Raw genomic sequence first — 120,007 nt, 5'->3', positions numbered from 1 at the left:
AAAGAATTAGTATCCTTTCCTACATCTCGTCGACTACGCCACCATGAATTAATTGACATTGCACTCAACAACATCAAACGTGCCGCAGAGCGCCGGAGAAGACAACAAAAATAGGTTTCACGTTGGACAGAAGATATTAGTACGCACACATGATTTATCCAACCGAGGAAAGAGTAGATGCAGTAAATTTGAGCTTCTATACGCAGGTCCATATCGAATTCGCAGCATTCCTCACCCCAATGTAGTACACGTCGAAACTCTGAGAACCAGAAAAAGTAAAGGCAATCACCATGTCTCCAATATTAAACTCTTTATTGAATGAACATACTTTATGATTTATCACACTGTAATGCCATTTCCTGATTTTTATATGACCACTTATGCAATTATATTTATATGACTACTTACTGATGATTGTCATATTTTTTCTTGGCAAGTCCCCGGCAAGGTAAGGCTAGCAGTTCGCTTTTCTTGTCGTTATATATCAGACGGTGCACATTTTCCATTTTTCGTGTATGTACGATTGTTTTCCTGTTTTGTTTGTATGCACTACGAAATATTTAAGATATAACAAACACCAGTTGACTTTGACATTTTTCCTTACGATGTCTCAATATCTTGACTGTCCTACACTTTTGGCTACTGCATTATGAGACTGTGTGTACATTTTTGCACCTGAACACTCTCTATGTTTTTGACATAATACGTTTTCTGTCATGCTATGCTGTATGCTTAATTATATCACTAGAAACAAGTTTTTATTTAATGGGTATATGATTTAAATATAAGATATTAATCCTTATTCATCATTTTCAGAAAGCAATAACGTGTAAAAGAAATAAAGAAACCACAGTGGATTACTATGAAATGGGAATTTCACCTTCGGAATGAACTAAAGAAAATGAAATACCTCGTCATGAAGAGTAAATGGATCAGGATTTGAAGCATTAACAAGAATATACTATACACATCGTATGATAGCAGTCTTAATTAATTATTTTTCTTTCAGAGTATGAGGCGATTGATGCAGGCTGTCAGACAGAACTACACATCTTAGTTTTAGTGATGAAATATGCTAGAAATAAGAAACTCTATACTATGAATAGTTGTATGAAGTGAATGGTAATATGAATAATGAATAATGAAGTGTCTTTTTTGCAGATGATAATGAATGATGATGAATAGTTATATGAAGAATATGCTAATATGAATAATGAAGTTTCTCTTTGTAGGTGATGATGGTAATGAAGTTATGGTAACATGAATAATGAAGTTTTTTTTTTTTTTTGCAGATGAGGATAATGATGAAGTTTATGTATTTACTGTTAGTTAAGAAATGCTATGTAGTTATTTAAGTATTTGTTGCAGTTCGTTTTGACAGTATGTCTTATATTGCATGGTATAATGACTGAATGTTTTGGAAAGGACAGCTAGAGTACATACATATTGAGTACCCGTTTCATTACCTGTTAATTCGAAGTTCACTACTTTTCAGCAAAATATGCGTTTCTTCTTTCAGCTGAATAATCCATTTTGTATTTTTTCCAGGAGAAGCTATTCATGAAATTAATGTGCTATAAGCAGTTAGTCATTAAACCTGTTCTATTACTTGCATTTTTTTTACCCATTTGTGTTTGTCATTCATGAATGTGATCACATATACTCTACTTGTTCATATCCTTGCTACAGATGACTCATGACGAATGACGTTATTAATCGTTATTTGCAGCAATAAGTCAAAAGCAAATATTTTCATGCCGCAGCAATTAATTATCGATCCCAACCCAATGCATTGCTAGCACAAAAAAATGTATTACCAGTCCCAAATAATGCTACTAGTTCAAGAGATATTTCTAGTACTGAATATAATGCAGATTTCTCAGATGTATTGAATCCATCATATCTATGTATTATTTGACCGCAGACCTTGAGTAATAGTTACAGTGTGTTACATTTTAAATATGTCCTATGTCACTTGACTGATGAGTTCTGAGTAATACTGAACGATGTTTTCTAACGACAGACCTTGAGAAATAGTTACAGTGTGTTACATTTTAAATATGTCCTATGTCACTTGAATGATGAGTTCTGAGTAATACTGAATGATGTTTTGTAATAATGCTTAAATGCTATGCCAATAATTTCTGTAAATAATGTTTTTTGTTATACTCTATAAATGCTATGCCAATAATTAACTCTCATTTTGAATGATGACTTCTGAATAATACTGAATAATGTTTTATAAAACTATATGAATACTTTGTAACTGGCCAATGAATGCCACTGTTTCTTATATTTTAAATTTGTCTTATGTCACTTACATGCTATTATATATGAATACCAGTAGCTTGATGCTACACTCATTAGCTCCTGCTTTGAATGATCACTTCTGAATAATGCATAAAAATGGTTTGTAACTGGCCAATGAGTGCCAATATTTACTGTAATTAGATGACTTATGAATAATGTTCTGTAATACTCCATACATAGTACAGAAATGTTTACTTCTGAATAATGCGTAAAAATGGTTTGTAACTGGCCAATGAGTGCCAATGATTACTATAACTAGATGAATTATGTAAATGCTATGCCATTAATTAACTCTTGCTTTGAATGAACACTTCTGAATAATGCAAAAAAATGGTTTGTAACTGGCCAATGAGTGCCAATATTTACCGTAATTAGATGACTTATGAACAATGTTCTGTAATACTCCATACATAGTACAGAAATGTTTAGTAACTAGGCAATGAGTGCCAACAATTACTCAAATCGGTTGATAGACTAGTGTAATTCTCAATGATGACTAGCATAAGACTTAATGTCCTTCACCTTCTGACCTAATTACCAGAAATTACTGCAATATCCGTTTGTCCTGTCCATCCTCATGATCATGGAGCACTATATTAGGATTTTGCACTAATTCTACGTTAGTGAAAGAGTATGGATTCTACAAGAATTTGGTGTTGACACATCATGCTGTCCACCACCTTGAACGATGGAGATGTTATTATGGTCCCACTGTTTGGTGTACCTAATATACTACCAAAATGATAACATTGAATATTAAGACAACATTTCAGTGTCTTGGCTACACTGATTAATACTTCAGGGAAGAGAACTTCAGATTGTCTCACTTAGTGTTGTGCTTCTGTAGAAAGATATGGACTTTCAGTGCAGCTACGTGCAACCTACTGTGCTACAACCATGATGCAATCCTTCCCTTTACTTTCCTAGTTCTTGTAAAATGGTAAAAATATATACAGTGCGTGTGCACTTTATGTCATTTGTTAATATGTTTTGTACTCATTGCGTATACATTTTGTCATTTCTTGATATGTTCTGTACTTAGTACATGTGCACTCTATTTCATTTCATGTTCTACACTTATATATATGTATATACTCTGTGTCTGTAAACTTAGGTAATTAAGTAGATTTTAGAAAAATTTGTTGCTCATGGCAAGTCCAATTGACTCACCATCGCTGCCAAATTTTTGCCCCCCCCCCCCCCCCCCCAGTCGAGGGTTATGCAAGAGGTCCGAGCAGATGTAATTTCGATGTATTGGTCATGCGCTGCCTGCAATAGGCAAGGTATAAGAGAATCTCTGACCAGAGAGCAGTGTTGACTGCAGTAGGAACTGTGTAGCTGTAGCAGTAAGTTGTTGCTAGTCTGGAGTCTGCTCTGGTCTGGTCTGGTGTATCGTGTTGGGTGGCCCGGTCGCGGTGCAGCGATGCCGGAGCCTGAGCTTTATTGTGTAAGGTAAAAAGCAGCCTCGCGCATATGTAGTAATGTTATTTCAACTCCCATGTAAATGTTTTAAAAATGTCATAATAATAATCTTTCTCATATAAAGTAATTTTAACAACCATTCATTTCAATTTAAAGAATTTACTAATTTCTCCAATCCATGAGCATCCTGATTATTGCAAAAGAAAAATCAGTTGTTTCCCTTTCATAAATGACAAATCTATCGGCCAGCATTGCACAGGGCTGTGCCAGAAAAATTTATTGTAAGAGCAGATATATATGCGTTATCCGGCGACTTCATTGAGGTAAGAATTTTTCTCTTTTTTATTCAGAATGATCTTTCAGGGCCATGACGCAGCACTGCTGACGTCCAGAATTTACGAGGTTAAATTCACAGTCAATTATTGAAAAATTATAAGTGAGCAACAATTTAATTGAGAGGTTAGTTACATTGTATTATTACCAGGTTACTGAATTTATTTTTTGTTGGAAGGTGACACTGAATGTGAACGACATAATTATAATTTTTACTGTTGAGAGGTTTAGGAATTTTTCTGTTTTGAGGTTACACTAAACGTGAATATTATTAATGTTAATATGTTTCTGTTTTGAGCTTTCACTTAAATGACAAAGAATTTTGTGGGTAGATTAAATATGAATGATTTTGTGGTGAGGTTAAACGTGAAAATATTTTGTGGGGAGGTTACATCTGTACAGGAAATTGAAATAGAGGTCAACATAAATATCATTTCCGTCCTTTTTATTGCTCATGAAAACCACACATTGCATGTTGTACTACCATGCAGCGACACCTTCTGAGCTGGTGGTCCAAATTGTTGTACACACCAGTACCTCTAATACTCAGCAGCATGTCCTCTTACATTGATGCATGCCTTTATTCGTCGTGGCATACTATCCAAAAGTTCATCGACGCAATGGTGGCCCAGTTTGTCCCACTCCTCAACGGCAATTCGGCGAGTGGTTGGTGGGACACGTCATCCGTAACAGCCCTTTTCAATATATCCCAGGCTTGTTCGATAGGGTTCATGTCTGGGGAACATGCTGGCCACTGTAATCGAACGATGTCGTCATCCTGAAGGAAATCATTCACAAGATGTGCACGATGGGGGCGCGAATTGCCGTCCATGAAGACGAATGCCTCGCCAAAATACTGCTGATATAGTTGCACTATCGGTCGGAGGATGGTATTCACGTATCGTACAGCTGTTACGGCGCCTTTAATGACCACCAGCAGCGTACGTCGGCACCACATAATGCCTTCCAAAAATGATTGCTGCACTCGCTGGACAGTGTGTCTAAGGCGTTCAGCCTGACGGGGTTGCCTCCAAACACGTCTTCGATGATTGTCTGTTTGAAGGCATAAACAGCACTCATCGATGAAGAGAACATGATGCCAATCTTGAGCGGTCCATTCGACATGTTTTTGGGCCCATCTGTGCCGCGCTGCATGGTGTCTTGTTTGCGAAGATGGACCTCGCCATGGACGTCGGGAATGAAGTTGCGCATCTTGCAGCCTATTGCGCACAGTTTGAGTTGTAACACGACCTCCTGTGGCTGCACGAAAAGCATTGCTGTCAGGGTTCCTCTGAGCCATAATCCGTAGGTAGCGGTCATCCACTGCAGTAGTAGCCCTTGGGCGGACTGAACGAGGCATGTCATCGACAGTTCCATTCTCTCTGTATCTCCTCCATGTCCGAACAACATCGCTTTGGTTGACTCCGAGACACCTGGACACTTCCATTGTTGAGAGCCCTTCCTGGCACAAAGTAACAATGCGGACGCTATCGAACCGCGGTATTGACTGTCTAGGCATGGTTGAACTACAGACAACACGAGCCGTCTACCTCCTTCCTGGTGGGATGACTGGAACTAATCGGCTGTTGGATCCCCTCCGCCTAATAGGTGCTGCTCATGCATGGTTGTTTACATCTCTGGGCTGTTCAAAATGGTTCAAATGGCTCTGAGCACTATGGGACTTAACAGCTGAGGTCATCAGTCCCCTAGAACTTAGAACTACTTAAACCTAACTAACCTAAGGACATCACAAACATCCATTCCCGAGGCAGGATTCGAATCTGCGACCGTAGCGGTCGTGCGGTTCCAGACTGAAGCGCCTAGAACCGCTCGGCCACACTGGCCGGCTCTCTGGGCGGGTTTAGTGACATCTCTGAACAGTCAAAGGGACTGTGTCTCTGATACAATATCCACAGTCAACGTCTATCTTCAGGAATTCTGGGAACTGGGGTGAGCCGGCCGTGGTGGCCAAGCGGTTAAAGGCGCTACAGTCTGGAACCGCGCGACCGCTACGGTCGCAGGTTCGAATCCTGCCTCGGGCATGGATGTTTGTGATGTCCTTACGTTAGTTAGGTTTAAGTAGTTCTAAGTTCTAGGGGACTGATGACCTCAGACGTTAAGTCCCATAGTGCTCAGAGCCAACTGGGGTGATGCAAAACTTTTTTTGATGTGTGTGTATGGAAGAATAGAAAAGAGAATTGAGGACCTGTTAGATGACGATCAGTTTGGCTTTAGGAAAGGTAAAAGTTCCAGAGAGGCAGTTCTAACGTTGCGGATGATAATGGAAGGAAGACTGAAGAAAAATAAAATCACTTTCCTAGAATTTGTCGACCTGGAAGAAACATTCAGTAATGTAAAAAGGTGCAAGATACACGAAATTCTGAGAGAAATATGGGTAAGCTATAGGGTAAGATGGGTAATATACATTATGTGGGAGTGCGAAGAGAGAAAAACAAGAGTGGAAGACTAAGAACTAAGTGCACATATTAAAAAGGGTGAAAGGAAATCATCGTTAAGATTCTCCGATGGCATTGCTATCCCCAGTGAAGTGTTCTTTAATGCTATTCACAGAAGATGCAGTTGTTTATACCAAAGTAGTAACCATGCCAAAAAGGGCATTCCTGACCAAGAGAAGTCTGCTAGTATGAAACATTGGCCTTAATTTCTTCTGACAATGTACATTTGGAACAAAGCAAAGGAATGTTGAAAGTTAGGTGGACTGATAAGGAAAGGATGATAGGTTCTCGCAGAATCGGCCAGGAAAGGAATATATGGAAAACACTGACAAGAAAAAGGGGGAAAGATGATAGGACATCTGTTAAGACATCAGAGAATAACTTCCGTGGTACTAAAGGAAGAGCTGTATAGAGTAAAAACTATAGAGGAAGAGATTGGGATACACTCAGTAAATAACTGAAGACCCAGTTTGCGCCGGCCGGGGTGGCCGAGCGCTTCTAGGCGCTATAGTCTGGAACCGCGCGACCGCTACGGTCGCGGGTTCGAATCCTGCCTCGGGCATGGATGTGTGTGATGTCCTTAGGTTAGTTAGGTTTAAGTAGTTCTAAGTTCTAGGGGACTGATGACCTCAGAAGTTAAGTCCCATAGTGCTCAGAGCCATTTGAACCCAGTTTGCAAGTGCTACTCTGATTTGAAAATCTTGGCACAGGAGACTGATGAGTAACGTAAAAAGATCGCTTAATATATATTTTTGTTTATAAGGTGGCTTCGGCTACTGGCGTCATAAAGCCGGCAAGTACAAAGTCATTCAAAAAAGAATCAGAAAAGTGTTATAAGAAATGCAAAAACTGGTTCAAATGGCTCTAAGCACTACGGCACTTAACATCTGAGGTCATCAGTCCCCTAGAACTTAGAACTACTTAAACCTAACTAACCCTAAGGACATCACACACATCCATGCCCGAGGCAGGATTCGAACCTGCGACAGTAGCGGTCGCGCGGTTCCAGACTGAAGCGCCTAGAACCGCTAGGCCGGCTAAGAAATGCAAAAGTCCGACAAAGTTTGTGCTTCTTTGTTGTCTTTTGGTTGTGTACTAGAACTATTATCAGATGGGGCTGGCACACCTGCCTAGCGAACGGAACTCTGGGAATCCGTGAAGCAAGATGGTGGCATTCTTACAGGTTTGCACTAACGTGGAGCAGCGGAGTGTCATTAGATTTATATTAGCTCAAGGACTGAAACCAATGGAACTACCGTCGGATGGCAGTGCAATGGCAGTGCAATGTGGTAAAAGTTGTTCGAGTCGAACACAAATGTACGAGTGGCAAATAAGGCCAAACCGGGTGTCACGGCCAGGACCTTCTGTCTGTGCAGTCACGGAGAACAGCACTGCGAGAGTCTTTGCACATGGAACTGAGAAGCTTGTATAAGTGCACAGAAATTGAGGTGGATGATGTTGAAAAACAAATGCGTGTTGTGAACTATTTTCGTAATAGATTCATTAAAAAAAGATTCCGGTTTTTTATTCAATGATCCTTGTTTAAGATCAAATGAACAGAAGAATAAGAGTATTTGCTCTACATCGTCGTCTACAAAAGATGCAAAATCAGAACGTTAAAATATTTGAAAAAGTTTTCTCACACAAAACTTAGGTCTTGTAAAACAACGTTCAGTGCCAGTATCAATAAAATCTAGGCCTAAGGGGGCTGAGCCGGTGTAGCACCCGATGGTTGCAACCTACCTCTGGGAACAAGTTACTTGTTCTCCATCGAGATGCAGCTGCCTTCCTAAAAATACTGATTTAGTAAACAAATTTTTATATTCTTTGTGATCTATATTGTAACTCGTCGCATTTATGTACGTTGCCTGATCAAATTTGAGCTCATAGGGCACAGTTTTTATGTGTCAGACACGCGTCACTGTAAGAGCAATTATAACTTTTAGTGCCACTCGTTGTATAGAGAATCGTCGCTGTTAGAGCCTTGTATCAGAAAAGTGGAGCTTCCGGTATTTGCTTGTATGTTTATCAGCCTTCTGACTGGTTTGATACGATGCGCAATGCAACGTACTGTGGCTTGCCGAGTATCTACACTGAAGAGCCAAAGAAACTGTTACACCTGCCTAATACCGTGGAGGACCCCGCGAGCTCGCAGAAGCGTCGCAACACGACGTGGCATGGAATCGACTAATGTCTGAATTAGTGCTGGAGGGAACTGAAGTCATTAGTCCTGCAGGGCCATCCATAAATTCGTAGGAGTACGAGGGTGTGGCGATCTCTTTTGAACAGCATATTGCAAGGAATCCCAGATATGCTCAATAATGTTCGTATCTGGGGAGCTTGGTGGCCAGCGGAAGGGTTTAAACTGAGAAGAGGGTTCCTAGAGCCATTCTGTAGCAATTCTGGACGTGTGGGGTATCGCATTGTCCTGCTGGAATTGCCCAAGTCCGTCGAAATGCACGACTGACATGAAGGGATGCTTATGTACGTGTCACCTATCAGAATCGTACATAGACGTATCACTCCAACTGCACACATCCCACACTATTACTGAGCCTCCACCAGCTTGAACAGTCCCCTGCTGACATGCAGGGTCCTTGGATTCATGAGGTTGAGTTTGTTGTGGACTGCAAAGAGCAGCCAGTCCACAATGAAGTAGCCGACAGGGCACGCGTCAACTCACGCCGTCTTGCGTTAAGTCTGAAACAGGATACTTCATAAATGCTATAAAGAAAAGAACGGAGCTTCTCGTATACTTAACTTTATTTTCTTCTTGTACATCTCTATGGTGAATACAAGCGAGACTCTCTCCAGATATGGATAACTGCGCCTTGCTAGGTCGTAGCCATGGACTTAGCTGAAGGCTATTCTAACTGTCTCTCGGCAAATGAGAGGAAGGCTTCGTACGTCTAGTCGCTAGCAATGTCGTCCGTACAACTGGGGCGAGTTCTAGTAAGTGTCTCGAGACCTGCCTTGCGGTGGCGCTCGGTCTGCGATCACACAGTGGCGACACGCGGGTCCGACATGTACTACAGGACCGCGGCCGATTTAAGCTACCACCTAGCAAGTGTGGTGTCTGGCTGTGACACCACAGAGTTCATACCCGTACACGTCCATCCGCTCGATACAATTTGAAACGAGACTCGTCCGACCGGGCGACATGTTTCCAGGCATCAACAGTCAAATTTCGGCGTTGATGGTCTCAGGCGAGGCGTGAAGCTTTGTGTCGTGCAGTCATCAATAGTACACGCTGCTCCGAAAGCCCATATCGATGATATTTTACGTGGAACCATATATTTTATTACATCACTCGGCTGTAGCAGCGCAATTCAAACACTTTAATTCTCTTCTTTCCTCGTTTTCTCAGTCAGTAACTCATGAGTTGTGATGTGGACTTACATTCTTATAAATTTTTTCTCAGACAGAAGCCTGCGTTTGATATAAGTAGACTTTTTCGGTGAGAAATGCTCTATTTGTCTATGTTACTCTGCTTCTTTCATCCTCCTTTCTTCGTTCATTATGCATTTTACTTCCAAGATAGCATAATTCTTCCTCTTGATCTGCTACAGGGTCGTCACTTTTGATGTTAACTGTCACTTATCTCATTTTTTCTGCTCCTCAGTACTTTCTTCTATCTTTGAATTTACTCTCACTTAATATTCTGTGCTCCGTGCTCTCACCTCTTATCCACGGTATTTCTAACCTCTACTGAGTACTGCTATACAGAAGTTATCTACTGAGTACTGTATCTCGTGTTTCGTATCTGTAGTGAAGTATTGAAAGAAAAATGTTGCAAAAACATTGTGCAAAGACTCAACTTGCTTTGATGTTCAGAAATATGGAGAGTGCACTTCTCAAAAATAAAAAAGAAATATGACGTAACTACAATATCACTCAGTCACATCTCTAATCGGTAATTTCACGTAAAAACTGATTGTAATACGAGGGGATTTAAAAAATAAATTACATATTATTATGGTTGGTGATATACTGAAGCGCCAAAGAAACTGATATAGGAATGCGTATTCAATTACAGAGATATGTGAACAGGCAGAATACGGCACTGCGATCGGTAACACCTATGTAAGAAAAGTGTCTGGCGCAGTTGTTAGATCGGATACTGCTGCTATAATGGCAGTTTATCAAGATTTAAGTGAATTAGAACGTGGTGGTACAGTAGGTGCACGAGGGATGGGACACAGCATCTCCGAGGTAGCGATGAAGTGCAGATTTTTCCATACGACCATTTCACGAGTGTATCGTGACTATTAGGAATCCGGGAAAACATCAAATATGCGGCGTTGTTGCGGCCGGAAAAAAATCCTGCAAGAACGGGATCAACGACGACTGAAGAGAATCGTTTAATGCGACAGAAATGCAACCCTTCCTTAAATTGCTGCAGATTTCAGCGCTGGGCCATCAACAAGTGTCAGTGTGCGAGCCATTCAAGGAAACATCATCGATGTGGACTTTCGGAGCCGACGGCCCAGTGGTGTACCTTTGATGAGTGCACGACACAAAGCTTTACGCCTCGCCTAGACCCGTCTACACCGACATTGGATTGTTGATGACAGGAAACCTGTTGGCTTGTCGGAAGAGTCTCGTTTCAAATTGTATCGAGCGGATGGACGTGTACGGATATGGAGACAACATCATGAATCCATGGACCCTGCATGTAAGCAGGGGCTGTTCAAGTTGGTGGAGGCTCTGTAATGGTGTAGGGCGTATGCAGTGGAGTGATATGGAACCCCTGATATGTCTAGATACGACTCTGTCAAGTGACACGTACGTAAGCATCCTTTCATGTCCATTGTGTATTCCGTCGGACTTGGGCAATTCCAGCAGGACAACGCGACGCCCCACACGTCTAGAATTGCTACATAGTGGCCCCAGGAACACTCTTCTGAATTTGAACACTTCCGCTGGCCACTAATATACCCAGGCATGAACATCTGGGATGCCTTGCAATGTGCTGCTCTGAAGAGATCTCCACCCCTCGCACTCTTACGGATTTATGGACAGCCCTGCAGGATTCAATTCCCTCCAGCACTACTTCAGACATTAGTCGAGTCCATGACACTTCGTGCTGGAGCACTTCTGGGTGCTCGCGGGGGACCTACACGATATTTGGCAGGTGTACCAGTTGCTTTGGCTCTTCAGTGTAGTTGTTATTGAATGCTACGCTACACTTCAAAGTGGCACAGATACATGACACTATTTTTCAGCATCGTCACTAAATCTCTGTAAACGACAGTCCATACATTTTACCAATTACTCAATTCCTCGACGATAGAAACACGCACCTTGAACACGGAGCCATTAGGAAATCGCTGTATGAACGTCTTCATCGTTGGGAAATCTCTTTCCCCAGATTGTATTTCAGTTAGCCAACAGATGGCCAGAATTACAAAGTAATCTGTACAGAGAGAGGCGGCCCAGTGGTTAGCACACTGGACTCGCATTCGGTTCAAACCCGCGCCCGTCCCTCCTGATATAAGTTTTCCGTGATTTCGCTAAATCACTTCAGGCAAATGCCGTGATGGTTCCTCTGAAAGGGCACGGGCGACTTCCTTCCCCATCCTCCCCTAATCCGATGGGACCGATGACCTCGCTGTTTGGTCCCCTCCCCCAAATTAACCAACCAACAGTACTCTGGGTGTAGCTTTGACATTTTGCCTGCAAAGGTCATACTGTCCTGCGTACTTCAGCTCTGGAGAACGTTTTCATTTCACTCCCAAACTGTGATTCACCTGTTATCCATACTGCAGCCGAACTGTGCCTGCAGGAAATACATACGAAACACGTGCTCTCTTCTGACGATGAGCCACTCTCGTTACGTAACATTCTCAGCGTGGGATGACATGTCCAACTTACTTTATGAGGTCATCATCTTCATCATCATCCTTTCAAGTTCCAAACTTTCAAAAAATCATTTCCATTTTTTCTGAGGTCTTCCTAAATCCCTTTTCCCATTCGGCTTGTAGTTCAGGATCTTCTGGGGAATTCTGTCACCTGGAAGTCTCATGAGGAATTGTCTCCAGTTGTCATGATACTTGAATTTTTTTCATTTATGTTCAAGACACTTAATTCAGTTCCAATATCTTTCTTTTTTTGCGGTAACCCAACTTTCGCTTCCATAGGATAATACAGGAAGCGCTATCGCTTCATAGAACTTCATGATGAGCTCTTCTTATACTTTTGCGGCCCATTATTCTGGTAAGGTAGCACAGACAGCTTGGAATTTGTGTATTTTATTTCCGTTATCAGAATCCAAATCAAAATTTATATCGCACCCTAAATAAGAGATTTGCGGGACTTGTTCTACAACTGAATTATCTAAAACATTTTTTGGTGTGATCGGGTACTGTCCTCGGAATGCCATTATTTTCATTTCATTACTATAAAGTTTTAAGTTGTATTTTTTCCATTTTTTGTTCAGCTGGTACACTGATCTGTGGAGGTAATCTTCATTCTTTTGAATAATAACGATGTCATCTTCAAACACAAGCACATTCAAGTATTCCTCATTCGCTGTCGTAATTCCATCGCTTGTTTTATATTTCCATTTACGAAGAATAAAGTCAATGAAAATATTAAAAAGAGCAGGTGACAGTTCACACTCTTAGCTTACACCTTGGTTAATAATTTCTTCTGATTGATTTCTACCTGTCTTGGTTACAGTGTCTGAATTTTGCAAAAGGATATTAAAGCGTTATCTTCTATTTCTTGTTTTACTGATATTTAAAGCTTTCCAGTATACCAGAAAGCCTGTTTGTTCTTATACGTATTTTTATACGTATCTGATGAAATATATTTCTGACGTGTTGTTTCTCAAGAAACTATTGAAAACTTTTATAATCATAGTGAACATTTATACTTAAAAAATTTTTTTCGTAAGAATTGTATGGATTTAATACAGGTAAAAATTCGATCAATTACACATTTGCCAGTTCCTTAAAAGGAAATTGTTCTCCATCACCGATGTCCCTTGTCTTCTGGTCGCGACAATTGACTTACGTAAAATCATAAATTTCATTCTAATGTCACCCGTTGCAAAGTTTTAATTTAGTATCTGACTATGAGACAGAAGGCAACGCTACGCCGTCCACATTGAGACATAATCTTCTACAAGTTATACGGCTGACATGTTAAAAAGTCTTCTTAAGGTCGGCAAAGGCCCTATTGATTTCTACATTAATTCACTGTGGTTTTCTGTAACGTTCTTAATTACAAACACAAACAGACTTTATGAAGTCGCTACGTACTTTGTAGGGATATGAAAAGGAATAGTTATGTCGATGTCGGCTCAACCGTAGGTGAGGCAGATGGCAGACTTCGGTTCTTTGGCAGTATACTGGGAAAACGCAATCGATCAACAAAGATAATTGGTTACAAAACACTAAAGTGTGTGGGACCCAAATAAGACAACTAACAAGGCAAGGGCATCACGACAGGTCCTAGATACGTTTGATACGGGGAGAGCGCCACGTAAACTTTGGAAAAACTAAACCGTCAGATCTTTGAATACAGCTGCAAACCACCCCGAGAAAGGCTGGTTACAAAGTTTCAAGAACCTTCTTTAAGTGAAGAAAATAGGAATATGTCACAACCGCCTGCGTACCGCTCCCGTAGGAATCTCGAGGACAAGAGTGTACTAATTACAACACGTACAGAGGTGTTTAAAAAATCATCATTCCCGTGCCCCCACACGTCAACAGAACAGGATGAAAGTCCAAAAACTTGTACAATGCGAAGTACCCTCTACTCTTTAGATGTGAATGCTACTGCAGCACTGTACAGCGGAGGCAGGCTGGAACATTCAGTGAACTGTGGAATTTAATGAACTTAACGAGTACAAGAATAAACAAACAGCTAAAAAAATAGATAACTCGTCCCAGTGTTAAGACCTTCGAGAGGGAGCCGCGTGGCCACAATTTAACTGCCATAATCGACTGTGAGTCACAAGAACTGATCTGAAATTGTCCCGTGCCCATCTACACTGTGCAGTCACATTAATGTGATCACCTGTCCAAAGCCTGAAGAACCACCTTATGCGGCGCAGACCGCTACCAGACGTGCAGGAAGAGAGTCAGTGATGTTCTGGAAGGCACCGACAGGAATATGGAGACAAGCCGACTCCATTGACGTGGCCAGCTGCTCTTGGTTTATCGATTGAGGATCCATGGCGAGATCAAGGTGGTTCAGCAGATTCTCTATTGGGTTTAAATCCGGGGAATTCGATGCCTGGGGGAGTACGGTAAACTCATCGTGCTGCTCTTCGAAGCATGCACGTGCACTGCGAGCTGTGTGACACATTCCATTGTCCTGCTGGTAGTTGCCATCGTGCTGAGGAAAAACAACAACGCGTAGTGGTGAACGTGACTCCCAAGGATAGATTCATAGTTGTGTTGATCCATTGTGTCTCCCAGAATGACGAGGCTACCCAGGGAATGCCAGGAGAACCTTCAACAGACCATAACACTTCCTCCTTCGGCCTGTACCCTTCCGACGATTGTTGCAAGGTGTTTCCTTTCAGACGTTTCACGCTGTACATGCCAACGGGTCATGTGTCCGATGCAGTGTAAAACGCGATTCATCTTAAAAAGCCACCTGTCGCCATTCTATGGACGTCCAGTTGCTACACTGTTGTGCAAATCCCAACCTTCGTCGCCGGTGAACTGCGGTCAGCATGGGTATGAAACAGGCGCCTGCTCTGGAGAGTCATACGCAGCTACGTTCGCTAACGGTCGTTGAGGAACAGCCTTGGTAACCCCTTGGTTCATCTGTGCGTTCAGTTGCCCAACAACTGCACGTACAGCTCGCCCGTACACATCACCGCAGCCGTCGTTCACCCCTGTCAGCTATGGCCCGTGGTGTAACACATTGTCACGGCGCCGTTTTGGTTAGCGCCACTTTTCCATGCACGGTATACTTCAACAGAAGCATCAAGCGAACAGTTTACAAACTTAGCCGTTCCGGAAATTATTCCATCCTTACACCCTCACTTCTACTACACCAACCGTTTGTGAGTGTTATAGCACGTCGACGTTGAACATTGGCAGTGATCACATTAGTATGACTGGACCGTGTATAAGGCTCATGAATTTCCATTATTCTACTACTTCTACATCTACATGGATACTCTGCAAATCACATTTAAGTGCCTGGCAGAGGGTTCATTGAACCACCTTCACAATTCTCTATTATTCCAATCTCGTACAGCCCGCGGAAAGAATGAACACCTATATCTTTCCGTACGAGCTCTGATGTCCCTTATTTTATCGTGATGATCGTTCCTCCCTATGTAGGTCGGTGTCAACAAAATATTTTCACATTAGGAGAAGAAAGTTGGAGATTGGAATTACGTGAGAAGATTCCGTCGCAACGAAAAACGCCTTTCTTTTAATGATTTCCAGCCAAAATCCTGTAACATTTCTGTGACACTCTCTCTCATATTTCGCGATAATACAAAACGTGCTCCCTGTCTTTGAAATTTTTCGATGTACTCCGTCAGTCCTATCTGGTAAGTATCCCACACCGCGCAGCAGTATTCTAAAAGAGCACGGAAAGCGTAGTGTAGGTAGTTTCCTTAGTAGGTCTGTTACATTTTCTAAGTGTCCTGCGAATAAAATGCAGCCTTTGGTTAGCCTTCCTCACAACATTTTCTATGTGTTCTTTCCAATTTAAGTTGTTAGTAATTGTAATACCTAGGCATTTAGTTGAATTTACGGCTTTTAGATTAGACTGATTTATCGTGTAACCGAAGTTTAACGAGTTCCTTTTAGCACTCATGTGGATGACCTCACACTTTTCGTCATTTAGGGTCAACTGCCACTTTTCGCACCATTCAGACATTTTTCTAAATCGTTTTGCAGTTTGTTTTGATCTTCTGATGACTTTATTAGTCGATAAACGACAGCGTTCACTGCAAACAACCAAAGACGGTTGCTCAGATCGTCTCCCAAATCGTTAATATTGAGAAGGAACAGCAAAGGGCCTATAACACTACCTGAAATCACTTCTGTTTTCCTCGATGACTTTCCGTCAATTACTACGAACTGTGACCTCTTTGACAGGAAATCGCAAATCCAGTCACATAACTGAGACGATATTCCATAAGCACGCAATTTCAATACGAGCCGCTTGTGTGGTGCAGTGTCAAAAGCCTTTCGGAAATCCAGGAATACGGAATCGATCTGAAATCCCTGGTCAATAGCACTTCCTATGACAAGAATTTGTATGGGTACATATGTATACGTGAGATGACCGAAATAACAAACCGTCGAAGTTAAAAAAAAAATTTACCGTCAGTCGAACCTTTAGCACGAAGAGCTGAAGGCTAAACTCTACTAAAGCAAGAAAATTTACACTTCCAGACATTGTGTCTTGTGTATATCAACGCTCTAATACCAGTATATATGTGTGGAGTTCACGTCAAATTCCTAAGAAGAAATGATAGCTCTGCATTTTTAAGCAAACGTGCTAAATCTGACGGAAATCCCCTCTGCTTCGCGAACGGTGGCAACCGTCGCGGAGAACAAATATTTAGCCTTGGAAATATCTGAGCGTAAGAAAACACGAGCAGGCCACGGTCGATGCACGAACGCAGCCTATTAAACGAGCAATGTAAGTATCGTGCGGTCTTTGTTGATAGGGAGCGCTTCGCTGTGCAAACTTTGTCAGAACTGCGTATGGTACAGGAAAAAGTAGTTTGCTCAGCATTTCCATAATAGCGCTTCGCGCAGAGGCAGCGCTTCCAATGTGGTAAATGTTGCAGCGTCTGCACGTAGTTTTACGAGTCAGGCAAAGATTTCGACCAACACCGGCAAGCTCTTGGAGCCGATATTACAAGCAGAAAACAAACAAGAACGTGTATCGTTTTCGTTGTCCCTTTAAACCATACGTTAGTTTCGAATCTGAAACTTTCGCGTCCATTAGCGACAATACACTCGCATTGTGAAGTTAGTGGTTTCATTTTATCAACTTAACAAGCAATTTTTGAACACTGAGGACCTTTCAAAAAATCACAGTTGAGAAGCAAATTTAGGCGTTACGGTTACCTGCAAAGTATGGTGTAAATTTCACGAATTACCAAACATTGCAATGAATTCGAAGTTCAGCAAATGGAAAGAAGTAGAAAGGATGGTGAAGTGTTCAGCACTTTAGTGAAATTGTGTTCGACACATGGCAACTGCCAGCAGCCACTGTTTTATTTCGTGAATTATTTACTCAGAGTTATTACTAATTTCGAGTGCTTAAGTACCACTTATAGATGATTCTATAAACATTTCTTTTCAGTGACTTTTTTTGGCACCCTATATTGTTTATTGTCCCACTGTCGTGTTGGAAGAGGTTTCAATAGTTCGATGCAATTACTGCATATTTTTTTAACACACGAAGAAAGATTTCCCACCCATATTCTTTTTTATTTTGACCACAATGGAATGCGCTAACTGTCCCCAGCATTTCTCCTTCATATTTTTAACTATCCAAAATGGAAAAAAACGGCAACGTGGATGTCACATAGTGTCACAGTTATGCCTAACAAAAACAAGGAAAGGATTCTGAGGTTATCTGTTTCTTTAAAGCTCTCATTCATTAAAATTAGATGGCAGTATTAATGTCGCTATGTATCACAACAGTTGGGCCACAATGAGCCTAAGTTGGCAAAAATATCTGTATAAATGTAAGTATGAAAGCATGTAGATGAGTTTCGCAGCACGCCATAAATAGAACAGAAAACGGAGCAGACGTCAGCTTTACATAACACTGTTTTACGCTGCTATAGACGAATGTTGAAAATTACGTGGACTGATAAGGTAATGAATGAGGAGGTTTTACGCAGAATCGGAGACGAAAGGAATATGAAGTAAACACTGACAAGAAGAAGTGACAGGATAACAGGACAACCATTAAGACATCAGGAAGTAGCTTCCTTGGTACTAGAGGGGGAAATATAGAAGGTAAAAGCTGTAGGGGAAGACAGAGACTGGAATACATCTAGAAGATAACTGAGGCCGTAGGGCATTTTCGGCTTCAGCCGATGAAACATATCTGCTTATGTACTTAAAGACAATTTTCCCTATCGCTCCGAATATAGAGAACAGCTTATGTTGGTTCCATGGTACCGTTCAATGCACTGAAACCATGTAACACCATTTGCAGAAAATATTTTGCTCCGAATATAATTTGTGAGCAAGTACAAATTAACTATCATTCGTTCATCATATAACACCAGCCTAACGGTGCGTTTATCTTAACTTTCGTCTAGGATTGGCACTGGTGTGTCTCCTTCAGGAAATCCTCAAACTGTCATAGTGTATTTTCTCTTTTCATATATATTTACGTCCGGTAACGAGTTTCGATTCATGTTTTTCTTTTTCCTTCCGCAAATTTCGCTCTCATGTAACTGCTGTTTGCTCCCTGAGAATGGATTATTACAAGTGTTTACCTTTCTGTTGATTAGCGTAAGAAGTTGTAAAACACATTATAAAGGGAATTGGTTGGCGTGGCCATGAATTATATTACTTTAAGGCATACAGCGACCAGTCACGTTTTTGAATTTTATTTGTACCAAACTGTGTTTTACTGAAATAGAAATAAACAAGCACTTGAACTTACATGATGCTTCCTCAAAGATGGGAATAGGTTAGCAGATTCAAAACAGTGTGTGGTACAGGACCTTAGTAGGGGAACTCGTCAATATCGCCTCTTCGCCCACAGGAAAGGTTTTTTTTTTAATTTTTTTATTTACACGTCAAGTTCCGTAGTCAAATGGTTCAAATGGCTCTGAGCACTATGGGACTCAACTGCTGTGGTCATAAGTCCCCTAGAACTTAGAACTACTTAAACCTAACTAACCTAAGGACAGCACACAACACCCAGCCATCACGAGGCAGAGAAAATCCCTGACCCCGCCGGGAATCGAACCCGGGAACCCGGGCGTGGGAAGCGAGAACGCTACCGCACGACCACGAGATGCGGGCAAGTTCCGTAGTCTTCATTGATTTAATTATTGACTCAGTCTCCTCCTTGTCTGTATCACAGAGGAGTATTTCAGACATCAATCTTGGAAAGGCATTTGCCAAGAGAGTTATATGATTCCCTGTAGAAACTCCTGATTTTTAGGAGACCTACGTAAGCTTTGCGCGGAACACCAAATGTCTCGTCATTCGAACGCTGTTAACAATCCGAAGGGAAAGGCTTATCGACTTCAAAAATGGCCGAATACATGAAAGTTCTGAAATGCTTTTTGTTACTATTAGCTGTAGAGGAGGCTGAACTGATGAGAAAGCCCTTGCCTGTGAAACAAGCCATTCATTCTATAGCTAAAGCACTAATTTCGTTGTGTTGTTGTTTTTCGGTCCGAAGACTCATTCGTGACAGTTCTCCACTGGAGCCTATCGCGTGGAAGCTTCTTCATATTTGCATAACTATTGAAAACTACAGCCAATCGAGCCTCGTCCTACAATTTCAACCATTACCTCCTCCTCCCCACAATTCCCTTCATTATCAAACTGACGATTTCTTGATGCCTCACAATGTGTCCTATCAACTGATCCCTTCTTTTTGTCAAGTTGTGTCATAATTTGTAATCGCCAGTTCGATTCAGTATCCCATCATTAATTACTCCGTCTATCTATATACACTCAGCAATCGTCTGTAGCACCACATTTCAATAGCTTCTATTCTCTTCTTGTCTGAAATGTTTATCGTCCATGTTTCACTCCCGTACAATATTTCATTCCAGACGAATGTCTTCAGAAAATGCTTCCTAACAAATAAACTCGTATTCGATATTAACAAACGGTTAATCTTATAAGCTGTTTCCAACTGCTCTTCCTCTTTATTGGCCGTCTCTCACAGATTTACAATAGCATCGGCAAACCTCAGATTTTAATTCTCTTCTCCCCTAAATTTTAATTTTCTTTCCAAATTTCTCATCTTTTCCTTTAGTGTTCAGCGTACATACTGAATAACATAGATGATAGACTACAATCCTGTCTCACTCCCTTCTCATGTACTGCTTCACTACCACGTTCTTCGACTCTCATGACTGCAGTCTGGTTTCTGTACAAGTTGCAGATTACGTTTCATTATCTTTATTTTAACCCTAGTATCCGACGTAGAAAACTAAATGTTTGACAAATTTCGTGAGGTTGTTAGCAGCGTGTTAATTGTGGAGTTATTTGTAGAGCCTTATGAAGGGAAGAACGCCCAGTCCACTGCGACCTGGTCTCTTAGTTTATCAACAGTCTCGACTTTCGTAGATTGACTACATCAATTCATCGCAAGCGTCCTTCATCTCACAGCAGCAGCGTTGCCATAGAAATGTACTTAGATTTGGCGCAAATATGTGTTATTACTGGGCGGAAATAATTACCAAGGAAGCAATAGACTTCTCGATGTTCATTACAGTGAAATGAAATGATCGTATGGCTTTGCTGGCCGAGATATCCCAGTCTGGTTCGGCCGCAAAGTGCAAATCTTCTTTCATTCGGCACCACAATGGGCGATAGGCGGGCGGTGATGAGAATGAAATGATAATGAGGACAACACAACACCCAGTCCCCGAGCGGAGAAAATATCCAACCGGGCCGGGAATCGAACCTGTGCCCAGTGCATGGGAGGAAAGCACGTTACCACCCAGCTAAGAAACCGGACTTCATTACAGTGAGAATTAACTATAATTTCCGAGGAAGTTAAAGTATTTGGTTTTGGTGTGACTTTCTGACTATATCTTACAATTCTCTTTCCAAGCATTTTTTGTTTTTTTTGTTGTTTTACATAAAACGTGAATTGTTAGAGTTGTATGTTTCCTAGTTGGTAGCCGGCCGGTGTGGCCGTGCGGTTCTAGGCGCTTCAGTCTGGAACCGCGTGACCGCTACGGTCGCAGGTTCGAATCCTGCCTCGGGCATGGATGTGTGTGATATCCTTAGGTTAGTTAGGTTTAAGTAGTTCTAAGTTCTAGGGGACTGATTACCACATATGTTAAGTCCCATAGTGCTCAGAGCCATTTGAACCTAGTTGGTAATCAGATGTTTACTTTATCTGTGGTACGTTGGATTGTTACAAGCTGATAGTAATTAGTGAGAGCTTGAAATTTATAACTGTGTTTGAAATATGTAAAAAGTAGAACTCTCTTCAAAAACCATTTTACGTATAAAGCAATGTAGAAAACTGACCGAAGTCTACGGAATAACAGTTCTTTCGATAACAGGGCTACTGTTGATTAGCGTATCGGGACCAGGTTTATCGCAAAGACTGGAAGCTTGAGGACAGCACACGCGTGATTTTGTACGGCCGCGCTGTTAACAGCAAAAGAGACGTCATAAAACTTGCTAGATAAAACGAGCATAGGAAAACTTCTCCAAATTTTTAAAAGTTATCGTCTGACTTGTTTAGTTAACTTGACTTATTTCCAGGAAAGAAGATTAATTGTGTCGTTAGGTCAGGAAGGTTAAACAGACGATGACTGTATTTTGATCCCTTTATCTGCCAATACGAAAAAGACAGATAACGGTAGGTCGAGAGGTGAATGTTGGTGGTTCGCAACGAAATACGTTTCTGCTTTGATTTTTAAAGCAGATGAGAAGTAGTCTCTTTTCTTTACGTCTACACAAAAATTTGCATAAAACAAAATGAAAATTTCGGTCTACAACATAATATATACTACAACAAAAGAAATCTATTTGAAGACTGAGTACTGAAGTTAGGCCACGGAGTGTGCTAGGGAGGCTCTGATAGTCTGAGCATTGTCGGTGAAAGGAAAGTGTCCAGCTTCAGATGTTAGTCTGATCCGTCACGAAGTATTAATTTTTTGTTGTTGGAGCAGTTTTGCAGCTTACGCGTGAAAGTTTATTATACAGTTAAACTCGTATCTATAAGTGTCAAGTTGGTATCTGAGAAATGTGTGAAACTTTTTTTGATATCGAAATACACACATAAAAAAATGTTTTGCATCACCCCGGTTCCCAGAACTCCTGAACATAGACGTTGACTGTGGATATTGTATCACAGCCACAGTCCCTTTGACTGTTCAGAGATGTCACTAAACCCGCCCAAAGATGTAAACAACGTCTGATAAAAATGCTTGACAATTCACTGGAACTGAGACTCTGAACTGATACTATTTTTACAAATACTCTCTGCCAATCACTTTGCCTTAGAGTGGACATTAACCTTGACGGTAATTAAATACATTGGTCTATCTGTGCGCACGGAACGCTCATCTGCTCCGCAACTTGTTGCTATTACAAATAATGACATGACTGTCAAAAATGAAATGTCATTTGCTGTACTTGCGATGTGCAATTCAAGACGGTATCTTACCAATTTTCATAAATGCTTCTCAGTACACAGCTTGCGATGTGCTTATGCGAGTGTGCAAACAGAGTGATGAAAGTAAATGAAAATGGCGAAACTAATCGCAACAACTGATAAATGAGAAGAAAAACTCCAAGTTTAAAGTATGCTTTATTAATCCGTAACAATAGTACACCTTTTCATAAAGTTCTCACCCATAGACAGGTTAGCAAAATATTTCTTAATAACTCTCCTGTGTACAGCTGCCTCCCTTGGCATTTGTTTCAGCTAGAACACATCACCATACACTTCACTACAAAATTTCTCCAGCAAATTTCAACCATATACAATGTTCTAAACATGAGAAATTACACAGTTACAAATATAAAAAACTATATTACCTTAAAACTTGGCACCTTCTTCCATCAATATAATCTTACTTGCTCAGTATCTTTCCTCAAAACATATTATCGTAAAACCCTTTTTAAATATTGCCGCCTCCACTAAACAACAGACCGGCTTCCATACCTTTTTAAAACAAATATATTGCCAGAATGTCCAACACACTCTGTGCTACTGCTACTCTCTGAATTACTATGAAAAAGCAAAGTTAACCCCTTTGATCAACACCTCTGGTCTGAAACACAGCTTTACAAAGAATATAATTACATCGATTGTACAGAGGTTGAGTACGTTTATCAAATTCGCAACGTTATTCGCATTTTCGACTAAAACTTCCTGAAAATCTTCATGGCAAATAGGATAGCTGCCTTTCATCATCCCTCCCTTATTAAACAATTTCCTTGCAGAGTGATTTTGCTGATACAATAGAAGGAGGCACTCAAAACATTCTCCAAAACAAACGATCACGAAAGCATGGTACAAAATGTATGGATACATATACCTGGGGTGGGTGACAATGTACACAAAATATTAGTGAACAGGTACAAGGTGGTACAGATATGGTACATGAGTTCGGATAGAAATAAAAGTTCATACATGCAAACAAGTATACGAAACTTCTAGTGATATGTCATTTTAGATATTTGTCGTGATACAGAAGTCATGGAATAACAAAATGCTGGCTCTAGTAAATCAGTAATCTGGTTCGGTCAAATACAGTGGCGTACATACACACAGTTTTACAACAAGGTAAAAAGCATTTAAAGGTTATTACAGTTAGTTGTAACAATGTTTATTCATTACAAGTACCTGTACAAATGTTAAAAAAGACTATAAGGACAATCAATCAGTAAAGTAAGGAAGATAGACACATTTTATCGAAAATGGTACGAAACCTCACAATGCACAATTGATTGTTCAAATGTTGAAGAAAACCCTATGAAGAAAAGAGAATATTCTTGTCAGTTCAATTACAGGAAGAAAGATATACACCTTTACAGTAATGATGCAAAGACGCTTCCAACTGTCTGGTCAAAGTTATTGAGAAAACCTATGAGGACAACATCATGCAACGGGAGGAAAAAAATATCACAGCAAAATGCCACACATATCACTGTTTTGTCACACACATACTTAACACAGCTGCACCAACATGGTAACATAAAGACATTCCTGGAGCAGACTCAGAGAGCATAGTACTCTGCCTTCAGTTTCTCCACTGATAACCGACAGAGCTCAAAATAATTATGTTATACAGGCAGACTCAGGGAGGATCAAGTATATTTTCACATCCTCCACTGACAACCCAAAATCCGAAAAGCTACAATCATTGCTGTAGAATTGCCATAATAAGCAGCGTTTCAATTGGTCCATCTTTCTTAAGCTGAGACATGGTGTGACACTCAGTACCACATCAAATTGCCTGAAGCCATCCAGCATAATTCTTTCCATTAAGCTTTGTGTTTACAAGTTAACCAAGTGTGTCAGAATACACGAAACAAATTCACAAGTAATTAGATAACTAGTCATATACATTTTAGTGCCAAAATGAATTGTCCTGAAAAACATGTAACTTTCTATATAGGCACCTCATTAAAAAAATCCATATCTGATGTATATACAGTAGAAATGGTTATCGTATACTATAGGAATCATATAAACTGTATATAAGGCTCTTCAGTAAAGTTATGTTGTCATTTCAACCTACTGCTAAAACAAGTAAACAGTTAACTATCAATCTGGTCTCAAATGTCCTACTTGAATAAATATATCCATTTTTAAAGTATCTCACATAAATGACAGGACTTGGATCCGGTTTATTTATATACATTTATCTATCTTGCCAGAAGGGTAACTACCACGAATAACATGTACAATAACATCAGGAATAAGTGTTGTGAGCACCAAAATATCTAATTATTATATACACACTCACAGAATAGAAAACCTTATTAGAGTACGATTAATATCAATATTATCTATATGGCCTGAAGGTTAAGTACCATGAATCACATGCACAATAACATCAGGAATAAGTTTGGTGACCACTAAAATAACTAATTATTGCATACACATTCTTATAATAGAAAACATTATTAGAGTAAGATTAATATCAGTCATGCATCAGTCAAGATCTTATACAATTGGAACAAATATCTTATGTGCGATCTTAGCATTTGTCAGACTCACTGGCATCAACAAAACCGTTGTCATTTCTGGTAATAAAGGAGTAACATGTTAATTATATTGTCATTAACAAGTTTCAAGTTCCTGAAGATTCAAAGATCAGGTGTCAGTCACAAACTAGTTCTATTATCTGTTGAGTAAATTCCTCATAAAGGTATACATACAGAGCAGAATTCTGGAAGAAAATATTCATATTAAATAAATTTTATTCTTTTTGCTGCTGCTACATATTGTACCTGTAAAGTTAGTATTAAACCATACACAAGATCTTTACTGAGACAAAAATATTTCTTTACCCCTCATTGCCTACCTGAAATAACAATCCATAAAAACATCCACATACATCATGACTGCTGAAATAACATCATCCCTTACTCCTCATTGGCTTCCTGAAATACTGATTCTTAAAATATCTCTTCACCTAGGTACACATCATAATTGAGTTCATATTATTTCTTCATAACTGCTCAACATAAGTACCATATGCATTATTGCATAATGTCAACATCTTATTTTAATCCACAAATACAGCTACATCATAAGCATTTATTTCTTACTTTTTGGTCTCAACATTTTTTAGATAAATGTCATAATATACCGTTTCTCTGTCATTCTTTACACTGTGTCCAGTTTCGTGCTACATATATATTCATTTGAACCTGAAAGCTTATTTTGTGTGCTACAACAGCTGAAGATCGTTAGTTTCTTATAACTGTTTTCAAACATCTCAAAATAGCATCAGTACTGTAGACTTCTGAAACATCATTCACAAGTCACCAAAACTTCATAGAAAATTACATTTATCACCACTTTGGAAAATAATTTTTATAGTGGAATTTCGGCCAGTCTCAAAACTTCCTTCACTATAATTATACTAGAATAGTAGGAGAGAGTTATTTACATTTATTATCTAAACAGGACAGAAGATGAAGTGGGGTGCACCATGAAATAAGAGAAGAAATCGTGAAACCCGGCTCAAGAACGCATCAGTTGTCAGTTTATGCACCCATCAAACAGAGATGGACCCTCTACTTACTTTACTCATTAAAGACCTTGACATTAGATACATGATGAACACCTTGTAATTTACATGCCCTCAGTGTTTCCACTACCACGGCATTTTCATGAACAATGCGACATATGCGAAATGGTCCATTGTATAGAAGAAAGAACTGATGACTGAGTGATTTTCCTTTGTGAGGAAGGGGGTGAAACTTCATCAAGACATTTTTGCCTACTTACAACCGTTTGAAATTTACGTGTCACAACTTCTTCCTATTACCAGCAGCTCTCTTAATGTTGGCTGAGGTTAAGTCAGTCACATCATGATGATGCAGGCGTCTCTGTTTGGGTAATGGCACAGTTTCTCTGACTTAGCTAGGTGGCTGCTTATTCTTTAATGTCAGGAGAGAGGACAAAGATGTACAATCATTTGGTAACTCATTTAATACATTCTGAAACAAATGATATCTATCTCAAATGTTGTGTTTACGGTGACAGTACAATCTGCAGAGCTTCCCAAGCTCTTTTATAACACGTTCACAACTAGATAAGACAGACTTCATTTTTCTACTGCGTTATGTACGCAACCAATACTGGAATCGGAACTGAGGTCCACTGTCAGATGTTACTTTGTCTGTGTGACCAACTTTCATCAAAAAGTGTTTACCAATTGCTGCAGATACAGATGTTGCTGTTGCTCTACGTAGTGACGTAAGTGACACAAATTTTGATAGAAGTTCTACTGCCATCTTCAGGGCTGATAAATGAGAAGAAATACTCGAAGTTTAACTAGGCTTCATTAAGCCATTACGATAGTACACTTTTTCTTAAAGTTCTCACACATACACGAGTTAGCAAAATATTTTTTAATTACTCTCCTGAGTACAACTGCATACCTTGACACTTGTTTCAACTAAAAGACAAGACCATATACTTCATTACAAAATTTCTGCTGCAAACTTCAACCACACGCAATGTTCTAACAATGAGAAGCTACAAAGTTATAAAAAAACTATTAAAAAAACTATAAAAAACTGGAGTACCTTCAAAATTGGCTTTTGTCATTCTTCCATTAATATAATCTCATTTGCTCAATATCTATCCTCAAAACACATTATTACAAAATCTTCTTTAAATAATGCTGTCTCCACTCCAAAAGCAGACCCGCTTCCATCCTTTTTAAACCAAGTACATTGTCAGAGAGTGCAACACCCTATGCTACAGATACTCTCTGACTTACTCTGACGAAGGAAAGGTAACCTTCCTGACCAACATCTCTGGTCTCATCACAGTCTTACAAAGAATATGATTATATCGATTTTACAGATAATGAGTACATTTTATCAAATTCGCAACTTCATTCACATTTATGACCAAAACGTACTGAAAATCGTCATGGCAAATAGGACAGCCCCTTTCACGCGCAACCGATTACTATTATGAATTCGGCATTTACCGATATTTTTTCAGTCGATCCCTATTTTCAACTAAACAGTTGTGTCCTTATGAAGTCAGCATAACAAAATACATCTAACAAATTCATAGACGGTATAAGAGAAATGCTCATGCAGTCTGAATCGAAATTCTTGGAAGAAAGATGATAACGTTTCGGGATACCCTGTTGGCTAAATTAAGAAAATCTTTATTCGAAGAAGACTGTGCGACCATTATGTTGCCAGCATCATATACGGCCGTCGCACAAAAAGAAATGCCCCTTCAATAACTGTTTATTCCGCACGATGAAAATTACGCACATGAAAGAATGATGTCTTATGCTCACACCCTGTTTTCCCACGTAATCTCCTTCCAGTTCTATGGCCTTCCTCCAATAAGACGGAAGGACGTGTATGCCCTCAAGGTGCCAGTCTTTGGTCTCATCACGAAGCTATTTCTTCAAGTCACGAATCACCTCCTCGTCCTTGTCAAAATGTCTTCCACGACTGGCGCATAGAAGTGGCAGTCCGAGGGAGCTAGGTGAGGGCTGTAAAGTGGAAGGAGTAATGCTGTCCAGCCCTGGCATGATGCGTCCAGAAGTCCACTTTAGTGAGATCGCACATTATCGCGTGGAATCAAAACATCGCTGGGTTGTTATGGCGCCGAAGTCGCTGGAAATGTTTCTTGAGTGTCGTTAATGTGTTCACACATGCCTCCGAATTAATGGTGCTGCCTCATGGCATCTCATCGATGAGAATCGCACTCACACAGTCATCATTATGTTACCGGTGGAGGCAGTTGCTTTGCATTTTTTTCTGCTGTATAAAGTGAGGACACGCCTTTCCGTCTACTGTCTTTTTGTTTCTGGCTCAAAAAGGTGAATCCAGGTTTCAAAACTTGTCACAATCTGGTACAAGAAGGGCTCCCCCCTCAGCTTCAAAATATTGCAACAACTCAAAGCAAACTTTTTTTTCCTGTTAATTTGTGTTCTACCGTAAGACATTGCGGGAGAAATCTTGGATGCACTTTTGAGATCGAAAAGTGTGGATAATTACATCCACACTTCATTTTTTGATTGAAAATAGAAGGGCAACTCTCAAGTTGTAATGCATCGATTCTCGTAAATGACATCAGCACGCAACAGCAAGTCGGGTGTGACAGACGAGAATGGTTTTCCAGCTCGCTGCAAATCATGGAGCTCCGCCGACCCTTTTTTTGAAGCTTCACCTTCTGTGCCTAGCGACCAGCTACACTCCTATCGACTTCAAATGCTCCATAGACTTTACACAAACGTTTCTTTCTCCCATGTGAGAAATTAAACGACAACACGCTACCTGTAACGCTCATCACTTACAAACGCGTTTTTGAATCATTGCTCAATTACGCTAACTGTCGGAGGAAACGGACACTTCGCGTCACACACAGGAAACTTCAAGGAATTCATACCTAACGTTTCGCATTCTTAATATCTTTGTCGGCCGAAAAAGAAAAATGTAGGGCATTACTTTGTGGGCGACCCTCGTATATCGCGTAGGGATCATGAGAATAAAATAAGAGAGATTAGAGCACGTAAAGGGGCAGATGCTCAGTACAAGAATGGAATAGGAATATTAGTACTGTAGGGAATACTGGTAATGTATTATGTTGGTGCGCTGGGGCAACGACCTTACCAGTCCTGGAAAGGCGATCGCTTCTCTCCAGGCCAGCGGTGGCTCCAAACCTGCCTTGCCGGAAACCATTGAATGGGAGTAGGTAGTCGCTTTCACAGTCATTGTAATGCTCCCCCCCCCCCCCCCCCCGCCCACTCCCTACCTTATCCCCATGTAAGTTTGTTTCTCCACGCTGGCCAGAACTAGGCAAACGGAAACTTAACTGCTGAACGTCGAATCTTCTTACAGTTGGCAAGTGGGCACATTACTTACTTGCAAACACTGGGGTTTTCTTCGAGACAGAGGATTCTACGAGCTAGCATAATAAATAGTGAGACATATGGAGGGAAAGCACTGTTGTATTGTTCAGGAAGAAGTATGGTTGACACAGAAAAGCAAACACTGACAAAATATAGTACCGTTTACTGTACAAAATAGGTACTTCGTTCGGAGGCGTCATGAGAATTGTTTAACAGAAAAATATTCGCACGTTGAAAACAGAGTCTGTTCCTACCGCAACCAATGTAGTTGGACCAACAAGCATCGTCCGCCTCCGTAGCCCTGAGCTTGCCAAAATTTCTTCATGACGACACCCTTCTAATACACGCAATTTTGCGAGATACCATTTCACTACTATTAATAAAAGAAATTATATTGTAACAATTGATATTTTAAACAAATGTTAATTTCAAAAGAAGGAAGAAGAAAGATTAGAGTTTAACGTCCCGTCGACAGCGCGGTCATTACAGACGTAGCACAAGATCAGATTTATGAATGGGTGCGGGAGGAAATTGATCTTGCCCTTTCAAAGGAACCATCCCGGAATTTGCCTGGAGAGATTTGGGGAAATCACAGAAAACCTAAATCTGGATGGCCGGAAACGGATTTGAACTGTCGTCCTCCTGAAAGCGAGTCCAATGCGCTAACCATTGCGCCACCTCGCTCGGTATATTAATTTTTATACTTCATTTCTAGTTACAGTAAAATAAAGCATTAAACACCTTCTCTCAGATGTAAAACTGTTCAATGCTCTTATCAATTCAATGTGTCCACGTGTGGATTTGACTAGCATTAGAAATTCACACGTATTTCCTTATCTAACTTTCACATACTTCCATTTTACATTAGTCATGATGTAAAATGCACTTTCACACGAACGTATTGTAGAAATCTGCAGCAAAGCAATGAGTGGTCTTTTACTTAGGTGAGGATAATCTTGTTGAACAGAAATCCAGAAGCTGCATAAATCTGAAGCTTGGTACTTAAGTTTTAAAGCGCTGTTGCTAGAGTTGCGCTCTATCAAAGCTTCAGTTCGTTAGTTTTGATACAGTTCACAAATTACGTAGTAAATTTTAGGATTGCCAATATTAGTGCCGGCTATGGTAGGAAAAGAAACATAAATGAATTTGCTAGAGAGGAACTGGGAGCTGACGACTTTTCTTCGTTACTTTGTTTGTTTCGTTGTTTCTTTCACAGGTAGTTAGAACCACAAATCTTCCTGTGTTATATTTTATATCCCTACGGAATATCAAATTTAATAAGTAATAAAAATAGTTGATAGCATAACTTCTGCACTTTTATGCAAACAAAGCAGTTAGTTTTGTTGCAAGTACAGTTTGGATGGACAAACACAAAAAATCTATACAATTATTGTTGATATTTTGTGCTCAGTAATAAGTTCTTCACCAATGGCAGAAACAGGTTTTAAATAAGCTCGAAGATGTACTGACTCTGTGTTTGATTTATTTTTGTTTTGTGTGTTTTTTTAATTTTATTTTTTATAGTTTTTGAGGAAATTACGTTTTCTAGCTTTTTGAATGATAAACCTATACTATTTTAGTTTAACTGCATCTCCCTGTTTTACGTTAAAAATCAACAATTTTGCATTAAATACTGTTTATTACCAAGTAAAAGATAGGAAGACAACTACGTAGAACAAAAATTGTCTGTAGATTACGCAGTCTTTTACGTATCCTCATTCAGTTTCTTGTTGGTTAACCATTACCAGTTTGTAGGGGAATATAGTAAGACACTGACCCCACACCTAAACAGAGTTAGATATACGGTTAAGATGATAAGTATGCAACACACCTAACATACTGGTAGCACAGGTACAATCTTGACTGATCAAACTACTAGGAAAACTAACGTAGCCTACATTAACTTACGATTTCTACAGTAGCCTAAGGTAAGTTTACAACTCTAGCTGTTGTTGTTCAGGTATGCCAGTTCCTCCTTATCAACAAGTTGAAGTTCGTAAGTACTGGAAAGCGCGAAAGGATGGACCGCCAGAGAGCGCCTGTGCACAGTAGCAGAAGAAAGACATCTAGTGCCATAATCGGAAGTTACATGCACAGAATAGCGGAATTCAGCCTACCGATCACTCGTTCAATATGTTGTATACGGTTACACTGGACGAAGAGATCGTTTGGCATTGTTGGCCGGGAGGCCGGATGCGGGGAAGTTCGGCCGCCGATTGCAAGTCCTTTTTAGCTGACGCCACTTCGGTGACTTGCGAGTCAATGATGATGAAATGATGATGAAGAACACACAACACCCAGTCACCACGAGGCAGAAAAATCCCTGACCCCGCCGGGAATCGAACACGGGACTCCGTGCGCAGGAAGCGAGAACGCTACCCCAAGACCATGAGCTGCGGACTCAGAATTTACTAGTCTCACGAGACCCTTTATGCTACTTCTCCGCACCGCAGGGTGCCAGCAACAGTTTGGAAAGCTCTGCTGTAGCCTATCTCTGGTGTGAGGAACGCTGGAACACAGTGAAATTATAGTTCACAAAGGCCAGAGTACTTATACTCAGCTGGAAGGACCAAGAATGTCCCTAGTGAGGATGCTGGTCCCTTCGAATCCCATAAATCAACCAACCAACCTAGTGACGATGAGAATTCGCACGTAGGTTAATCTTCCGACCTAGGTTCTTTAGCTGTTTTGACCGTGAGATCTAGAATGTAGGCGGCAGTGAGACATTTTGTAAAGCAGCGTGTTCGGCGAAGATTACGCACTGATAAAATGGCGACGCGGTTGTTAAAATTAAGATTCGAAAATCGTGGCTTAATGCACAGTCGAATGCGTGACTTCCTCTGCTAGCCAACACTTGCTATACCTGTGCGTCTGTCTATATCAGAAAACAGACCAAGATGGAAAGTCTAGGATGACGGCTACTCCACTAACTTCTACTCTTCTTTATTTCTACAGGAGACGACAAGTCCCGACCAAGCCCGAAGTCGAACGAAGAGCAGACAGGGCGTGTGACCGCGGCGAGCTGCACAAGCAGTTTTGCATACTGCTTTCCAACACTCAAGAGACTTCTCACGTGTGCTAGCTATCAGGCCTCTAGCGCCGATGGCGCCAGCGTCTCATGCTGCACACCGGACCGTCGATGAACAGTTGTTACTGTGTCCATTTATCACCTTCTGTGAATCAGGTAGAGAAGCCTCAACGAAGTAGCCACTTCCTCAACGACGTAGCCACGTTTAAACGAGCAACAACTGCTTCTCGATAGCCACCATCTTGTGGATTTTAATTAATGAACTGACAACTAATGCCGTCAGACTGAAACTTTGGTTACAGCGACTCCTGCACCTGGGCATCCTCTGTTACTATTATTTCAATCTAATGAATCAAAATATAAAATTCGGCCATAATTTAAATTACATTACTATATTATTTCCATTTTGCTTAATTAAATGATTATATTAGATTTCGGAAGGAAGACTATGTACCTTCCGCCTGGCGTTGCACAGTGCCTTGCGAAGTAAACAGGGTGAGTCCGTGATCATGTTATAAACTTTCAGGCATGATGGAGAAGGGTAAATGTATCAATTCAAGATAAGGGAGCCTGGTCCATAAACGACAGAATCGAAAGTTACAAGTGAAAATTTTTCTGATGTCTCTGACAGTGAACATCTTCTGTAGCAAGCTCTTTCGTTTTCATATTTTGGGAGACTGTAGTATGGACCAAACAAGAAAGAAATGTCCAGTAAACATGGGCTGTAAACAGCAAACCATAAGAACTATGAACACTTGATCATCTTCGCTATTGTGAAACAAATATCTTCTATTGAACAAATGCTCACAATTCTTATTGTATGCACTTCGGAGCCCATGTTTACTGGACACAGTTTTCTTGTTTTGGTCCATGTTACCTCGTCTAAAAATATGGAAAACAAGGAGCTTGCAGCAAGAGAGATCCGCTGTAAGAGATATCAGAAATGTTTTCAATTACAGCTTTCGATTCGTTCGTTTCCGGACCAGTGTCCCATACCCTGAATTGATACATTCACCTTTCGCCATCACTCCTGCAAGTTTATAACATCATCACGTAATCACTCTGGATATGTAGTTACGCAACACCACAGTTGTCTACCCTTCTTATGATATGAACTACACCACTATGGTTCCCTCAAACACTTCGTGGACTTTCCGTGTACGCTCGCCCAACCACGCCTACTCCCTTGTCCCCTCTCACTCACTCACCTTTGAATATGATGAATTACGTAAGTGATGAGAAAACAGCACCCAGGAAACACTGAAAAATTTATTAGACTAGTAACTATATTTTCCATAACTAATGCGTTTAGTACAAGTATCATACTGTTTGTGCAAACTGTAACACCAATAAGTACTGAAAGGTGGCTACACTGAGCCACAGCGCCAGAGATCGCGCTAGAGAGTATTGTTCCGCCGCCTCCACTGGCAGTGATTCTTGAGATGTCATGGTAGGCAGTGCTTGTTTAGAACTCGTGGTAGGCAGTGATTATTGAGATGTCGTAGTGGGCAGTGCTTGTCGAGGTCTCGTGGTAGTCAGTTCCTGTCGAGAGGTCGTGGTGGAGTGTGCTTGTCGAGATGTTGTAGTAAGGAGTGCTTGTTCCATGTTTTATGCAGTTGTTTGATGGGCTAGACAGCAGATGTTATTCGAATGGAAATATTGTAGTGATCAGAGTGCTTTTCGTCAATATATATGAAGGTAAAATATTCCGTGTTTTTTTTGTTTTTCATTATTTCAGTGTCTTAAATAATGCGTCATTACAGGTTCAGTCAACAAAGCATCTGGCTTGTGTTCTTGTATTAGAGTGTAATTCTGGTTTTCTTGAGTAATTATGGTATTTCTATTTTCTTTAATTAATTCAGTATAAATGTTATTTAAAATTTCTTGTGTTATTGAAGAAGAACCGTGCCAGATGCGTACGTTGAATCACACTTCCACACACAGAACAGTTATACTTGTGCTTTGGTTTCGTAGGTTTTATAGTTGCTGGGGACTTAATTAATTAATTGTGTTAATGAAAATTTCCATTTCATTCTTTGTTGTTGTTCTATGCAGTCAGATAGCGTAATAATACTAGTCAGGACCAACCGTTTACGAGACTTTGTAATCGGACAGACAGCTACTAAATCAAAAAATTAAAATTATTTCCATTGTATGTTACTTAAGCCCCCATGCAGTACGTCTACAAGGAATGAAATGTATTATGACAATGCACAGTGCAATCATAATATCTAAACATGATGGCGTGGAACAAAAGAACATCGATTAAAAAAACAAAAGACAAAAACAAAAACAGAATGGTGTGCTGTATTTAGCATTAGAACCAAACGTACAATAAATGAGGTTCCAACACAACAATTAATCTACTTTGCTTATTTTCATTTGCTTAGGACACAAGGCGTTGTATTCTGTGGTAACTCTTCTCATTCGTGAAGGACTTAAGACCACGCGATTCGCACGTAGTTCGTATGCTACTCCACAAAACAGTAAAACAACAGTGGTTACTGAAAGATCGTGGTACACAAATTACAAAATGGTTCAAATGGCTCCGAGCACTATGGGGCTCAACTTCTGAGGTCATCAGTCCCCTAGAACTTAGAACTACTTAAACCTAACTAACCTAAGGACACCACGCACATCCATGCCCGAGGCAGGATTCGAACCTGCGACGGTAGCGGTCGCGCGGTTCCAGACTGTAGCGCCTAAAACCACTCGGCCAGTCCGGCCTGCCACAAATTACATATCGTTCATATCCTTGACATGTTCCATGGTCGACACATCAGTCGAAAACGAGGGTCAGGGAAGCAGTGATACCCACCATCCTTCGAAGAAAGCTTGTGCATGTCTAACAGATATGGATGACTGTGAGTTCCGTACTACTGAATGTGCAAATGCCAGAAAGAGGGACGCTATTATAGGTTGTTAACTTTCTCCTTGTAATTGTGTCTGTTCGAATTGTTCTAAGTACTCAGAGGTTTGACTTAGTAAGAGTCGCAATTAAATGTTGTATCAAAAAGCGCTGCAAAGCATCGAACTCGGCGTTTATTCTCTATACGGCTGCCAGATTGGGATTACTATGGCAGCGTCTAAAATAACGTAGTTGTGAATACAGGCCTGGCCGAACGCCCTTATCAGTTATTAACAGTTATTAAATGTTAAACGGCACAATAGTATTTATGTATGACAGTGTAAGTGGGCTGCTTCTGTGGTGGCAGCGCTGTGTAGCGCTTTGCATTGGATCTCTGACTGCGCTTTCTTTGTAAGAGACTCTGTGGCTGGTTGGACTCGTTGTTGGAAGTTAATCGCCAGTACTGTTGGGCAGTTGAAAGTTAGTCGCCAGCAGTGATGGAAGTACTGTTGGGCAGTTGGAGGTGAAGTTGCCAGCAGTGGTGGATGTTAAATGGGAGAAGTTAGCATTGATGGAGGGTAAAGGTCTGAAGTGTTAGCGAAGGCTAACGATATGGAAGTATCCGACTTGGAGATTGAAAATTATTCATGATTGTATATCCTTGTACTGGATGTCAATGACGGTTTATATTCGTGTTTGAGCTGGATATCACATTACTAAGGTAAAAAATGCATTATTTGGTTTGCAACAAAATCTTTCCTTTGCTAACCACATGCCTGTTAGTAGATAGTGGCTTCAATAGTTAGAATCTTTTATTTAGCTGGCAGTATTGACGCTAGGTGTATTGGAGTAGATCGCGTAATGAAGATTTTTGTGAGGTAAGTGCTTAATGATATGTATAGGTTATTGTTAAGATTTCTTTTTAGTCAGGACCATTCTTTTGAATTAATTATTTGAAGTCAGGTTGTAATTTTTGAGCAGTCAGATTGTGGGTCTGTGTTGACATGATAAGAAAAAGTAAAGAGAAAGTAGGCTCAGAACGTTCAGTTTTACTCAACTGTTTCAGAATCAAATAAGGTAGAGGTTTCATCTTCTCAGTCATTCTGCAATTTAAGTGCAGACACATACGTTTAATTATAGAATTTTCATCTGTCGACCCTTAGCCGAGGATACCTTACTGGAATCTTCTGATTTTTCTGGTAGTTTGAATAACTAGTGGATGGCTAGAAATTATTGTTACTGCTAGCGCGTAATTGTATAGAGAATTTCCTTTGTAGTTGTAGGTTTTCAATGTTGTACAATATTGTAATGAGCAAAGCAGTTGTGGCATGCATGTGGAGTTGCACTAAGTATTTCGCAGTCGCGTTTTTAATTAATTAGATATTAGTTTCAACGCTATTTTAATGTGTTTTCTTATTTTTGCTCTTCAAATTTTTTTCTGTGTTAACGTGTGAATTTCTGTGATAATCATGGCGTGTGAAAAGCGCAACACAAGGCTCCAAAGTAAATTGAGAAATGACAGTGAAAACGAGAGTAGGGCGTTAGCACCACCTTGTAATGAAGTGACAAATGTCCAAAATAATTTGGTAATTGTGCATAGGGAAATGGTCCACGTAGTAAATAATGATGTAGACAGTGAAACAATTAGTGAACAGGGAAGTATTGTCGATCGATCGGCCAGCAATAGCTCGCCTCAGGAATGTGAAATGACGGAACAAAATCTTGCAAATACTGTAGATTCAAGTTTTGCATCCTTACCCTTTTCTCAATTAAGTCAAGACTAACACTCCGCTTTTCAAAATACGAATGTTGCCGGTGCAAATGCACTGGCGAAAAGCACAAAGGAACATGTTCCAGACACTAATATATTGTTATTACAATTAATGCAACAAATGCCAGAAAAGCTTCAAAAGTTAGACACAATGGAACAAAATCAGGAACGAACACAGCAACAGGTACAAAAGTTAGACACAACGCTTGAACAAATACGTGAAGGTTTAACTGTTGAGTTACTTAAAATCGAATCTAAATGTAAAAAAGTTTGTAAAGACGTAAAAACGCAAATTTGTGAGCATTTTCAGCCTATTTTTTCGCGACATGAAAACACATTACACAGTCATGAAGCAGCCATAAAAGAACTGCAGACTATAGTTAACGAAAATCACGACACCTTGCAGGCTAAAACGGATTCAGTTGCGTCTACCGATAGGGTCACGCAAGTTGCACAAAATCAGGAAAACCTAAAGGACACTGTAGATACGATTTAGACACAAATGGAAACTCTGAAACTTGGTTCAGAAAAACACACGGGGGAAATCAGTATATTATCGGAAAAAAGGAGTCGAACTTCCGGACCACTGATTTATCTGCGAAGGTAGATGATGATCTGAATGATACAGGACCAGTAGCCTTTACTGACACAGAAGAATACGAACAAATTAGGAAATTCAAACAAAATCAGGAACAAATCAATACACAGTACAAAAGAGAAATGCGGGAAGTACAAGATAACTTGGCTCACGTAGTACAAGAATTACTATTTCAGAGGGCACTCGCGCTCCGACACGGGAAGAGGGATTTAGAAATACGGAAAAGCCACAAAGTAATAACACAGGGCATTTCGGAAATTTTGAGAGGAATTGGCAAGGAGCACCGAATATTGAGATGAAGCCACCGACACGACGTAACAATGACCGATTTGCAAACTCGCCGACATGATGATTTTGACTATAAACTCTTTATCACTACATGTAAATTTCAAACATTCAAGAATTCCGGTAAGGATATACATCCACAAGCTTGGCTTCATCAGTTTGCTCATTGCTTTCCTCCTGATTGCTCAGTAAAGTTAAAAAAAAATTAACAAAAGGTCATACCACATTTCTCGTAGAAAAACGTTTATTGAGAAACAATTTGCTTTCTAACTTAGTCTTTGCTATAAATTTTTTTTATTTCGCGTTACTATTACGCTTTGTCACACTTAGAAACTGTTAACACGCAACAATGTTTTGAAGTCAACTATCCAGTCAAGAACCTATGGAACTTATTAAGACAGTAATTTTACGAGCGCATTTTTGTAGGGAACAGACGACACAGTCTCAGTGTGTGTACATTTTGCTTGTTAGTTGCACGATTACGTCGCGACTATAAAGTCTACATTCTTGGAACATACACTGATAATGAGGTTTTACTGCAACATTTTGATTCATTTGAAAAGACATATTTTATTTAAAGTACTTTCTGAGAGATTACAGATGACAGAGTACTCGGTTTGTTTGACAGCTACACGATTATCTACGACGCTACTAATGAGGGACGCAGTTTTTATTATTATTTTTGCGCTGCATTTGTTTCATGTCTGCACAGTTTCTGCTTTCTTCTGGAAAGTAAAACATATTTTGGTAATGACTCTTGTGACATAGCCACAATGAGATAGGTATTTTTCACAATACAACAATACATTACAGTACAGTACTTTCTTGGTCAAGGTAATGTATGTAGTAACTACATCTATATGCATAGCATTTTTACTTTTGTATATGACAAGGTAAGTACATTGATTTCTGAAGAACTTTGCTTATGAACGACGATAACTACGACACTTGGCACATTTTTTACCGTCGCAAATGACAGAAATTATCTTACAGCAAGACTCACAGTTTAGCGCTACATGACATGCATCTGAGTGATAATTTTTCGTACTTGGAATATTTTTAGAAATATTTTAGAACTACTATGATACAAACAAGGTTTTTGGCGATACATTTCATTCCGTTGTTGTTATCTGTAACATCTGGGGGTATAATTACATCAACCCTCAGGGGGGTACATCCTTACTTTGGATACCATGTGTATGGCAAGTGAAAGGAGCCTTAGCTGATATGGTATTTGCTTATACAACTTTACACATCGGTACCATGTTTCTCTAACTCAGAATTACACAGCTATCTGATCATTTAACTGAGAGAGACAAACATTTTTTTTTTTTACTGTGTCAGTGGTAGATGTTTATGCAGTTACACAGTAGGATAACTTTACACTTATGAAATTGTATTTTGTGTGTACTTTGTGAACTGTTCATATTTTCTGGAACCACTGTGATTCTATGAGAGCTTTGAATGACGTATTTGGTAAGGAATCATGATTTTGGAAGTACGTTCGCAATAGATGACTCTATTGAAGCGAGCAGAGAGAACTTTTTTTAGAGGTTTTGAGATTATTGAAGGAAGCTACGACTATTTTGAGATGTGATTGATCTTTTATGAGATGTTATGATAGAATAGTACTTGAAGAGTTATGAGATATGAATATGCAGGGTGGTCAGAAAATGTGTGAAATGTTTGTAGGGATGTTACAGGCAGGTTGTACTGAGGCATAAATGTTAAGAAAGAAATTTGATACGTTGCTCCGTTTCCGAGTTATTTAGCATTGAAGTTAGCCAATCAGATCGTCGCCCTCGTAAATTCAAGTTTCAGCTAACGAGACAAAGCACTCTTTGGGCAACACCGCCCCTGGCAGGCCGCTTGAATGTGAGCGCGCGACGCCCCGATTGGCTAAATTCTCTGCTAAATAACTCGGAAACGGAGCAACGTATCGAATTTCTTTCTCAACATTTATGCCTCAGTACAACCTGCTCTGTAACATCCCTACAAGCATTTCACACATTTTCTGACCACCCTGTATGTGTGAATGTAAGTACCACAATTCCGACAGAACTTTTTGGACACTGTTATTAATAAGATTTCGTTTCTATACATTTCTAAGGTAAATTTTCAATCTGTGATATTTTTTATTGGTGTCAAGCTGTCACTGTAGCAGAGTCTGCTGTCGTAAATATATCGGTGAAGTGCGTGTGTGACCTTGATGTAACACTGCGCTGGGCTGCGAGCTTCTTGCTTTGAAATACACTTATTGTTGTGTGGACTTTTAGCTGTCCTTGTGCTGCTTTAGCCGCTTTGAAGCTACCCGCACTTTCGCAAGCACTCGCATGGTTGTAGAAAAGAGAGGCTGTTGATGTCATCATTTACATTTCTTTGCAGAACGCATCACAAACACGGCACGATATTAATTGGAAACATATGATTACACTGTAGAGGTCGGACTTTGTGCTTTGTACAGAAATGTTTATGAAGTGATGAGAAATATTTTATGTCTACACACCTGATTATGACAAGTTTCTCCCTACGGGTGTTGACAGAACTTTTGCTGACTTACGAAACGCCATGTGGTTAGTGGACGAAGTTTTTTTTGCTTTCCCTTACACATATTTGTTTAGTTTATTTGATATCTAGTTTCTAGCTGCGCTGTAGCATTGGTCTTATAAAATAAAATTTAATACAAATACTAATATAAACGCTTTCTGTCTACAGATCTATTTAATAATTTTATGACCTATATTCTTTAAAAAAAGGAGCAATAGGAAACGAAAGAAGCATAAAAAGGAGAAGTGATTGATAATAGGAACTGTATACTTTTCAAGGGCTTGGTAATTTTTTGGTAGAATAGGTTGTTGTGGTGCATCACTTTAGTGTTAAGATATGACATAGGCATTAAGATGTAAATAGACATTCCCTTATCTGCATTGCTATCTTTACTGTAATATTTTTTCTGCTTGTGGTTTGTCATGTTTAGGTATAAGTTATTGCATTTGCTGCTGCCATTTGCCAGGCATTGTGCTACTGAATTTTACTTTGTACTACTCTTGTAAGCCAGTTTTACCACTGATTTATTTTTCTTGTTTGCTGCATATAGCCTTATATTAGTTGTAATGTAGCATTTGCTTTGTTAATTTAGATATTACTTAATTTTGCTTCGCCAATTTGCATTTTTTTGTCATCACTGTTTGTGTTAACTGTTTTGTGCTGCTGCATTGCCTTATTCTCTAGATTATGTATCTGAGCTTAGTAGATTTAATAAGTATGAGAGGGTGTATGCTATACAAGAAAATGAATTGTGATGAGTTGCGAATAAAAATTTATTGAGAAGTTATAAGAAAAAAAAAAGCTGGCCAAAAGAGTACTGTTTATTAAGGAATAGTTATTTTGAAAGAGGAAATGAACTGATAAGTAGGGTTTAGGGACAACGGGTTTAGGTAGGATTTTAATGTTAAAAAAGATATCGGCTCAACCACTTGTTTATAGTGTAAAACACTAAGATTGACGCGTTTCGGAAGTCAAGCTTCCATCATCAGAATAATAAAAAGTAAAAGAACATGTTAAAACTCACTAAAATGGAACATGCACCAGGCACAATAAAACTGATAAAAAAATTAAAAAATCGTGGCTACTTCCCTTTACATAGACAGGACAAAGGCAAAAGCTGGATCTACTATAACAGCTGGAAATTACGATACATAGCGTGGATAATCAGATCACACTGAATGAACAGCTAACTGGTGATACAAATAACTTTTTCAAACTTTTCAGTGATTTCTTTTAGTAACTACATTTTGAGCAATTGGCAGGATACCATCATTTCATGAGGTCCTTGGAACATGTATAAGTTATCTGTTTGTATAGATATCTCTGTGACTTCCTTGTTTACTTGTGCGTGAGATCACTCGCGTTTCAGTGTAGTGTTTGGCTACGTGGCTTGTGGTATCAACGAAGACACATGGGCGGTTTACGACGATAGAGGAGAGAGCCATGTGGTTAGATATTAAACACCATAGGCGACACCATTTTAGAGTTTTTTTTATATTTTGACGACTATGTGGAGATGCACCTTGGAAGACACAGCTGCAATAAGGGAAGTAGCCACGATGTTTTAATTTTATTATCAGTTTTATTGTGCCTGGTGCATGTTCCATTTTAGGGAGTTTTAACAGGTTCTTTTACTTTTTATTATTCTGATGATGGAAGCTTGACTTCCGAAACGCGTCAATCTTAGTGTTTTACACTATAAACAAGTGGTTGAGGCGATATATTTTTTAACGTTGACATTCAAAACCACGACCTCTCATACAGTATGGATAAAATCAAAGGTAGGACTTTCTTGGAAACAAATGATGAGGTAAGATAATGGAAAATAAATGACGAGGTAAGAAATATGTGAAAGTAAATACAGAAACCATGCTTAGATAGGATTTTTCTTTGTGGGAACAAATGTTGAAATAAGAAGAAAAGATCTGTGGGAAAACGAAATTTTGATAGAAATTGAAGTATCACAAGTACTGTAGTACCAAATGTTACACTGAAAACAACCCCTGTCCTTTCCTTTTGTGTTATTCCGCTATGTCTTTATGTGTACCCTTGTGTATCTGAGTTCTTCCTGTCTCTGTGTATTTACCTGATAAGATTAATTGAATTTTTATCTTCTAGTACTAAGCTGCATTTACTATGATGAGGAATACTGTTATCCTCAAATCTAAAATATTCTTTACTTTGGAAAGATGCTTAGACATTATTTATTCTGTTATGTTTTCTTTTAATGCTCATGTGTCAAGTTAATATTTCAATAGAAATTCTAATTTTTCATTTATTTAGTTATGTCACAATTCCTGAAATACTTATGTGTATGCTTGTTTCTATTCCATTGTAAAGCCTGTATTACTATAAATGTTATCTGTATTATGACGTCTTTAATGATGTTTTCTGTACAGTTTTAATTGTATTCTTATGCTGTAAAATTGCAAGTTGTATAGACACCAGTTCTTCAAATTAAGTAAATAGTAGGGATTTATTTTACTGCACCCATTTCTGTTGGTCATACTGTATGTGTAAAGCCTCAGAGGCTAAATGACTGTGTTAGTGTTTGGAGGTGTGTTGATAACTCAGCAAGGGACCGGTTAACAGCATTGCTGGTTCTAAGGACATTGCAAAAAAATTAATGAGTGCACAGGTTGTGGTTTATGGACTTGCTTTATTATCTGCAAGACTCTTCAATTTTCGATTGTGCACCTGCACAGTCGCAGTGGATGGCTGCTGGCCATCTCTAAAAGTACTATAATGTGTCTGCACCCTTGGTGGCCCCCTACTACCATAATCTCTACAAGGACTACATTGAGGTTGCATCCTTGGTGGCCCACTACTACCATAAGAAGTACTGTGGGTCTGCTGTGTGGTGACCCACTAATTCTACCAAGATTCTTCAAGACTTCGACTGGCTGTGCTGTGGGTTTGCTCTGTTGTAGCCCATTACCAGTATTCATGTCAAGAGTCAGCACTGTGTTTCCGTTGGTAGGACACCTCTTGAAGACTGCATGGTGATCCACTACTTGCGTGTGCATTTTCTTTTACTGCTCAGACTTTGTGCATAAAACTGTCATAGACTACTACCTGATATATGATTGGGACTGTCTTTAGGGACTGTGAGGACAATATTTGCTTTTGACCAACAGTGCATTAATAACTGTGTGCATTTGATCTATTTGATATTGTTAATATAAAAATTTTAACAAATTGATCCTGACCACTGCCCAAAATAATTAGTAATTTTTTTGTGGGGAGCAGGGGGGCTATGTAAATGGGCTGCTTCTGCAGTGCCAGCACTGTGTAGCGTTTTGCATTGGATCTGTGACTGCACTTTCTTTGTAAGAGACTCTGTGGCTGATTGGACTCGTTGTTGGAAGTTAATCGCCAGTACTGTTGGGCAGTTGAAAGTTAGTCGCCAGCAGTGATGGAAGTACTGTTGGGCAGTTGGAGGTGAAGTTGTCAGCAGTGATGGATGTTAAATGTGAGAAGTTAGCATTGATGGAGGGTAAAGGTCTGAAGTGTTAGCGTAGGCTAACTATCTGGAAGTATCCGACTTGGAGATTGAAAATTATTCTTGATTATATATCTCTGTACTGGATGTCAATGACGATTTATATTCGCGCTTGAACTGGATGTCACAGTATTAAAGTAAAAAATACATTATTTGGTTTGCAACAAAATCTTTCCTTTGCTAACCACATGCCTATTAGTAGTTAGTGGCTTCAGTAGTTAGAATCTTTTATTTAGCTGGCAGTACTGACGCTCGCTGTATTACAGTAGTTCACGTAATGAAGACTTTTGTGAAGTAAGTGCTTAATGAAATGTATAGGTTATTGTTAACATTTCTTTTTAGTCAGGACCATTCTTTTGAATTAATTATTTTAAGTCAGGTTGTTTTTTTTTGAGCAGTCAGATTGCGTTGCGCTAGAATATTGTGGGTCAGTGCTGACATGATAAGAAAAAGTAAAGAGAAAGTAGGCTCAGTACGTTCAGTTTTACTCAGCTGTTTCAGAATCAAATAAGGTAGAAGTTTCATCTTCTCAGTCGTTCTGCAATTTAAGTATAGACACACTCATGTTAATACAGAAATTTCAACCGGTCTTTTAAGAATATGTTGAAAGTTATTATTTAAAACGGATTGTACCAAGCCATTGATGATTCCGAAATGTTCGAAAAGTAGTTGTGTGATGGGGAAAGTTCAAAACTTTGAGAAGGCCATAAAATGACAGACTGAAAAAAATTCTGAGTTCCTCCTCTGTGATTCTAGTGCGGCTCTTCTAGTGCAGAGGCAGTCTATCAGATCTCAGGTTGCAAAGAACTATTATTTGTTGACCGTATATATATTAACGTTTCTCTGGGAATGACTACACAAAATAAAGAGATCCAGTGAATTTCGTTGAGAGCCATGGAGGTAAAAATAATGGGAGATGATGCCACAGACTTAAGCTGCACGTTTTTTAGAGCCGATGCCCTCATGTTAGAAACCCAAAACATTAGCAGGCTACTGTTTACCTGGAGACTGTTTACGACTGGTTTTTGCCCGTGACTTATGTAGTGTGCAAGCGACATTTGTTTTCAACAGTAAATATTACAGTGTTTACGTTAGTAACATAGTGTCAGGAAAGCATTTTAAAACGTTTTTTCTGTTCTTAAATGAGTATATGGTTCAGTAGTACGACGCATTTTTCCTCGTAAATAAAATTTTCTTTTTTTAATACATTTCATATAACCAAGAAGAGAAACGTGTTAAGTGAAAAAGATATTTACACAACCCATTTAAATTTTCTTTTATTATATTTGCGTCGACAGCTGATGAAGCTGTAACTCCAAAAGCAATGCTTACTGCTACTGATTATTACTCGTTACATTTTCAACTTTCGAATCAATTGCACAACATCTTTGATGTCCACGTTTGCAAAAAGAAAAAAAAATACGTTTTATTTGTTTCACCGTAATTGCGCGCAATGAGGAAAGAAGTAAGCAAGGCATGCTATCATGGCTTGTGGATGTCAAAAAAGTGAAAGATTCTTGAAATGTAGAAGAAACAGAATTGCATGAAGGTAAAACTCATGCAGAACTGATTTCTTATTTTATTGGACTGTCAGTGCGTCACTGTTATTGTAATTTACGCATCTTCTCACTCTGAAATCTTACTTATGAAGTATCATTCAGTGTAACAGTAAAAAACGATAAATTAATTTTTGAAAGCATGTTCCAGCAATTTGCAGTTCAATGAATGCCACCAGTAGGATGTTCTGATGGTACTAACGAGCATTTAAAGTAATACCTCAAACTTTACTTGGAGCAAAAGACCGCATTATGAATAAAGGAAGCGTCTCAATAACCTAGACTCTGTAAAATGGATGTTTGGTTCAGTAATGGTTTATCTCATTTTTTAAAGTAATGGTAGCCTAACGTCTGTAACATGTATATGCATCTTAATCAGGTGTTTCACGTATGTTTTAATTAAGGTTTAATAAACAGCATATAGTTTCACACTTGGTTTTCATACAGAAATATTGTATGTTTTTAACAGAAGCCTTTTTGCTTCATTTCCCAGACTATTTCTCGCCAGGACTTCTCTGTACCACTTTTTCAGGGATAACCTCCTTGATTTTACTGTAGAATTTCATTTTGTGGTTTTTTAGAATACATAAGGCTACACATTTACTGCTTTTATTTATTCATTCATCCAACATACAGTAGTACAATGTACTTGTAACATACAGTCACAAACATAACAGTATGTGATAAGAGATATTATATATATTTGATGGGTGCACAGGAATAATGAAGGTGGTCAAAAATCTGTGCAAAATTTTTGATGTGCTTGAGAAAAAGATCAAGGTCCACTCGGTGCTAAGCTAGAACGATCAAGATCTATTTTCTACTTAGAGCTTTTTTCTTTTCTTTTTATATTTCACCTTATAATACTGTAGCTTCATATTGCCTGGTTTGCCAGCAATATTCGCCACTCACTCACACACTGTAAACGAAGTTCGAACTTTTATATTGTTTAGTAATAAAGCAAAGACTGATATAAAATGGCGCTACATTGAACATCCAAAGTGGGCTTCTCAGTAAGTTGAGCAGAAACACTCTTGTTAGCATTACCGAGATTATGCGTAAGGTTATTTCTTAAGTGAAATAAAAGCGTCAAAAATGTCGTGGAATGAAGATGAACATTCCAGTCCTGGGCAGAAAACAAGGACAAGAAAAGTATTGGGATGCGTTTCTGGTTCTTCAAAAAGGTTGGCGTCACGTTACAATTAACGAATGTAAGTGCTTATGATTTAGGTGTTTTCAGAATGTTCTGTTTATAGAAAGGGATAGATTAATCAAGGAATTCAATGAAATGGCTTCCTGTAATACACTATACTCACCGAATAGACTTATCAACGTAAATCCTGCAATGCGAAGACCAGATGAAGCTGCATGTCATGATTTCTCCTCTGTCTATGTTGTTGTTGAGGTCTTCAGTCCTGAGACTGGTTTAATGCAGCCCTCCATGCTGAATCTGCTTAGTGTATTCATCTCTTAGTCTTCCTCTACGATTTTTACCCTCCACGCTGTCCTCCAATGCTAAATTTGTGATCCCTTGATGCCTCAGAACATGTCCTACTAACCGGTCTCTTCTTTTTGTCAAGATGTGCCACAAACTCCTCTTCTCCCCAATTCTATTCAATACTTCATCATTAGTTATGTGATCTACCCAACTAATCTTCAGCATTCTTCTGTAGCACCATATTTCGAAAGCTTCTATTCCCTTCTTGTCCAAACTATTTATCGTCCACGTTTCACTTCCATACATGGCTACACTCCACACAAATACTTTCAGAAAGGACTTCCTGACACTTAAATCTATACTCGATGTTAACAAATTTCTCTTCTTCAGAAACGCTTTCCTTGCCATTGCCAGTCTACATTTTATATCTTCTCTACTTCGACCATCATCAGTTATTTTGCTCCCCAAATAGCAAAACTCCTTTACTGCTTTAAGTGTCTCATTTCCTAATCTAATTCCCTCAGCATCACCCGAGTTAACTCGACTACATTCCATTATCCTCGTTTTACTTTTGTTGATATTCATCTTATATCCTCCTTTCAAGACCTGTCCATTCCGTTCAACTGCTCATCCAAGTCCTTTGCTGTCTCTGATAGAATTACAATGTCATCGGCGAACCTCAATGTTTTTATTTCTTCTCCATGGATTTTAATACCTACTCCGAATTTTTCTTTTGTTTCCTTTACTGCTTGCTCAATATACAGATTGAATAACATCGGGGAGAGGCTACAACCCTGTCTCACTCCCTTCCCAACCACTGCTTCCCTTTCATGCTCCTCGGCTCTTTATAACTGCCATCTGGTTTCTGTACAAATTGTAAATAGCCTTTCGCTCCCTGTATTTTACCCCTGCCACCTTTAGAATTTGAAAGAGAGTATTCCAGTCAACATTGTAAAAAGCTTTCTCTAAGTCTACAAATGCTAAAAACGTAGGTTTGCCTTGCCTTAATCTTGCTTCTAAGATAAGTCGTAAGGTCAGTATTGCCTCACGTTTTCCAGTATTTCTACGGAATCCAAACTGATATTCCCCGAGGTCCGCTTCTACCAGTTTTTCCATTCGTCTGTAAAGAATTCGTGTTAGTATTTTGCAGCTGTAACTTATTAAACTGATAGTTCGGTAATTTTCACATCTGTCAACACCTGCTTTCTTTGGGATTGGAATTATTATATTCTTCTTGAAGTCTGAGGGTATTTCGCCTGTTTCATACATCTTGCTCACCAGATGGTAGAGTTTTGTCAGGACTGGCTCTCCCAAGGCCGTCACTAGTTCCAATGGAATGTTGTCAACTCCGGGGGCCTTGTTTCGACTCAGGTCTTTCAGTGCTCTGTCAAACTGTTCACGCAGTATCGTATCTCCCATTTCATCTTCATCAAAATCCTCTTCCATTTCCATAGTATTGCCCTCAAGTACATCGCCCTTGTATAGACCCTCTATATACTTCTTCCACCTTTCTGCTTTCCCTTCTTTGCTTAGAACTAGGTTTCCATCTGAGCTCTTGAAATTCATACAAGTGGTTCTCTTTTCTCAAAAGGTCTCTTTAATTTTCCTGTAGGCAGTATCTATCTTACCCCTAGTGAGATAAGCCTCTAAATCCTTACATTTGTCCTCTAGCCATCCCTGCTTAGCCATTTTGCACTTCCTGTCGATCTCATTTTTGAGACGTCTGTATTCCTTTTTGCCTGCTTCATTTATTGCATTTTTATATTTTCTCCTTTCATCAATTAAATTCAATATTTCTTCTGTTATCCAAGGATTTCTACTAGCCCTCATCTTTTAACCTACTTGATCCTCTGCTGCCTTCACTACTTCATCCCTCAGAGCTACCCATTCTTCTTCTACTGTATTTCTTTCCCCCATTCCTGTCAATTGTTCCCTTATGCTGTTCCTGAAACTCTGTACAACCTCTGGCTTAGTCAGTTTATCCAGGTCCCATCTCCTTAAATTCCCACCTTTTTGCAGTTTCTTCAGTTTTAATCTACAGTTCATAACCAATAGATTGTGGTTAGACTCCACATCTGCCCCTGGAAACGTCTTACAATTTAAAACCTGGTTCCTAAATCTCTGTCTTACCATTATATAATCTATCTGATACCTTCTAGTATCTCCAGGATTCTTCCATGTATACAACCTTGTTTCATGATTCTTGAACCAAGTGTTAGCTATGATTAAGTTGTGCTCTGTGCAAAATTCTTCCGGGCGGCTTCCTCTTTCATTTCTTACCCCCAATCCATATTCACCTACTATGTTCCCTTCTCTCCCCTTTCCTACTCTCGAATTCCAGTCACCCATGACTATTAAATTTTCGTCTCCCTTCATTACCTGAATAATTTCTTTTATCTCATCGTACATTTCATCAATTTCTTCATCATCTGCACAGCTAGTTGGCATATAAACTTGTACTACTGTAGTAGACGTGGGCTTTGTGTCTATCTTGGCCACAATAATGCGTTCACTATGCTGTTTGTAGTAGCTTACCCGCACTCCTATTTTTTTATTCATTATTAAACCAACTCCTGCAGTACCCCTATTTGATTTTGTATTTATAATCTTTTATTCACCTGACCAAAAGTCTTGTTCCTCCTGCCACCGAACTTCGCTAATTCCCACCATATCTAACTTTAACCTATCCATTTCCCTTTTTAAATTTTGTAACCTACCTGCCCAATTAAGGGATCTGACATTCCACGCTCCGATCCGTAGAACACCAGTTTTCTTTTTCCTCTTGAGTAGTCCCCGCCCAGAGATCCGAATGGGGGACTATTTTACCTCCGGAATATTTTACACAAGAGGACGCCATCATCATTAACCATACAGTAAAGCTGCATGCCCTCGGGAAAAATTACGGCTGTAGTTTCCCCTTACTTTCAGCCGTTCGCAGTACCCGCACAGCAAGGCCGTTTTGGTTAGTGTTACAAGGCCAGATCAATCAATCATCCAGACTGTTGCCCCTGCAACTACTGAAAAGGCTACTGCCCCTCTTCAGGAACCACACGTTTGTCTGGCCTCTCAACAGATACCCCTCCGTCGTGGTTGCACCTACGGTACGGCCACCTGTATCGCTGAGGCACGCAAGCCTCCCCACCAACGGCAAGGTCCATGGTTCATCTCTATAAGGTGTGCATTAAATAGAAACGGAAAAATACAGGATATTCAGGAATGTCAACCATCATTCTTGACATTGCTCAACCATCATTCTTGACATTGCATGGTATAACTGTCTTACTACTCTTAAAAATGCATTGACTACTAGAGGGAAAGCACATGTGGAGACCAACGGAAAATATATCAGTAGACCAAACAAAATTAAAGAATACCGTATCTAAAGTGCATCACCATTTACCGCCACTGAGAGGCTGCATGTCCCAATATAGCATTCATGATAGTGAACGGCTATATGCACGAGAAGAACTTAGAATTCGAAAGCTACGCCTGCTACATTCAGAGAAAAAATCCCCAAACCCTATTTCATCCGATCAATATTTACCGATGTTTGTCACTGGGTACTTATGTTCACTGTATGACGAATGTAGAGCCGAGTGTTCTAAACTTGATTTACAGATAAACAACGAGAAAGACACAACCCAGATACAAACTTTAGTAAGCAGAAACAGAATCTAACGACATAAATGAACAACATAAAAGGAAAGCAGACAAGTTTTACGAGATTAAACATTCCGAACGTTTAATGACCAGAAAATCTGTGATTTAAGAAAGTAGTCTATGTGGATTTCTAATATTTCAGCAAATGAAGAATATTACCGCAGGCTGCTGTCACTATATTCATTCAATATTAATCTGCTTTCTCCTGGGAAATCTGTATTTTATACGTATGACGAAACACTTTCCAACAAAGGACATGATGAAGTTTGTTGAGTCTTGTGGCACAGTCTAATACATACAATCATTACACTCTCTGGTGCGAAAGTTCATATCGTTTAACAGCTGGAGTGATACTAGCGCTCCAAGCGGTGGGAAAGCAGACAGTCACATAGTCGTAAGGATAATGTTTGTTTTTAGTTATTTTCTACTTAATTAACGAAACAGTTGTTATATTTTTGCTTTTCATGCGTTATTAAACCACCAAGAGATACGAATTATCGTGAAAGACATGTAAAAACAGCTGAATCAAACACGTTAAATGATAGAAGTTGAAACTTGTTCGTGAAGAAATACTTTCGAATATGTGTATATTTATAGCTTTCTCCTCTGAAAGCAAGAGGATGTAAACACTTATTTCATGTCTGAGAAGCATACATTTCTGTTGTGATTACCATAAGCACTTTTCTTGACACTAAAAACATTCCTACACTTCGCTAAAACACGAATATTTTGGTAAATGGAATTTGCCTTTACTTCAAAAGCGAATGTGTTGCAGATTCTTGCCGTTTGTGACTCAGATTAAGCAACAACCGTGGAAATGGTTTCTTCTGGTTTGGGAAACAGTATTATTATTTCCTTAAGCTGCAGGTGTTGCGGCCTATTTAGCACGTTAAATAACGTTGGTATTATATTCCATATTGGTTTCCTCCCTCCACATTCACTGATTTGGCTGAAAGTGAGCGAACGTAACTCGGCTTCGTTGGGTAGATAGATATACGTCTCTCCACAAAAGGTCGGGTATTACGTTGTTTACTAGCATTTTTTGTTATCGAACGCAAACGACATTGTTCAGTAAATGTGTATATGTTACAGGATAATCATAAATAAACTGTCCTGTGGTGCACCGTTTCGTACCACGCAGGGGCCTTAAGAAACTAAAGAATGAAACATGTGGTATTATCATGAAGTTATTGGCCATTGTTATGATACCACAAGCACTGCCTATAGTTAAAACTATGTTCCAAATAAATATAAATGCTAGTATTCTCACTCATCCGATATCGTATTCAGAAGTGTCGCTTGCTAGTGGCTTGGGGCGTTGCTTTCGGAGTGTGTAGCAAAAACGAGGCGTAGTGTCGCGACTGTTTATGTCAGACTGTGGTTGTTGCCTGACTGTACGTGAACTCAATGTATTCTGTGATTCCTATTTTATCGATGTATTATACATCCGTGCCTATTCTGGATAGAATAAAAATAGTTGAAGGTTGTTTTGGGGCTTCTAAGATGGAGGACGTCGGCTTCCAATTTTTGATGCCATGCCAACTCCACGATGGGAGGTCTATTAAACATAATCGCTGGCTGTCAATAAAGTCGGCAGTCAACAACTATGCTATGACGATTTTTAATACAAAACACTAGCAACAAGAAATTCTCGCCCCTATTCTTTCTGAAGAAGTTGCAAACTTATAAAAAACTAGTGGTGTGCACGAAGCATTTCACGGTCGACCAAAATATTTTATAATATTATCAGTGGTAATGAAGTAACATCGCTACGTGTAATATATAAGTGGCAGTCAAATGAAAATGAGAAATGTGGTAAAAAGTAAGTAAACAGTTCATTACACTGAAGCGCCAAAGTAACTGGTATAGGCATGCGTTTTCAAATACAGTGATTCGTAAACAGGCAGAATACGGTGCTGCAGTCGTTAACGCCTATATAAGACAACAAGTGTGTGGCGCAGTTGTTAGATCGGTTACTGCTGGTACAATGGCGGGTTATCAAAATTTAAGTCAGTTTAAACATGGTGCTACAATCGGCGCACGAGCGATGGGCACAGCATCTCCAAGGTAGCGATGAAGTGGGATTTTCTCGTACGACAATTTCACGAGTGTACCGTGAATATCAGGAATCTGGTAAAATATTAAATCTCCGACATCGCTGCGGCCAGTAAAAGATCCTGCAAGAACGGGACAACGATCACTGAAGAGAATCTTTCAACGTGACAGAAGTGCAATCCTTTGGCAAATTGCTGCAGATTTCAATGCTGGCCCATCAAAAAGTGTCAGCGTGCGAACCATTCAACGAAACATCATCGATATGGGCTTTCGGAGACGAAGGCCCACTCGCGTACCCTTGACGACTCAAGACACAAAGCCTTACACCTCGCCTGGGCCCGTCAACACTGACATTGGACTGTTGATGACTGGAAACATTTTGCCTGGTCGGACGAGTCTCGTTTCAGATTGTATGGAGCGAATGGACGTGTACGGGTATGGCGACAACCTTATGAATCCATGAACCCTGCGTGTCAGCAGGTGACTGTTGAAGATGGTGGATGCTCTGTAACAGTGTGAGGTTCAAAAAAATGGCTCTGAGCACTATGGGACTTAACATCTTAGGTTATCAGTCCCCTAGAACTTAGAACTACTTAAACCTAACCTAACATCACAAACATCCATGCCCGAGGCAGGATTCGAACCTGCGACCGTAGCAGTCGCGCGGTTCCGGAATGAGCGCCTAGAACCGCTAGACCACCGCGGCCGACCAGTGTGAGGTGTGTGCGATTGGACTGAGGTGGGACCCCTGATAGGTCTAGATACGACTCCAACAGGTGACACGTACGTAAGCATCCTGTCGGATCACCTGCATTCATTCAGGTTCATTGTGCATTCCGACGGACTTGGGCAATTCCAGCAGGACAATGCGACACTCCACACGTTCAGAATTGCTACAAAGTGGCTTCAGGAACACTCTTCTGAGTTTAAGCACTTCCACTGGGCACCAAACTCCCCAGACATGAACATTATTGAGCATATCTGGGATGCTTTGCAAGGTGCTGTTCAGAAGAGGTCTCCACTTCCTCGTGTTCTTATGGATTTATGAACAGCCCTGCAGGGTTCATGGTGTCAGTTCCCTCCAACACTAATTTAGACATTAGTCGAGTCCATGCCACGTCATGTTGTGGCACTTCTGCGTGCTCTTGGGGGGAGGGGCTACACGATATTAAGCAGGTGTACCAATTTATTTGGCCCTTCAGTTATTTCAAAAGTAATCGCCCTAATTGTTGATCATTTACCTCACAATGAGACAATACGGTCAATGCCTTCATGCAAAAATGTTTGCGTTTACATATGGAAGCATGATTGTACCCAGGCGTAGACCTCGTCGTACGAAGCAAATCGATAGCCGCGAATGTCTGTCTTCACGGCACCAAAAATACGGAACTGGCATGAGAAGAGGTCGAGACTGTATGAAAGATGTGTAAGCCGACGGCATTTTGCCCACTTTATTTCGAGTACGCTGCAGAAATTTCGCTAGGAATACCTTACATATAATCCATATAGACCCAATCCCTTCCCATGGGATTTCCACGTTTGTGCAGCTCAGAAGAAAGACAAAGAGGTGGATGCATGGGTAGAATAATGGTTCCATAGACAAGCGCAAACATGAAACTTCCTGACAGATTAAAACTGTGTGTCGGACCAAGACTCGAACTCAGGACCTTTACCTTTAACTGGCAAGTGCTGTACCGGCTGAGATACCCAAGCACGACTCACGACCCGTCCTGACAGCTTCAATTCTGCCAGTACCTCGTCTCCTACCTTCCAAACTTCACAGAAGCTCTTCTGTGAACCTTGCAGAACTAGCACTCCTGGAAGAAAGGATATGGTGGAGACATGGCTTAGCCACAGCCTGGGGGATGTTTCCAGAATGAGACTTTCACTCTGCAGAGGAGTGCGCGCTGGTATGAAACTTCCTGGCAGATTAAAACTATGTGCCGGACCGAGACTCGAACTCGGGACCTTTGCCTTTCGTGGGCAAGTGCTCTACCGACTAAGCTATCCAAGCACGATTCGTGACTCGTCCTCACAGCTTCAATTCTGCCAGCTCGTCTCCTACCTTCTACACTTCACAGAAGCTCTTCTGCGAAACTTGTAGAACTAGCTCTCCTGAAAGAAAGAAGCTTCTCTGAAGTTTGGAAGGTAGGAGACGAGGTACTGGCAGAATTGAAGCTGTGAGGACTGGTCGTAAGTCGTGCGTGGGTAGCTCAGTCGGTAGAGTACTTGCCCGCGAAAGGCAAAGGTCCCGAGTTCGAGTCTCGGTCCGGCACACACTTTTAATCTGCCAGGAAGTTTCATATCAGCGCACACTCCGCTGCAAAGCGAAAATCTCATTCTGGAACCGCAAACATTTTTCCACGAGGGTGGTGACCTTGTCTCCCAGTTGTATGAATGAGTTGACTGTTACGCAGATTGCTTTTGAAATTAGTTGCCACTGTGTTGCATGTCTCAACTTAGGACATAATATTCGGTTACGTCTCATCAAGATCTGACAGTCATCAGAAGAGTAAGGTTCCACCCTCTTCAGACGTGTGTATAGCGTTTTGATATGTGTGTTGTTGTGCAGTTGGTGATATGAAAGCTAAAGATTATCGCTCTGTGCAGTGGGACGCATATGGGAGAAAGGAGATCAACTCTGACCAGTCTTCACCGGTTTGCAGGCGATACGAACTATTCGCGATGACGTATGAGGTCGTCTCGGCAGCCCCGCTGCATTCGCTGGCGACTTCAGTCGCTATGAGGTCGCTACGGGCACCGCTGCAGCCGCCGCTGCTCGTCACGATGTCTTTGTTGATGACGCTGCTCCTGTCGCTGACGAGTTCTTCGGTCAAGGCCGACGAGGGTGACGGTGGCGACGGAAGTGAAGCTACAGCTGAGGCGGAGGTTTCCGCCGCCCCGGTGACAGACGAGCCGCGCGTCTTCGCATTTAGGAAGGCGATCTGTGGAAAGACTGTCGAGGACACCGACATCCTGTGCGCCGTCGTCAGGATAGTCAACGATGCCGCCAGAAGAAGAGAGACGACGAATGACCCAGAGGACGGTCCGAAGAATCAAAAGGAGGTTAATTAGGAAGTGGTGAGTCGTTCAGGAGTTGGACATGTTTTGGACCTCTCATAGGGGTTCCTCGTGCCAGGCCAGTATTTGGTCGCGATATTTGAATTATCAGTAATTACGAAACTTTCTGTGTGTGTATTACTTCAGTATTTACTTAATGGTATCAGTTCCCTCCAGCATTAATTTAGACATTAGTCGAGTCCATGAGGCCATGCCACGTCATGTTGCGGCACTTATGCGTGCTCTTGGGGTGAGGGGCGGGGGGGGGGGGGGCTACACGACATTAAGCACGTGTACCAATTTCTTTGGCCCTTCAGTTATTTGAAAAGTAATCGCCCTAATTGTTAATCAAAAAAATGGTTCAAATGGCTCTGAGCACTATGGGACTCAACTGCTGAGGTCATTAGTCCCCTAGAACTTAGAACCAGTTAAACCTAACTAACCTAAGGACATCACAAACATCCATGCCCGAGGCAGGATTCGAACCTGCGACCGTAGCGGTCTTGCGGTTCCAGACTGCAGCGCCTTTAACCGCACGGCCACTTCGGCCGACAATTGTTAATCATTTACCTCACAATTAGGCAATACGGTCAATGCCTTGATGCAAAAATTTTTTGCGTTTACATATGGAAGCATGATTCTACCCAGGCGTAGACCTCTTCATACGAAGGAAATCGAATGTGGAGACCTCTTCTGAACAGCACGTAGCAGAGCATCCTAGATACGCTCAATAATGTTCATATAAGGAGAGTTTGGTGGCCAGTGGAAGTGTTTAAACTCAGAAGAGTGTTCCTCAAGCCACTTTGTAGCGTGTGTATTACTTCGTAGGATGCAATGTGGTGCATACGCATTTTTATTTTGCGTCTTTATTGTTGAAAATGTTTCTCACTTTACATAGAATATGAAGGTAAACTGAATAACTGTTAACTTGCACTTGTCAGTCAAAATATTTTTTCCATACTTTACTGATTTACCTTAAATTTCCAGTTATTTCGTACTCTTCACATCATGAGAAATTCTGGTCTCATCAAGATCACAAGTATAACATCTTACAATTTCAAAGACGGAGAAGTACTTTCGAAATGCTTCCGGCAATCTGACAGCGTCCTCGTATTATTCATTGCTAGGCATTGAAATTGCAATGCCAGGAATGATAGAAAGTGACGAAATTTTGTTTTGCATTTTGTACGTATGCAGCTTAGTAGGTCGAATACATGCGTAAATTTGTGTGTGATTTGGGGGAGTACAGGGCGCGAAATCTGACACACAAGGCTGCAACCTTGTCAACAACAATGGCTCTAATCCGTCTGGGTATGAAGTGAATTCAAGTTTTGGCGACAGATGCGGGTAAGTCGTTTCAAGCGATTCAACTCTTTGCCACAAGTCGTTAGTCGTAGTACCAGTGTCAAGGCAACCCATGTCCAGATGTCTTCAGTGAGTGAGAGATTTCTACTTTAACAACAAAGAGTGAGGCCGCGTGTTGACGCTGTTGTCCTGCGCCGGCCGTGTGTGGCCAAGCGGTTCTAGGCGCTTCAGCCTGGAACCGCGCTGCTGCTACGGTCGCAGGTTCGAATCCTGCCTCGGGCATGGATGTGTGTGATGTCCTTAGGTTAGTTAGGTTTAAGTAGTTCTAAGTTCTAGGGGACTGATGACCTCCGATGTTAAGTCCCATAGTGCTCAGAGCCATTTGAACCATTTTTTGTTGTCCTGCACTTCCTCGATATACAGTTTCTACGACTGTCCCCCAATCTCTCACTCACCGAAGACATCTGAACATCTCGCTCATCTCGAAGATAGGGCATGGTATTGTTTGTGGGCTTTCTGAACCCACTGCATCATACATATTCCCATGGTAGCTGTGCGATCCCGACCACCGCGAAAAAAAAAAAAAAAAAAAGACATTGCGCAACGATAAGCGGCAGTTAGGTCACCATCCAGTCGAAGTCCGACACGTGCTTCTTTCTACTCACTAAAGGCTGATATTGAACTGAGATTTATGAATGACCTCCACAGTGTATCCTTATATACTGAGTGTATACGGCGTTACTTCTCTGGTTTATGCGGCTGCGCTAAAATTCTTATCATTTGCATATCCAATCACGTTCTATACTTAATGCCAATATGTGGTTTTTTGGATGTCAGCTTTAGGGTGTTACAGTTTTAACGTCCAGCACGAACACTTCGTAAGTAATAGGACCCAGTACGTTGTCCTCGACGGCGAGTGTTCATAAGAGACAAGGGCATTGTCAGGAGTGCCTCAGAGAAGTGTGCTGTTTTCTATGTGTACACTCTTTGACATAAAACTCGACCGGCGGCCGGCCACTGCAGAGGCTAAGTCCGCGCCGATCGCGACATGGGACAAATAAACTGACCAACTCGCTAATTCTCTAAGTCCGGCTATCTGCACAATCTGCACAATCTGGCAACACTGTAGACTGCGGCACTTCCTGGAGGAAGTCTTGTCCCATGTTAGACAAAAGGTAGACTACATACGCCTGTCTAGCGGTAGAGTGCATTCTGTCTGTCTACAATGTCTGTGGATCGAGACCAGCTGGCGCAAAAAATTTTTATAGCCTCTTGTCTCTGAATGCTGAAGACATGAATGTAATGGTAGCGCGGATTCAATCTGTTTCACTTTCTGACACGCCGATAGCAAAATTTTATCCAGTTACCATTTTGCGGCATATTTCTCGCAGACTGTCCTCCTCTGGACTCCGTGTGCGGCAAACCTACGGGATCCACTTGCTGGCTACCGGCAGCGGCCGTGGCGACAGCAGCGGCGCTGCACTCCCCCGTTCTGTATCGATAACGCCTGCTACCGCTCATCGCTTTTGACAATTTAAAACGCTTCATTATTATTATTAAATGTTGCTCCACAGAAAATGTCTACGATTTCCATTTTCGCTCCAAAGCAACGGAGACAGACACCCTGATTATTAGATGGGTACCGTATTACATTAATCGGCAAGAGCTGAGTATGACCCGAAATTAATTTTATAGACTGGGACGAAATCAAACCACCTCACTACATTCGATGAATTTATAAATGCTTTATACCTCGCTTCTTTTCCTTTCAAAGTCAATCATTTGTGCAAATTTTGGCCAATATTCGATTGCTTTCGTCAAGCCATAGTGAGCGTCTGTGGTGTAAAGTGTATTACAGTTTTTGTTTCATTCCTTATGGTAAGTCAATGCGATAAACTGTGTGAATACCTTGCAATGCATGCTCTGTAGAAATACAGGAACACTGAACATTTGGAGTTCCATGTATGGATTCAAAAGGTATTTAACGTCGATCGGAAGTGACAGTTAAGGTCATCAGATTTAAACCAGAAAAATTCATCGGTTTTGAGGTTTCACAGAACATAAAGGAATTGCTAAAGCCGGTGTCATAAAAAGTCTACAGTTAAATGCTATTGCAAAAATTTAGAAGAGAGGAACTATATTAATCAACATGTTCACTTCATAAACAACCTCCTGACATGTTAGACCTATATGACGAACAAAGCTCAAATTCGTATCGTTGACAGTCGGTTTGAATCTTTTCAGAAACTATTTTACAGTGAAGCACCTTGGCATTTGCAAAGCAGACATCCATGATATTAACATAATTCGAAATTGTACGAAGATTTATGTGTAAAGGCCTTCTTCAGATTTCGTATAAGGAATTTTTACTAGCAGTTTGCAACTCCATTAATTAAAATGGAAAATAAAAGGTTGTGTTCAGCGGCTTTCACTGATGTTGGAACTGCCACCTCATACAGCACTAGCACCACAATACGTAAGGGAACCACTGAGCTAACGACACACTAGGGGCAACAGGTGGACTATAGTCACTGCGATATTGCCTGAGCCTCAAAACGCAACATTAAACACACAAACAGGTGTTACTTATGTGAAGAACGCCGTTCTTAGAATCCAGAAATGAAATATACTTTATAAGTGTCTCATCTTACAGTGGATTATATCGATGAGTCTTCGATGTGAAAAACGAATGCCAAGTGAATTTAGCGAGGCAATGCCGAGCTACACCCGGAAGTAAATGCACTATCACTGTGTTGACGAATACTTGCTACGACGCTGCCAATTCTCAGCTCTGCTACGAGGCAACTCTTTAGCGAAATGCTTGTCGTGATTGTCCGATACGGTTCTTCAGAGGGGAGACGCGCGCACACGTTTGATTTCTTTCCGGCGTTCTCCCCTGATAGTTTCTGACGTCGCCTTGTGGGCTATATATACATCTGAGACATTCAATATCATTAATCCAGAATGATAAGTTTCAGCTTCTGGCGTGGAAGAACGCTGTGACTCTGACATTATATCATTTCAACGTAGGGAAAGCAAAACGGATGATTCAGTGTTTCTCATTCAGCATAAAGCACGTGAGATAATTTTCCGTAACGTTCATAATCATCTCAAAATACAAACGAAGTAAAAATATATCGAAAGCTTATTTGAATTGAATATAATGTAAGATATCAAACGCTTTGCACATCGATATCGAATATGTCCACGTGCAATCTCTTGCAGCATACATATAGAATGTCATGATTACCACGAGAATGAAGAAATATGTTGGTAGGGATGGAAGCAAGAAGAGATGAAATCAACAAATATTCGATTCCTTATGGCATTCATTTCATTTGTGATTTATTAAGATGTAAAGCGGGATATTACTTTCGTTAACACGAAAGATGTTCCGCACATATGGATAATGAGGAAGTCTGCGTCTTCATACGTTTCCTCCTTGAAATCTGTATGCTCTATTATATACTAAGTTGCCTGATCAATGTTCCCGTAATGTTGCCCTTTTGTTTGGCCCCTTAAACGATGAACAGATTCCAAATGCGTGTCTCTGCTTGAAAGTAGTTGTTCGAACCCTTCCTGTGTTGTTTTTTGTGTTTTTTTGCTTGGAATTCATGAAGCAGACCCCTGTGCTCCCCCCTCCTCCCTCCCCCCCCCCCCCAGCCTTCGAGGGTTAGGACTCAAAACTAAACCGTTTTTTATCCACTGGCATAATTTATTCAGTCAGCATCAGCACAAGACTATCAAACAAAGCCTTCCATTTACAGTTGCAACACTCTAACCAGCAGCTGACCCAAGGGTAACCCTCGGTCATGGTCCGAAATTAGCAGCTCTCTGCTACTGTGGCAAAGCCCGAACTACATTTTCGATTCCGGAGCAACAGTTTATCTGACAACACTGTGTTAAATCAACAGGAGTAGTTGCAGAGTTGTGCCACCAGATCTGTCCTCCCATTGCCAACTTTATGTATCTGACTTCTCCTGTAGCGTTGATCACGAGGTGCCGAGGTAAATGAGTGTATTCTGTATGACGTAACATTCAGTATTCCCTTCTTTCATAGACACTCTTCATGTGCATCGATACCAAATAGGGATGTGAAAACTCTTGCAAGTGAGAGAATGACAATAATAATCGTAACGAGAACAAGCAAATAATGAATGAAGTTTATTGCTATGCAGAACGAGAATGGCTGTGAAAATAAAAACCTGTAAAAATAGTTTGATCGTTGAGTTGGCACAATGATGCAAATATCTTCTTATCATTTTGCTACTGAATTTAGTTCTGGAAGTTTGCAGAGAAAAAGGAAAATTCGGTACTTCTCGCTAGTTTAATATAATGTGAATCAGCAACTACCCTTTCCTTAGATCACGACTCAAGGAGTTCCCCAAGTAGCTACCAGGGCACTGCTGCAATCTGTTCCCTGACAGTGTTCTGATGACGGTTAATGCAGATAGTTCCGATAATGAAATACAAAACGTATTGCAGGGTAGTTCCTAGGACCGTAATATTTAATTTGCGATGTAGATGGCGCATGAACGTGACGACTATCTAGATTCCTCGTCAATGTAAAAAGATAATGTTATAGGAATTGAGCATGTGCCCTCGGCACCAATACTGAAAGAGAGTGAATGACTGCAGGTGTGCCAAACACTTTTAAAACGTCTGCCAAGTACCAAAAACAGTAGCAGTATGAAGAAAGCATTGAACAGATCAGAAAGGCCTCACTGCTATCCACAGCCCTAGTGGAGCTGCGCTGCCAGACGCCAACCCGATAGCACATTACACCACTGAAATCTACCAATGAATTGTGTACTTATACTGATCAGCTTCAGTGAAATTTGTTATACATGACTAGAATATCAGGTGTTATTATGGATAATAGTCCAACACATCGAACTCATATGGTGGATTCACAAAGAAAAATGTAATGTGGGACTACTGAAGAAGAAAGGAAACAATGGGAAAATGCGCTGATGTGCATTTTAATACGTTTTTATCTTCATAGCTGCCGTAGTTAATACATCAATAAAAACCTCGTTTATTGCTTCAGTAGCTGTTACCGTCTTGTTTGACACCTAGACGATCTAAACAACACAAATTCGAGTCGCTGACAGTTAATTCTAGTCTCTTCAGGGACTTAGTCTTGTTTTGTTGTCGATGTAAATTGGTATCCGCGAAGAATACTATTGCCGAAAATCCTGAGAGGTTTACAGAACACATATGATACGGAGGTTTATGAATAGTCTCTTAGTTGTGATCTTTAGAATAGTAGTTGCCGCGCGGAGTGGTCGCACGGTCACAGATTTCGCGGCTGCTTCCGCCGGAGGTACTAGTCCTCCCCGGGGCAGGGATGTGTGTGTTTTCCTTAGAATAAGTTAGTTTAAGTTAATGTAAGTAGTTACTACGTCTAGGAAATGATGACCCTAACAGTTTGGTCCCTTAGGCATTAGAACTTAAAAAAGAGCAGTAGCGGAAGGAACTGATAAGGTAAAGCTTTTGCAGAAAAACTGGAACTAATGAAAGAAAGCATCTATAGTTGAATAAATGGAGCACTTTACTGCAGCATTACCTTGTTCGCACAGCAGTAAATACTGCCCTTACCATAATCGTAGCTGACAGCCGTTGTGACCGTGCGGTTCTAGGCGCTTCAGTCGGGAACCGCGCTGCTGCTACGGTCGCAGCTTCGAATTCTACCTCGTGCATGGATGTGTGTGCTGTCCTTAGCTTAGTTGGGCTTAAGTAGTTCTAAGTCCATGGGACTGATGACCTCAGATGTTAAGTCCCAGAGCCATAATCGTAGCTGACGTGTACAGCTCGCAACGTGAAACACGAGAGTGTGGCCACCTTTTGCATGAAGGGACCATTTTGAACTGAAATACGTTTCCTAACTCAAAACCACTCTTCCTGTGGTGATTACTCTCAATATGTGATCTAGATGACAAGAAAATAGTAAATGGATGTAGGTCTGTATCACCTAATCCCAGGTCGTTCGCGTTCGTTTCTGCCAGCCACTTTGACATGGGAAGTGTGAGATGACGGGGCTAGGAATCAGAGAATGAACGTAATGGTGACGTAGTTTGAGGTCCTGGTGTCTCAGCCTAAAGCCGTTCACCCTGGTGGCCGCGACGGATTAGCCGAGCGATCTCAGGCGCTGCAGTCAGGGTCTGTGCGGCTGGTCCCGGCGGAGGTTGAGTCCTCCCTCGGGCATGGGTGTGTGTGTTTATCCTTAGGATAATTTAGGTTAAGTAGTGTGTAAGCTTAGGGACTGATGACCTTAGCAGTTAAGTCCCATAACATTTCACACACATTTGAACTTTCTTTCACCCTGGTGTGCTTTCTGTTAGGAAATATCGTTCTCGGAAAGTAGACTGGATGGTTTCCTTATCCTTTGAAATTGTGAGATAGCCGTATCAGCACGTTTCCAGGATAGTACACAACTATTCATGGGTTCGAGATTTGTTTCTCGTATATCTTTTTCTTTATTCCCCCTTTACATTAAATTTTAATATCAGATGGCAACTGCCCGCATTGCCTTGATTAAAAATTATATGACGAAGAAACAAATTATTTTCATGTTTAATATTCCGTAGGCGCATGCAAATATATGAATTGGGTTACGATTTACAGATTTTATGATCTTAGTCATAAAAGCAACGTTGGCATACACGAATTGTCCTTGGGCAATGAACATTATATGAAGATACGTTCTCCTAGTGGTATTTAGTTCTCACTAATGTGGAGGGAAGACTTATTTCTATACGTTCCTGAAATCAGTTATTTGTCTCAACTGTAGGCGTTTACTCCGAGCGCGGGGCCGCGTAGACACGAAGTGTGAACAGGTGACGTTAGCGGCCACGGTCGCCTTCGGTAAATGCAACACATTCAGCGAACGAGCACGTGTAAAGTCCGTAGAGAATATCTCCCTTTAAAACAGTTTTGTTTCTTCTATATATCCTTTTCAGTGGAAAGACAGAAAAAAGAAGTGTATAGTGAAGGCAAGCAATCGTTTTGAATAAGAGAAGCAGATTAGCTTTACAACCATGCAACAGAGTCTAACAGTTCAACAGACTGCTGCACTGTATTGATCAACTTACACCCCACCTCATCATTACCAAAGCATAGGAGGACTGTATATTCTGAAAGAAGGCCTACCTGCGTGTTATAACTGGCACCGTAAACTATATTACCATTCACTCTGTATTCTGATCTCCGTCCCAGCTCCCTTCCCTTGTCAATGTAGGTTTTTGTCAACAGATATCAGCAAAGTAATTTGGAATGTGGAATCCTCCGAATAAACAGCCATTGCAGTTTTCGAATTTTTTTTGTCGAATTTTTTCACAGCATGGAAATTAAGTATTCATACTATTAGTCAGAAGTATTTAATTTCTGTGTTAATGGATGGTCATTTCTTTACAGAATCATAGCCCGATTCATAATAGCAGAGCCATCCAGAACTGGTTCCAAGGTCGGCAGATAATAAAACTTCTTCCTTTCGTGCCAAAATCACCAGACCTCAACCCCATTGAAAATATGTGGGCGGAGGTTACGAGGTCGTTACCACCTGGGTCAAGGAATTCAGAAACTCTGTGGGAAAATATAGAGAATACATGGTGGGAGATAAACGATCATCATAATCTCTCGAGGAATTTAGCCTTATCACTTCCCCGACGCCTTCGAGCAATTACAGAAAACGAGGGAGGATGGGTAGGGTACTGAAAGAAAAAAAAGGCCAAACCAGTTGCGAGGTCCTAAAGTGTTCCGGAAGCCTACTAAAACTAAATGGTCCCTGTGTATTCTCATTAAATGTGTCACTGCGTGGTTGTTACCCATAGAAACTACTAATTAAATTCTTTACTCAAAGAAATAAATAAACAAATGTATGAGCAACGGGTAAATGTTTGGTTCTGAAATGTTAACCACAAATTTGGTACACTGTCAATCACCCGATTGTGTTTAAAGAAAATGCGTAAGTAACCGGAATTGTAACTGGGTCTGCATAATAACTCCTCCGTTCTGTAAGCTATTTCTTTTCATTCTGTCTTACTTTCATTTCTCAAAAGATAATTACGGTATTACCAGTAACATGCAGGATAAAATTGCCTAACAGCTGATCTTGTAACAGCACATATAAAGATATTTCTACTTCCTATGGTCTCTTACGAAGATAACCATTTTCTGAAGGATAACCCAAAATGCTTGATTCATAACGTCACAGCAACACACTGGCACTCTTATTACCATTGGGCAAAGCAATGATGGTATCTCCACGCGGACCAGTTCTAGAAAGGTTCTATAACTTCTTCATCACTGTCTGATCCCAAAAACACCTCTCATTTATTGACGTGCCTCGACGTTAACTAACTCTCTAGTGGTTGGTAAGTTCGCGTGGTCGCGATTCCGAAATTTACATTCCCCTCATATTCGTGCGCGGCACGTTATTGAAACTGAAAAAAAAACCTCCACAAGTTACCTAGACTGATTTCCTAATATACCATCCAAAACCTCCCCTCCAAAAGATACTTAAATACACACACAGAACTTTTCACAATACTTACAGTTCGTGTACAGCGTGCATAGCATGGCTACACGATGCTTTTTGCCCTTTATTTAATTCAGGAAAGAGAACTCACTGATTCCCACGTATCTTTCAAATCCCGTTGTTCTAAGAATTAGCTTCACACGTAAATTTCTACTAACTCATTTCACAAAATGTGACTTCTTATTCTTTCATACTAAGTTAGCAACCTTTGCTTCATCCGTGAATTTCAGAAACTCGTCAAATTACAAATTGAAACACATGCAAACTACAAATGGCTTCTTTGCAAACTAACTCTTTCAGATCAGAATTAAGAGCATTAATTTTTACCATGAATTTCTGTTAGCAGTTCGATTAGTTAAAGCCACGAGATAATATTTTCCTACACTTCCAGATCAGATTTTGAAACAAACTAACCAAAATCATGAATTTAAATTGAGCATTACTAAATATGGTAAATTAACACATTCCTACTTATAAACTAATGGTTCCTAGCACTACGTCATCCACTCTTCATCATTTTCTTCATCAACCCTATGTGGTGAGTGCCAGGTCTTTAGGCTATCGTAGTTCGTCACATGACTCCTATTTATGTCGTACCTGCTTTACAATTGAATTCTAACACTTTACTGTTCACCGAATTACTCAAACGAAATATCAAATTCCGTTAACTTTCAAGTTACTTTCCGCGGTCGCGACATAGTATTCTTACATTCGCCTATCATCTAATGTAGTGAGGTAGTCTGATTTCGTCCCAGTCTATAAAATTAATTTCGGGCCATACAGATTTCAAGGAGGAAACGTATGAAGACGCAGACTTCCTCATTATCCATATGTGCCGCATATCTTGACGATTAATGTAATACAGTACCCACTAATAATCAGGGCGTTTGTCTCCGTTGCTTTCGAGCGACAATTGAACTCGTAGAAATTTTCTGTAGAGCAACATTTAATAATAATAAAGCGTTTTAAATTATCAAAAGCGATGAGCGGTAGCAGGCGTTATCGATACAGAACGGGGGAGTGCAGCGCCGCTGCTGTCGCCACGGCCGCTGCCGGTAGCCAGCAAGTGGATCCCGGTGGTTTGCCGCATATGGAGTCCAGAGGAGGACAGTCTGCGAGAAATATGCCGAAAAATGGTAACTGGATAAAATTTTGTTATCGGCGTGTCAGAAAGTGAAACAGATTGAATCTGCCCTACCATTACATTCATGTCTTCAGCATTCAGAGACAAGAGGCTATAAAATTTTTTTGCGCCAGCTGGTCTCGATCCATAGACATTGTAGACAGACAGAATGCACTCTACCGCTAGACCACTGTCGTATGTAGTCTACCTTTTGTCTAACATGGGACAAGACTTCCTCCAGGAAGTGCCGCAGTCTACAGTGTTGCAAGATTGTGCAGATAGCCGGACTTAGAGAATTAGCGAGTTGGTCAGTTTATTTGTCCCATGTCGCGGTCGGCGCGGACTTGGCCTCTGCAGTGGCCGGCCGCCGGTCGAGTTTTATGTCAAAGAGTGTACATAAATCAGCTGGAGGACAGGATGGGGAACGATCTGTGGTTGATTCCTAATGATGCTGTGGTGTATGGCAAGGTATCGTCGTTTGAGTGACTAGAACAGGACATAAGATGACTTTGAGAAAATTTCTACATCTACATCTACACTTAAGGGCCTGGCAGAGGGTTCATCGAACCATTGTCATACTACTTCTCTACCATTCCACTCTCGTATGGCGCTTGGGAAAAAGAACCACCTAAATCTTTCCGTTCGATCTCTGATTTCTCTTATTTTATTATGATAATATTTCTCCCTACGTAGGTGTGTGTCAACAAAATATTTTCGCATTCGGAAGAGAAAATTGGTGATTGAAATTTCGTAAATAGATCTCGCCGCAAAGAAAACCGCCTTTGTTTCAGTGACTGCCACCCGAACTCACGAATCATATCAGTGACACTCTCACCCCTATTGTGCGATAACACGAAACGAGCTGCCCTTCTTTGTACTTTTTAGATGTCCTACTTCAATCCTACCTGGTAAGAATCTTACACCGCGCAGCAATATTCCAGCAGAGGACGGACAAGTGTAATGTAGGCTGTCTCTTTAGTGGGTCTGTCGCGTCTTCTAAGTGTTCTGCCAACAAAAGCGCAGTCTTAGTTTCGCCTTCCCCACAATATTATCTACGTGGTCTTTCCAACTTAAGTTGCTCGTAATTGTAATTCCTAGGTATCTAGTCGAATTGGCAGCCCTTAGATGTGTGCGATTTATCGTATACATAAAATGTATCGGATTTCTTTTAGCACCCATGTGGATGACCTCACACTTTTCTTTGTTTAGTGCCAATTGCTACTTTTCGCACCATACAGAAATTCTATCTAGATCATTTTATAATTGGAATTGATCGCCTGATGATTTTACTAGACGGTAAATTACAGCTTCATCCGCAAACAATCCAAGGGGGCTGTTCAGATTAAAACCTAGATCATTTATGTAAATCAGGAACAGCAGAGGGCCTATGACACTACCTTGCGGAACGCCAGATATCACTTCAGTTCTACTCGATGATTTACTTTATGTCGTGAACCGCAGCAAGCTGTAAACGTAGAAAAATGTAATGCAGATGAGAATGGAAAAAGAAACCCGTAATGTTCGGGCACAGCATCAGCAGTGCCCTGCTTGACACAGCCACAACGTTTACATATCTGGGCGTAATGTCGCAAAGTCATATGACCTGGAACGATTATGTAAGAATTATGGTAAGGAAGGCGGATGGTCGACTTCGGTTTACTGGGAGAATTTTAGAAAAGTGTGGTTCAAATTTAAAGAAGAACGCGACAGGACGCTAGTGCAACCTATTCTTAAGTACTGATAGGTCCGCACCAGGCAGAATTAAAGGAATACATCGATGCAGTTTAGAGGCGGGCTGCTAGCCTTGTTACTGGCAGATTCGAGCAACACGCATTTATTACGGAGAAGCCCTGAAGGGAAGGCGACGTTCTATTCGAGGAACACTGTTGAGAAAATTTAGAGAACCGTCATCTGAAGCTGACTGCAGAACGATTCTACTGTCGCCAACATACATTTTGCGTAACGACCACGAAGATAAGATACAAGAAATTAGGACCCATACGGAGGCATATAGGCAGTTGTTCTTCGCTCTCTCTCTCTTTGCGAGTGGAACAGGAAAGGAGAAATGTCTAGTAGTGATACGAGATACCCTTCACCACGTACCTTACTGTGGCTGTCGGAGTATATATGTAGATGTACATACGTGCAAAACCTATTGAAACATTGATCACTATTTCAACTTTATTCTAGCCAGATGAAGTCCATTTTCAACAGTGAACACGAAATGATATAGCTACGCGATCATATAACTGAGATGAGATTGTACAGTTTGCCTCTTACGTCAAAAGTGAGGTACAGTTGTTACTTTTTCATAACTTTCATAAAAGTAGGAGTAGAGAGACGACTCACATTTTTCTCCGTATTTCCAAAAAACGAGTAAAATCATACTTTAGGCAAAGCAAGGCTTACATTAACTCTACGCTACTGATACGCACTTCACCATTTCAATTAATTTATACGTTGTCAAGTAATGTCATATATAGACTTCATATGCGATTTAGTGTATAACAAAAATGATCCATGTAAAGCAATGTAAATAGCAGAATCATATGGGAATTTTGTCGTTCCATTTAACCATAATATATATTCTTCTTCCTTTCAAAATAATGTATGACCTCTGAACTGACAGTCCCGTGTTTCGACACACAAACTAGTAACGGTGAACTATTCTCTACAATACGTTATTTTCCTTTATGCTAATATCTCCCTCCACATCACTCTTCTTTCTTGTGCGTTGTTAAGGCAGTTATAAATTACAATATTTTACTTGAGTTTTGTCTAGCCATTGACCAGTGAGTAAATGCAACTTGTGTCTGTCTTCAATGAATAATGAGGCTTCGGCCTTGTAACTAGTTGTGAGAAAGTAAATAAAAGCGTACAATATGCTTGTGAAAGAGCTATTCCATGAAAGACGAAAACACTCTTTGCTGTTGGTTCTCATACGTTTGTCTCTTCCTTTCATTTCGTAGCCTCTCTGAATCGACGTCAACTTGATGAAAGGTGCTGCACGCTTGTCAGCCCCAAGTTTTTGAGTTTTTCTTCTGTCTATAGTGATGATGTGTGTACAACTACCCACGTAATGCCTCATTTACATTTCCGTTTTGTTTCAGTTGTAGGCATAATCCGTTCATATATTGCTTTTATTCGACCTTATTTTAATTAGTTTTGCTTAAATAGTAACACCGAAGTCAGTTTTGGTCAATTACCAATTCACATTTCATGTATTAAATCGTTTTTAGTGTTTCCATTATCTTACCTGTTGCAGTTGTGCAACACAAAATCACTAATCGAACAAATGTGTGAACGCTTGGTATGTATTTAAACCGTTAATTAACCCCTCCGTATTTTATTTCTGGATATCGCAATACATATACATAAACTATTCCATCGTAAATCATTCATTAATTATTTATGTCATTCGAACTAGGTGTTGTGAATTCATCGCTGAAACACTTGCAAGAAATAGGTAATGAGTTATGACAACACTTACCCGTCCTTTTATCTAAGCTCAGCCATAGAATGTTGCTATGTTAGATGCGCCCCACAAGAAAAACGTAAAAATTTAATAACAGGCTCATTAGTTTATTTTCAGGTGTGTTACTTGGACGTTGAAATGAAACAAGCAATACTAACAACGTGTAATTTTATTAGGTTGCAGTTGACGTCAACAGTTTGTATCTATGTACAGCAGACCTCTAGATATGGTCGTGTCTTCAATGAAGCCGGCGTTATCCGTCGTCTAATAATTCTGAAATGAGAACATAAAATAGAAATTAAAAGACTATTCAGTGAAATAAAGCTGTAATAAAGAAACTAGTTAATACATAGAACTATCGCTAACCGTTCAAGACTTGGCAAGGTAGGATACCTACACTTGCTATAATCCCAATCCTTAAATATTATTATACACGTAAGATATGGACCTGATTACACAACATTAGTAAATTCTTATGCAGTAAACTTTATTATTCGCAGTACAGTTTTCAAACTACTGACGATGATGGTAGTTCATGTGGAAACATTTTATTTAAGGAAATATTTACAATTTTACGGTCATGTAAACCACGCACACTACAAAATTCGTCCCCGCTAACGTTTGTTTCAAGATTGACGTAGCTGATCTGAAAGCTCCCCATTTTCGTCTTTCAAAGGAACATTTTACTTTTTCCAATAAGCTGATATTTCAACAGTTATTCGTATTCAAAATTTTCGCAATCCACAATATATGGACATTAAAATGCAATCTTTTCCCAGTTAGAATGTTAGAATGTTTTGTAAATCAAATTATTCTGTTTAGAAAAATGTATAACTTTCCTAAAGTAAAGTATTAGTTAACAAAACTGACTGCGTCCGAACAGGCCTTGAGAGGCCCAATGGTACCGACCGGCCGCCGTGTCATCCTCATAAAACTGGCGTTACTGCGTGCGGATATGGAAGGGCATGTGGTAGCACACCATCCTCCCGGCCGTTTGCCAGTTTACGAGACCGGAGCCGCTACGTCTCAATCAAGTAGCTCCTCAGTTTGCCTCACAAGGACTGAGTGCACCCCATTTGCCAACAGCGCTCGGCAGACCGGATGGTCACCCATCCAAGTGCTAGCCCAGCCCGACAACGCTTAACTTCAGTGATCTGACGGGAATCGGTGTTACCACTGCGGCAAGGCCCTTAGTTAACAAAACTAAGGCACTAAAAATTTAACTTTCCTGAAAGTTCCTGGCGTGCTTTGGAAGTCCTAGCGTAGTTTAAAATTTCATTCTCGTAAAACAATGTCTCTCATTTTGCCACATTTTTAAATATAGAGGTTGTAGTTAAAAAGAAGCTTTACTGCTTGTTGCGTTCTTGCATTTTTTTAATTTTTTTGTTTTCATGTAAATATTTAAACTGTAATACCTTTGTATTTTAGCGTTTTTAATTTCTGTCCTACGTGTGGCTTTATAGAGCCGTCATGCACAAAGCAGCCGGTAGAGAGTTGTTAGCATTCAACTAGCACAGGTAAAATGGATATTAGTCAGTCGGTTTTTAGTAATGATAATTTATGTAATGTTCTGTGTCAGTCAGTCTGCGTCCAGGAGTAAATATGTTAAGTACTGTCTAACCACAACAATGAAACATGGCACGAAAATTGTGTTTCATTCAGGTGTAGTTAGACGGTCAAAAAGTAAAAATCACCAATACACCGTAATAGTACACGCAGCTGAGGAAGGAAGGACTACAAAAGTTGAAAATGTAAAGTACTATTCAAAACAACGTGTTGATTTGTGGTGCCACTTGTAAATGTTTGCTAGGCTAATGATAGCCTAACGTAACTTACTGGACGGTGACGTGAAATTGATATATCTACATCTACATCTACATCCATACTCCGCAAGCCACCTGACGGTGTGTGGCGGAGGGTACCCTGAGTACCTCTATCGGTTCTCCCTTCTATTCCAGTTTACGAGACCGGGGCCGCTACTTCTCAATCAATTAGCTCCTCAGTTTGCCTCAGAAGCACTGAGTGCAACCCGCTTGCCAACAGACCGGATGGTCAGCCATCCAAGTGCTAGACTCTGCAAAGGTGTAGTTGGACACAGGATTCGAACCTGCGACCGTAGCGGTCTCGCGCATCCAGACTGTAGCGCCTAGAACCGCTCGGCCACTCCGGCCGGCCGGTCAGGTGAATTCCGTGGTACAGTGTTTGTTCCTCGTGGACATGTTGTGTTCCGAGATGTCAGGGGTTAGACTTAAATGCGGAATGATCATGAGAAATGCAGGCTTGAACTTAATGCAGACGCTAGCCAAGCCTCCAGGTTTCGCTGTGGTATTTGACCAGGAAAGTCACCTTTGGAGAGTCTTCCATACGTCGCAAGTGTCGGTCGTGGTCATAACAGTGTTCTGTGTAGTTGTGAGTGCGTTACGTCGGAAGTAAGTGAATTCTAACGTGAGCAAGTTGTTGGAGAAAGTATGGTGGGTGCTTCCGTAACCAAAGTAGCCGAAATGTTCTATGTTTCAAGAGGAATCATCTAAGAGATTTAAACAACAAACAAGGAAAGTGGACAAACGGCGTCCGCTAGATCTCCACGTGGACGAAAGTGTGTGCCGAGTGATCGTAGCCGGTCGCTGTGACCGAGCGGTCCTAGGCGCTTCAGTCTGGAACCGCACTACCGCTATGGTCGCAGGTTCGAATCCTGCCCCGGGCAGGTTTAAGTAGTTAGGTTTACGTCGTTCTAAGTTGTAGGGGACTGATGACCTCCGTTGTTAAGTCTTACAGTGCTCAGAGCCATTTGAACCATTTTTTGAGTGATCGTATTGGACGGTCATTGAACAGAATGACAGCCGCGAAAGTCACTACAGAAGTGAATGTTGCACTCATGAACCTTTTCACCACCGAAACAATACGAAGGGAACTCCAGAGGCAGGAATTTGCAGGGAGAGCTGGACTTTCAAAACCGCTCATCAGTCATGCAAATGACCGCAGGAGGAAAACTTGGTGCCGAAGCCATAAAACCTGGGCTATGGAGCAATGTAAGAATGTACTTTTGTTGGATGAGTCTTGTTTCGCACTGTTTCCGGCTTCTGGCCTCGTTTACACCTCAAGATCGAAGCATAGCGCGGGTTCGGTGATGAATTAGGCAGCAATATCGTGTCATTCCGCCAGCCCCATGGCTACTGTACAAATTGCGTTACTGATATTGATTATATGACTATTTTGGCTGGTCAGGTGAAACAAATGGCTCTGAGCATTATGGGACTTTCTGAGGACATCAGTCCCCTAGAACTTAGAACTACTTAAACCAAACTAACCTAAGGACATCACACACATCCATGCCCGAGGCAGGATTCGAACCTGCGACCGTAGCGGTCTCGCGGTTCCAGACTGTAGCGCCCAGAACCACTCGGCCACTCGGGCCGGCTGGTCAGGTGAATTCCGTGGTACAGTGTTTGTTCCTCGTGGACATGTTGTGCTCCGAGATGTCAGGGCCCTTGTCCACTGAGCTCGCATCTTCCACAACTGGTGTAGCGAAGCACGAGGATGAATTGTCGCGCCTCCCCTGGCCTCCACATAGTCGTCAGATCTCAATAAAGGGTGTTTATAAATGAATATCGGCGTTTTAACGCTTTATAATATTTATTACATCAAACTTACAGTTATAAATGATATGTCAAATGAAAGAGCAACTCAAACAGTTTTACCAAGAACCTTATAAGTGTCCAATGTGAGCACCATTTGTCACACGACTCACATCACGTTTATGGGCCTTTCTTTTTTGGTCAACCTACTGTAATTGGCACTTCCTACCTTGATAAACTAGAGCAATGGCTCTTCCCTCAGTAAGAAGAAGATGAGCCAGAGAACTTCATTTTACAGAAAGATGGTGCGCCGCCTCACTGGCATAGCGAAGTACGCGATTGGTTGAACTTCCCTGTACCCAAGCGCTGGATAGGTCACAAGGGGCCCAGTGACAGGGCTTGCTTTGCATGTCCTCCACGTTCACTCGACCTAACGCCATGCGATTTTTTCCTTTGGGGCTTCATCAAGGATCGTGTGTACGTGCCTCCGCTACCAGCAGACCTCCTTGATTTAAGAAACTGGACTGAAGCAGCTGTTGCTACAATCACTGGAGATACAGTTATCAACGTTTGGGAAGAACTCGGCTATACACTTGACGTGTGCCGTGTGACAAATGGTGCTCACATTGAACATTTATAAGGTTCTTGGTAAAACTGTCTGAGTTACTCTTTCATTTGACATATCATTTATAACTGTTTTAAGTTTAATGTAATAAATATTATAAAGCTTTAAAACCCCGATACTCATTTATAAACACCCTGTATTGTTGAGCTTTCGTTGTCTACTTTGGAGAGAAGGGTACATGATCGCTATCCACCTCCATCATTGTTGTCTGAGCTTGCCACTATGGTGCAGAAAGAATGGTACAAGCATCCTTTGCATACTATACACTATATTTATCTATTCCCTGAACACTGGAAGCTGCTTTGAATGTCAGTGGTTATCGTACACCATAGTAGGCATTATAATGTGTTGTGTTTTCTGTGTTTCCTTATTTTTGCCCCCCCCCCCTTCCCCGTAGTTCATGACAAGCAAGCTAATCATCTAAAGTGTTTACGATCAATAGATATGAATGAAGTGAAAGTCGAAATTTTACAATAATTGCTTAAAGATCACAAAAATCGTCAAGAAGGAATAACGGGAAGAGGAAATTGGAGAAGACTTTGGATGTCGGTAACATTACAGATTTCACACGTGAATGTTGCTGTTAAATCACCGTTTAAAAGGATGAAATAAAGAGGCAACATAATAAGGACCACTAAACAGTACACTCTCTCTGTAGTAAGCAATCATACGTGGAAGGCCTAAAAGATAATTCCAAATTTTCATATGGTCGTAGCACACATTATGCAGTCTGAAAGGTATCAGTATGTTTATTCCTCAGAATGTATCGCACATAGAAAACCTTGCATAAAACACCAGTAATTGTGAAACGCATGCAACTATGTGCTTTGTAAGACATCGAAGCTCTCATTTACTTTTCGGCTTCTGTTTCTTGTCTATTCTGTTAGACATGACGGTAACATTGAGGCAATAATGTTTTAGCAGTATGGTCATAAGGAACTGAAAATAATCTGGAAAATTTTACTTATCTTATAGTTGTTAATGATTACCCAAAGGGAAACACGTACAACGCTCAGACTGAAAGGTTAATGCTGTGGTGGTTTTCGATGTAAAAATGAGCTCGAAGTTAAGCTAAGGCGGAAGCTGGAGAGAATGTTAGTTGAAAATCGCCTGTTTACCTAAGTGTATCAGTCTTGCCGGTGGGAGACAGTAACACATGCACAGCGACAGAGAGATCAAATGTTAGAGAATTTCAGAAACAGATGTAATATTATTCTGAGGACTGATTGACAAGTACCACAACTTCATGTGAAAGGTGACTGCAACACTTTTCCATACGGAGAACTGAAAAATGAAAACAAAACCACTTATCTTTTCATTATAGCATTGTGCCTCATGTTGAAAAAATGGAGAGTTCATAAGAAATGTGGTTACAAATTTCATGTCTGTTTATAGGCTTTCTCACAAATGGTGGTGCCTTTAACAATTCATAATCAGTTCAAGTTCAGAGTGCTGTATTACACAAAAGTTGAAGTATTTTGCTTTTTGGTTAGTATCCGTTGAAAAAATTTCAAGTGATGTATCGATAGTCAATGCCAGTGCTAGTAGCACTATGTAATTTCACCTGTAAGACATGCTGTTAGCATTCTTAAAGAAGCTGTTAGCGTGGAAGGCTGCATGAAGCCAGTCTTCTGACTGAATACCACGACAGCTGCACCAAACTGATCGCCTTCGATTAACATTTCCTCTTCATTTTTCGAAACATTTTAATGCAATTGAAAGTTGTTGCTAAGAAAGTTGTTTGGTATCTTGAGCTGTTTTTGGAAAAAAAGAGCGCGACCATACTCCGTAAGAATCTATGTAGGTTTTTTTCTGAAAACTTTTAGTAATTTTTGTTTGTCTTTTCGAGCAGGATGTGCTTATTTAGACGTGTGATGTAGAATAATTACTTTAGTTACGCCACATTAAGACACTGTTCACACATGAACTGAAAATGGCCAAAAAGCGCTAGATAAATTCCTTGGTAGAAAGACAAAATTGTTCTCAATAATTTAGAGAACGGGTATCTGAGGTAGACTCTTCTACGATTCTATTGTAGCCATCGTGTAGGGATTAGAAAATAAGATCACGGCAAGTCGCCGAGCTTAACGAACAGTCCTTTTGCTCCCTCTCTATTCATAACGGAACAGCACAACAAATGGTTAACACTTATAGAAAATAACCTTTGCGTCGCATTGAACAGTGGCTTGCAGAAAATATATTTAGACGCAGGCACTGCGGAGGAAAAAAATCTAATGGAGAAAAGTTTCGATAGGCAAAACCTTAAATGTCTTATCGGCTCGTGTTTGTTGTTATAGTGCCCCACGCTATTTCCACGGCTAGTTGATAGGTGGTTGATGCCTGCAATTAAGATTCAGTGTAGTGCAGTTCAGCGTATACCTCAAATTTGCTACGAAAAATTGAATTAATTTCAGATTATATTTCCGAAAGAAATTTATCGGCTATATGACATTTTAATGTTACAGTAGAACGAATCCAGGTCTTTTCCCTCCGGTTTGTAGGCTCTTAGCTACCACTTGCAACAAAATATTATAGGTAAAATAACATTAAACGCTAATCTTCTCCACTGCGTAAAGTTTTCTTGTGCGCTAAAAACTCCAGTGCGTTAAGTTCTTTTTGCCCTAATCAATTCATAATAACAAAGCAAACGTCGAACCATCACTTTGTTTATTATCTCAGGAAGCGGAAAGAACATTGGTTAGCTAATACAAAGAAACTTGAAGTCTTCATGCTTCACCATCGATACTTTTGATTGGTGATTAACTTTCTCAACGTTTGTTATATACCAAAAACATTGTGCTGAGACGAACAGCATGAGGTGAACAGCATGAATTACATGCTCAACGATTTTATGGCTGAATATCGGAACATCTTATTGGATGTGACTGTTGCAATTTTTGTTTCACTTAAATCAAAAAGATACCCTCATAGAAACGGTAGACGCGGTATGTAGTAACTATAACTAAGAATTCATCAAAATTACTAAGTAATAAGTAAATAAAGATAAGTAAGTTTCAGATATGTAACCAAAAGTTATTGAGTTTCCGCATTATGAAGGTGTTGATTTAACGATAATGGTGATGTAGGAGACAGGAAAATTAGAAAATAAATGTCTTGAGTACATGCAATAATGAAATCCGAGCAGCGAATGAAATCAATATTGTTTTACACATAGCTAGGTATCTGTACCGGTCCGGCGCCTGAAGTCTGACGTTACTTTTACAGCTTGAACAGTTTTTATTTCTCCGTTCTCTACTATTTAGACAGAAACTCGGATTCTGCAAGCAACCAACAGTAAACAAACATTGTCCTCATTAAATTTTGATTCGCATGCTGGGGTCAAGTGTTATCGTCCTGATAAGGGAGACTTGTTCGTTTATAGTCTGAAGACTTAGATGACTTCTGAACTGTTTCGCAGTCCTGGTCCAGTTTGTGACCGACTCCTATCAGCGGGCTAAGTTCTAGGAAAAGCCTGTTTATCATTTGCGTAGTACAAGACGAAGATTATCTAGAGGTCATGGTAGTTTACTTTCAAGGGGCGAACCAAATTTATACTTGGAACTTTAGTTATGACGAGCAGTTGATATAAAAATCGTTATCGCTGTGCGTAACGGCAAATAACTTATCTGGGCCGTTTGAAAATGTGGCAAACAGCGCGAGAAGCTACGCTCACATTACGACTTAGAAATAATTTACTAGTTCGAAAATCGTAGTCTCTAAAGACTCCATTTAGCCGAGATTGAAATCAAAACTGTAGGAAAGTTTACAATGAAGCAGAATGCAAGTGTAATTGTCGCATCTAACAAGGATGCCAATAGAAGGAATATATAATACTACTAACAGTTTACAGATCCTGGTGCCGCAGAGACCTGGTTATCACACGCATGACTAAGAACCTGTCCTGTTACGAGCGTCGTTCAATAAGTAAAAAAATGGTTCAAATGGCTCTGAGCACTATGGGACTTAACTTCTAAGGTCATTAGTCTCCTAGAACTTAGAACTACTTAAACCTAACTAACCTAAGGACATCACACACATCCATGTCCGAGGCAGGATTCGAACCTGCGACCGTAGCGGACGCGCGGTTCCAGACTGAAGCGCCTAGAACCGCTCGGCCACTCCGGCCGGCTCAATAAGTAATGCAACACATTTTTTTCCTGGCCCTATTATGGGTTGAAAAAAAAAATGAAAAATGAAATGATCGTATGGCATTGTTGGCCGGGAGGCCACATGCGGGGGAGCTCGGCCGGCGTATTGCTAGTCATTTTTAATTGACGATACTTTGGCAACTTACGGGTCAATGATGATGAAAATGATTACTCCCCTGCCGAGAACCGTGCACCTCGTCTCCATGGACGCCGTGCGGTGGGCCTCGGGAGCTCACGTGAAACTAAGTAGGACAAGATAGCGCGCTGCAAATCAACATGGCAAGGAACATTGCGCCTGTCTGACGGAGACCATGACTGTCAAAGATAAAAGACCAACGCAGTTATTTCTGAAAACAAATAACTGAAGTTATTGTGCTACCCTCACGAAATTGAAGAAGCATGTTCGTCGTCAAAACAAGCAAACGAACTACTTCTTCTCCATGACAACGCAAGGCATCACACAAGTATGTGCACCCGAGAGGAGCTCACAAAATACATTGGACTGTTCTTCCTCGTCCCCCCTACAGCCCGGATCTCGAAACTTCCGACTTCCATCTGTCTGGCTCAATGAAGGATGCACTCTTAGGAAGCAATACGTGGAAGATAGGGAAGGGCGATGCAGCAAGTCGTTGACACCGACGTCGGGCAGTAGAGTGATACCATACGGGCATAGAGCCCCTCCTAGCAGGGTGGCATAAGGCCACCGCATCAAACGGAGATTACGTTTAAAAATAGAGTTTCGTAGTTAAAATAAATGGGAATAATATGGTGTATTGGAATCTACAGTAAAACCAACCAGAGTTCAGAAAAAGTATTACATTACCAAATGAACGCCCCTCGAATTTAATGCATACCCTCCATTAAATTGTGACGGAGTGAAACTGTGTGTCGGATTATAATTCGAAGAGGAATCTCTGCCATCGAAAATACAAGGTATCAACTGAACTATCGGAACAAGCCTGAGAGACTGGTACGAAACTTCTATCAGCAAATCGTTCACAGCCAGACCTCCAGATTACACGTTTTCAGACGGTGAAATTTGTACGGTCAGAAGTGTCAAACGGGGATCTGGTTCACATGTCGCTGTTGGTAAATCTGTTAAAAACCTTTCGTACTGCTGGCCGCTGTGAAGAGGTGTGAGACAGGAAGGAAGACAGAAAGTTTACAGAGATAAATTTCTCGTCATAAAGGTGCAGTTCGAAGCGGGGCAGGAAAATAGCCGGAAAAAGGTGTCTGATGGGAGAGACCGTCGCCAGATTAATGGAACTGTCTGAAACTCTTGCTGAGTTTATGAAAATCTCGAAACACCTAAATCATTGTGGACAGACGGGAAATATATATTAACTCCTCCCAAACTCGTTGTGTTTCCAGAATTATCACAAGAAAGTTTATTTTGACGGATGTTGCGCCATATCTCTTTCTTTTGCAAATGTTCAGGAACTAACTCAACGAAACGCCTAACCCATTGATTTTCCTTGTATATTTGTAATGCTGAGACTCATACGGTTACTTACCTCGAAACTGAAGCGTGCCGTATTCTTGAAGGACAATGTAACTTTCGTTGATTGAGCCAGATGTCTGACACTGTGTTATATTGCGCACAAACTTATGTCAGAATCAGCAGATGCTTTTTTTCCGAGTGCAGTCATGAAAACTAACCTCAGTTGATACAGTCATAAGCTTATGGTACGACTTAACTGTATAACGGACGGTCGACTTTTTGCACTTGGTGACTGATGAAAAATGGATAACAATTATGTATTTGAAGCCGAGGAAACTTCCTTAAATTCGGTGTAGCGTTAACTCATCACAGTACCTTTTGCTGGTGCCAGATGCCGCTCTCCAAACGCATTTAAGGGGTGGGCTGCAGGAGACAGGACAACTTGTATGGAAAACAGGACTGTTTTAAACCTTAGATACAGCAAATTTGGTTTCCTCTGTCTGTCAAAGGGGTTTCCTCTAGTAAAAAAGAAGGAAGGAAGGTAGGTCTGACTTGACTGTCCTCTTGACAACGGTCTGATAGTAGCTGATTTCGGAAAGGAGTTGGACGACGTGAGAGAAATTAGATTGTTACCTTACCGAAGGAATCATCCCGACTTTCTACAAAGTGAGTTAGGAAAACCAATAAAAACATAAATTTGGATCGCTTAAAGAGGCTTGAAATCTGCTCCATTCGACTGAGAGCCCTGTACCTTCTTTGCTTCACCTCGATCACTTTTAGACCCATTTGTTGAGAACGAGACCGTCCTATACTTTTCACGAAACCTCTTTCTTTGATACTACTTAGTTAACAGTGAATATTTCCATTCACGGAAACTTAGAGAGATGCTTTAGGAAGGGTAAAAGCACCAGAGAGGCTGGTGTCACGTTATATATGTTAATTAAACGAAGAGTTGAAGACAAATGACGACATCTTCGTAGCATTTGTCGACCAAGAAATATCATTTAACATCATACAGTGGACCAAGGTACTTGAAATCCTCAGGAAAATGGGTGTAGGCTCTAGGGAAAGGTGAGTTATATACAGTCCTGCACGAAGGATTATTTTTCGGGTGTGTGTGTGTGTGGGGGGGGGGGGGGGGATGGGGCCTAGGTTCTGGAGAGCTTATTTCACCTACTATTACTTTTCATATTATAATATAAATACAGATTCGAGTAAACCTTTTAATAGCGAGACAGGCGGACAGGAATTGATTTCCCGTTTTCGTTCCCCTTAAATGACCCATAAACGTGTTAATAGCTCAAAAAAAAAAAAAAAGGTTCAAATGGCTCTGAGCACTATGGGACTTAACTTATAAGGTCATCAGTCCCCTAGAACTTAGGACTACTTAAACCTAACTAACCTAAGGACATCACACACATCCATGCCCGAGGCAGGATTCGAACCTGCGACCGTAGCAGTAGTGCGGTTCCAGACTGTAGCGCCTAGAACCGCTCGGCCACCCCGTCCGGCTTAATAGCTCAAATTTCCGCAAAACTTCTAGATAAATATTTATTTAATTTACAGCAATGTTACTGAAGTATGAAGTTCATTGTTAACTATTAGGTTATTATTTGATTACTGTTGTAGAACTCAAGAATCGCTCTCACTAAGTTGGTTACTCCACATGAAAATATTTAAAATATGTAAAGCTGCACTCGGAATTGGCTGGCTAGTGTGCTTTAACGTTCTTCTTCCCATAGAACTTCACCAAGACCCAGTAATATCTAAGTTCAGCTTAGTCACTTAATCTTTTAAATTATCTAACCTACTGGCGCGATTAAGGAATCTGACTTATCACGCTCCGACACTTAGAACGCCAGTTTTGTCTCTGCTGAAAACGACTTCCTCCTGAGTGGCCCTCATCCGCTAATATTCGAATTCTGTCCGATTTTATGATTATCAATGACTAGCGATCGTACCTCGTTCGGTAAGATTTAGAATTTCCAGCTAGCTCTAATTGAAAACAATGTGTTCCAAGACGAACTCGGATCAGTGCTACGTATTCTATACTCAGAAACGATATTAAGTATTGACTGTTTTTCTTAGGGTTTGGAAAAGTGGTATATCTATAATTCTTTAAATAAATTTTTTGGCTTATAAAAGTCCGTAGGATGGATGAAATGCTTAATGTCATTTCACTTTTGAAGAACTGAAATAAAGAATTAAATGATTCACATTACTCGCAATGATTCCAGTGATCAGAGTTGTTATGATGACCCTGTTTCCATCTACAGTACGGCTGAACTAAGGGTGCAAAATACTGAATGCGCTGGCTTACCGAACTGACTTCTGAATTGATAACGCACACACGCGTTGTACCGAACAGACTGAAAATTTACTTTCAGTAGCTAACTGGGTCGAAAGCCGTCTTATAAGGTGATCGATGAAAAATGCCTAGTTAAGTGATTCCGAACTAGTACCTTCACTTTCTTATGTGGTTGGAGTTGCTTACTTAGATACGATTGGACAGGGGCTAGAAGATTACTTTCTCTTTGACAGCTCTGTTCTACTCCACGTGACTCTTTCCGCTAAATCCTTTTTTTCTACGTGAAAGCCATCTATTTACACAAAATTTCGAACAAAGATACTAACCTTGACTGAATTTTGCTTTGTGCTGAAATAGCCCAGACGCAGCCATGTTGCATCCTTTCACTTGACTTTCAGTCGCAATCAAGAATGAAAATTATAAGAAAGCATTTTCGTACTAGAAAGTTTCCATTGTATCTAGTGTAAGCCCAAACATTTTGGAGGAGGAGGGAGGGGGGAGCAAGGGCCTTCCTCCCGCCCCACAACTACCATGCCGCATGTGGGCCTCCATACAATACATACAGAAACCAATAGAGAACAAAAGGAAGGCCAAGAGAGAAATGCTTGTATTAAAAAGGATGTAAGGCAAGGGTACAGTCAACTGTTAAACCTGTGTATTGAAGAAGAAGCAAAGGAAATAAAAAAGATTGAGAAATGGAATTCAACTTCGTGGTGGAAGAATGTCAATGACAAAATTCGCAAATGACGTTGCTGTCTTCAGGGAAAGTGAGGACGAATTACAGCCTAATGGGGACGATTATGGATTGAAAGAAGACCTAAGACAGATGAAAGTAATGAGGAGTAGCAGAAATGAGATTAAGCAATAAACTTAACATCAAAACTGAGGACCGTATAGCATCTGAGGTGAAGAAATTATGCTAACTTGGTAGCAAATACCGCGCCACAGAAGAATCAAGAAGGGCACGAAACGCAGGATAGTAAAGACGCAGTCAGCGTTTCTCGCGACAAAAAATCGACCGGTACTTAAACAGAGTAGATACACCGCATTAAGGAAACACACTGATTTTTTAATTACATATTTCAGCCTCAGCTCACACAATTAGGGTCATCACCACCTTCGCATTATTACCAAGTTATTATCAAGTTTCTATTTAAAAAGAAAGAAAAAGAGTAATATTAAATTAGTAGTAACGTAAATTACTAATCAAACGAGCTTCTGTAAACAACAATGTGTTACGTATTCAAGAACGTGTAGTTATGTTTAGAAGTCAGCATGATTTATAATTTAGTTTCATGCTATGTTACTGTCCATTTTTTTCCTTTCTTTTTAAACAGCCCATTTGAAGATGGCTTTTTATTAAGTCGAATCTAATAGTGATAAGATTGGCGTGACTCATGGCTGAAATGTATAATGAAAAGTTTACTTGTATCAAACAAAGGCTTCAAGTTGGGGAAGAAGTTTCGAAGAATGTACATCTGGCTAACACAGCACTGTATAGATGTGAATCGTGGACTTTGGGAAAAACGGAAATGGATGGGAGCCGAAGCGTTTGAGATGTGGTGTTACAGGCCACTGAAGATTAAGTGGGCAGATAAGTAATACGAAGGTATTTCGCAGAATCGGCGAGGAATGGAACATGTGTAAAAGACTGACATCTGGAAATAGCTTCCATTGTTGTAGGAGGCGCCACAAAGAACAAAAATTGTAGAACGAGATTGGAATATATGCAACAAGTAGTTGAGGATGTTGGGTCAAAATGCTGATCTGGCACTGGAGAGGAAGTCCAAGAGGGCCCTAAGTCTGAAGAATGACGGATCGCACCATTCCCTCCCTGCCCCTACCTCTCAAAATAAATAAGGTCACACGGAGATAAACATTTTTTGTTCAGAAACATTTTCTTTTTTTTTACTCATCGTTTATCAGCTATGCGCATGAGACGGTCAGTATGTCTCTCAGAATTAACAACAACGATTCGACATAAATAACATTTTATCAGAGTGGTGTTAGAATGAGTTTAAGCGGGTGAGCAACCTGCCCTGAGCCCCAAGTCATGCTTCAAAACTTTTCACCGTGGTCTTCTCTAGACTGTAGATCCCTCTACAGGGTGGTCAGAAAGAGTCTGAAAAACTTGTAAGGATGTTTCAGGGTGGATTGTGCTGAGAAATAATTGTTAAGAATACGATGTGCCGTTTTCGAGCCAATTAGCTTTGAAGTTAGCCAATCAGGTCGTTGCGCGCCCAAATTCAAGCGGCCCGCTAGAAACGGTGTAGCCAAACCTGTTCCTCGTTTGGTTTCCTCACACCGAAAACGAGCGTGATACAAAAATTGGACATGGAACAGTAGTAAGGACCGTACCCGAACCAAAGGCTGAGCAGCCTCGTGCGCTATCATCTGCGCTAAGAGAACACCTGACACTAAGTGTAGGTGTCGCGCCACTTGAATTTACTATCGCATCGGCTTGATTGGCTAATTAACTCGGAAACAGTGCAATGTGTAGAATATTTTCTTAACAATTATTTCTCAGGACAACCCACTCTGCAACACCGTTACAAGCTTTGCAGACTGTTTCAGACCACCCTGTATAGCTAGCTCGATGAGTCAGTTCATAGGTCGGAGTAAGGCAACGGCATACAACGTCCTGTAGAAACCTGCCCAGTAAGGCAGTGTGATGCAAAAACCAATCCTTAGGTTGATGATAGCTTTAATTGACTACCTGACGTAGCAGTGAGTGTCCTAATATGTTGAGCGTAGCGACATTTTCATATCGTAAAACGCGTCTTTGATTTAGGCAAAAAGCGGGAAAAAAGGCAGACTATAATATTAATAAAAACCAGGCAGGTGTGAGTGGGACTCTCGTTTTGAGGGTCCCGTACAAACCTTATTATGTATGGAGGTATTTCGTCTATAGGTTTTGATGAGAGTTTGAGACGATCTAAATGCGTAACACAAATGGTCATATCTTTTGACTGCATTGGGTTAGAAGCTTAGATTTTTTACACAGCCAAGGGATCCTGGACCTTAGTATATGACATAAATTTTAAGTTGATGCTTCCACTCGTTCCTGAAAAAGGGGTCTTAACAGACAAACGGACAGAGAGCCAGACACCAATCGGGAGAAAATATTTTGTATGTAATGTGTTTACAAAGTAACAGATTTAGAATTTTTTCTTTGTTTTTACTGTGAAACGTATCTTCTTGCCGAATTTCACGATTCCAGATCAACGGGAAGTACACTATTGGATTTGATGAGCGAATTCGCGAGTATCAAAATATGTGACGTAAATGCCCGTATCCTTTGACCGTATCCGTATACCTCAAATTGATACACTTATCCAGCTTCATCAACCCTGAAAGTTCGTAACATCATCACGGAATCACCCTGTACATACAAACATTTACAGGCGATGGCGCCTTCAGCTTTGACGTTTCAGGACGTGGGTTCCCATTTGAAATTTGATCTACTAAGTGCCCTCTATTAAATCCAGAAGTGTGTAACACGAATTGTGAAAGGCCCTATAAAAATATGTGTATGTCCATCTTTTCAAAGATAGTTGCGGCTCTCCGCTGTTCTGTAGAGGATGTCAAATTAAACACCTTTCATCCGTCTAATTTCCAGACTGTTATTTTATTTGGCTACGAGTTTCGGCGATTTACTACGCTATCTTCAGGCCCCCGACCGACGTGTAGGAAGATTGCAACCTAGGTTGGTGCCTAAACAGGGGCCTGCATTCAAATACTGGTACCTGTAGATTTCTGCTTGATACAGCGATCCCTTCAGCCATCATCTGCCTGTCACGGGGCATGAAGATGGCGTAGTAAATACGAAACCGGAATAGCGGTTACGACTGTGCTTCGCATCCTGAAGGGCGCCTGGGCATGCGAAAAATTGCATCTCGATGGGTTCCGCATGACTTGACGGAAATGCAGAAGTGGATGCGTTTCGACGCTGATCAGGCACACTTGGAGCGCTATGAGCGCGATGGAGAGCGTTTCTTACGCCGTATAGTAACACTGGATGAGACGTGGGCCACACCATACGAGCCAAAACTGAAACGGAAATCCAACGAATGGCGTCATTATGGGTCGCCGCGAAAGTTGAAAGTGCGCCAGAGCCTCAGTATGGTGAAAGTTATCGTGTACAACTGTGATGGTATTATCCTAACGCATTACGTTCCTTCACGGCAGACCGTCAATGCACAGTATTACCGTTCGTTTTTGGAGCATCACCTGCGACCAGCTTTGCGAAAGAAGCGGCGACACGTTCTGCGCAACGCACCCATCATTTTGCACGACAATGCGCGGGCGCATACAGCGCAAGCTGTGGCTGGTCTGTTCGGTCGATAGGACTGGGCAGTACTGTACCAACCACCATACTCCACGGACTCAAATCCATGTGACTTTGCTTTGATTCCGAAGATGAAGGAACCACTTCGCGGCATTCGCTTCAGAACTGTTCCAGAGATTCGACAGGCAGTAGACCGCTCAATTCGCACCATCAACAGAACATGCTCTGCTAACGGTATACTACGCCTTCCACGTGGCTGGCAACGGGTTCTACACAACTCTGGTGACTACTTCGGAGTACAGCGACAGGTGCAAACATGTAACTCTGTTGTATCGCTTGTGAATAAATAGTTGCGACTATTTACCCTACTGGCCATTAAAATTGCTACACCACGAAGATGGCGTGCTACAGACGCGAAATTTAACCGACAGGAAGAAGATGCTGTGATATGCAAATGATTAGCTTTTCAGAGGATTCACACAAGGTTGGCGACGGTGGCGACACCTACAACGTGCTGATATGAGGAAAGTTTCCAACCGATTTCTCATACACAAACAGCAGTTGACCAGCGTTGCCTGGTGAAACGTTGTTGTAATGCCTCGTGTAAGGAGGGGAAATGCGTACCATCACGTTTCCGACTTTGATAAAGGTCGGATTGTAGCCGATCGCGATTGCGGTTTATCGTATCGCGACATTGCTGCTCGCGTTGGTCGAGATCCAATGACTGTTAGCAGAAAATGGAATCGGTGGGTTCAGGAGGGTAATAAGGAACGCCGTGCTGGATCCAACGGCCTCGTATCACTAGCAGTCGAGATGACAGGCATCTTATCCGCATGGCTGTAACGGATCGTGCAGCCTCGTCTCGATCCCTGTGTCAACAGATGGGGACGTTTGCAAGACAACAACCATCTGCACGAACAGTTCGACAACGTTTGCAGCAGCATGGACTATCAGCTCGGAGACCATGGCTGCGGTTACCCTTGACGCTGCATCACAGACAGGAGCGCCTGCGGTGGTGTATTCAACGACGAACCTTGAAGCACGAATGGCGAAACGTCATTTTTTCGGATGAATCCAGGTTCTGTTTACAGCATCATGATGGTCGCATCCGTGTTTGGCGACATCGCGGTGAACGCACATTGGAAGCGAGTATTCGTCATCGCCATACGGGCGTATCACCTGGCGTGATGGTATGGGGTGCCACTGGTTACACGTCTCGGTAACCTCTTGTTCGCATTGACGGCACTTTGAACAGTGGACGTTACATTTCAAATGTGTTAGGAGCCGTGGCTCTACCCTTCATTCGATCCCTGTGAAACCCTACATTTCAGCAGGATAATGCACGACCGCATTTTGCAGGTCCTGAACGGGCCTTTCTGGATACAGAAAATGTTCGACTACTGCGCTGGCCAACACGTTCTCCAGATCTCTCACCAATTGAGAACGTCTGGTCAAGGGTGGCCGAGGAACTGGGCCGTCACAATACGCCTGTTTGATGAACTGTGGTATCGTGTTGAAGCTGCAGGGCAGCTGTGCCTGTACACGCCATCATAGCTCTGTTTGACTCAATGCCCTGCATATCAAGGCCGTTATTACGGCCAGAGGTGGTTGTTCTGGGTACTGATTTCTCAGGATCTATGCACCCAAATTGCGTGAAAATGTAATCATATGTCAGTCTTAGTATAATATATTTGTCCAATGAATACCCGTTTATCATCTGCATTTCTTCTTGGTGTAGCAAATTTAATGGTCAGTAGTGTAAGTTCCAACCCTCGTATGTACCTCAGTTGCGGATGTTTACGGGATCAAATGTTTTAAACGTATAAGGGTTCCGTTACTACCGAATGAAGTTGGGGGATCCCAAGAAGGGTCCCAGAGGCGACACTCACCTCGCGGTTCTCCCCGGCGTGGGAGCCCTCCTGCCCCCCTTGCTGGCCGCCCTGGGCGCCTTGGCCGTGCTGGTGGCCGCCGCCGCCGCGGCCGCCGTGGCTGCCCTCGTGGCTCTCTTGGCTCTCGTGGCTGCCCTCGTGGCTGTGCTCGCCCTGCTGGCCGCGGTGGCCGTGGTGGTGGTGGTGGTGCCGGTGCCCCCTGCCGCCGGGCCGCCCCCCGTGGTCGGCGCCGCCTTCCCCGCCGTGCGAGTGGCTGGAGTTGCGGCCCTCGCCGTGGTGCTGGTGACCTCTACCCTCACCGCCGTGCGAGTGGCTGCAGTTGCGGCCCTCGCCGTGGTGCTGGTGACCTCTACCCTCGTGCCGGCCGCCGTGGCCCTCGTGGCCCGCGTTGCCGGAAGCGTTCTCGTCGTCGCCGTCGCCTTTGGCCGCCGACACCACGCACGCCGCTACCACGACGGCCAGCGCCAACGCCAGCAACAGCTTGCTGTACGGTTTCATCTCTGGAGCGGTTCTGGTTCTGTTGCGGATGCAGTCGCAGTGCACTGCCGTTGCCGACGGCGCGGTATATATGGATACGGAGGCGCCTACGCGCGAGTGCGCCGATAACCTACCGCCGAATATGGGTCGTCCTCGCCGCAGTTACTTTTCTGTAGCAGTTATCACTTCGTCGAAAGCGTTATTCTTTTTTTCCTTTTTTTTCTGGCTACTCGTTTATCGACGGGGTGAAGTAGTTTCAACTAGAATCGGAGCGGCTGAGGGTTTTTCCAGAGACAAATAAGCGGCCGTTCGGTGTAAGATGCCTCGCGAAAAAAATGTAGTAGCGATTGCAGCAACTTAGTAACCCAGTTAAGGAGGCCGAGTTATTGTTGGAAACTGTGAAACCACACTTCACAGAGTCCGATTTCCACTACAGTTAGCGCTTTTTCAGAGAGCCACCGTGGTTACTTTGAAAATTCAACACTAAAAGCTGTGCAGCTCTCTGCTGGCTGTAAGTAGCGTGTTCAATCTGTACTGTTTGATGATAAAGTTCCGTCAATGTACGCTAGATGGCACTATGTACTGCCGAGGGATTGGGTTGGGTTGTTGCGGGGAAGGAGACCAGACAGCGAGGTCATCGGTCTCATCGGATTAGGGAAGGACGGGGAAGGAAGTTGGCCGTGCCCTTTCAAAGGAACCATCCCGGCATTTCCCTGGAGCGATTTAGGGAAATCACGGAAAACCTAAATCAGGACGGCAGGACGCGGGATTGAACCGTCGTCCTCCCGAATGCGAGTCCAGTGTGCTAACCACTGCGCCACCTCGCTCGGTGAACTGGCGATTTTCTTGCGCTAAACTTGGTAAACCTATTGCGACTTGCAGTTGGGCCCACAAAAGTGTATTCAAATCTGGTTGTGCAAAATCCACCGATGTCATTTAACTACAAACCCATTAATGTTTTCAACTATAACACGTATTTTACTCGAATAATTCTCAAAACAGGCCACCGATTAGTTTTTTTGTTCGCATGTGTATGTCTGCCAGTACATTATGATTTCAGAGATCATGTGCGTCGTTTCTCTGTTATGTGGTTACTCTGACCATTGTTCATTGTCATCAGAGCATTACGAAAACGCAATTTATTAAACGATGTAGATGCCTATGGCAGTGTGGAACTAAAAAATTAAAAAAAATTAACCGTCTATATATAGATTAAGGCTCATTTGTAGTTGTTAATGAGTCTACAACTAACGAAAATAAATGTCAGTCATATATTACTCAAACTGCAAGCTGTTGTCGTTCAGGCAGTTTTCAGGTATAACTTGTAATGTCAAATACCTCCGAAAACAAGGAATGAAGTTTGTCTGGCCACAAGTGCCAGATATTGACTTAATAAATGGATAATCTTAATTCCAACCGCAACGGATGATTTGAAATAAGTATTTACAGTGTACGTTTCAGACGGATGAAATTTAAGGTATTACGCGCAACTAAATTTAGAGCTACGCGCGTCGTACTCCATCCTGGTACCTTCCATTATATTTTTAATTTTGATTATGGGTCGTATTGTTTGATTTATTTATCATACGAGGTTTCTTCTTTAATGAGGCTTAGTAAACTACTTAAGAAAATTTTACATCAGTATATTTATCCCTGGGTCGTGGAGGTTTCATTGTGGTTTTGAAATATCGACTGCAAATGGAATGGTAGTTTACGGCTGTGGTGGAAGTATAGTCCAGTTAATGTTTTTTCCATTACCTCCTCCGCATTTTAGAAAATGTACTAATTAGTATGTAATATTTTCATACAAGCCTCTCTGTTCACTAACTTATCACAGAAGAAAAATGGTCATAATAATCACATTTGAATCTGAAAATCGGTCGAAGTATACCTGGTTTACGGTATTCATACACTCACTCATATCAACACTCGAAAAGCCGTGGCACAAGGTAATATTTAATATACCACGTATTATAATATGTGATCAATACGTTTTTATAGCTGAACGCGTAGCTCGCTAGATTCTGTGACAGGAAGATGAGCCATGCCAGGATCGAATCCACGTGCAGGAAGATGAGCCATGCCAGGATCGAATCCACGTGGTTTATTAATGACTGTCGGTGTATTACATTGGCAAGCCTGCATGTGTTTTTAGGCGGTTCTCCATGATGTATAAGGCAAATTCTTGGTTGGTCCTTAATCTCCACCTCTTGGAATACAGAAACAATTGAAATATATGACACTTTAAAGTTTACACAATTCACAGATACATGTACTGCTACATGTTGTTGTTGTTGTTGTGGTCTTCAGTCCTGAGACTGGTTTGATGCAGCTCTCCACGCTACTCTATCCTGTGCAAGCTTCTTCAACTCCCAGTACCTACTGCAACCTACATCCTTCTGAATCTGCTTAGTGTATTCATCTCTTGGTCTCCCTCTACGATTTTTACCCTCCTTGCTGCCCTCCAATGCTAAATTTGTGATCCCTTGATGCCTCAAAACATGCCCTACCAACCGATCCCTTCTTCTAGTCAAGTTGTGCCACAAACTTCTCTTCTCCCCAATCCTATTCAATACCACCTCATTAGTTACGTGATCTACCCACCTTATCTTCAGCATTCTTCTGTAGCACCACATTTCGAAAGCTTCTATTCTCTTCTTGTCCAAACTAGTTATCGTCCATGTTTCACTTCCATACGTGGCTACACTCCATACAAATACTTTCAGAAACGACTTCCTGACACTTAAATCTATACTCGATGTTAACAAATTTCTCTTCTTCAGAAACGATTTCCTTGCCATTGCCAGTCTACATTTTATATCCTCTCTACTACGACCATCATCAGTTATTTTACTCCCCAAATGGCTCTGAGCACTATGGGACTCAACTGCTGTGGTCATAAGTCCCCTAGAACTTAGAACTACTTAAACCTAACTAACCTAAGGACAGCACACAATACCCAGCCATCACGAGGCAGAGAAAATCCCTGACCCCGCCGGGAATCGAACCCGGGAACCCGGGCGTGGGAAGCGAGAACGCTACCGCACGACCACGAGATGCTTTACTCCCCAAATAACAAAACTCCTTTACTACTTTAAGTGTCTCATTTCCTAATCTAATTCCCTCAGCATCACCTGATTTAATTTGACTACATTCCATTATCCTCGTTTTGCTTTTGTTGATGTTCATCTTATATTCTCCTTTCAAGACACTGTCCATTCCGTTCAACTGCTCTTCCAAGTCCTTTGCTGTCTCTGACAGAATTACAATGTCATCGGCGAACCTCAAAGTTTTTACTTCTTCTCCATGAATTTTAATACCTACTCCGAATTTTCTTTTGTTTCCTTTACTGCTTGCTCAATATACAGATTGAATAACATCGGGGAGAGGCTACAACCCTGTCTCACTCCATTCCCAACCACTGCTTCCCTTTCATGCCCCTCGACTCTTATAACTGCCATCTGGTTTCTGTACAAATTGTAAATAGCCTTTCACTCCCTGTATTTTATACCTGCCACCTTCAGAATTTGAAAGAGAGTATTCCAGTTAACATTGTCAAAAGCTTTCTCTAAGTCTACAAATGCTAGAAACGTAGGTTTGCCTTTTCTTAATCTTTCTTCTAAGATAAGTCGTAAGGTTCGTATTGCCTCACGTGTTCCAACATTTCTACGGAATCCAAACTGATCTTCCCCGAGGTCCGCTTCTACTAGTTTTTCCATTCGTCTGTAAAGAATTCGCGTTAGTATTTTGCAGCTGTGACTTATTAAACTGATAGTTCGGTAATTTTCACATCTGTCAACACCTGCTTTCTTTGTGATTGGAATTATTATATTCTTCTTGAAGTCTGAGGGTATTTCGCCTGTCTCATACATCTTGCTCACCAGATGGTAGAGTTTTGTCAGGACTGGCTCTCCCAAGGCCATCAGTACTTCTAATGGTATGTTGTCTACTCCCGGGGCTTTGTTTCGACTCAGGTCTTTCAGTGCTCTGTCAAACTCTTCACGCAGTATCTTATCTCCCATTTCGTCTTCATCTACATCCTCTTCCATTTCCATAATATTGTCCTCAAGTACATCGCCCTTGTATAAACCCTCTATACTCCTTCCATCTTTCTGCTTTCCCTTCTTTGCTTAGAACTGGATTTCCATCTGAGCTCTTGATATTCATACAAGTGGTTCTCTTTTCTCCAAAGGTCTCTTTAATTTTCCTGTAGGCGGTATCTATCTTACCCCTAGTGAGACAAGCCTCTACATCCTTACATTTGTCCTCTAGCCATTCCTGCTTAGCCATTTTGCACTTCCTGTCGATCTCATTTTTGAGACGTTTGTATTCCTTTTTGCCTGCTTCATTTACTGCATTTTCATCAATTAAATTCAATATTTCTTCTGTTACCCAAGGATTTCTACTAGCCCTCGTCTTTTTACCTATTTGATCCTCTGCTGCCTTTACTACTTCATCCCTCAAAGCTACCCATTCTTCTTCTACTGTATTTCTTTCCTCCATTCCTGTCAATTGTTCCCTTATGGTCTCCGTGAAACTCTCTACAACCTCTGGTTCTTTCAGTTTATCCAGGTCCCATCTCCTTAGATTCCTACCTTTCTGCAGTTTCTTCAGTTTCAATCTGCAGTTCATAACCAATAGATTGTGGTCAGAATCCACATCTGCCCCTGGAAATGTCTTACAGTTTAAAACCTGGTTCCTGAATCTCTGTCTTATCATTATATAATCTATCTGATACCTTTTAGTATCTCCAGGATTCTTCCAGGTATACAACCTTCTTTTATGATTCTTGAACCAAGTGTTAGCTATGATTAAGTTATGCTCTGTGCAAAATTCTACAAGGCGGCTTCCTCTTTCATTTCTTCCCCCCGTATCCATATTCAACTACTATGTTTCCTTCTCTCCCTTTTCCTACTGACGAATTCCAGTCACCCATGACTATTAAATTTTCGTCTCCCTTCATACCTGAATAATTTCTTTTATCTCGTCATACATTTCATCAATTTCTTCATCATCTGCAGAGCTAGTTGGCATATAAACTTGTACTACTGTAGTAGGCGTGGGCTTTGTGTCTATCTTGGCCACAATGATGCGTTCACTATGCTGTTTGTAGTAGCTAACCCGCACTCCTATTTTTTTTATTCATTATTAAACCTACTCCTGCATTACCCCTATTTGATTTGTATTTATAACCCTGTAATCACCTGACCAAAAGTCTTGTTCCTCCTGCCACCGAACTTCACTAATTCCCACTATATCTAACTTTAACTTATCCATTTCCCTTTTTAAATTTTCTAACCTACCTGCCCGATTAAGGGATCTGACATTCCACGCTCCGATCCGTAGAACGCCAGTTTTCTTTCTCCTGATAACGACGTCCTCTTGAGTAGTCCCCGCCCGGAGATCCGAATGTGGGACTATTTTACCTCCGGAATATTTTACCCAAGAGGACGCCATCATCATTTAATCATACAGTAAAGCTGCATGTCCTCGGGAAAAATTACGGCTGTAGTTTCCCCTTGCTTTCAGCCGTTCGCAGTACCAGCACAGCAAGGCCGTTTTGGTTAATGTTACAAGGCCAGATCAGTCAATCATCCAGACTGTTGCCCCTGCAACTACTGAAAAGGCTGGTGCCCCTCTTCAGGAACCACATGTTTGTCTGGCCTCTCAACAGATACCCCTCCGTTGTGGTTGCACCTACGGTACGGCCATCTGTATCGCTGAGGCACGCAAGCCTCCCCACCAACGGCAAAGTCCATGGTTCATGGGGGGAGGACTGCTACATGTATACGTCACAAACCATCTAAAGTGCATGGCAGAGGGCACGTCCCGCAGTACTACTTATTAGGGCTTGTAACCGTTCCATTGACACAATGAGCATGGGAAACATGACGTTTTAAATGCCACTGTATGTGCTGTAATTAATCTAACATTGTTCTCACTGTTCCTACGGGAGGGGCCCGTGGACGGTTGTAATATATACCCGAATTCATCAATCATAGCTTGCTCTTGAAACTATGTCATTAGCCTTCCTCAAGATAATCTCCTTCAAGTGTCTGCCAGTTGAATTTCTTCAGCGTCTCTGTTACTCTCTCTCTCTCTCTACACGTATGATATGCACAATATTTGCGGATTTATGAACAGAACTGCCTATCATAGACTGATAATGGTTATCATTTTGTCACGTTACACACGGGACAGTGGGTCTGTTCGTCACTTATTTCGATCTATGGGAGCAATATTTTCATGAAGTAATTTGGGTGTACGACAGCTATCGGTACACGCCTCAATATGAATGACAGTCGCGGTTATTTTTAATCACTTAGCATCATGAGCAACACGAAAGTAATCACACTGGAGACATGTGAACTTTGTTCATTACAATAATGTACTGTTACCTGCCTTTCTTTGTTTTCGTGGTGTCCTGTATGGTATCCCATGCGAGACAGGGACATGGCACGTTTTTTATCTCGTTTAAATTAAATAATAAACTTGTAATTCTCACAGAGTGCAAGTACAGCACAAATTGGACCAAATAAAACTGGCCCGGAAAATATCTATAAGATTGAATCAGAACTGACCCTGGTCAGCGAACAACAAAACTTCCCGTCACAGAAAATGCTGAACACTGTGATTTCGATGCACGGTCGGTTCTGCCGGTGGTTTCTGACTGAAGTGGAATCAGAATATTTGAATCCTTTTTCATTTCTTCGGGTGGCGCCTGGTCCGGACAGTGACGGTACTGAACTCATAGAACGTACGCTATTATGCATCAGAAAATCCCCATCAGCACTGTGGCGTTTGATGGTGTTGTCGAAACTTGCATGTAACTGGTACCTATGGTAGAATCCTTTTCCGTGGCATTTAAGTAATAATGAGTTCTCACTCTATCAAATAGGGGCCTAATATTCATGTTGTTGTTGTTGTGGTCTTCAGTCCTGAGACTGGTTTGATGCAGCTCTCCACGCTACTCTATCCTGTGCAAGCTTCTTCATCTCCCAGTACCTACTGCAACCTACATCCTTCTGAATCTGCTTAGTGTATTCATCTCTTGGTCTCCCTCTACGATTTTTACCCTCCACGCTGCCCTCCAATGCTAAATTTGTGATCCCTTCATGCCTCAAAACATGTCCTACCAACCGGTCCCTTCTTCTAGTCAAGTTGTGCCACAAACTTCTCTTCTCCCCAGTCCTATTCAATACCTCCTCATTAGTTACGTGATCTACCCACCTTATATTCAGCATTCTTCTGTAGCACCACATTTCGAAAGCTTCTATTCTCTTCTTGTCCTAACTAGTTATTGTCCATGTTTCACTTCCATACATGGCTACACTCCATACAAATACTTTCAGAAACGACTTCCTGACACTTAAATCTATACTCGATGTTAACAAATTTCTCTTCTTGAGAAACGCTTTCCTTACCATTGCCAGTCTACATTTTATATCCTCTCTACTTCGACCATCATCGGTTATTTTACTCCCTAAATAGCAAAACTCCTTTACTACTTTAAGTGTCTCATTTCCTAATCTAATTCCCTCAGCATCACCCGACTTAATTTGACAACATTCCATTATCCTTGTTTTGCTTTTGTTGATGTTCATCTTATATCCTCCTTTCAAGACACTGTCCATTCCGTTCAACTGCTCTTCCATGTCCTTTGCTGTCTCTGACAGAATTACAATGTCATCGGCGAACCTCAAAGTTTTTATTTCTTCTCCATGAATTTTAATACCTACTCCGAATTTTTCTTTTGTTTCCTTTACTGCTTGCTCAATATAAAGATTGAATAACATCGGGGAGAGGCTACAACCCTGTCTCACTCCTTTCCCAACCACTGCTTCCCTTTCATGCCCCTCGACTCTTATAACTGCCATCTGGTTTCTGTACAAATTGTAAATAGCCTTTCGCTCCCTGTATCTCCGAATATACACAACGTTAATTGACTAAACTGTCTATCTGAAGCCCTAAATGTATGTCTGACTGCGGTTTAAATAAAGCTCTTCTCTTCCATACGTAAATCTAAAGAATTTCTATATTTTCCAAGAACTAGTTATATGATCTTAAATTCACGTAATATTCTTCATATCAATAAAAATCCTGTTGTGCATCTAACAGACTGAAAATCTAGAGAATCATACTTTCTCAAAACAGCAATGAAAACGACGAAGAACTGGAATAACATATTCCCACTTATATTCTTGAAAATAAACATTAAAAGCACTGCGCCTTGAAATCCGCAGATAACTGTTACATATTTCATTCAATCTTAACAATAAGTTCATTCAAATAACCTGGCCTGGTGCAATTAATATCATTCATCATTTCTGTAATCATACAAAGCTAAATCATACATAGCTAAAATCAAATCTTAATTTAACGACAGTGGCGGTTGCTGTGTAAGAGCGCAAGAGCACGTGAACATCCTAACTTTTGACACCTTGCGGATTTATTGGTTATTTTTCTTTGAATGCTGTTAAATGAAACATGAATGCCGTAATCTGAAGTACATGACACTAAATCTGCCGCGATATGTATTGTTATTCCTCCAGACTCCGTGAAACTTGGCATCAGGGTCCTGAGCACATCTTGAACTGTGTATGTTTCAAGGAGCTTTTGTCTTACGGGTCAAATACATACGGATTTGATAAGCAATGTGCGCGCTACATGGCATGCACAGCTAGCCTTTACCACTTAACTACAAGTTTACGTCAGTGCCACCAGGTGCTGCAGCAAACTGTTATCCCTGTTCACTTGGTATAAATCTCACTAGACTGCAGCACACTCCTCAGATATGCAATTTTACTCAGTATTTAGTAATATTAGATCGGACGTCAGTGTATGTTATAGATATACTAATAGAAAAACTTATTTTATGGGTTTCTGAATAAGTTAATAGTATATTAAGTTTTCGATTTTATCGTACAGTAATACATTTGAGTCGCTGAGAACTATAAAGGCCTAAAGCACGTCATCATCATCAGTTGTGAGATTGTAGTATTTATTCATGCTTAGCTGGCTGCTGTGGCCGAGCGGTTCTAGGCACTTCTGTCCGGAACCTTGCTGCTGCTACGGTCGCAGGTTCGAATCCTGCCTCGGGCGTGGATGTGTGTGATGTCCTTAGGTTAGTTAGGTTTCAGTAGTTCTAAGTCTACGGGACTAATGACCTCAGATGTTAAGTCCCATAGTGCTTAGAGCCATTTAAGCAATTTTTATTCATACTTTATGTTATGGTGAGTCAGTTTCATCTGTACAGCAGGCCTCCATTTTATATAAGAACTTTCACGAAAACCTGTCTCACTGGTTTCTTTGATATTGACTTAAATGTGGGATCGACGACGGTGTACTATAGGCCTTTAGGGTTCTCAGCGCCTCATTTGCATTATAATGAAGCGACCATGTTGGTATACATTACTACTTGAATTTAATCATTTCCAGAAACGGCAGTGTGTGTTTGGAGTTGGTTGTTTACTGCGTGGGGATCGGCTTCCATGTGCAGTGTCAAGATGAGCTCTGTTCCGTCTATTTTAAAGGCTAACAGAAAAGTAAAGTGCCAGGAAAAGTTAGCTGCAAAGGAACGTAGACCTTCCAGACCACAATCGTAGAATGAGAAAGTGACGAAGTTAAATAAGTGTGGCAACAAGCGACCATTTGACAAAGAACTTTACAAGTAGCGTAAGTTGTTGTCCGGAAGTTAATTTGTGGACTAATAAACGTGTTAGGGATCTCGTACATTAGTTCGAAAAAATAAAAAGGCCACGAAAACTCCCATTTACATAAAAATGCGAAACGGGAGTATCGAAAGCTTGTATATTATTTATTTCTTGCCCTAAACTATATTTAATTACGTACAAAACAACAAAATTCGACAAAAACTGTTTTTCCTTTGTGAGTTAAGTTGTGCATATTATTATTATTATTGTCAGAGGCTGTAATTATATAAACTTGTTGATAAGCATAACTGTTATACAGCAGATGCTATTAAATTTATACTCTCAAATTTATCTCAGTCTAAAAATTTGTGAATACGCAGAATGTATGCTCACGAACCGCCACTGCTTAACGGTATTGATCTGCGGGCATCCCTTGCCCTTACGGTTGTTAGACCCACTGACAGGCTGCCGTCGCCGTGCGCATTGCTAAGTCCAGATTAGTGATGAGACAACTGACTGGTTTTGACAAGGCTAGTCCATTGCTTTTTCATTCAGTCGGTTCTGTCATTCGAATGAAGCAACCGAAAAAAACTAGCCTCTTCGCCACGTGAGCAATATGAATGTTGGAGAAAACGCCATTCCGTATGCGGAGACGGTGGCTGACTTATTGTAAGGTATTAATTTTTATTTTTGACTCCATCACTTTTTTGTGATACAATCATTACCGGCTTCGTCCTTCAAGGGCGATATTCTGGTGCTTTGGGTGTCATTGGGTGAACAAGTCTTCATGCCTTGAAGGCGGAAACGGGTAATGTTTGTATCATAAAAAGTGACTGAGTTAAAAAAAATCTTATATGAATATTTTTATTCACTCTCTGAGTATGAGTCGTTTACTTATACGGGCACCACTTCTGCTCGGCATCGCCGATTTTTTGCAAATTTATGGTACACGCAGAGCTCGGTCAAAAATGAAAGTCACACAAGTGGGAGCTCCAAATGACCAAGCCTAAAAAAAATAGCGTTTTTATCGCGGATTGGGCGAGACATGAACCACCTGTGTTAGCGTAGTTTCCAGACAGTGATTGACGCAGCGGGAAGAGTACAAAACGGTAAGACAAGGGTCCTAGATTGAATCCTCTATGCAGAATCTGTTTTTATTTTTTCATTTTCAATTTTTATTTTAGTTACACTGCAAAAAACCTAAACAATGTTCAGTACATTGTATTTATTAATATTTTCTCAGAAAGGAAAGAAAATTTGGGACTGCAAATTAATTTCTAGGAAGGGATTGTAAGGCGTACACGAGAACTTCGTGCTAAGAAATACTTGCCAATTGCTACAGAACAACTGAACATTGGTACGGAACACCCGACCAATGATAGTAAACGGAAATGTAGAGGGCGAGACGTGTTAAATGCAGCGAAGGCTGTGCACGAACGCTCTGTATGCATTCGACAGTTCATGCAGTACGGTGTTTGACGAATGTTGTTGTGGCACCGATTAGTGTGATATTCCGTGTGGTACGGCAACATATCTACAACACATCATCTGCATGATTACAATCTTGGACGAACATTTGGACGGCTCAAAGCCGGTCAAAATGTCTCTACTGTGGCCACAATAATGGGTGTGTCCAAAAGTGTCATCTCACGATTAAAAAAGGCCGCTGAACGTAGAAACGCTATGCGAAAGCATGTCTATCGCCGTACGACCACCACAGCGCAAGGGGATCGATACGAAGCCCCAATGGTGAAAAGGAATGGACAACTCACTCCTAGGTGGATAGCTGCAGACGCAGCAACCGCTACTGCTACACGTGTCTCTGCCAGAACCATTTTTCAGAGATTAAATCAGGCTGGCTTGTATGTTCACAAGCTTGTTAAATACATTCCACTTCAACCACACCTTCATCGAAAAAGAGTTCGTTGTTTAGGGGCATGTCGTTTGAGATCAGCAACAGTGGTCAAAGCCGGCCGCGGTGGTCTCGCGGTTCTAGGCGCGCAGTCCGGAACCGTGCGACTGCTACGGTCGCAGGTTCGAATCCTGCCTCGGGCATGGATGTGTGTGATGTCCTTAGGTTAGTTAGGTTTAAGTAGTTCTAAGTTCTAGGGGACTGATGACCACAGCAGTTGAGTCCCATAGTGCTCAGAGCCATTTGAACCAAGCCAACAGTGGTCAAAAGTGATGTTCTCCGACAAATCCCGCTACACAATGGCAAGTGATGCTGGCCACCAGTTAGCGTATAGAGAATGGGGAACATGTTACACATCACAGAATGTTCATGAATGTCATCGGTATGCCCTAGGCGTTCTGGTATGGCCGAACACCGCCACATATTTTTTCACGAGGTACCGTTACAGCATAGCGGTATTGCAAGTAGATTATTCTGGATTATGTCCGACTGTTTATGTGTGCCGTCCCGACTTTCTGTTTGTGGACGACGATGCCAGCGCACACAGGACTGCTGAGGTGTTGGACATACTGGAAAGCAAAGGTATTGGAAGTACGGAATGGCTTGCGTACTTCCCAGACCTAAAACATATAGAGCATGACTGGCATGATCTTGGCAGACGTGTTTCTCAATGTATACCTCGTCCCCGAACCGTGCAAGAACTGAAAACCGTCTTGAGAGAGAATTTCGACAATATGCCCCAAGGACTCCTCAACACATTATTAGCAAGCATGAATGCAGGTGTAAAATGTGCAATTAGTGCGCAAGGAGGACACATTCCTTACTGGGAGTCCAATATCGAGCTTTATGTTTAAGTCTGACCTGTGTCGAAAGTGAACTTTATTTATGTCTCTTATCCTGTCTTCCTTTGTGGTGAAATCTGTATCATTTTACGTTAGAAATATACTACTCCACCTCTGATACGTATGTACTATGTAGGACTGTTGATGTTTTTAAAAATTTCGGGAATCCCGTATAACCATATTAAAAAAAAATCATTAACGACTTCTGTTATATCGAGAAAAGTATCGATATAACGACGGATAAATATCGACGTACCGGCCTATAAAAATATCGGCTGCACATGGTAAATATATTGCAGGCTTGGAGCTATATATTTAAGTATTGATTTATTATTAGATATTCTGTACATCAACAAGCTAGCAGCCTGCTTATCCCCCTTAGAGCAAGAATTGAAAGGAAAACGATGCTCGTTCACGCTTGGCGACAACCACTTTGCTAACAATGGTATTTGCATGTAAGTGGCACAATAAAAGGTGTCCGATGGGTCCGTCGTTCGGTTTCATCAAGTATCGGATTTGACTGAACACACCAAGTTGCCCCGGTTTTTTCAGTTCTGCAAACGCCAGTGGCCCATCAGTTGTAGTGTCAAAATTCGTGGTGAAGTTAAACGTTGCAGTTTCTGTAAGTAGCGCCGAGCGCCGATTACGTCAGCATTTCCTTCACACGTCTCCGCCCACTGTAAAGAACTATCTTGTCATTTTCGTTTTTGTCCATCATTTTCTGTAACTGCTTTTGATGAATGCCTATGTGAAGAAATAGCACGTTACTTGCATTAAAAATTGCTTCTAACGCAACTGGTGTGCTGTTTCTTCACATCGGAAACCTTCTTATACAATCCATATGGCCACCCCCAGTGCAATCGGACTTCTTCTTTGTGCCACCTTACATGCTTCACACAGTCAAACAGACAGACTGGACGTGGCGAGAGCTCAAAAAGTAGTAAGACTCCTTCACCCAGCGAAATTAAAATTATGTTCTACAATTTCAAATATTACCGAAAATTGGGAAAAAATATAGTATAAAATAAAAATATCGGCAGCCGATTATTTATTACTGATATGTCGATACATCGGAAAGCACATTTCGTCTGCAGTTATCGATATTCCTGGGAGAAAATATCTATATTTTCAACATTCTCAGTAGTGTGTTTCATGTCGTCCATAATTGACAGGGATTACAACTGTCCAACAATGTCTCTGTTCCTTAGAAATTGTCAGACAGTTTAATTACGTTCCCTTCTTGGAAAGTTATTTGCAGTGTCCTCGTGGGCGCTGTCAGTTAAATCCTTTCTTAGACAATAATTTGAAATCTCAAATTTCTCTTTGTCTTTCTTTTTCATACTTTTTTTATGAAAATACCAGTAAATACAACACACTGAACATTATTTAGGTTTATTTGCAGTGCAGGTAACGTAAAATTTCAAAATAAAAATGATAAAAAAGAGTTTCTGCGCGGAGTCTCGGGCCCACTACCTTCGGTTTACCATTCTGCACTTTGTTCGTCGCACCAGCCGTTGCTTGAAAACTACGCTAACATAAAAGGCTCATGTCTCGCTCATCCCGCAGCAAAAATTCAATTTTTTCTAAACGTTTGGCCCTCTAGAAATTCTTACTTGTCACTTTCATTCCTGGCAAAGCCCCTCACATATCACAAATGTGGACGCAATTGGCGATACGGTGAGGCGCGATCCCCTTGTTAATGTGAGACACCCGAATGACACAAGTATCTTGCACTTAGGGGCAGGGTGCGTGAATTGTTTCACTCAGTCTCCGTGTTTGGGCGATTTCATTTAGCCACTTTTCCAGCCTTTTCGGCTACACACGAACCGTGACCGGGCTTGCGAACTTTTCTGGAGACAGATAACGTATCATATTTCAAGGAAAAGAATAAAAAGTACATTTCTAAAACTGAAGTATTTTCAAAATTACTAGATTTATTTACTGAAATATGATTTTTTTCTTACTTCTGGTATTCGGCCTAAATATGGATGTTTCGTTCGTTTTGCAAGATTTGTAATTGGTGCTACATTATAGTATGTTTAAAGAGATGAACGATTACTTTGTTATTAAAATTTATTGAAGCTCTCTTTCTCTCTCTGTCTCTCTTCCCGCTGGTTTGCACCCATCACCGATAGTCATATTTCAGTAAATTCTGCGGCGATGTGAACGGAAAATCCACACGATCATTCATACTTTCTGAAAATATCAATACAAATACATTTTTAAAAAATGTTTGATGACTTAGTCACTTGCCTTTTAAGCATATACTGTCACCTGTCGGAAGTACTGTAGTTTCCTTTTGGAAAAGAATTTGTCCCCATTAACTATGTTTTTTAATTTCTGTAATTAATATAGCTTCATAATATGAGTCACCCTTGCAGATACAGATACAGCATTGAAACTGTCTTGAGGATAGCTTTTCATCCAGCTGTATGATCTCTTCCATTCCCCTTTCACTGAACGTTTCTGCTTTCCGATTTGACACAAAGTTCATCACTAAGTAAATGCCTATTCATAAGCATGGACGAGAAACCGGACCACAAGCTACCTATTGACACTCAATGAAAAGCAGATATCGAAATGGTAACAACAGTGACGACAGGCGATAACAGCGTGCAGTCAACAATAATGATTTAACAATGGCAAAACTGTGTAATGTTTCTCCTCCGAACTGAATGCGCCGGACTGCGTCGACTGTTTTCATTCTGTTGCCCCCACAGCCTGGATGCACTTGAAATAAATGAATTAATAATAACCCTGCAGATACAACTGACTAAATAGACTGTTTTCATTCGGTTGCTCTCCCAGACTGGCCCCGGCCCAAATGAATGAATGTCTTAATTAATTAATTAACACTCCAACCGAAACGTAAAGCTTTAACTGGCTGCGTTGATTGCTCCTTTAGACTGGTTTCACTCAAAGGAATGAATGAATAATTCAACTGACGCATAAAACCACAACTAAAGGGGTTGATTGTTTCCAGCCAGTCGGTTGCTGCCATCATTAAGCCAGGTACTAATTTCTCCAGAAAATGTTATATCAAACAGGTATGCCACTCACAAAATTACAGTTGGTGGTGACAGCAATCTGCTCTCGATATGTTGAAGAAAATGCAGAAAATACAGGTTTCAAATCGGTGGTAGGCACAAAACGCATCCGAAATCGTACTGAATGCTTTCGCAGAAAATTATTTTGAACACTTAGTTCGTGAGCCCTCTTGAAGTGTAAATGGTTGCGGAAACATACTTGATTTCTGAGCAACAACTAATCCAGAGCAAATAGGGACCATCATGACGAAAACAGGGGTTAATTGTAGTAGTTAGTTGTAGCGAGACTGAATACCGTAACATCCAAATCCGCCAAAAATAAACTCACAGTGTCCATAATGAGATTTTCACTCTGCAGCGGAGTGTGCGCTGATATGAAACTTCCTGGCAGATTAAAACTGTGTGCCCGACCGAGACTCGAACTCGGGACCTTTGCCTTTCGCGGGCAAGTGCTCTACCATCTGAGCCACCGAAGCACGACTCACGCCTGGTCCTCACAGCTTTACTTCTGCCAGTATCTCGTCTCCTACCTTCCCAACTTTACAGAAGCTCTCCCGCGAAAGGCCAAGGTCCCGAGTTCGAGTCTCGGTCGGGCACACAGTTTTAATCTGCCAGGAAGTTTCAAACTCACAGTGTATCTATTTAAAAAAGTAGATAAAAATTCGCTTGATGCCTTCCTAAGAGACAGTCTTCCTCCAATTTCACTGCCTAAGCGTAGACCAGATGTGGGGTAAATTCAGAGAAATAATATCGACAGCAGTTGAGAGATATATACCAAAGACCTCTTATTAATGTTACTGATCCCCGAAGGAACACAAAACTGGTCAGAGCAACTGCGGGAGCAACAGAAAAAGCGTACCAAATTTAAAAGAACGCAAAATCCCCAAGATTGGCAAAGTTTCACAGAAACTCGAAAGTGACGATCTTCAAAGCAAGATGCTTTTGATAGTTTCCACAACGAAACTCTGTCTCGAAATCTGCCAGAAAACTCAAGGAGATTTTGTTTGCATGTAAAATACACCAGCGGCAAGAGGCAATCAGTACCACTACTGCAAAATAGGAATGGTTACTAAGTTTTGATAACAATGCCACTAAAGTAGAGTTGCTAAACACTGTCTTCCGAAATGCCTTTACCAAAGAAGACGAAGTAATCGTTCCAGAATTCGAATCAATAACAACTGCCAACATGAGTAACTAAGCAGTAGCTATCTTCGGTGAAGCTAAACATCTCAAATCACTTTATAAAGGCAACTGTTCTGGTCAAGCCGGTATATCAGTTACATTTCTTTCAAAGTATGCTGATACAATAGCCTCATACTTAGCAATCATATACAACCGCTCGCTCGTACACAGATCCGCACCTGAAGATTGGAAACTTGCACAAGGCACACTAACAACAAAGCAGAAAAATAGGAGTAATCTGGGCTGAATTACAGACCCATATCAATGACGTCTATCTCCTGTAGGGTTTTGGAACACATGTTCAAACATTATGAATTATCTCGAGCAAAACGATTTATTGACAAATGGCCAACACAGACTCAGATTATATCGTTCTTGTGAAACTCAGCTAGCTATTTTAATATATCTAAGTAACGATTGCTATCGACAAGGAATGTCAAATTGATTCCATATTTTTAGATTTACATGAGGCTTTTTACACCGTTCCTCGCAAGCGATTTCTAACCAAATTGCATGGGTACGGAATGTCGTCTGAGTTGTGTGACTGGATTCGTGATTTCCTATCGTAAAGGTCAAAATTCGTAGTTATTGATGGAAAGTCATGGAGTTAAACAGAAATAACATCTGGCGTTCACCAAGGAATAGTTAAAGGTCCTCTGCTGTTCCTAATCAGATGAACAAAACCAGCTGCAAAATGATTTAGGCAAGAGGTCTGTATTGTGCGAAAGTGACAGTTGCCTCTAAATAATGAGAAGTGTGAAGTCATCGACATGAGCACAAAAAGAAATCCACTTAATTCCGGGTACATGATAAATCACACAAATCTAAAAGCTGCGAATTCAACTGAATACGCTTACACAGATATTGTTGTGGGGAAAGCGAACCAAAGACTGCACTATAGTGACAGAACACTTAGAAAATGCAACGCGTCTGCCTACACTACGCTTTCCCGAATTCTTCTGGAGTTTTGCCGAGCGATGTGGGATCCTCATCAGATAGGATTGACGAACAATATCGAAAAAGTTCAGAGAAAGGCAGCTTGTTTTAAATTATTTCGAATTAGTGGAGAAAGTGCCATGGATGAGATGCTTGAACTGGGTTGGTATCATTAAAATAAAGGCGTCTTTCGTTGCTGCAGGATCTTCTCACGAAATTTCAGTCACCAAGTTTCCCCTCAGAATGCGAAAATATTTTGTTGACGTCTTTCTACGTAGGGATGAATGATCATCGTAATAAAATAAGAGAAATCAGAGCTCGTTCGGCAAAACTTAAGTGTTCGTTTTTCCCACTTGCTGTTGGAGAGTGGAACGGTAGAGAAATAGCTTAAAGGTGATTCGATGAAACCTCAGCCAGGTACTTAACTGTGAACTGAAGTCTAGTTATACAGTGTGAATCGCAGGGTAATCATGTAGATGTAGAGTCGAATTACTGCGTGACGGATGAAAAAGTTTTCAAGAAGGTTGTTACACGGCTTATCCCCCTCTTGTAAGTGCACTGGAAAATGGAATGAAGTCCCATGCTTCTTTACAGAGCTTAGGGGAACGATGCGGGAGACCCGCACCGCCTTACTAGGCAAGGTCCTAATGGAGATGGTTTGCCGTTGCCTTCCTCCGACCGTAATGGGGATGAATGATGTTGATGAAGACGACACAACAACACCCATTCATCTCGAGGCAGGAAAAATCCGTGACCCCGCCGGGAATCGAACCCGTGACCCCGTGCTCGGGAAGCGAGAACGCTACCGCGAGACCACGAGGGGCGGACTGTAAGTCCACTACTGGCAATTAAAACTGCTACACCACGAAGAGACGTGCTACAGACGCGAAATTTAACCGACAGGAAGAAAATGCTGTGATATGCAAATGATTAGCTTTTCAGAGAATTCACACAAGGTTGGCGACGGTGGCGACACCTACAATGTGCTGATATGAGGAAAGTTTCCAACCGATTTCTCATACACAAACAGCAGTTGACCGGCGTTGCCTGGTGAAACGTTGTTGTGATGCCTCGTGTAAGGAGGAGAAATGCGTACCATGACGGTTCGGACTTTGATAAAGGTCGGATTGTAGCCTATCGCGATTGCGGTTTATCTTATCGCGATATTGCTGCTCGCGTTGGTCGAGATCCAATGACTGTTAGCAGAATATGGAATCGGTTGGTTCAGGAGGGTAATACGGAACGCCTTGCTGGATCCCAACAGCCTCGTATCACTAGCAGTCGAGATGACAGGCATCTTACCCGCATGGCTGTAACGGATCGTGCAGCCACGTCTCGATCCCTGTGTCAACAAATGGGAATTTTGCAAGACAACAGCCATCTGCACGAACAGTTCGACGACGTTTGCAGCAGCATGGACTATCAGCTCGGAGACCATGCCTACGGTTACCCTTGACGCTGCTTCACAGACAGGAGCACCTGCGATGGTGTACTCAACGACGTACCTGGGTGCACAAATGGCAAAACGTTATTTTTTCGGATGAATCCAGTTTCTGTTTACAGCGTCATGATGGTCGCATCCGTGTTTGGCGACATTGCGGTGAACGCACATTGGAAGCGTGTATTCGTCATCGCCATACTGGCCTGATGGTATGGGGTGCCACTGGTTACACGTCTCGCTCACTTCTTGTTCGCACTGACGGCACTTTGAACAGTGGACGTTACATTTCAGATATGTTACGACCCGTGTCTCTACTCTTCACTCGATCCCTGCGAAACCCTACATTTCAGCAGGATAATCCACGACCGCATGTTGCAGGTCCTGTACGGGCCATTCTGGACACAGAAAATGTTCGACTGCTGCCCTGGCCAGCACATTCTCCAGATCTCTCACCCATTGAAAACGTCTGATCAAGGTGGCCTAGCAACTGGCTCTTCACAATAGGCCAGTCATTACTCTTGATGAACTGTGGTATCGTGTTGAAGCTGCATGGGCAGCTGTACCTGTACACGCCATCCAAGCTCTGTTTGACTCAATGCCCAGGCGTATCACGGCCGTTATTACGGCCAGAGGTGGCTGTTCTGGGTACTGATTTGTCAGGATCTATGCACCCAAATTGCGTGAAAATGTAATGACATGTCAGTTCTAGTATAATATATTTGTGCAATGAATACCCGTTTAACATCTGCATTTCTTCTTGGTGTAGTAATTTTAATGGCCAGTAGTGTAGTTTAGTTGTAACACTCAGTAATTTTTCCTGGTCACCGTAACCTTATTACCTATAAGAAATAAAACAGACGCATGGACGGCCGATATCAGCGGTCAGTTGCAAAGCTTAGAAGATCCGTTGCATGATCTCAAGACTGATGTTCGGTGCGTGAAGTATGGTGCCGTAACGCATCATAACAGAATTCTTAAACTATTAATGCTAACTGGAATGTCCAGAAACTGTTTAACACAACTCACTGAAGATGAATGACAGTATGAGCAGTACAGATTCAGAAAAACGAAACCGTGACTACCTTGTGACGCGTGCATGATGTGCTGGCTGAGGAGAGGACAATCAGCAGAAGCACCGCAATCCCCTGGCCACTCGATCGCCTGATCTGCGATATTTTTCCCTGTTGGGTAAATTAAGGGTCTCGTCTACCCAGGTAATCTCCACACACTGACAGAGCTACAGCAGAAAACTGAAACCGCTGTTGCAGGAAGGGCTGCTAGGAGTGATTCACAGTTGGATAAACCGAGCGTCGTTAAATCGAGCACAGCGCTGCATCTCCGTCAACGGTGTTCGATTCTCTGACGGTCATTAACAATTTTCAATCCCGCGTCAGTGTTGTTGACAATACATGGGCCATTTTATTTTGCCTATCTAGTGTGTAAAGTGACCTCTTCATTTTAGTAGTGGTGGCGAATCTGGACAGCTGGCCGGGGTGGCCGATCGGTTCTAGGCGCTACAGTCTGGAACCGCGCGGCCGCTACGGTCGCAGGTTCGAATCCTGCCTCGGTCATGGATCTGTGTGACGTCCTTAGGTTAGTTAGGTTTAAGTAGTTCTAAGTTCTAGGGGACTGATGACCTTAGCAGTTAAGTCCCATAGTGCTCAGAGCCGTTTGAACCGTTTTTTGAACTCGGACAGTTTTCAGGAGAAGGGTTGTATTTTACCTTAAAGTTCTTTGTTTTCATAATGTTTTGTATTGCTTTTGAACGGAAGTCATACGTAATGCTAACTCTATAAACACAAAACTATGTCTGTGATGGTAGCTATGCCGGCCGGCGTGGCCGAGCGGTTCTAGGTGCTTCAGACTGGAACCGCGCGTCCGCTACGGTCGCAGGTTCGAATTGTGCCTCGGGCATGGATGTGTGTGATGTCCTTAGGTTAGTTAGCTTTAAGTAGTTCTAAGTTCTAGGGGACTGATGCCCTAAGACGTTAAATCCCATAGTGCTCAGAGCCATTTGAATCATTTTGCTAGCTATGTTTACAACATGCCACGCATAGGAAAAGGGTGAAGCAGTGCGAAATATTGAAGGAAGTCTCTGAAGAGGTGCATAAAGTCAACTTGAGACACGTTGGGAACTTGGAGTCATTTTGAATATCGCAAGTGTGGACTGTTTCCTTCAGGTGATGTCATGTTAAACACGAGTTACAGAAGTGAAATCAGTAATTAATTAATTAGTTAGAAAATAATTGGCTGGAGCATATGTTGCTGCAGTCACTTATCTCTGGAAGTGCAACGCTCATCAGTTACGCTTTTACATGAAATATTGTTTAGACTTTCAAGTGGAAATGGGGACAGCGTGAAGACAAATCTTTTTCCTTGACATGGTTGTGCAGATGTTACTGAATCTTCGTTCCAGTCTCATATATCGGCACGGGGCAACCTTTGGCTCCGTTTACGTTCGGACAGGAACTCTCAATAAAATGTGACCCGGTCACTGTCCCGCCAACAGACCGTACAACGTAAGCCGTGTACCCTGTCGAGCAGATCTCACCGAGAAAGCCTGTAGTATTTTGGAGAAATTCTTCTCGTTCGGTGAGTAAAATGCTGTGCAAGATAGACTGTGTTTGTCGCCAGCTATCATTGTTGCACTTAAGTACTCCTCTCGAAAATAGTTGCTTTCGTTACTAAGTGAAGACGAACTCTCAGTTTCAAGCACAAATCATATGTGTAAAGAAATTCTATTGCAGACAGAGCTAATCTGTCATATTACACAACAACGGGGGAAAAAAAACGCAACACCAAGAAGGGGTTGTGCGACATAAGGAAAGTTGGAAGATGTGTCTCTACATCTGAAAGATATTGTCTATTCAAATTACGCACCAGTCGCATGAGAGACGCCCTAGTAGCGCCACTCTGACGATGCGCATCAGGTTAGCTTTGTATACACGCTGTAACGGTCGTGGGCGTGAGTTACCTTTGAGGTTGGACTTGATGACGTTAGTCAAGAATGTCTTTAAGGCGACAAAGATCCCATTATCAACAACTCAATGGCTTTGAACGACGTCGTGTATTAGGGCTACGAGAAGCTCGATGCTTCTTCTGCGATACTGCAGGAAGACTTGACAGGAATGTAGCAACTGTACTTGCTTGCTGGCAGCGGTGGCCAAAGGAATTGTACGGTCGGAAAAAAAAAAACGGGCTCCGGACGGTCACGTGTTCAGCGTATGGCTCTGGCGCATCGTACTGCATCTGCCTCAGCAGTCGGCACCATAGTGATATAACGAACTGTTACAAATCAGTTAGTTACTTCAAGGACAGCTCCGAGTCAGATCCCTTGTAGCGAGCATTCCCCTGACCTGAAATCACCGACTTCAGTTGTGTCAACCGAGAGCACATTGGGCCGCGGGAGGGGGGGGGGGGGGACAGTCGAAGGGGGGGGGGGAGACAGGGCGAAGTCTGTCGTGTTTTCTGATAAACACAGCCTCGATGCCAATGATAGCCGTGTGTTGGATAGAAGTAGGTGTGTTGGGTAGAAGTAGGCCAGTTGAGGGCCTGCAACCAACCTGTCAGCGTGCTAGACGCACTGACTCTACATGTGGAGTTGTGATCTGGAGTGCGATTTCGTATGTCAGCAGGAGCGCTCTCGTTGTTATCCAACCCACACTGACTGCAAATTTATACGTCAATCTCATGATTGGACCTGTTGTGCTGTCATTCATGGACAACATTCCCGGGTGCTTTCCAACAGGATAGCGCTCGCCCACATGCCGCATAACCCAACATGCTCTACAGAGTGTCGATATGGTGCCTTGGCCTGCTCGATCACGTATGGGACATCATCGGACAACAACTCCAGCGTCATACACAACCGGCATGAAGTGTCCCTGTACTGATCGACCAAGCGTATCAGGCATGGACCTCCATCCCACGAACTGACTGTCTGCACCTGCACTACACAATGCAGTCAACATTCTGGCTGTTACATCAATTATTAATGTACCTCCATTTAACATTTGCATTGGCTTATCTCTGTCATCTTTCAATATTAATCACTTAAATACGTTACCTAGACGTATCTGTTCCCGAAATTTCATTGCTCTACATTTATTATGTTTTGGTGTTGCGATTTTTTTACGTTAGTGTGTTAAGTGTAATCTAGTGGATATGCGTAGTGAAACACTATATTTGTCACCGATTAAGTAAACACGAACTTTGTTTCAAGCACTAAGGTTATATAGAAGAAAATTATATTGTAAATGGAGCTGGTCTGTCGTATTAGATTATTTGCGGTCTTGTGTATGTTGTTGTCTGGCAGCTGAACGAGCTCATTTTAGCAATATCATTGCAGACTTTCAGTAAAATGAGTGACGGAACGCGATACTTCACTCCTACGTTCCGGTAGAAGTAATTTTAATCGAAACGCCTCCTCTATAAACTTCTGCGAGAGTCGATTGCCTTGAAACTGAACTACAGAGCTGCTGCTAGTGCAGTACCGAAGGACATTATGAATCATGCGTAATATGACGCGCAATGCTTCACTTGGAATGTCCAAAAAAGTTAATTACTGTTCTACTCGGAAGAGAATAACTGTTTGAAATTATCAATACTGCACACTGAAAATTAATCTGCTGCTATTACGACACCTAACGATCCCAACTACACACTTTTTGGTCAAGAATGCAAGCTGCGATCTTCCCTGAAGGAAAAGTGACTAACCTATTGCTGAGCATGCAGTTTTCGCGTCTGGAGTACTGAAATTCTCGAAAGCAAATACGAATCAGCAGATGCAGCAGTTACAGGAAAATAAACTACTCACTACTAATTTTGTTTTTCTTTTTGCTTATTAGGAACAATCTGTGGCTTCGTGTGGCGTAGGGTGCAATGCACACACGACGAAATATTTAGAGCTTTACTATAAATCATGGACGTCGATTTTACTTGAAAGAAAATCGTTCTTCAAAAACAGGATCTAATTATCAGCAAAAAGGATTGCACAACACAATGGGACTGCAACAACTGCGTCGGCCGCCTTGGCCAAGCGGTTCTAGGCGCTTCAGTTCGGAACCGCGCGACTGCTTTGGTCGCAGGTTCGAATCCTGCCTCGGGCATGGATGTGTGTGATGTCCTTAGTTAGGTTTAAGTAGTTCTAAGTTCTAGGGGACTGATAACCTCAGATGTTAAGTCCCATAGTGCTCAGAGCCATTTTTTTGTAACAACTGCGAAATTTTCTCATTACAAAAATTTCAAAAATCTCAACCGGTTGCGTAATATGTGACATAATGAAGGAAAAGAGATCATATTAGCACTAATCATAAACATTATTAGATTACTGCAGTTAACAGTGGCGACAAACGAACAATTAATTCTTGCGCATATCTTCGTTACCTTTAAAATACCTCCAAAATGTTCTCCATCGGTATAAAGAACAAGAAAGTATTACAAATACGTTTTCATTTCCACAATAAACTACTCCATATAGTTTCTCACAGATTCACAAATAACGGATCTCATTCTCTGAAAAGCTCAACTGTCCGCTACTATGGTTCAAATGGCTCTGTAATGAGGTCATCAGTTCCCTAGAACTTAGAACTACTTAACCATAACTAACCTAAGGACATGACACACATCCATGCCCGAGGCAGGATCCGAACCTACGACCGTAGCGGTCGCGCGGTTCCAGACTGAAGCGCCTAGAACCGCTCGGCCACACCCGCCGGCCTGTAATAAGAATGCCCCAACGCTAGCAAGTCAACCACAGATAAAACTAAACACAGACTCAAGGATCTTATTCATTACTCATGCAGTGCGCTCGTTTATCTTTGTTCCAGTACAATAAAGATTAATTCTTTACAGTAGTACAAACTTACAACTCTGAATAGAAAACAAGTATATCAAAAGACTATTTTCAGCAGTTGTTTGTTGTATTTGATAGTAAGTACGATAACGAAAGAATATCATGTTAAGAGTTGCTGTGGGCTGTGTTGCAGGTTGCTGCCAGAGCGGTGCAAATGTACTTCTGTCCAGTGCTTACTATTCTCTCGCTGGTGCTCCTGGCACACCGGTCTTGCGATGGCGGTGTCATTGTCTATTAGGCCAGCAGCTTCGTTAAGACGTCCGTGCCTGTCCGGCGAGCAAGGTTCACAACGCTGCCTCCGAGATCACAGCGAGTTTCCTCAGCAGCCAATCACAACCACCTCCGCAATGCACCTACGCACCAACAGCAGCAACAACAGTCCTCTGGCGGCAAGTTTTTCGTGACGTCAGTGACGGACGATGTAACCACGTCTGGGTCGGATATTCCGCACGTGAAAACACTCGTTGTCTTCCCTAACCTGGCCAAGTGCAAACCCGGCTTCAGACTGGGTCATAACGGGAAATGCTACAGAAGTGTGTGAACGGACGATCTGCACCCGCCCCAGGAATATGAACATCTTGTACATATTTATTGTTTGTATCCATTTCATAAAATTAAATGCTGGAAATACACCATTCTTTCTGGAACTCGCTTTTTATTGGCTTGGACGTTATAAGTCATATGGCATGAGCTTGGCACAAATATTAAAACATCTACACAGACAAAAGACAAGAGTTTCAATACTGATTTAAGATATTTAACAGTTTACATAGGCACAATATTCATAGCTAAGGAATCTTGACAGGAAACATACTGTAGACAAAATAAAGTATATCAAAGATCAAATTACCTTCCGTTAGAAATGTCTAATGCACTCTGTGAAATGACTTTCAAAATGATGGAGAACAGAAATCAATCAGTCGTCCTTTCCTTTCAGGCTCGATTTCGGCAAGTAACTAGCTATATTATCAGTGATAAATACAAGAAGCACACGCCCTAATCCGTCAGTCCTCTGTTGTTCGGGCTTCAGTTATAATTCATTCAAGACTACTGAAGGTACGCTTTGCGCAGAACACCAACCATCTATCTAGCTGACGCCATCTATGAATTATTCAGTAAGTAAGAGGAACGACGTATCTCTTAGCAACGATTAAATGAGAGAAAAATAATAGAAAAGAAAAAAAAAATCAAATCAATTCTAATAATCGCAGCGTACATCATGTGCCTCCTAGTATTTTGTAAATATTTAAGAAAAAATTTATGAATCTGACGTTACCTATGTGTTTTTAAAGAATAACAAAACAATTGGCTCACTAGGAGTGAATCTGGCATTTTTTACATCTTCTAATGTTAGATGTTAAATATGGTAGCAGGTCAGACAGCAACGTCAATAGTTTTAATTGTATTTTATTTTATGTTATTCCTATGCAAATTTTAAATTTATTAGAGACCATAACTGCTTTACTATTAATGTTACTCATTACGTAGTTCACATAGAGGGCTCCATATAGCCAACCTTTGTGTTCTCTGCGAAGACTGCCCTTATTATACAGTAATCTTGAATAAACTGTGACAGGAGTCCGAACAACGGGGGTTGAAGTACTAGGGCATGTGTTAAAACTGGTATGTAATCTAATGTACATGCGATATAGATTATGCTACGAGTTGTAATTTTTTGTATTTTCGCCTGACTATGTGCTTCTTGTATTTTTTAGTGTTCTTGTTGCCTAGTTACTAGCTGAAACCTAGATTTGTTGCTTTAATGAAGCCTGAAAGGAAACGACGACTGACTGTTGTTCTACATCATTTTGAAAGTATAACAAAGAATTCATCAGAGATTGAGAACTATATAGCTTGAGATTAAAGTGCTAATTAATGCAGTAACTGATAGCAAACTAAATTTCATAAAAATTCTTTACTACTTAACTAAATCGTCTCAGATTAAGTAGGATTTTGTACATATGAGAGCCTTCATGTAGCAGTAAAACTGGAACACTTGTCCGTAGTGAAATGTTCATTTTCACAAGATTTTACAGTAAGTGGGTTCCCTGTGCTTCGAACAAACTACAGGAAATCAGCAAGTGGATTACAACTTCTTCTTCTTTCACAAAGGCATAGAGCGGATTATCTTCAATATCTGTTCCATGTAACCTGAAAGAACTTGAACAATGATTGGTACATATTCCTACAGCTTCCTACTCGTCTGAAATTTTCGAAACCAGGGGGAGCTTTTAATGACCGGTTAGATGGCTTTTAGTAATACTCAGTGCTCCACGGCTGATTGAGCAATATTTCTGGTTTCGATTCCGTATCCCGCTTCTTTGCGACGACTGGGACGTAATTCACTTAGCACACTGATAACAACTGACAATTTTTCTGGATCCACTGCATGAGGCAAATTTTTACGGTGGAGAGATCTGCGTGTTGACTAGGCATTAGTCTCTTGTTATTGTCGAATGGCGACCAAAGCAGGAGCCGATGCAGCGGTTCATTGCAGGCTATGTTCAACATTAGTGAGAAAGATTGTGACATGAACTCTGCACATATGTCATAACTTGACTGAAACTTAAAACCACACAATTATTTCACATTGGAGTGTCTATACAACAGATGAAAAAGGATCGATGGCTATAACTGCCTGAATAACTTCTTTTCACCTGATGTAGCATGTTACTATTTAAACAATATCTCACATATTGGATGTACCATGGAATATGCAGATCGTTCGTTTAATACACTGACAAAAGTGTTGAAAGGAAGTTTTGGAAGTGAATGTTGAGAATGTCGCTCCTTTGAATACATAGCTGGAAATCCCTTGGGAAAACTAGTGATACAACACTTATTAAAATTTATAGTGGTCTTTAAAGAGAAGAGTGCAAATATAGTAAATAGGGACGGCCAAGATTGTTAAAAGAAATGTCCCACGCCAGTACCCATTGTTTACATAGAAAAGTAGGTGAAACTCCATCGTACCGAAAGTACGACTTTTATGTAACAGGTCAATAACGCTCAAAAACAGCCCAGATATTTCTAAATATCGTGCTGCGCGTCACCAAACACTCGTAAACATTGGAGTCGCAACTGGCTGCCAGATTCTAAGAACCGAATCTACTAAGACCGCACAATTGCTAAAATATCGCGCAGCCACTTTATTAGTAGTTATCAACCAGAAGAAATACTGACATACTCATTATCTCCTCTCTGGCTCAGAACAGACCACAAAAGTACACTAAATGAACAAATTGGATCACCATTTAAAATGTATGTAACTTGCAGATGGCATACACATGTAGAGTGGAGCACTTCTGTCAGTCGGTCCTTCTCAGACCACAAATCGTATTACAATCCAAATAGTTTCGCTCTAAAAAATTAAAAACGGATCATATGCAGACGCTCTCAACATTTGCAAGAAATTTATGAAGGTAATAATAAAAATGACACGCCCATAGGGAGCATGAATTTAATCTCTATTCAACCATGGATTACAAAGTTACATAAGTAGCACCATTTTCACGCCCAATACGTCTTCCTTAATGACCAAATGATAATTAATTAACCAAAAAATAAATCTAAAAACTGTACATAAAGCATACTGAAAAATACGGAATGGTTCAGAGTACTAAAATGGTCCTGACCACTACCTTCTTAAAACTATCACGGCTGCTTCTCGATTACTTAATAATGTTACACAAGTTTGAAAGGACTTCGAAAATCGCTGCCGTAATCCAGTAAAAGTTCTGGTGTAAGTAACTAGGCTAGGCAAATTCAGTACTCTCCCCACACTGCCTCTAATCCACCGTTAGTGAGGGATCACTATACGGTCACCAGTACTTTGCACTTTAATGCACAACGTATCCACAACGAAACCTTTCTGATCAAAATTAATCCAAAGTTCTAACATTCTGCGTGGTTTCTGTTTGTTCTATATCGTGTCTCCCTACCACTTTCGCGCAACGACGCTCTGAGCGTGTGTTTTAGGGAATTGACTAGTTTGAACCTGGGACCTGTTGCTGGTAAGGAGACGCCAGACCACACTCATGTAGAGTTCAGAAGAGTTCAGTGAGACCAGCGATGATATAACCAAATACTTAATGATTTCAGCGTCAGCTCCACTGCACTCCCTCTAAAAGAATCTTCGTACTAACTAAATTTAGTGGAAGGGGCTCAAGGCTTTCCTATTTTTAGTTAGCTGGTAAAATAACGTCGAAAAAGCAGTTAAGTTTACCACTGGAAATTTTATTCTACTCACAAAACATTGTTTATAAATTGCACTATTGATAAAAGGAAATGTTTTAATACAGGATGGTAAAAACCAACTGCGTTCAACAAAAATGTGAACGAATAATCCCTGGATGGTTTCCAAGTTCTACAATGGATCGAAGGATGACCTATGCCATATCACATCTATAATCTAGGTTTAAATTAAGTTTCACAAAAGAGAAAACTATCAAAATGGTCTACAGTGACCCTCAATTATCTTTAATTACTTATCTAACTTGTCATAAATTACAGTGGCTGATGTGGCTTCTCAATAACTATATAACAGAAAAATCATCGCGTTTCAGATTTTTACTTCAAGTGGCAAATGTGAACACCATGAGCTTTAATTGACGATCGACACTAGTATTACACAAAAAGGGGGTGTAACAGATGAGACTTCTGCAGTTCTGAGTGAAGATTTATGCGCTGTTATGCGGCATCGCATGCGTTCATTACCTTGTCGGTGTTCGTCAGGGGGCGGCGGACAGCACAGCTCCGCTCACCTCGCTGTCTCGGAAGCAACTCTCTCCTGACTTCTCCTTACTACAATTTACCGAAGTTGGTTTAAAAAAACTATCTGGCTGTGTTTTCATCTGACCAATCAGGGTCTCAATGTTAACCTTAAGCTCCGCCTACAAAAATTCTGTCTATCCAATGAGAAACGTTATACTTTTCGTGGTGGGGCAATGTTTTTAAAGTTTGCAACGTAACAGAGACGCGAAAATGTCTCACGCTAAAACTTGCAGCTGCTGTGGTCCTTTTAGTGTTATAGTAAGATCTATACTGTTCTTCTGGAGGGCTCTATCTTTTAACATGGGCTGGGGTGTGGTCCTGACGTAACAGAGACGCGAAAAAGTCTCAAGCTAAAACTTGCGGGTGGTATAGCCCTTTTTGTGTTATCGTAAGATCTATACTGTTCTTCTAGAGGGCTCTAGCTTTTAACATGGGATGGGGGGGTGCTCATAGCGGTTAGCTGGCGACGTGGGTGTCCGTCCCTTATCGTAGGGCCTCCCAGCTTAACACGGTTCTGCTCTCGGCTTCTGTTCTCGTTTCTCCCCTTGGAACTGCGTCTGTCTCACGGTGGGAAGGTATGACATGCATTTAGGCATTCTTGTGTTAGTCTGTGGTATTCCATTGCTCACTCGTTACTCGTATTACTTTGGTTAATTTAATGTCACGATTTATTCGGAGCTATGTGACATACTACTGGATTTGCTTATCATGTCATGGTTTTCATGGAAGGTGTTGGATTTGCCTGACACCTTACAAAGTACTCCGCCCCTCTTTATTTAATCAGGTTAACACAGAATAAGGAATATACCTATGAAATCATCTTGTGGCTAGTTTGCCTCTTACAACTGACTGCGATGTACGAGGCGACACACTCACACATTCATATACACTCTTACACACACACACACACACACACACACACTATATATAGTTAACTTCTCAGTAATGATCATTGCGATGTTGTTGATGTGGTCTTCAGTCCTGAGACTGGTTTGATGAAGTTCTCCACGCTACTCCATCCTGTGCAAGCTTCTTCATCTCCCAGTAACTACTGCAACCTACACCC

At 41.1% G+C, this 120,007-nt stretch overlaps 1 protein-coding gene and 1 long non-coding RNA gene across 2 annotated transcripts; one reads left to right on the top strand and one right to left on the bottom strand.

The window, feature by feature from the left end:
* The first annotated feature begins 55,677 nt into the window (after positions 1-55,677).
* LOC126253536 (uncharacterized) lies at positions 55,678-114,815 on the top strand. Its single transcript, XR_007545993.1, has 2 exons — positions 55,678-56,129; positions 114,302-114,815. It is a non-coding gene; the product is annotated as an uncharacterized LOC126253536 (long non-coding RNA).
* LOC126253535 (holotricin-3-like) lies at positions 70,702-89,414 on the bottom strand. The gene is made up of 2 exons (XM_049954923.1): positions 88,825-89,414; positions 70,702-70,823 (listed from the first exon to the last, which is right to left on the bottom strand). Exons 1-2 carry the CDS (start codon positions 89,320-89,322, stop codon positions 70,815-70,817), a joined length of 507 nt encoding a protein of 168 aa, XP_049810880.1. The 5' UTR covers positions 89,323-89,414; the 3' UTR covers positions 70,702-70,814.
* Positions 114,816-120,007: the final 5,192 nt, after the last annotated feature.

This window comes from Schistocerca nitens, chromosome 4 (assembly GCF_023898315.1).
Source record: "Schistocerca nitens isolate TAMUIC-IGC-003100 chromosome 4, iqSchNite1.1, whole genome shotgun sequence".
Classification (NCBI taxonomy): domain Eukaryota; kingdom Metazoa; phylum Arthropoda; class Insecta; order Orthoptera; family Acrididae; genus Schistocerca; species Schistocerca nitens.
This window is presented reverse-complemented; position numbering and strand designations above follow the sequence as displayed.

Bases quoted from the DNA above. Each gene is read 5' to 3' on its own strand.
- LOC126253535 (XM_049954923.1), bottom strand. From the start codon at position 89,322: ATGAAACCGTACAGCAAGCTGTTGCTGGCGTTGGCGCTGGCCGTCGTG.